Source organism: Seriola dumerili, unplaced genomic scaffold (genome assembly GCF_002260705.1).
Source record: "Seriola dumerili isolate Sdu_G_001 unplaced genomic scaffold, Sdu_1.0 BDQW01001299.1, whole genome shotgun sequence".
NCBI lineage: Eukaryota > Metazoa > Chordata > Actinopteri > Carangiformes > Carangidae > Seriola > Seriola dumerili.
The window spans coordinates 2,346,056-2,483,153 of NW_019175554.1; the positions used below are offsets into that span (position 1 = coordinate 2,346,056).

Below are 137,098 nucleotides of genomic sequence, written 5' to 3' on the forward strand. Positions count from 1 at the left end.
AATTGGTTAAAACATTCACACACTCATGTACACAAATGCACATATGGAATTAATCAACTATTTCGCAGCAACAACAAGTTACCGTGTGAAACACACAAACGGACACACACTGTTAGCAGATGTTATGTATTTTATGATTGGGATGGAATTACAAAAGAAATGAGGCCAGTGGTTTGAACAGGGTTTCCTCTCCATGCTAGCTTGCAAACATCATTTTCCTGTATTTCACATGTCAGCAAAATGCTCAGTTGCTATAACCGCCTGTCATAGTAGTCCCAAAATAGTGCAGAGATTATTGTTCTAGAAGCTCAGCTGACCCAGTTTGAGGTGTGTGAGTGTTGCTGCAAGGTTTGTTTATTTCTGAGAGTAGTCGACCTTCCTGCCACTTTGTTTGGTGTGGTGAGAGGTGGGAGTTTAGGGGACGTTGAAGTGAGTGCCTAGCAGTAGCAAAGAGGGAGCAACATTGAGCCATGGGAGAGAGGAAGGGGGCTGTGGGTTGCTGTGTCTCTTTCCGTACACCAGTAAAAGGGGAGCAGTACATCCTCTGTAGTTGTGTGCCTCTCTGGTTGGCTGGCTGGCTGTCTTGACTTGACTGACTTGACTGGAGGGATATAAATAGCAGTCTTTGAGTAGGATAACTGCGGAGGGAAAGGAAGGAGAGTGGGGGAGGGGTGGGGAGATGGAAGTGGCGCCAGGGTAGATAGGAGTGCCAGCGTCTCGGAATAGGGAAAAAATAATGCAGCCATGGTCTCATCTGTTCACTCACTCACTCAGTCACAAGGATGATCATACTTGGACGTACTCAGAAGAGAGAGTGCATTATGGAGGGGAGAATTGAGGGATGGAATGTATGATTAATTCATGGCTCTGAAGCTGAAGGCCTCTCTTCATGAAAGAAGGCAGTGGATAGTAATGCACATAGATGTGTACATGCACAGAGGACAATGTAAATCTCTGTTCTATGAGTTTGTGATAAAACCAATCACTTTTACCAGGGAGATTTCGAGTTGTTGCTGTAAGGTGGCTACGGTCCATCCTCTGAATTGACTATGGGAGGGATGATATGAATTAGGACAGGCTAAAGCCCACAATTACAAGGGGTGGCTGGCTGTGATGGTAAGGAGCTGTTTGGGTTTTGTTGAGACGTGCCAGTCACGTTCCTGAAGACATTCCTCAGCTGTTCCTAGCTCACTCAGTAACCCACAACATTGGGGTTATGCAATATCTAACATGGTCCGTCCTGCTGTTATTCTTCAATTCCAGTGCATAAAAGCTTGAGTTGTAGTATAGCTGTTATGAATAATGGGCATCTTGTTTAAAACTACCAGATATTACCAAGCATGATTTAAGGAATTTGGGCAGACCTTGCTCTTTAAGCTTTTTACCTGCCACAGCTTCAAGCCAGCCTGCTGTCCTCCCTCTCAACTGCTCTTCCTCCAGAGCAGGGGTGTAATGGTTGAAAATAGAGTGCTTGATGTACCGCTAATGGCTGCATTGTCTGGCAGTGTGTAAATGTGTTTTCAAAGAATCATAGTGGCCAGGTGCTAACCTCCCCCACCATCTCTTTTTTTTTTTTCCTCTCTCTTTGTTCCAGACGGTTGATGACGATGCAATGGCAGCGTGAATGAAGCTTGGCGTGGGGAGAGCTGAACGATGCCCAAAGGTGGGGGTTCTAAAACCCCCCAGCTGGACCACTTCCCACTCAACACCGACATGGTGGAAAAGCAGGGTGGGAAGAAGGTAAGACTGAAAAAAAAACACATACACACACACACACACACACACACTCACACTCAATAACACACAATACTCCAAAAAAACAGTTTTCTGTATACAGCATATAATCACAGTTTCATTTTCTTTTTGTCCTTGAAACCTGACACTAAACCACTGCATCTGATTAACAATTATAAAACCTCGGAAGGCCTTACAGACCAGATACAACGTTAGCTAAAAGAAAGAAGAAAGTTGGTTTTGGAATGGTGGACAGACCATCCGTTACTTGGAAGCCCTGGCTACCCTTCAGCAGAAAGTATCGCCCCCCTGAAGTCTTTCAGCATGGTACTGGACTAGTACTAGTTCTACCAGTTTCAATGATGAGTTTTACAGTTGATCCTGATCTTTGCCCTCTCTGTGGAGAAGGGGAGCTTTATAAAAGTTTCTCATTGTCTACGACGTCATCTTTGTCAATTAGGTGACATTTTCGAGTTGGGTTTAGATTTGCCCCTCGTTATAATTTTTTTTTTTTTTTTTTTTTTACAAATTTTCATTTACTAGAACTAGAAAGTCTAGTTATAATTAACAAGGCGGAAGGTCCAAAGACCAGCTAATAGCAGATTGAGGTGTATGTAGATATTACATATATATTTAAAACAGTATGAATTCTTTCTTGCCATAGCCTCAGTGTAAGTCAGGGCCTGTGTGGTAAGGCCAAGCTCAGACCTACAACCTCTGTAATTTACTCTTCAGATGTGGAGACACCAAAAATTATTCATGTTATCGAATAATAGTGGTTAACAACATACTCGGGTACCAAGAACAAACTGGATGTTGTCTGTCTTCTATTATTTACACTTTGTCTTTTTCATTAGTCTCAATCGTGTGATGTATTTACCTCTGACTGATGACCACATCAAGACAGATTCTGGTAATTAATGTGTAGTATTTTCCAGCTTTTCTAGGACCATCTTATGGCACATTTACACAATGGACTATTGTATAATGCACTGGTGGATACGGATAAACAGTTTTTATGTCAGTAAAATTCAGGCAAAAAAGGCTGCTTTTCTTAGCCACATTCAGAAGCACCTGTAGCCTTGTTAGCCTGTTAAAACATATTTGGTATTGAAATTTAAGTTATGAGGGAAGTGTCTCTCATAATTTGACACAGGTACAGTCATGTTGTTTGAAAGGAACAAAGTGTAAGGCGCAGCTTGATGATGTCATGGTGTGTGCCAACTGTTAAGCTACCAGCAGCAGCACCAAGAGGCGAAGAGAGGAGAGGTACAGCTTATGCAGGCATGGATTTACAGCCCTCTGCAAAGGATTGCATCAGACTCTGGCATGGAGGGAGGGAGGGAGGGAATGAAGCACACAGGGGTGGGTGGAAAACGGAGTGAGACGAAAAGAGAAGGCATTGCTAGGAGACCACCAAACAGGGTGTCTTATGAAGGTAGATCTGAGGAAAGTCTCTAGATGTCAAAGCTTTCTTTGAATTTTATTCGGCAAAACACAACCCAGTCTAACTCTAGTGATAAGCTTTTTGGTGATTTGACCATTTTCTGCCAGTGGAATTGGTGCCAAGTAGAACCAAGCTCTACACGTGAGGTTGTATTTTTTTCTTCTCTCATAGAAATCACTTCCTCACTTCTCAGTTTCCCCACATAGATGTCCTGTAGCTTCTGCACATGCGAGATGTGTGCATCATGTTATCACGTGAATTGTGGGTTCTCTTGAAAAAGCCTTTGTGTAGGTGAGTAGAGATGCAGACAGAGAGAGGAAGGGGGAGAGGGAGAGAGAGATCAGCTAACTGTAGCTGCCACTGTTTGTCTCTACTGTACCATGACATCATAGTCTTATGACTGGGGTAGGGCAGGGGGAGGAGTTCAAAGACTCGACACATAATGGAAAACCTGCCCTGAGGATAGAAAGAGATGAGTAGGGGACAGAAGGTAGGACTGAGAAATTAAGTGAAATAAAGTGAGCCTGTGTACATTACATTTGACCTGCTCCTGCATCTCTATTATAAGACCTTAAACCCTCTGTACATGAAGCACAATGATGAAACACACCCCGACTTTATAACAAAATACTTGCATTGTTTTTAAGAATCCATGTTATGAGACATTTCTTTAGAATTGAGCAATTCAAAGTACATCATCATTTCACAATTGACTGACTCCATTGCTGGTGGAAATTCCCTTTTCACTGAGACCTTAATCCTGTAATGTTTATTTCCTGTAGAGTTAACACAGATGTGGTAACCACAGTGTCAACAATGTCAAAAAAAAAACAGCATCAACTGTATTGTACAAGCACATCCACTACCTGACATATTCTGGTATCAACTATTTAAGGGGGATGAATTTAGTTCACACATAACCACAAATGTAACTGTAAAACACACAACACTATTTTTACATAGCAATAACATTTCAATCATTATTGATACATTCTTACTTTATTGTCTCCCACCAGTTCTCTGGTCTTGGGACAACACAGATTTTTGAGGTTTAGAGAGTGCATCAGATATGTCTAATTTAAGTGGTGGATGGAAAAAAAAAGCCACTGTCTGTTTTGGTGATTAAGATCCTTTAAATGCACACATCTGGATCACTGGCATTACTGTAGTAAAGTGGAATGACTCCATGTTACTTCAATTTGTACCATGCACGCCTCCCCATATGTATTTACTTTCATTTGGAAATTCAGAAGTTCCTGAGGAATCCTGGCATTTTGTTTGCAACCGTAATGTATGTAAAGTGTGGGTGTTTTTTGTTTTTATTCAATTTTTGCCCAGATATAATCCTACTCCCAGAGTTGTTTATGGCGTTTTAATACATCTGTACACTCCACAATTACCATAAAGGTTTACATTTCAATTACTAAAAGCATTATACATTCAGGAAAATATAACCTGATCTGACTACAGCCGGTTCTGTCATTCATCAAAACTTATGACTTCTATCTGCAAGTTTGTTTTGCTCCACGGTTTACTGGCTCCTTCCTTTGACTTCTATCTGCAAGTTTGTTTTGCTCCATGGTTTACTGGCTCCTTCCTTTATCAAGAAAAAATAATGAACCATTTCTAGTTAGATTCTAGTCAGATTCAATTGCTGTTTGTTCTTAGATTGTTAAATAGAAAAAATAAGCAATTTGAAGATATTACTTTGAGCTTTAGGAACTTATGATATACATTTTAGTATATGCATTATATAGACCAAGCAATTATTTCATTCTAAAGATAATGATTCATTTCTAATAAATTTTAAATTGTAACCGTACTAGAAACAGTTATATCAACTCTTGGAAATCTTCCTATTTTTCAGTTCTAATAGTTGTAAAGCTGCTAGTCAGGACAAGCAAGTCACTATCACTATCAGATCCCAATACAATAAAAAAACATGTTGAACAAACATAAGTATTTACATCTGCTGATAGCACATACACTTGGGCTTGTGATTGTTTCCAGCAGCTGTAGACCACAAAGCTGAGTCGGCGTCAGCATGGCCTCCTCTCCCTGCGCCTGGCTCTTTGTGCTGTGGCCAGGGAGCCAGGAATGTAGGAGGAAACTCCATTGAAAAGTTTTGCTTCGCAAAGCTCATAATGGCAAGAAGAGTCAGAGCAGAGCACGACACTGAATATAGGAGGAGGCTGCAGGATCCATCGCTAGCTCATACGTGTCTGTCTCTTTTGGCTAACGTCTCGTTTTTACATCTCATACTTTCTGTTCAGAAAACAAGTAAATGTTGAAATTACAGTGCTATGTCTCTATTCTGATCAAAGCTCTTTCATCTCTTAATCATGTTCTTCATGTTCTCATTTGTCTCCTCCACAGGATAAAGTGTTGTCAAACAAGACTCCCAAATTGGATCGCAGTGATGGGGTCAAAGAGATGAAAGAAAAGGCCCCTAAAAGGAAGCTGCCCTTCACTGCTGGAGCTAATGGAGACCAGAAAGATTCTGACTCGGGTAAGAGAATATTAAGATGTATTTACGCATGTGTTTTGACATCTCCACCTCCATGGGACTTTAAAGTAGGAATCAAAAAGGAATGGGAGTTATTGCATCACATCCTCTAAAGCTGGCAGGAAGTAGGTAGCAGTGCTCTGTAATAGGAGGGGGGTTGGGCTTTGTGAAGTGAAAGGGCTCTCAGCTCTAGCTTCAAGTCAGCTGTGTGTCTGCGGCAGAGCCATGGAGTTTGTTTCTACAATCACAGTCAGAAAGGAGAGGAAGACCACATAAAATCATGATCCAATTAAGTGGGGATTTGTATAACGTACAGGCCTGACCAGGTCTGGCTTTGGTAAGTCTCCGGCTTTGTGTTTTCTTTAATTAGGGAGAGAAGGACTACTGCTCATGCTTGTTTGACTTTGGGCTTTAAGGGTTCAGGATTTAGTTTGTTGATAATGGTCCAACTCGGAGGCTTTGGTAACAGCCTTCATCATCAGCATTGGCTGAGTCGCCACATTGGTTTATGTTCAGTGATTAGACTTGAAAAAGGCTTTCCACTCCAGGCAGGAGTGGAAACCTAAAACTGTGCGTGTTGCAACAGATGACTGTTATGGTTTGGAGTCGAGTTTTGTAAGATTGGAGATGTATTTTGTAGACGTGAGCTTGTGTAGCTCACAGTAATTATGAATAAGTGAAATGTTAAATTGAGAAACTCTTAACTTGCTTCCTCAGTACTACTTTGATTGGAACTCTTGAACCGCTGTAGTGTTTGTGTTCATGTCAGTGCCTTTTGCATCCTTACACTTATGTTGCAAGATTTTCTGCACTGTTTCTTCAGTAATAATATATGCTTTTTGTGTATCATTGTTATTATTTTACTCATTCACTGGTTTCATATTATTTACCTGTTGGCTTTCTTAGGATGTTTCTCATAGCTTCTACAAGAAAGCGTCAACCCCACCCCCCTCAGTAAGGGGAGGTGTGAACGCTTATCTCAGGAACAATAGCAGGACAGTCTGTTAGTATGCTAATAGCTTGATCTGTTGTTGGATTGGGCTATATGGTCTTTCAGCCCTTGATTCTCAACTCTCTGCAGTGACAAGAAAAAGTATGTGAACCGTTTGGAATTACCTGGTTTTCTGCCTCGATTGGTCATAAAAAGTGATCTGATTTTCATCTAGGTCACAGATGTAGGCAAAGTGTCCCTAAGTTAATATCAGTGCTGATGGAAAAAGTAAGTGAACCCTTGGATTTAATAAGTGGTCGAACCGCCTGTGGCATCACTAACCAAACAAGCACTTCTGGTAACTGCTGATCAGACCTCTGAACAATGTACAGGAGGAATTTTGGACCATTCTTCCTCATAGAGCTGCTTCAGCTCAGCCATATTCTTAGGAGAGCAGCTCTCTTGAGGTCATTCCACAGCATCTCTACTGAATACAGTTCTGTGACTGACTGGACCACTCCAGAAGGCGGTTTTTCTTTGTTTTAAGTCATTCTGTAGTAGATTTACTTTGATGTTTAGGGTCATTGTCCTGCTGCATCACCCAACTGTTGCTGAGTTCAGCAGATGTTCAGCCAATCTGACATTATCCTGTAAAATACATTGACAAACTTGGAAATGTTTGCATGCAGTGCACTTTTCCAATTCAATCGTAGTTTCATCAGTCCGTGAAGTGTGAAGCTGCACTTTGGCAAACTTCAGATGCAGCAGTGAGTGTTGTGGTTGACTCATGAACAGAGATGTTAACCAGCTCCAATGATTCCTTTAACACTTTAGCTGTAACTCTGAGGTTCTTTGTTACGTTGCTGAGCTTTCTGCATTGTGCTTTGGGGGCATCTTAGCTGGGCACTCATAGACAGTTTTATCTGACTCTGGACTGATGAATTTCTAAACCCTTTGAGATGACTTATTAACACTTTCCAGCTTTCCTCTGAGATCTTTTTTTTTGGAAGGCAGATGTTTCTTGTGAATAGCAAACTTAAAATGTTTAAGTGTATTTTTTGGTAAGTCAAAATAGCTCTAACCCAAACCTCCAATCTTGTTTCATTGACTGGACTCCAGGTCTAGTAACTCCTGACTCCAATTAGCTTTTGTTAATGCCATCAGCTGAGGTGTTTTACATACTTTTTCCAGCCTACACTGTGAATGTTGAAATGATGTTTTCAATATGGACAAGAACAAACATTGATTTGTGGGTTATTAGTTAAAATAGACTGTGTTTGTCCATAATTGTAGTTTTGATGAAAATCTGGTCATATTTAAGGTCAGATTTACACATAAATGGAGGTAAATCCAAAGGGTTCGCTTCATTTTTTCTTGCCACTGTATTCTGAACATAACTGTCTCTAACTGTCTTAATAGTTTCTTGTGTTTACAAACCACAGAAGCCTGGAAGTTTCCAGGGTTCATGCCATTACACAATTCACACAGTTTTTATAATTGAGTTGGTTGTATCTGTCTGTCACTGCAGTGCTTTTTATTAGGATGTATTGTTTCACATAGGGAAAATTATGTTGTCTTAGTGGTGGCTAGCCTAATACTTGATTGGAGAACTGTAATTTCTCTGTATCTACGCCTGTGCACGTAGTATTCAGGACTGATGTGTCTACATACCTTTCTCAACTGTATATTCAGTTGTTTCTGCATATCTGTGTTTTATAGTCTGACTTTGTTGCTTTGCCTTTCAAGTTCTGACCCTGCTGGGTCAGTGTCTAGCCTCTCTGCAAAATTTTACACCTCTGACACGTCAAAGCACCCACCCCCCTCTCGACACTACCCCATTACCAGCTCTCCATTCCCCTGTGGCTTTATGACCATGTGGTATACTATTGTATACCAAAATATTCCGTGGCCAAGTCCTTGGCTTCAACTAAGTAAATTAAAAATATTGATGTTTAAAATATCTACTATTTTTTGTAGCCTCTAAGGACATTAATTGAAAGTTAATATAGGGAAAATAAAGTAAAACACATAATTCTGCTGAAAAGTGAATGTAAATTTAGACCAAAGAATAATAGAATGTTTTTTCGTTTGTTTGTTTTTTTAAAATTACCTGGTTTTCTGTTTAATGTGTTAGTATTTTAGATAGATAGATTCACGATGCATAATCATTGATGCATAATAACTACCAGTTAAAAAGGGAAGCATATCAAATCAAGTAAATGTCTTTGTGTAAGAGTTGGCGTGCATTATTTTAAGACACCACAGCTAGATTCCCTACTGTGTAACTCATAAAGAAAAATTCATTCAGTTTCCATTATATTTGGCTTTCTTTCCTCCCTTTAGAAAATGTCTCAACTGTGTTCTTTGTACATGTGTTCAAATTTACTGTTGGAAACTGTCTTCTTAGGAATAAAAAATGAAAGATCTGCTCAAGCCTGAGCCTGACATTAAATGTACAGCGCATTTTGTCATGTTGCAGCGTTATGCTCAAATTAAAAGAAAAAAAAAAATCCACTCATCAATCTGCACTCAATATAGCATAATGATAAAGCGAGAACAGAATTTTAGAAATTTTCACATTGACATAAGTATTCAGGCCCTTTGCGATGTGCCAATTCTCTTGAGCATCTTTGAGTTGTTTCTAAACCTTGATTGGAGTCCATTTGTGTGGAACCACTGAAGGTTCCCAAGAGCACAGTGGCCTCCATAATTCTTAAATTAAAAAAAGGTGTTAAGGCTAAATTTACAACAGGTGGAGTCCAATCAAGGTATGGAAATATCTCAAAGATGATCAAGAGAAATGGGAGGCAACTGAGCTAAATTTCAAGTGTCATAGCAAAGGGTCTGAATACTTATGTCAATGTTATGTCGGAACACTTTCCCAATGCTCAGTATCTCACAGTATTCCTTATTTCTATAATGGCAGATTAGGCCTTTGCAGTAATGCTGATGTTGCTTGTATGCATTGCTACAAACTTAGCCTCTAATTAGCATGCACACAGTAGTTGCCTGCTTGTTGTTTACAAATATTACAAGGGCCTATAAGCAAGCTAGACAAGGGGGAGGAGTATGTACTGACTACGCCTCTGGATAGCACAGTGTAGATCGTTCAAGATGAAGTTAATCAGAGCCCTAAAAAACTTCATTGCTCATCCCTCCCTTCGCAGAATTGCCAAGCCTCCCTTGACCTCCTCCTGAGGAGCGCTAGACAGCAGCATTCCTCCTTCCTGAGGTCATCTTTCTTCCGCTCCTCTCTTCCCTCTTCCTCCTCACCACCACTATCCACAACAGCAGTCAGACTTCAGGGATAGATGGTAGAACACTCTTGCCAGATCACGACTACGCCCACACTGAGAAGGATAATTCCGAAAATGCAGTTTACATGTGAAAACAACTCGTGTTTTCAGGTCATTTTTGTGAAGAGCTCCATCCTCACTGGGACACCACAACAAAAAGAAAACAACAAAGTCTTTTCTTCTTGTTCCTCCTCTTCTTTTAGTTTGCAAACAACAACATTTTGAAATACAGCCATCATTTATAAGGAATGAAACAAATGCGGCCCAATAACTTCATTCTGTCACTTCATGTTGCTTTTTATGATCGATTATACTGTTTGGCTGCAGCCAAACAAACAGATTTGTTGTTGACATATTTTACAGTGCTATAATTAGAGGATTAATCAGTTAGTTAACTCCCGCAAACAAATTCAAAGTGTCAACTTGCTTAAATGTAAGGATATGCTGTCATGGCTTTTGGACAGTTGGTCAGACAAGAAATTTGATGAGGTTATTTAGGGCTCTGAGTAATTTATTGACTAATTGTATAATCAATAATGAAAATAATAATTAGTTGCAGGTCTAAGATTTTTATGTGTTTATGTTTATGTCAGACGGTGATTTAATTGTGGCTAATAAGTTCTACCTGTTGCCCAAAGTGAAAAGAAATTTGAGAAAGTTAATTAGTTATTTTAGGCAACAACATCTGAAAGCATAACATAAAACGTTTTACACAACAGCAGCAGAACTATGATCAGCTTTATCGGCATTCAAAATGAGCAATCACAGAGGAGGTACATGAAAACTTTTTTCATCATTACTTCCACATAGCACCATACCATGTCTAAGAAGGCCTGCATTATACTTAACACACTGGTAAGCACTTTTGGTGAAAAAAAAATATATATATATATATATATATATTTATATATATTGTTGGGTCTGAAAGTACCCCCTTATAATTTACCGAAGGTCAAAACATGGCCAAACAAATTTAGCTAAGTCAGGTGGTCTTTTTGTGTCTTTGACATTGTAGCTTACTTTAATGTGCTCAAACGGAGTCACTCTATCTTCTTTTGCAGCCCTCTAGGATATTAATTGTTCTGGCAGCCATACCATTCCCATTGGGTCAGTTTTGCGACACAGTAATGATGGTCAGGTTTTGTGAACTTTGAAGGAAGGTGTGAGCTGAGGCATGTAGAGTGGGTTGCAAAAGGAGACAGTGATGTGCACAGATCTTCAGCCCACGCATCTTTTCCCTCAGCAGGTTTTAACACACAGAGATTTGTCTTTCAGTCTCCCAGACTCACACTGGCTCTGAGTAAAACCAGCAGACAGAAGCTGCCTAACTGATTAAAGCAATATGTAACAAATGTGCCAGCTGGACAGAGTCGACAGACAGAGCATTGTACACCGTAGTATGTTCATACCATATATTTAGGAGTCTCTCTTGCTTAATACAAAGCATTGACAAAACATCCTGTTGGCCACTTCCTGCCTCTTCTCCCATAACTTCCTGTTTATGCAATTTTTGTGAGTCCCTAAACAGAACATTTTTTTTCAGTCTAACATGCTATGGTCAACCATACCTGGTCAGACTGGTTAGAGTGGTTCATCTTGTTGTGGAGTGTGTCGGCTGACTGAACCAGACAGTCTCTTTGTTTTGCTGTTAGCTTACACTGTAGTATTGTCTGCCTGCCATATCCAAAACCTAACTCTATTATCACCTGACATTTACGTTTGATGTGGTCCCCTCCCGTGGCTCAGGTAGGCAGTCTATTCATCGGGTGACTATCCCTAGCTAGCTTGTATTCTTTTTTTATTCTCCTTGTCTCTTATCTTGTTAGTCAAGTTTCAAGCAGTAAGGAGAGTAAGGTTTCAACCCTGTCTGTAAGCTGAGTAATATCATTTTACTGAGACACATAAAGGCCCCAGCAATGTTCCCTAAATAGACATCCAACAGAAAGACATACTATAGGAGCAGGCACACAGTGTTGTGTAATTGTTTGTTCATTTGTGTAATTCAGTAATCCACATGTGACACATATTTTTGGTTCACATGTTGTATAATCATAGGGGCCACACTTTAATGAAGCCGTCTACCATTTTGATCTTTATCTTTCCTTAAATTCTCATGTTGATTAACCAAACACAAACCGTATGAAAGCAAATAACATCCCTTACTTTATAAGCATGTGGAACAAATTTTGTATGTAGCTGTGTTCCCACAGCATCCCATCAAATTAAAATCATACTTTTTTGCACAGGCAGTAGTTGCTGGGTTAAGAATTTGTCATTTTTGCCTCTCTGGTATAGCTTAAAAGTCAGATGAAGATCATCCCTGCTCCAAATGTGTATGTAAACAAACTGCCCCATCTGCATTTTGTGAACCTGGAGTCTGATCTATGAGCAGGCTGTTCGCTGCCGCTGATGATGAATCTTCTATTAGAGACTTCGGCCTTGTGTGTGTTGTTTAGTAGCATGCCTCTGCATGGGTGCATCAGGGTAATAACTGCCTTCCTGGTTCCTAGTCTTGTAAACATAGTATGGAAAGGCAAGCGTAGCACTTTCTCTGTTGTGCTGCTCAAAAAACATGTTTGGACTGCTTCTGTGGTTCCTGCTGTTAAAGACTTAGCAGAAGGAATGTGTCTAAATGGCAAATGCTTTGGAGAACGTGAGAGTGTATCAAAGAGGGGTGGGGGCACATTAGCTGTAAGTACTCACAGATGTTAGTGAAAGTTCATCAGCTCTGTACTTGTGACTGGAAAAATATTTTCCTGGAAAGCCTTTAGCCACCGGAAGCGTGAGCCGCCATGCTTCCTCCTTGCCTTATTTACTTGTGTTTTTGTGGCCTTGAGCAAGGAGGCCAGATATGGAATGAGAAAAGTGCCACAGAAATCACGCAGAGACAGCGCTCTACTGGTTTCGCCATACGTGCACATTTGAAGTTTCTCTCTTTGTCGTAGGAGTCTGTATTGTTGATAGCGCTGACTCGCTGTGGGAACTGTTCCCCCTCAGTGATAAAGTGTTACAGTCATACGTAGCTTTACCCTCCATAAGGGTCATCAAATGGTATGTTGCCACTGAAAATAATTGCTGGGTGTGTCTTAGTGGAGCAGCTGCTTTTGTCCAGTAGCGCTGTGTCTCCAGTAAGCCTGGCAGGCACGCAGGCAGGCATGTGGTGACCTTGGCAAGGCCATGTTGAATTGAAATGTACACCGACTATTTCGTAATAACTGTGGTTCTGCCAAGTCACACCCTCTTTCATCTCTTCTCAATTCAGGGTGATTGGCTTGGAGACAGACACATACATAAACACACTGCCTGTTGGCCCCTCCCTTTCTCAGGGGCAGCTGGGTAATAATACAAAAGTCACCCCCCCGCTACCACCAAATCCCTCACAAACTGGGCTACATATTCAGTATGTAGTATATGAGCAAGGATGTTTTTTTGTTTTGTGTTTTTAATAGAGGCTTATTTAGATGGTAGCCAAGTGTTTTTTGCAGTGGACATTCTAAAAGAGGGCAAAGTGGGGGTAGAAATGACAGCACTATTTGTTAAATAATTGTAAATTTAATACTTTTTGCTTCATTGTCTTTTCTTCTTTCCACCAAAGAAACATTTAAAATGTGTCTGATTGTTGTGACATGTTTAATGTGCTTTTGAAGATTGTCATAACAGTGAAAGCTTGTCAGGTATAGGAAATATAAAGAGCACAAAGAAAGAGATGGATAATCAGTTTACCCAATGAATAATTACGCTATAATATTGAATGTGACCTATTATTCTCCTCTTCCATATGGTTCATTAAACTAGATTTGTTTGTGTGTGCGTGAATGAACGTGTATATGTCTCTATGCAGCCCAATAAAATTAATCTTGCTTCTTTCCTATCACTTTCATTACAGAGAAACCAGGTCCAGAGCGGAAGCGCATTAAAAAGGAGCCCACCAACACCCGGAAGGCGGGCTTGCCGTTTGGAATGGGGATGCCAGGGATCCGGGCCGGGTACCCCCTCTCTGAGCGGCAGCAGGTGGCCTTGCTCATGCAAATGACAGCTGAGGAGTCCGTCAACAGTCCAGGTGCGTGCTTATCATGGAGACCACGTCTTCAGTGGATGGGTTGCACACAAGGAAAGAGGGATGGGAGGGAGCTTTATATGTAGACAGTGTTTGTGTGTGTGTTTGTGGGGGAGAGCAATGAAGGTGGGCTTAAAGAGAGAGCAGCAGGGGGGTGAGGCATGGGACTGATTGTTTTTGTTTATTTTCTCTATTGCCTCTGGACATGGGCAGTTGCTGAATTTGAGTTTAGTTATACAAGCTAATCTACATTCATTTTCATTACAGCTGCAATGTAAACCTATGCTGTCAGTGGAAGTGGTTGTTTTTCTTAGCAGCTGTAATCGTGACATGATAGTTCATCTACAGTAGTGGAATTATTTTTCTAAAATAAGCATGGGACTGTCAAGGAAATGAAACCTCCCCTGTTGGTATTGCGTTAGTCTAATGGTGCAATCTCAGCATCTGAGTCAAATCACAGTACACATCCAGATATAAAAGGCCTGCAAGCCTTTATTATTGTTTTCTGTTGTTTGTTAATTATTCAATAAATTTACAACCTCCTTATGTCCTCTCAAATGGTACATTTATTTTTGGTAGATAGTCATTTGGCCATAAATGTATTAGATACCTTAAATAGTATTATTGTTACAACACTGTACTTTTTCTGTTACTGTTGACATTTCAGATAGAATTAGGTTGGTGAAGACCAATGCATAGCCACTTTTATTTATATGTTAATCCTTTTTTTGCATGCCTGAAGGCATTGACATAGATTAAGTGAGTGTGTTTCAAATATCATTTGGGACAATAGCTATGCAAACTTAATAATGTAAATGTGATTAAGGCTTGGGTTTAATCTTGTAAATGTGATGAAATGAGCTCAAGTGAAGTATGTCCAACCACTTTGCTGCTGATTCTTAGAGTGAGACTGCCCCCTTCTGGCTGTAGGCACATCAAATAAACTGTTATTCATAGTAGAAGTAATAACAAGTAAAAAAAATATACACATTAAAGTAAAATGTGCCATACAAAACTGGTGTTGAAGTAAAGTGTCCATTTCCCACCAACAGACACAACACCAAAGCATCAGTCACAGTCCAGTCTGGGTCAGAAGGGAACGCCAAACTCTGCATCTAAAACCAAAGACAAAGTGAATAAACGGAATGAGAGAGGAGAGACTCGGCTGCACAGAGCAGCAATCCGTGGAGAGGTACGCCGCATCAAGGAGCTCATCAGCGAGGGAGCTGATGTGAATGTAAAAGACTTTGCAGGTGAGAAGCTCTTTTATAGACTGTTGTTTTCTTAGTGCATGAAGCAATATATATATATATATATATATATATATTCATGTATTGTGTACACTCTCACAATTGTTCTTCTTATGTTTAGGCTGGACTGCATTGCATGAAGCGTGCAATAGGGGGTACTATGATGTGGCCAAGCAGCTGCTGGCAGCCGGAGCAGAGGTCAACACCAAGGGTTTGGATGATGACACCCCTCTACACGATGCATCCAACAATGGACATTTCAAGGTGAAAACAAAGTGCATAGTCAGGAAAGGCAGGTCATATCTGAATGCAGTCAATATTATTACCAAAGTAGTAAAGCACAAAATAAAAATTTTAAATTCTGAAGGTGGAACAACAGAACCTGATACCATTAACTTTTTCATGGCTCGTTCATATCATCAAATAATAACTGTGACATTAGTGGTGTATTAAAGTGCCAATCTTGAAGATTTCAGTCTTGGCTGTTTGTAATACTGCAACTATGTAGATATTGCAGTACTTTCATCAGTGGGCCAGAGGCTCAGTCACCATTGTGTTACCTCATTCACCTATAGTGACTTATCAGAAATTTACTTAAATGAAAATCTTAAGAGATTGCCACTATTACTTTGTGTCCCTTGACCTCAAAATTCTGAACCACAAGACTTGATAACATCACCCTGTAAAATAAAATTTATATTAATGAAATATTTTTTGTTTCAGGTGGTTAAACTGCTTTTACGGTATGGAGGGGATCCACGTCAAAGCAACAGGAGAGGTGAAACACCACTGAAGGTTGCCAACTCTCCAACTATGCTGAATCTATTGCTGGGGAAAGGCACTTACACTTCAAGTGAAGAGAGTTCATCGGGTATGTAATATTAAGTCTTTGAGTCACCTAATTACATGGCTGTTATAAGTTTTGTAAGTTATTCATGTAGATGGGGCTGTAAATGTTTTATTAAATTGTGTATTGATTGTGTGTCTCTTTTCTTTCCACAGAATCTTCAGAGGAAGAAGATGCCCCCTCATTTGCCCCGTCCAGCTCTGTCGATGGCAATAACACAGACTCAGAGTTTGAGAAGGGCCTGAAGTTGAAAGGGAAAACCGTAGACCCTCCTAAATCTGCTGTCACACCCATCAAAGACGAATACGAATTTGATGAGGATGATGAGGAGGAACGTGTCCCTCCTGTGGACGATAAGCACCTCTTGAAAAAAGACTTCCGTAAGGACTCGATCAGCAAGGCCAACAGCTTCATCTCCATACCCAAGATGGAGGTGAAAACCTATTCCAAAAGCAACTCGCTCACACCAAAGAAAACTGTCAGGCGGATCATCTCTGACAGTAACAGTTCAGACGAGGATGATAGGACGTTGTGTTTCACGCCAGCGCCTACGCCACGGCAACAAGCCCAGCAAACAAATACCAAGGCTAGAGACTCTGGCAGCATGAGCTCTAAACAACAGAAAGACAAGAATAAAGTCAAAAAGAAGCGGAAGAAGGAGAGTAAAAATAATGTCAGTAAAGAAGTCAGGTTTGGTAAAGTCAACGACAAATTCTGTACATCTGATTCTGATTGTGGAGATATGGAGAGTGAGGATGACAAGGGCTCAAATAGTATAAAGGACTCTTCTGCACAGAGCCTGAAAGACTCCCCTGGCTTTAACGCATCCTCTTCCTCTTCCCATGGAAACTTGAACTCTCAGAAACAAGCACCGTCATTAGCAGAACAGCATCCAAAGCAGTGGAGGACCGATGGATGGAAGACTGTGTCATCTCCGACATGGGACTCAGACGTCAGTTCTCTGTCAGATTCAGTCAGAACAAGACTGTCCAGTGAGTCTGACTACTCCTCTGCTGATTCCAGTGTAGAGTCAATAAAACAAGTTAAGAGGAAAGCACAGGAGAACAAAAAGAAGAATAACAATGCGCACAGTAACACAGTAGAGAAGAAAAATTCTGAGCTCTATAAAAACACCAGTGCAGACAGTGCAGTCTCCAAAACCGACATAGATGGCAAAGTGCTGAAAAAGCATAAAGTGAAGCACAAGCACAAAAATAAGGAGAAGGACAAAGCTCCCAGTCTAGTGCTTAATCAAGACATGAATGAGAAATTTGTCAAGAGCTATTCTTTTGATTTTGATGATTCAAGGCAGAAGTCCCTAATTGTTGAGTCTGAATCACCGGCTGAGAGCAAAGTCAAGTTATCCAAACACGAAAAAGACCATTCAAAAAAGGAGGACAGGCTTTCAAAAAGCAAGTCCGAGGATAAGGATTGGTCATCTGGGAAAGACCTGCATAGAACAGCAAAGGAAGAGAAAAATAAGAAAACAAAGGACTCCACCAAGGACAAGACAAATAAGGAGGAGAGGGAGAAGCCTGTAAAATCTGACAAGGATAGAAATGTCAAAGAGAAGGAGAAACCCAAGGAGGATAAACAAAAAGCTCACAAAGAGGAGAAAAAGAAAAAGTCCAAGGAGAAGTCCTCCTCAAAGGCAGACAGGAAAAGTGAGCAGAAAGAGGAAAAGCATCTAAAAGTGGACAAGGAGAAAAACACCAAGGAGGAGAAAGAGAAATGTAAAAAAGACAAAGCACAGAAAGAAGAGTCTGAGTATGAAGGCTATGACGTTAACAACCGTTTCCTCAACCTGGAGGACACAAAGCTCAGTGCCTCAGATGACCATCATGACAGGTGGGGCTCCGAGATGTCCTCCGACTCCTCCCTATATGGAGACGACAGTTGGGATGCTCCTGTTAAAGAGTACAAGGAATACAAAGCCAACAACGCTGTTAAACTAATTGTTGAAACTGTTAAGGAAGAGACGAGGAGGAAAGAAAACAAAGTCAAGGATAAGAAATCGGATCACAATGAGAAAAGATCAGAGAAAGAAGCCACATCTAGGAAGAAAGACAAAGACTCTTCTGAAAAGACAAATGAAAAGAAAAAAGACTGGTCAGAAAAACAAAAATTAAACTCGAGTCACTCAGTCGAAAAAGAAAAGAAGCGGAAGGAGTCCACAGACACAGTCAAAGACAAAAAAGACAAAGATTCTCTCGAGAACAGCAGAGACCGCAAAGACTCATATGAGTCCATCAAGGAAAGAAAGGACATAAAAATCAAACAGGAATCTTTAAGAGACGAATATGGCAATGATACTTTATTCAAAGACATTGATGCTGGTAAATCGTGTGATATCAGAGAGAGAAACCATTCTGGAAAGGAGAAGGAAAAGAAGGGTGAGGGAACGGAAAAGCGAGAAAAGACAAAAGCGGACAAGCACAAAGAGAAAACAAAAGACAGAGGAGCTGATCAGGAGAAGGAGAAGAGTGAGAAAAGCTCCTCAGAAAAACCTGTCAAAGAAAAGGATGCAGACCGGGGCACTAAAGACAAGAAGGAGGGAGCCAAAGACAAACATAAAGAGTCTCATGGCAAAGACAAAGATCGAAAAATGTCTTCAGAACAGACAAAGGACAAGAAAGAAAAGGCCTTTCAAGACAAACATGCTGATAGGGAGAAAGATTTCTTGGAGTTAAAGAAAGAGGAAAGAAAACCTGAGAAAATCCGGGAGAAGACGTGGTACAAGATAGCAGACATATTCACCGATGAAAGTGATGACGACGAGGACAGCTACAATGGTGGTGTACTCGTGTCTGACTCCATCAGAAAAGACTCAACACCTGATCAGGATGAGCTGGATCACTTCCCCTCAGAAAAAATGAGAAAATCTTCTGCAGAGGCTAAACATAACACAGAAAAGGCAAAAGACAAAGAACACAAAGAAAAGAAGAAGGAAAAGGCCACATTTGACACAGGTAAAGAGAGGAAGGGCTCCCTAGAGAAACACAACAAAGACAAGAAAGATTCTGTAGATGCGAAACATAAGGAGCGAAAAGACAGAATGTCAGTGGACTCGAACCAAGAGAAGAAAAATAAGCAGAAGCTGCTGGACAAAAGGGACACCAGTGAGGAGAAGACAAAAAGCAAATATAAAGACAAGCTGGATCATTCTAAGGAAAGGAAACCCTCAAAAGGCAGTGGTGAGAATGAAAAGTCTCTCTTGGAAAAATTGGAGGAGGAAGCTATGAATGACTATAAGGATGACTCCAATGACAAGAATAGTGAAATCTCCTCCGATAGTTTCACTGACAGAGGTCATGAGCCAGTCCTCACTAGTTACTATGACTCCATCAGTCTGACTGATGTGTCTGAGGACAGGAGAGACTCCCTGTCCATATCTACACCCCAGGACAAGTTCAGAGAGAAAGAGAGGCATCGACATTCATCTTCATCTTCGTCCAAGAAAAGCCATGACAAGGAGAAAGAAAAGGTCAAGAAAGACAAAGGAGACAAACGCGACAAGACAGAGGAGATCAGAGAGTCCTACAGCCGCAGAGAGAGCCTTCCATTCGAGAAAGAGCCCATGCCTTTAGAGGCAGACCCTTACACATTCCCATATGGAGGTAAGGGAGATGGTGAAGACGACTTTGAGAAAACATTGGAATTTGAAAAAGAGATGTCCAAAAAGGACAAAGACAAAACAAGTGGCGTCATCAGTGACAGGATGAAGGACAAAAAGAAAAAGGAGAAACATAAGGAAAAAATTAAGGAGGAGAAGAATAAGTACATTGATGGCTTTGGCTCATTTAAACACTCAAAAGAGGATGTGAAGTCAGGGTTGAAAGACAGCCCACAGGTCACCGTCCTGAAAGACAGGTCAAAAGAAGACAGTCCTAAATTTGATATGAAAAAAGACAGAAATCGGGATACATTGGACAAAGACAACAGAATGGACCACAGTAAATCTAAGGCTAAGGATGAAAATGAAAAGCTCACTCAGTCCAAAGACACGGTGCGGAAAGATAATCGTCCACGTGAAAAACTGCTGGTCGATGGTGATTATCAAATGACGAGTTTTGGTCAGATGTTGAGTCTAAAAGACCAGGAGATCGAAGAGCGCCACAAGAGACACAAAGAAAGGATGAAGCAGATGGAGAAGCTCAGACCCAAGTCAGGGGACCCTAAACTGAAGGACAAAACAAAGTCCACAGAGGAAGTACGGAAAAACCGCAGTGAGCTATCCTCCAAGAAATCCAACAGCCTGGAATCTGGTCTTAAAGAGAAGAAGCTGAAGGATGTGGGTCTCCCGGCCCAAATGATGTCCCCAGGCAGGAAGTTCCAGCCTTCGGATAATCAAAACTCAAAGGACTGGCTGGGTGGCCACCAAATGAAGGAGCACCTCCCCGCCTCTCCCAGACCAGATCAAAACAGGCCAACTGGTGTCCCCACACCAACGTCTGTCATCTCCGGCCCCAGTTATGAGGAAGTAATGCAGACTCCACGTACCCCATCTTGTAGTGCAGAGGATTACCCTGACATTATATTGGATGCGTTGGACTGTCAGAACTCATCAGCTATGACCATGTCAATGAATGCCTGCTCCCCATCCTTCTTTGAAAGGTATGTAGACGTGCAAATGTACTGCAGTTTTGATTATTTAATTGTTTCGCACTCTTTTGAATGCCACATTCATTTTATTTTCTAATGTTTTTCTGTTATCCACCCAGCAGGTACTCTAACTCCCAGAGTTTCCAGGAGGGCACCTGCCCTACCCCTGCAAAGAACCTCCAGCTGCCACTTGTCAGCCGTTCTGCATCGTCAGATGTCCGCAGGCCTCTGGAGGATGAGTTCAAGGCTGAGGCAGACAAGTTCCTTCGACAGCAGACTGATCCAGAGGCTGACTTTGATCCAGCAGCTTCCTCCCAAACTCTAGAGGACAAATCGGCAACAGTGGACAGGCTGGAGTGCATGTCATCTCCCTATTTCTCCCCGATGGGCATGTTGTCCCCTCGGCGGGAGCCAGCCCATCCATCTCCAGATGTGGCAGCACCAGCTCTTGCTAGCACTGAGATCAATGAACACCTTCCTGAAAGTGTGTACAGTTTCTTGCCCAAACCCTCCACGCCAGTTCACAGGCCAGACCCCCAGGAGCCCTGCTTTGACATTGCTGCACCACCAACCCCAGCTCCTGCTGCTTTGCCACCCCTGGACATCGATGACATCTCTGAACCTCACCACAGTGAGCCTAACCTGGTCCTCTCAGATCTTCCTTCTGTCACAGAAGAACAGGAGCAGGAAGAGGAGGATGAAGAAGAGGAGGACGATGAAGAAGAAGGGGATATGGACGAGAGAGCTGATGGAGACCACTGTGCAGTGGAGGAGCCAGAGCAAACAAGGGAGCCATGTTCCTTCTCCCCTCAAGTTGAGGACCCTCTAAGGAAGAGCTGGCCTGCAGAGTCTCCAGACCGACAGGATCCAGAGGTCCACGAGCTCTCCCCCACCCACTCTGCCCCTAACCAAGGAGAGAACTGTTTTGATCACAGTATGGGCTGGAATCCTGATATGGACCTCAAATCACCCCACAGGACATATGGGGAGATAGAAGCTGCCGTCTCCAAAATAACCAGTCCTTACTCCCACTCCGACAGTGACATGCAGCACTTGTCTGGACACCCCTCTGTCACTCCTCCTTATGCTACCTGGAATAGGTGGCACAAAGAGGACCCAGAAGACTTTGACGAGCAGAAGGAGGCTGTGGCTGACATCCCCTCTCCAGAGAGGCAGGACACAGCTATGGATGGAGAACCCAACTATTTAAACACCTCATCGTCCTCCAATAGGCTAGAGTCTTTCTTCCAGGACTGCAACAAACCTAGCATAGAGGATAGTCACCAGATGGACACAGAAACAGAATGTGTAGAACCAGACAGCAGACAGAGTCCACACAGCTTCAGTGCTACCACTGAGGGCCACATGGCTCCAGCTGTGGGCCCTGAGCCTGTGGTGCCCTGGGCAGACCCATTCTCGGCTGATGCAGATGAACTGGATGACCTGGGACCATTCTCCTTGCCTGACCTACCACTACCAGACAAGTCAGAAGAAGCTGAGCCTCGAGACCCTGAACTAGTTGACCACAGCAAAACTGTGTCGACCCACATCAGACATACTATTACTGACAGGGATGACCCAGACATAATGGAGGTTGACCTACCAAGCCTGGCTAAGACGTCATGCCCTGCTGGAGACCTAGGTTTGGCAGAACCTACCGCACAAGATTTAGATGTACCATCACCACATGCCAACTTCCAGCAAGAGTTGGACCCTGAGCCTCAGAGTGTGCCTGTCAACAGCTCTCTGTCTCTTACTCAACAACTGGAAAGAAAAGGACCTTATGTAGGACCTGATGAATCGGACCCCAATATGTTGTATTCATCTATGAAATCAGATGCCGGTCAGCAACATCACATACAGATCCACTCCCTCACTGAGTCGTTACAGTTACCGCTGGATTCAGTGTCTCCTGTCAAGTCAGATGTGAGAGAGGAGGAGATGTCTGAGCCTGTAGCAGAATCTGTGTCATGCAGTCCTCTTCCTCAGCCCCCAGCGGCAGTCACCCCCTCCAGCACAGTGGAACTACCAGACACTGAGGAGACCACAACCAAGCTAACACCGGCAACCCTGACCACTGTGCCCACCACTGTAGATATCCCCAAGAAGGTGGATGAAATCCCTCAAAGGATGACCCGCAATCGCGCCAAGAACAATCCCTCTGCTGCTGCTGTCCCTCCTACCTCCAGCATAATAACCTCGTCTGCCACTGCCACCCCTGTAACGACCAGTCCAGCCGTGAGCATCAACCCAATTCCTACTAGAACCCCAACACCCACCTCAGCTTCTTCCTTCTCCACTCTGAAGAAAGACAAAGAATCTGTGCTTAGTGTCTCCTCTACTGCATCGAATTCAACCCCGGCAGTGTCTGTACCTACTTCTGTCACAACCTCTGCATCAGTGGTTCTCAGTAAGACAGCAAAAGGGCGCCCTCTCCCAGTGGACGAAGAGGAGTCTCAGACCCAGCACCCACGGAAAAGGAAATTTCCACGTTCTGCTGGGCAGCAGGTCCAGGTCCAGCTGGTCAACACGGCAATGCAGCAGACCAGGGAAATGATTCAGCAGACTTTGGCTGTAGTAGTAAATGCCATCAAGCTGGACGATATTGAGCCCTACCACAGTGACCGTTCAAACCCTTACTTTGAGTACCTGCAGATTAGGAAGAAGATTGAGGAAAAGAGGAAGATTCTGTGCTACATCACCCCACAGGCCCCACAGTGTTACGCTGAGTATGTGACCTACACTGGCTCCTACCTGCTGGATGGCAAACCCCTCAGCAAGCTTCACATCCCTGTGGTAAGTTACCATGTTTTACAGGCATACATTGGTGCATGGCAAGAGTTTCTTTTGTTTTCTGGACATAAATACTGTATCTTACTGTATAAATGTAAACAAAACTTGCGTTGTATTTTCTCATCAGATTGCCCCACCTCCATCGTTGTCAGAACCTCTGAAGGAGCTCTTCAGGCAACAGGAGGCAGTAAGAGGAAAGCTCAGGTTGCAGCACAGCATAGAACGGGTAAGGAACATACTCTCTGGACAAGTGCATGTTTTTTCACACATCGCATTTTCTGGGATTATTCTTTATCCTTCATTCACTTAATGCTCACTCACTGTCCCTGCTTTCATACATACAGCTACATGCATGTGCACTGCACGGTATGAGCACTTTCATAAAACATCAAAGCTTATTTTTAATAGAAATGCTACTGAAGTCTGCGTACCCCCTCCTCCTAGGCTGAGCCAGAGAGAACTGCAGACACAAATCTATTTCATCCCTCTCTAATTAAGTGACAACGATTTCTCCAAAAAATATGTAGCTTTACTGACAAATGACCCATTTCTATTAAAGTTCCAACCAGCCCGTGTCCAACTTTCTATATCTAATTTTAATATTCTTTCTCTCTTTTGTTTACTATTCACAGGAGAAGCTGATTGTTTCATGTGAACAGGAGGTTTTAAGGGTCCATTGCAGAGCAGCCAGGACAATAGCCAATCAGGCTGTGCCATTCAGCGCCTGCACCATGCTGTTGGACTCTGAAGTATACAATATGCCATCAGAGAGCCAGGTAGGAAATATGTAAATACCCACTTCAAGTCAATTATAACAGATTTTATTTGAGGCAGCCAATTATTACTTAATCTATTATGTAATCGACATTGTAACTTGGTCTGTGTTCTCAGGGTGATGAGAACAAATCTGTGAGAGATCGCTTCAATGCTCGTCAGTTCATTTCCTGGATCCAGGATGTGGATGATAAATATGACCGCATGAAGGTAAGTGTCAGCACTCTGCAGTGATTCAATATGTGATGTCTCCAGTGAACGGCATTGACACTATAATCTGTGTATGTACCAAGTGCGTTTATGCTTTGCTTCTCCTCCCCCAGACGTGTTTGTTGATGCGGCAACAGCATGAGGCAGCAGCGCTCAACGCAGTGCAAAGGATGGAGTGGCAGTTGAAGGTCCAAGAGCTGGACCCAGCAGGGCACAAGTCCCTCTGTGTCAACGAAGTGCCATCCTTCTACGTGCCAATGGTCGATGTCAATGACGACTTTGTCCTGTTGCCTGCATGACACACCTGTGCTCACAGATAGAGAGCAAACTTCGTCTGAATCACTTCTTCTCAAAGAGACTTCGTTGAACAGAACGAATGGAAAGGGCTAGCAAGTTTGACAGAGGACTTTAGATAAGAAAAAATTATATTCTATAGAAAAAGTAAAGATGAAAAACTTGCTCTCAATTCCCTTCCATGAAGAAGGAAACATGTTTTTACTGGGGAATAAGAAAATACACAACTTGCACTTTCATCCTCAAAGTTTTTACGCTTTTGTTTGATCAGAGTGTGAGAAGCAGAAACAGTTTTTGCTTTGAGACTCTGACATCGGGGCACAACTCCTCAGTGCTCAGTTACGGTGAGACCGGGGACAGAGATATATTTTCTGCGTTCGTTTTTGGTCCCTGCTTCAATAGACCCACCACCACCACCACCATTGGGAGGAGGTATCAGAAAAGAGCTCTCCCAGCAGTGTGGTGCCTGTCCTGAGGGAGGACTGAGGAGAAGACTCCCCTGTTGACCCAGGGCTCCTGGTGGGCCAGGAGAACTACACCGAGTCCAGCGCTGACCCAGAGGAAGTCAACAGAGTTGTTGTGCATCATGTGGATCTTCAGTGTGTATCTACAGCAAGACAGCTGGGATAGACAGACCAGGAAGCTAGAACCAGCCACTGATGGTTTTGGGGCTATAAGATAGTACACCCAGAGGACGCCCCCTCGCTTCTCTGCACCAGGCCTGGCTATACAGTAGTGCAGCAGAGCCTGCAGCAGGTCGGAATACAGCAGAGGGTTAGCGATGTGTGTGCACGTCAGGGCCCAGTGTCTGAGAGGAAGAGACTGACCCTGCAGCCTCTCAGCCTGGCTAAACAGAAGAGGACAGGCATGGATCGCTGAGGACAGACCGGAGTGTTCCTCAGCCACCCCGCTTGCTCCGACACAAACACATCAGACCGCCATGGACTGCAAAAACACCACAGGACAACCAGAAGAAACAAACATAACGAATGTTGAGATTCAAAGAGACTATTGAGAAATTGTGGTTTGGCAGGAGGAGAGAAATATTGTTTTTGTCTATTTCTTTACTTGGGCATTTCATTGTTTCTGAGGAAGTGACTTGAAACACTACAGAGCCAATATTAGTTTAATGGAAAAAAAACAAAAGAAAACTGAAAAAAAGTTGTATTCCGTAAATTATGTACAGTTTTTATATTCGTTAACCAATGTATTCTTGCTGCCTTCTAGATAATTTATTTTGCCACACATTACTGCACAGTTGTAAATAACCTATGTACTGTAATATCACTCAGTTAAGTGTAAAGAAAAAACATAAAAGAAATAAAAATTATCTTTTTATGTACAGTTCACTTTTGGGCAGCACTTTTCCCCCCTTCATATCCATGGGCCAAAATGTGTACACGATTCTGTCAGTATTTGAAAGACTCCAGTGCACAGTTGTATGATCCCATCTCTAGATTCAGTCCAGGGTTAGGTAAGGCATCTCACCTGGATGTGGATCACCACAACACGCAAATAGCTGACAGAGAACACTTCTGGATTAAACCGGCCTTCCACAGGCCAACCATATAGTCCCTCAGATGTAGCAGAATAATTGTTGAGGATTTATTTAAAGAATAGACAGAGGATTATTATTCATTGCTTTACTACACAATTATATCTGAAAAATTTCGAACCAAGAAAATGCCTTTTTCAGTGAAAAAAAAAATGTACTCATTGTTGGGCAAAGTCACATAGATATATATCGGTGGTATGAAAGTTAAGAGAGATGTCATTCACGAGTGATACCATCACGTTAATGTAGTATGGTTTCAAATTCATTTTCCTTGTTTTTAATTTACAAAAATTGGACTAAAATCATTTCTAATCATCACAAAACATCATTGACCAACAAGACATGGGTCTTTCAGCATTTCATCACATGTTCTGTTCTCCCAGCTCGTCTGCTTTTCACATTAAAAATACTGCAGAGCTGTAACAGCCTCTGAAAGGTTTCATTCCATACTGACTTTTAGCATTGTTCCGTCAGTCTGTCTGCCCCTTGTCCAATATTGGAGAGCAGCTTATTTTCTTGGTGCTGTTCCAACTTTACTCACTGGATGGCACCATGGCTCAGTGTGTCAGAAAACTCAAGAACCTTATTTGGCTTTGCATGAGAAACTGTGGCCTTTCACTTGAATGGGTGTTTTTAAATATATTTAAATTTTATTACAGCCCATAGGGAGTTTAATTCCCTTAGTTTGGTAGTCAGTGAAATCATAATAGGCTCAAAAAAACCTTTAGCTCCTCTCAAATTAGCCATCTAATTTTTATCAATGTTTAATCTACAAGGGGTTTGGCTTGTGTTGTCAGGGATTTTAAATGTTAGGTTACTTCCTCATATTACTCTGTTGTGTGGTGACATTTGCCATTAATCGTGTTCTTGTGTTAGGCCCAAGCGGACAGTTACGAGACTTAAATCTTCTCAGAATGAACCAAAAAGTGAACAGACATTAACAGAAACAGTGGAGGGGAAAGAAATACCTTAATGCTGAATAGACCGATTTTTTTTTTCTTTTTGTCCTCAGTTCAACATCCCATTGAAATGTTGATTTGTGATGACCTTTATTGATTCTCTATTTTTAGTGGGTCTTGGTTTTGAAAAGCTTTCCCGACCTACCACATAGGCTGCCTGTCTGTGTGAGAGAGCTGCTCATGTATCCTGATGGCAATATTATCTGAAACTTTTAAGTTATTTACACACTGTCAGTCAGCATAGCTGTGTATGGTATGTCTAGTCAAGTGCAATGGTTGTTGCTATTACACTGTGCAGACAAGGTGGCTAGATGTATAGTCCTGGATATTTTTGAGAGATACACACATCCTGGTTGTTATACATATTACATACATATTTGGATACAAATAGCCAGAAATTTGGTTTTAAACCCCCTTTTGTCTTGATTTTGTTTTTATTTTGTTTGTTTCTTACAGTTTTTGGGAAGAGGGCAGTGGGTGTCTTTTGTTCACAAAATCCTTGTGTGTTTTTTAGCTCAGTGTATGTAGTTTTGAATGTTGTGTTTATCTTAGGGGTTTTTGTTCCTAATTAAAGCATAAACACCAGTGGCATGTCAATCACGTTGCTTATCGAGCAGAATGTATACCGTTATACTATGCCCTGACCGACAACACCCTCTCACTATTGTTTACAAGACATCAAGTGTGTTTCCGTTTCATGTGTCACCTGTTTTTTTTTGTTTTTGTTTTTTTTTTTTTAACGGTTTAAGCCCTACCTTTGTTTTTACTTCTGTAACCAGTCATTTATTTGAACCACAAAGGCTTGAAATGGTGATGGTCGACACAACTGACAGGTGATTTCTCCCCTGGTCTGCGGTACACCGCTGCATAGAGCAATAGACTAAACACATCCATCCACGTTGATTCTCCAGTGTGAATATTCAACTAACAAAAGAGAGATTTCTGGATAAATTGAACACCGACACAAACACACATCAGTCCTCAGATGCACAGTAGAGCACTTGGCCGTGGTGATACAGATGCTAGCCTGACACCACCTCAGTCAGCAACATATTACCTCTACTCTCCTCGCATTCATGTTTATTTTAGATTTGTTATTTGTTGTTTTTTCTTACTGGACATAAATATACATAATTGCTATTTTTTCATTATATAGAATCACGATTTCAAGCCTTTTTTCTAGTTTTTTTTTGTTTTGTTTTGTTTTTTTTGTTTTTTATTAAAACCCAGACTGTAGCTGTTTCTTTGTTCCTTTTTTTAGAATGGAAAATGACTAATAAAAAGCATGGAGAACTACTCTTTAAATGGTGAGAAATAACCTATTTATTATCTTTTTGTTTTTTCTGACACCTGTGGTATGTTTTGAGTTGAAGTTGGTCTCCGCTGTGTAAATTTTCCTCCTTGTAATGCGTGAAAGAGACATACTGTACATAGCTCTGTAAATAAAACCTCCCAGGACGTTTTGCACCCTCCTCTTTGTACTAGTCTGAAAAATTGCGTAGAATGTGGGGTTCTAACAGCAACGAGCTGCGTGCGCTCGCTGCCGGTGATTATGATGTAACAATGTAACATTTTTTTATTTGTACAATGTAGTTTATTTGTGTACATATTGATGGAGCAGCTAAGGGGGAGGGGGGGTGGGGGCAGGTATATGAGGGGGGTTGTTGATGCTATCGTCAGTGCTGTAACAGAAATCCAGTACTTTCACCTCTAGCTGTTGTTGATTTCCTGCAAAAAAATAAAGAAAAAAAGACATAAAAAAATAAAAACGAGAGAACCTGAAAATGAGGATGGATGGCAAAAAAAAGACTAAAACTGAAAAGTAAAAATTCTAAATTGTTATTTTCTACAGTTGCATGTACAGAGAGCGCGAGAACTGCTGTTGTTCCTCAGAGATTATGTTCGTTAATAAAATTTTGAAATATTACCAGCCGCCCTCTGCTTCTTGGTTTTGTGTTTGCACTGTTGATGTCATGATGTAAACGCTGTATTGTGTGCAACTGCATCATAAATTTGCCACTAAACATTTTTCTGATACACTCAAAATATATCCAGTTATAAGAGAAATCTATGCATCTGAAAGTATACCTTTTTAAACAATAGGTAAACATTTAAATAATAATACTGATCTCAATACAGTGTCCAACCAAATTATTATGGTGATCTTGTTTCTGTGGACAGCAGAGTGAGGTAACTGTGTGTTTGGTGTCAGAAATGTGAAGTGTGAGCTAAAGATGTTTCACATTCTGAATGTTAAGAATACTTGTTTTGACACGGCTTTGGTACTTGTAGTAATCCTATAGCCTGGAGCAGTTTGGTCACTCAGCCTGAATGTCTCCGATTTATGTTAGCTGTCATGGAACCATGGACCAACATTTAAAACAGATTTAACCTCAGTATTATTTTTCTGTAACTCATGCCCAGTCCTGTTGCATGACATATTACATGATTTCACCAAACCTTTTTACCTGTTTCCACTGCAATTAACATTATAAACTTCATGGTCACAAGGTAAAAAAAACCTGTTTGTAATGAGTCAACATGTGGATATGCTGTCATTTGTGACAAAAACAAAACAGTTTCTTGTAACTTGTTATCCTTACTCACTGTGAACACGAGTGTTAGTTTTCAGTGTCATTTGAGATTTGATGTTTCACATCAGAGTCAGATGACAAACACAAGTCATCTGCTGAACTAACACGCAGACATAATGTAAAGCCTTTTTACCAACCTCAACTGATCCCCTGATCACACAACTGATAGTGTCAAGTAACACTTAACAGTCCACTCATTGACAGCCCCAGTAAACCTCCACATTACTGAAATTATATGATAAGTAACATGATGCAGCTTATTTATAGAGGGCGTATCGAAACAAAATTACCAAGTACTTTGCCGGGGTAAATCAAGATTACAACATTTCATATATACAGTTAGATGAGCATGTAGATCAGTCTGGGACAAGATCATATTTCAAGTTTTCCGTAATAGGTTAAATAAATGACTAAAGCCATTTCCATTGATATCACCTTTTGTGACATCAGAAACAAAATATTCATAATATCACGGTGATTTAAATCAAAAACTTGGTTTTCAGCCATGTAACAAGAAATATAAATAGACCAGGAAAATATTTAAAGGTGCACTGCACTAATTTTACACATAAGGTTTACATTTGTAACAGAAAGTCTGCATTTTAAACTGCAGGGGGGGATTTGAAATAAAAAAACATTTAGGGGACAGGGAGGGTCTAATGAAATATGCTATTGAAATGCACTATGGGAAACAGAGGATCCAGTGTTTTTGAAGTTCGACTCATACTTGGAACTATAAATGTTAGGACAGGTAGGACACTCTAACTTTTTTTATTACTTAAAAATGAATTTGTGTTTTTCATCAGCTTACCATTGAACCCTCAGTGTCACTCTGGTAACTTTAGCTGCACCTTTCCCAGCTCTGTCTACTCACTCTGCTGCTTTTGGTGACTGAGTAAAAATAGTTTGGACACGGAGATACCCAGGCATGAGTCACTAAGAGCCATCAGGTGTGTTAGAATATCGGTCGATCCTAAACCCCCATGCTGCCTGAGCCTGAGCCTCCCCCTCCCTCTCCCCCTCCTCCCCCAGCACGCTTTACCTGCTGCTGCCTCTCGCTGCCGTGGAGTGTAAGCACTCACTGCGCCATGGCCACAGACACGACTGAAACCTCGCACACTCGTCCTCAAATGGACTACGACACGAAGATTTTCCCTCACTCCGGCGGCTATGGACGCTATAACCGACTCGTGGTCGTATTTAGCTGGTTCCCCAACTTCGCGGTCATGCTGAATCTAATCAGCGACGTTTTTTACACCCTAATCCCGGACACGTACCACTGCAAGCCGGACCCGCAGCTTCTGCCCTCCACTTTCCTCCTCAGCAACTTCTCCAGACAGGGATACCTCAACCTCACCATCCCCTGGGTGAACGGCACCGGCCTCAGCCACTGCGAACTCTTCAAGTACCCACCCAACACCTCCGACCTCTCCGAAAATGTGCCCAGGGAGAGGGTGTCCTGCACCAGGGGGTGGGAGTTCGCCCATGCAGCGGGGCTCCAGAGCAACTTTGTCACTGAGGTAAGAGACTGTCCATCCTTTGCAGGTCATCATTAAGTCTTGTGTTCTTGCCTGGCTTATATGTGGACTTAGGGATGAAGTGGAGGACAAACTGATCTGCAGTTTGACTGCAGGTTGTCGGTTCCATCCACGTTTTCATTCACCCCACCACTAGATTTGGTTAGTACCGACTATCGCATGCAATACTTCTAGAGTCTAGAGAAACTTTCCCCTTCATCTTGTCATTTCAACTGTTCATTTATCTCAGTTTCCGCTCAAGTGAAGGGAGGTATCTGCAGGAAGCATATGCGGTCATGAAGACGGCTGTTGGCACCATTCAGTCAATATTTGCTCAAACTTTTCTGCTCTTTCACTCTGACTAATCTGCTGCCAGGCACACCGTTTCTCGGGGTCATAGATAAAGACTCAGTCTGGCATGTACAGTATTTATACATGTATTTCAACCAGGCTTAAAAAAAAGAACTGATTCTGAGGAAGCTTGTGAAGATAAAAAGTTAAGTCTAGTGCGGTTTGCATCCAAGATCTTTCAGCTTTTGGTTTATGAGAGCTGAGCGTGGATCGTCTCTGACTGTCTCTTTCATACTGTCACCAGAGCCTAAACACAGACAGAAGGTTTCAGCCAGAATGTGTCTTGTTGTGCAACATGTGTAAATAAGCAGCAGAAACGTGTTAATCTTCTTTTCAGTCTGTTTCATAGGTCTTGTGTTGCTCAAGGATCCACCTCAGTCTGCAAATATTGATAACATATCCTCACCACATCTGTTTTCTTGCAGTACTTTGTAACACAGACTGACCAGTAGCCAAAGTCATTATGGGTAATTGCCCCTCAATTTTTGCTCTGATTATTGTCTGTGCATTGTGGCGTCACTGGAATAGATACTGGCAGTGAGGAGACCTTTATTTTTTTTTCCTCCTCTTCCCCACCATGACAAACGGAGGCACACGGAAATCCGAGGTCTCCATGTTCCTTTCTGAGACCCTGAACACCTCCCTCATCAACAGTTTCCTCTGTCCATGACGTCACTCACTGGGACAAAGGAAAACGTTATTAAAGGAGAACTTGTATAAACTCCAACAGTGCTCATCAGTCTGAAATACACAAAATAACAAACACTTCGGAGTTGAGTCCTATACTATCAACTGGTAAAGCTAATGGCCTTTTTTTTTTTTTTTTGTGAGACAAAGGCGTAGATTTAAGGCCGATTGTTTATAGCCTTGATGTTGGTGAGGGTCCACCTGTGACCACTCCTCATGTTTGCAAAAGTGTTTTTCATTAGCTTGACCTATTTTGTCACATTTTTTTTGTTTGTTTGTTTTGTTTTGTTTTGATTCTTGTTACCTTACCAAAGTTTTGCTGTGTTTGGGACCAGTGTTCCAGCTGTTCTGACAACAAACATCTGGCCTGCTTGTACCCCTTGAATCAGGCCTGGAATACCAACTGTGAAAGATGGAGGCTCCAGACTTCCAAAGCTCCTTCAATAGCCCCAGGTTCACTGTGTGCTAATTGTTTGTTGGTCTGGTAACATACAACAACCAAAGCACAATATCATTTGGCTTTATAAAGACTAAAAGATGGGTCTTGCTTTTAAGAGGAACACTGTTGAAATCTGGTTTAAAGACCTCCACGAAAAGGTGGTCTCACACCAAAGCTGTTCTTTATACTACAAGTGTTGCCGGAGTTTAGACATTGACCTTCATGCAGTTTGAAGTAGCTGAAATTGTGTCCAAAATCCCTGCTCTGATACGACAGGGGTCCAGCGGGTGGAGTTTGCTTTGGGACCCTGTAGGAAATAAATCTGGCCATGTCTCTAATTTGGGTTATATCGCGTTCAAAACTCAGTTAATTGTTAGATCTCTTCTAAAGTTGACATGTACCATTAATCAGTTCTCAGAGTAATAGTTTGCTTGTGTAGCCATTTTGTGTTTCTGACTCACTGTGTTGTAATCGCTGCCTGAATTTCTGGTGCTTCCAACTCTGTCAAATTACTGTGTGTTATGTGATAACAAAAAGTCTCAAAAATCATGATATTATGCCAAGCACGGGAGAAACACATTAGCAAAGCAGCAATCGTAACAAGTGGACCCTCACTACCTGAAAAATACCTGAAGGATATTATCTGTATGAGCTTCACCATTTCCCCTGAGGAAGATGTTGGGTTGAAATATTGCTGTTTGACATAAGCTCTGATTCTAGTGTGCGACTACCTTTCTATTGTATTCTTATTGATTTTTTTTTTTTTCCAGCGCATATCCTCCTTAGGGTTGGACATGTCTTGAAATGTTTGATACTAGAGCTTATGTCACATCAGAGTCAGTACTGATACTGAAATATTTTTAAAAAAAAAATACATTTAAACATTTCTATAACAAACCCTTATTTACTCAACAAACCAAGTCAAACTTCTCATTATGCTAAATGTTATATACAGATCAGCAGAACAGTTTTTTTTATTTTGCCAGTTTATTAGGAACACCTAACTAAAACGAATACAGTCTAATACAACAGTCCTGCAATAAATCCTCCCTCATGTAGGTTATAATGTTCATTTTGTGTTAAAACTGCTTTTGAGAGGTGTTGACGTTTTGGAGGCTACACTTTGTGGTGCTGAACTGTACTGTTTTATCCTGACAGGTGTTTCTATTATTTTGTCCAATCTATTTCTATCAACAAGGGTAGACTGAATAACAGAAACACCTCTCCGTATAGTGCAATTACACAGTTGGTAAAATTTAAATCACAAAGAATACATTCAGAAAACCTAGGTATGCATTTAATACTGAGTTTTGTTACATATCAATTGTTTATACTCTGTCCAACAGGCACGTTTGAATCAATACCAAAAAGTATAGTAGTAAGTGTTAAGGTTTGATACCCAGCACTAATCCCTTTTAAGGTTTTGTGGTGTCTGTCCTCAATTCTCACTTTTATTGAATACAACTAATTCGTTTTGATTCTTTGATCCAAAACATTGTAGCCCTGTGTATCTGTAAAACGCTCACTGTAATGAATCACCATGACTGCATATGCGCAGCAAAGCAGAGGAGACAAAATAAGAGGGGGCGAAGAATTTTCTTACAGGCAGGGACTGGTACTAACCAGGCGCAGAGCTGCTGGCAGGCTCTACTTTGAGCTCTACTTTGTTCTAATGTAATAACACTGTCAGCAGACATTTTAACTCAATTAGGAAGGACATGATCTACATTCCTGCTTCCTCACAGAAATCTCTCTGTGTTTGTGACTTGACTGGTAGCCTGCTATTCTCTGCATGTTATGTAGTCAAATTACAATGAATGCAACATGTTGGTGACAATTTGTTCTTGTGCCTTTTTTTTTTATAAGTTTTTACTTATATTAATAATGTTTTATACAGAAATGGTTATCCACATATTTAAGATTTATAGACTCCACTGAAAGCACTGAAGGGTTATTTGGTGTGTGATTTGATTTGATTCTTTTTTTTCTAATCTACTTCACTCCCGGACATTTTCTGAAACTCACAAGTTTTTAGTTTGACTTCCTGCATTCCAGGTAGCCACTGGTTTCAGCAATGCGATGGATTCAGCGATGGCAATTACGTTGTTGAGATTTGAAGCTTAGTTGAAATAGACCACCAAACCAAACTGAGACGAAACCTGAAAGAAATTTAAAAACTATTGTTGTTTCAAGGACGATGTGATATCAGAGAGTGTCAGCTGCCAGAAAGCAGTGCATTCTCAACAAGTTGTCAAAGATTCAAATCCAGAAGACGAGTAAGAAGCAAACAATGTTTGGCAGCTGAGTCTCTGCTCAGCTGTGCCATATAACTCCATTGTTGTCCAAAAACTATGAATATGGGCAGTGTCATTTATTTTGAGTTGATCCCACATACACCATCTGCTGCCATAAACACTTACTAGAGAAGCAAATGTGTATTAATCTGCAGCAGAAAATAATCCTTAACAAACTCACTATTTACTTCTATTTGAGGAACATTTGCTCAAAGCTACAGTGGCCAGACATTTTGGTAAATTACTGAACCTTATTTTAAGAATGAAAGTTGTTACAATATGTGAAATTACTGATCCCCATTAAACACATGGATCATTTTTCTTTAAGGCTCACGAAATGTACAACAGTTTGTCTCTTGTGAAACCTAATCAAGTTACAGTGCTCTCTATTTATGGGACTTTTTTGTCCAAGTTGTTATTGTGTTTTGTTTCGGTCTGAGGATGTGTCAATGTACTTCTTTGTCTTCCTTTGCAGTGGAACCTGGTTTGCAGTGACTACTGGAAAATCCCTTTGCAGCATATCTGCTTCATGACAGGGTGGATTCTGGGATACATCTTCCTTGGTACATTGTGCGACTGGTGAGTAAAGATCACATCCAATATGGAACCCTAAGGTGTTCTACATTGAATGAATAAAACTAAAAACATTTAAACATGACTAAATTGTGTAGTTTATATAAATGAACCAAGCGTGAAATAATCAAAGAACTTACTAAACCTGAACTTACGTCATTTCATTTTCATAATACGATAGCTGTAGCTAAAAGGTGCTGTCTGGTTGCAGTTTTTGTACTTGCTATCTTAACAGACAAGGGTCATGTTATTAGTTGAAAGGTGAGAGGGTGTTGACAATGCCACTGTCATTGAAAGTGAAATTATGAAACAAAAAGTGACATAGGGGAAAATAAAATTATGAAATAAAAATTGACTTTTGAAAAAGTGCAAAATTACTAATATAAAACATAAATTAACTCCCATGAAATTATGTTATTATTAAAATAAGAATAATAAAATAACATTTTAAAAGAATGAGTTGAGTTTTAGTAATATTTTAAAATATTCCACAAATTATTGTTTTGTTTATATGTTTTGCAGAATTTATTTATATGACTTTTATTTTATAGTTACTTATATTGAAGACTCTGGCCCTCCGTAATTTCGCTTGTGAATGTTTTGTGATGGTGTATGTGTGTTTGCAGGTTGGGTCGTCGACGAGGTTTCCTCTTCTCCATTAGTCTGGCCAGTCTGTTGGGGGTTGCCGTGTGTTTGTCCGGCAGCGCTGTGGTGTTTCTTCTGCTGCGTCTGTCTCAAGGCGCCATGCTCGCTGGGGTGTTTGTGTCCTCGTACATCATCAGTGAGTATCCTGCACACACACAGTTAAGCTTCCTGCAGGCTCATTCAGCCAAAGACTTCTCTGGAAAAAGAGCAACCTCAGCTTGTTCACACTCAGCGACTCACTTCTTTGTTTACTTTAGAGAGCACTGCTGGATTCCTGCACTTCACTCTGAGTCATTCGCTGCCACTGTGTTTATGCAAATGTAATGGTTTTGTTAGAGCCCATTTTTCTTTTTTTGAAATACCATTTGTTATAGCGATTTTAATTTTGACAAATTATAGAAAAGTAAATGATACTGAGTAGCAAAACAAACACAAATGTGATAAATAATAAGAATGATGAGAAGCAGGCGATAAAGAGAAGGTTAGACACATAAACACTACTGTATATCCAGCTGTCCACAATCCAAGACGTGGTGCTGTTAACGTCAAAGTTTCATTAGCGGAAAAATCCTGTAATTCACACGTCACACTTGGTCTCATTGTTGTATAAGAGTACTGTCAGTGATTATCATTTCATTTAAATAATAAGATTTATCATTTCATGGTTTTGCTGCAACCATTGTGTGTGAAGCTGAACAGATGATATGCACAGCTTTGTTTTCAAGGTCATAAAAAAAGAGAGATGTATGTATGTGTCTATTACATACTGTATGTTTTCTCTTGCAGAATCTAATGTTATGTAAATGTTACATAATGTTAATGTTATAAATTGCGTACATGTAGGTTCCCGAGTTTGTGTTCACTCAGACAACAACTGTACATTTTTTAGTGCTTTACTCAGAGAAAACAAACAAACCAAAAAAGCAACATTCAGATTTCTTTCTACCTGGCTTCCTGGTGAGCTCCTGTATCTTATCAGTCAAAGATAAGAAAAATCCCACTGTGCCCTTACAGACGCAAATTACAAATCCTGCCTATCTTTGTATCACCATCTTATCTTTACTCTAGGAAACACAAACAACTGAAGTCAGACACTTTTTATTTCTGATGTCAGAAAGTCAAGAACAAGAGCTGAAGTCAGGTTTAATGTATATGCTGTACGATTTACCCGTGACAAATGGTTTTGCCGTCTGTGGTTTCCATGTGATAGGAGCTGACTGTAACAGTATCTCTGCTATATCACCAGTGAGATTCATGATTTCCTCTTACCTTTTGAAAAGATTAATGAAGTTTAGCTACAAGACACAAACTTTATATTAAATTTAACTGGACTTTTTTCCACGAAAGCTGCCTCGTCAGTGTAAAGGTTATTGAGCACACTTTTTATCATTATGAATTAAACAGTATGTTATGTAAAGAGAGGCTGCAGATACACATAATCACATAATGTTGGGTAGGTCACCACATCCCATCTCTTGTTCATGTGATGTTTCATTTTATCTTATGACCTTATGACAAAGCTGAGCGTATTATCTGTTCAGCTTCCATCATTCTGATTCAGATAGCGTACAAAATTGATTTAATTACTTTCATAAGATCATATCCACAAGTCAGACAAAGGCTGGTTTATTACATTAAAGTAGTACAGAACAGTGTGGTGGTTGCACAGATTTTTCTTTTTGTTGGGTGTAAAGGTCATAACTTAAAAACTGTTGATTTTACTTAATTCAACATAACTGTCCTTGTATTAATTAATTCTACAACATTTTCAGGCATCTTGGACAAACTTGAAAATGTGTGTCTGTCCTGCTAAAGACAAGATGTTTTCTTAATCACAGAAAAATAGAGATTTGGCAGATCCATTTTATAAAAGCAGTATGAATAATGGACAGTATAAGCCAGTTTAGAAATGGCTCAACAACAACTACTGCAGCATAAAGCCTGCAAGTCTGCAGGTATCATTTCAGCTAAATTACTTGTAACCTCTACACGACCTTTGGACCAGTGCCCACATCTCTGATTTGTTCAGTGATTGTCAAAATGGCAGTTGAGCCTGATTTGTCAGGCACTAAGAACACTAAGAAAATGAAAGCAAATACTTTTTTGTGATTAGCCTGAAATGTTAGACACTAACATAAAAGTTGCATGACTGTCCAGTAAACACTGGTGAGGTAGTTTTTTAGTTTAAAATAATCACAGTCAGCAGTTTCGCTCCCTGGTCACATTGCAGCAGAATTAGGCACATTTTCACAACCACAGACGTTTCTGAACTAATGTTCCACAATGCACAAGGAAAATTGAGGAGCTACACACAGTTACAATGAACAAAAAGTTACAATGAACAATTAAAACAAATTGTGGATGTTGTAAATACCTTAGAAAGAAAAAATACCTATTAAAACCTTAGGAAAACATTTTGATCTCTATTTGTTTTCGTGTAAAGTTGTTAAGATTTCATTCCTGGTTGATGTGACATCCGTGGTCACGGTAACAGCGAGTGCAACAAACACTGAGCAGCCAAACAAACTCATGTTGTTTTAATAAAGACGTCAGTCAATAATAAATGCAAACACGATCTGATTTCATGGTGCACACACCACGAGTAGTTTTCCAAAATAAAATACAAGTAGCGCTGCAGGACTCACTGCATTGCATCCTGTCAATCCCTCGCGCATTTGAAGGCAATACAGAAGTAACTACAGAATGTAAATGCATCGAATGGTTATTACTAAAAAATGACTTAAATTGGAATCGACAATTTAAAGCTGAAGTTTGATTGACGTGACGTGTTCTATATTTTCCTGTTAGTGTAAAACTCTTATGTGTGTTAATAAGCAATATATACTGTACACAGATAGTATGTAGATTGGAATTGGGACACACTGTAGTGCTGCAGGTCTTTCAGTCATAAGTCATGCAAATTGAATGACCATTGCTGTAGGCTACATGTTTTAAATGCCCTCGTAAAATGAAAGATACCAATTTAGATTACTGCTTTGCGCAGGTGTGTGTATGACTGTGTACAGCACAGTTGCTTTGGGAATTTCAGCTGATGACTGACTGAAGTGTGTTATACTAAACTCTGACTGACAGCAGGCAGCTGGTTGGGGTTTTTTTTTTTACTTCTACCTCTCAGCTGTTCTCTTTTAGGGGCTCTCTGGTGTACCCACCTCTCTGTGACAAATATTAAGCTCCCTGTCTTCAGCGTTACTCTGTGTATAATGAGATGACTCTGGCTGGTAGGCATACATAGTTTCTCAAATACAGTGTGTTTTCCTTCTGGAACTGTCTAAAACAAGGATGAAGCAGCATGGGAATGTAATTACGTGAGCATTTGTAGAAATAGTATACATTCCTGCTTGGGAGGAGGCGATACTAGGTACTAGAGTGTTAAAGTGGCCCCATCCGAAATACACACACACACACACACACACACATACACTTCTTTTTGTTTTTGCCATACAAACATACTCCCACATTCCTGCGTGGTCAGGGTTAGATTAAGTCCAGATTTTTGGAGGGTGGGGGGCCGGGTTTAGGATAGGCAGACATTGAGCTGAGCGGGACAAGGGCCTGTGAGAAATGTTTCTCAGTGATGTCCTGCCAGTGCTGGTCCTCCACAGAGAGGAGAAAACAATAGTATAGGACAGAACTGAAGGCAAGGAAGTGAGCAGGAAGTGAGCTCCTCATTTTCTTTCCCAGAGGAGATGGAAACAGGGCCAGAGCTGTGGGGGAAGGAAGTTAAAGGTCAGCAAAAAACTCACACAGCTGGACACACTCTCACACAAGTTTACGTCAATACCTGAGGTTCAGAGTACTTTATCACATCCTAGCAGTGTTATCTAGCTTGTTGAACATTGCATTTGTGTTTTTTCCAGACAGAAATCAGCAGATAGATCTAAATGCTACGTTATAGGACACTTGATTACCCTGTTCTGTGTTTTTGCAAGAGGGTCCAACTGTGGACCACACATCTGTGAGCTGATGGGAAAATGTAGCTCCTTTTTGCTCAATAAGAAGACAACAGTATCTTCTGTATTTAGAAAAAAAAAAAAAAAAAGTACTATAAGTGAAGTAAAAATCCAAGAATGCCACACAAACAGCAAAATGTTCAGGTCTTACTGGGCAGATTTATCTTCAGTCTAGTATAAAGACATCTTTTAACATTAGCGAATAGGATCCAACTTAATGCTAACATTAAACTATGTCTAAGCTAATGCACTGTTACCCGGTTGTACATGGTGATATTTTTTTCTTTTTTTAAGGTTTCATCCTGAGCCAGAAAGACTTAGAAATAGAAAATATGTTTTTTAACTATATTTTATGTGTACATTATTTAAGCAGTATGAGTTCAGGTTCACATAATTCAATTCAATTAAACACTGACAGCACAAGAAAGGTTTGTGTTTTCATGTTTTCACACATTTCGTTAACACTACTTAACGTCTAACAGAAATTATCATCACGTCTGGGAACCCTGCTCTCTTCCCATGAAGTCACGGGCCCCCAGACATGAGGTCCGCATTTGGAACCTCTTGGTTTTGTGTTAATATAAAACAAAGCAGTTGATGCATGGGTAGGATTTTATATGCCTCTGTACTGGCAGCAGCTGTGGCCTTGTGCAGATGGGTGGGATATAAACCCTAAACTTGAATGTATGAAATAAATGCAGATGCCTTCGTCAGTGATACTAACCACACACATAACTGTGCTGACATGAAGTTTGAATCATTCAATAAAAACGCATGCAACAACAAGCAGTATCTTTATGTGTGCAGGGTTCATGTCCTGACAGGAAATGGATTTGTTTTGGACAAATGTATTAGTTTGGCTTCAACTGTGTTTTGATGATATCTGTCTTCCCTCACTCTCTTTTCCCATCATTATCTCAGGGTTGGAGCTGTGTGACCCTCCCCATCGTCTCATGGTCGCCATGGTCAGCGGCTTCTTTGCCGTGTTTGCAGAGCTGCTGTTGCCGGGCATCGCTGTGCTGTGCCGCGATTGGCCCGTTCTCCAGGCTGTGGCCACTTTGCCTCTGCTCCTGCTGCTTTCCTATTGGTGGTGAGTCAGGTGGCAATATCTGGGATGCGTAGCTGGACACACCCGTTGTGTATTTGGACATAATTTGATACTGTTGTGTTTGATATGTCTGCAGTTTGTCTGCTCCTGTTTCAAACTCACAGCTTCTAACAGTCACACGTGAATTCACATATAGGCACAAGTTTAAATAGACAAAATCCTCTTACGAAAATTCTTGTGAACACCACTCAGTCAGTTTAGTTATGTATTCAGGAAGTCTCATTGAGCCCATGGCTGCTTTTACAAGAGACACCTGAGAAAAATATTACAAATATACAACTCTATAACAAGACAGTTCAGTCACACAAAGGAGTTATCACACACACAGGCACAGTTAATTAAAGCATTAACAAGTATTATACATCAGCAAGTAGTCCACAGAGGAGTGTCTCTAACTTCAGTTTGTTTTTCAATCCAGTAATAAAGTGTGTTCCCCAGTCTTGAATTTGTAACTTGAAGCATAAACATATCCTGCACTCTCAACTGAAGATGTTAAATATCTTTAGTTGAGTTTATAAGGCAATGCCAAGAAATTGTCCCAGCGCCAACAGCTATTTTTAAATGTAGTTATATGTATTTGTACATGCAATTTTCACCCTCTGTGTCGATGTTACAGAGAATGTCTGAGCTCTGTATCTCTGTGAGATATGATAACGGGAGTTGTTTTCCTCAGCTGTGCGTCAGTGTTTCCTGAGTCTCCTCGCTGGCTGCTCGCCACAGCTCAGATCCCTCAGGTGAAGAGGAGCCTCCAAGAATTCTCCACCAGGAATGGTGTTTGTCTGCGAGATGAAATCTACCCTGGTGAAACCCTGCTCTCAGGTACTCACTCTCACATGCTTTTGTATGCTCATACGCAGACACAAATGTACACTGCAGTCATCAAATTTTCATGAAGTAAAAAGCAGCTGCCCAGTCCTGCATGAACCCCTATTTTATTGAACCATCAAAATATTAGGGAAACAAGTAAGAAAACCAGTATTATCTAGATATAACATTATCTTGAACTTCATGGATGTTTGTCATGAGTTACTACAAAGGAAAAATGTTAGACCTTTTTATAGACACAAAAGACACAAGGCTTTTTCTCCTACTGTACATTGACATAAAACTCAAGCAAGATAGGATCTGTCATATTTTGGAGTTAACTGATCTGAAATGACAAAACTCTCTGTTTTGTTGGTTTATTAGACTAAATCTTGACTAAATATTGAGATTCTAAATTGTCGAAGTGTAAATTAGGATAGCAACTAACAGTAATTTTCATTATCATTTAAATTGCCAAATCATTACTTGATTAATCAGTTAGTCTATAAAAATGTCAGAAAAACGTGAGAACTACCCATCATAGTTTCCTATGCCCCCGGTGTCTTGTTTTGTCCAACCAGCTGTCCAAAAACCAAAGCCATTCAATTTACATTGTTATAAAACCTAAAACCAGAAAATCCTAACAACTGAAAAGTGAGAACCAATACAATTTTTGACATTGGTGCTTGAAAGAATGGCCTATATGATCAAAAAGTTGCATAGTTTTCTGTTGATTGACTAATTGTTTCTGCTTCAATTTAAATAAATCAACCTTAAAATGACCTCCCATATATCCCCACTGGTTTTTGGTTTACTGGAGGACGTTAATGGTAATTGTAGTGGAGAATAGGTCTGTCTGTCTTGAATGCAGAAGTACCTGACTATACCATGACGTTTTGACGTTTTTATGCCTTACTATACTATGACGTTTTTCTAAAGTTGTTATGCCTTACTATACTATGACATTTTATGCCTTACTATACTATGATGTTTTTATGACATTTTTATGCCTTACTATACTATGATGTTTTTATGACATTTTTATGCCTTACTATACTATGACTTTTTTTGGCATTTTAAACCTTACTATACTATGAAATTTTACTGAAATTTTATACCTTACTATTCTATGATGTTTTTTGACATTTTTATGCCTTAGTATACAATGACATTTTATGACGTACTATATTATGATGTTTTATGCCTTACTATACTATGACATTTTATTCCTTACTATTCTATGATGTTTTTTGACATTTTTATGCCTTACTATACAATGACATTTTATGACTTACTATATTATGATGTTTTATGCCTTACTATACCATGCCTTACTATATATTTTTATAACTTACTATACTATGACATTTTATGCCTTACTATACTATGACGTTTTTAGACATTTTTATGCCTTACTATACTATGACATTTTTTGACGTTTTTATGCCTTAATATAATAATGCGTTTTTGGCATTTTTATGCCTTACTATACCATGATGTTTTTATGCCTTGCTATACTATGACGTTTTTTTAAAGTTGTTATGCCTTACTATACTATGACAATTTATGCCTTATTATACTATGACATTTTTTGGCATTTTAAACCTTACTATACTATGTCATTTTAATGCATTACTATATTATAATGTTTTATGCCTTACTATACCATGACCTTTTATGACATTTTATACCTTAATATACTATGACATTTTATGCCTTACTATACTATGATGTTTTTATGACATTTTTATGCCTTACTATACTATGATGTTTTTATGACATTTTTATGCCTTACTATACTATGACGGTTTTTGACGTTTTTATGCCTTACAATACTATGACATTTTTATGACAATTTTTTGCCTTACTATACTATGACATATTTTGGCACTGTACTATGATTTTTTATGACATTTTATGCCTAACTATGCTATGACTGTTAAATAAAATTTAACACCTTACTATACCATGAAATTTTATGCCTTACTATACTATGGTGTTTTTTGACAATTATATCCCTTACTGCACTGTGACCTTTAACACATTTTATGCCTAACTGTACTATGACTTTTTATGCTGTTTTTATACCTCCCTATACTATGAAGTTTTTTGACATTTTTATGACTTACTATACTATGACGTTTTTTGACGTTTTTATGCCTTACTATACTGTGACGTTTTTATGACAATTTATGCCTTATCATACTTTGATGTTTTATGCCTTACTATACTATGACATTTTATGCCTTACTATATTATAACATTTTATGCCATACTATACTGTGGCATTTTTTTTGGCATTTTTTTGCCTTGCTATACTATAACGTATTATGACATTTTATGCCTTACTATACTATGGCGTTTTTTGGCATTTTTATGCCTTGCTGTACTATAACGTTTTTTTTCATGTTTTTATCCCTGACTATGCTATGACATTTTAATGCATTACTATATTATAATGTTTTATGCCTTACTATACTATGACGTTTTTTGACGTTTATATGCCTTACTATACTATGACTTTTTTTGGGCATTTTTATAACTTACTGTACCATGACGTTTTATGACATTTTATGCCATACTATACTATGACATATTTATGAAAATTTTTTGCCTTACTATATTATAACATTTTATGCCATACTATACTGTGGCATTTTTTTTGGCATTTTTTTGCCTTGCTATACTATAACGTATTATGACATTTTATGCCTTGCTATACTATAACGTATTATGACATTTTATGCCTTACTATGCTATGATGTTTTTTGACGTTTTTTTGCCTTACTATACTATGACATTTTTATGAAAATTTTTTGCCTTACAATACTATGATGGTTTTATGCAGTTTTTATAACTTACTATACCATGACATTTTATGCCTTACTATATTATAATGTTTTATGCCTTACTATACTATGACGTTTTTTGACGTTTATATGCCTTACTATACTATGACTTTTTTTGGGCATTTTTATAACTTACTGTACCATGACGTTTTATGACATTTTATGCCATACTATACTATGACATATTTATGAAAATTTTTTGCCTTACAATACTATGACATTTTTTGATGTTTTTATGCTGTACTATACTCTGACGTTTTTATGACATTTTATGCCTTACTATCCTAATTCGCTTTTTTTTGCATTTTTATGCCTTACTAATCTAATTCGCTTTTTTTTGCATTTTTATGCCTTACTAATCTAATTCGCTTTTTTTTGCATTTTTATGCCTTACTAATCTAATTCGCTTTTTTTTGCATTTTTATGCCTTACTAATCTAATTCGCTTTTTTTTGCATTTTTATGCCTTACTATACTATGACATTTTTATGAAAATTTTTTGCCTTACAATACTATGATGGTTTTATGCAGTTTTTATAACTTACTATACCATGACATTTTATGCCTTACTATACTAATTCGCTTTTTTTTGCATTTTTATGCCTTACTATACTGTTACTTTTTTTGAGATTTATATGCCTTACTATACTATGACGTTTTTTGGGCATTTTTATAACTTACTATACCGTGACGTTTTATGACATTTTATGCCTTACTATACTATGACGTTTTTTGATGTTTTTATGCCTTACTATACTATGACATTTTATGCCTTACTATATTATGTTTTATGCCTTACTATTCTTTGATGTTTTTATTCCTTACTATACTATGACATTTTATGCCTTACTATACTGTGACGTTTTTATGACATTTTATGTCTTATAATACTGTGGCATTTTTATGCCTTGCTATACTATGATGTTTTATGACATTTTATGCCTTGCTATACTGTGGCATTTTTTTTGGTATTTTTATGCCTTGCTATACTACAACGTATTATGACATTTTATGCCTTACTATACCATGGCGTTTTTTGACGTTTATATGCCTTACTATACTATGACTTTTTTCGGGCATTTTTATAACATACTATACCATGACGTTTTATGACATTTTATTCCTTACTATACTATGACGTTTTTTGACATTTTTATGCCTTACTATACTATGACATTTTTATGAAAATTTTTTGCCTTACAATACTATGATGGTATTATGCAGTTTTTATGCCTTACTATACTATGACATTTTATGCCTTACTATATTATGACATTTTATGCCTTGCTATACTATGACATTTTATGACATTTTTTGCCTTACTATACTGTGGCATTTTTTTGACATTTTTATGCCTTGCTATACTGTTTTTTTTTTTTTTTTTTACGTTTTTATCCCTTACTATACTATGACGTTTTTTGACGTTTTTATGCCTTACTATACTATGACATTTTTGTGAAAATTTTTTGCCTTACAATACTATGAGGGTTTTTGCAGTTTTTATGCCTTACTATACTATGACATTTTTATGACTTTTTATGCCTTACTATACTGTGACTTTTTTTGACGTTTAATGCCTTAGTATTCTATGATGTTTTTTGACGTTTTCATGCCTTACTATACTGTGACATTTTATGCCTTACTATATTATGTTTTATGCCTTACTATAATATGATGTTTTATGACATTTTATGCCTTATCATACTTTGATGTTTTATACCTTACTATACTATGATGTTTGTATGCCTTACTTTACTATGACGTTTTATGACATTTTATGCCTTACTATTCTGTGATGTTTTTTGATGTTTTTATGCCTTACTATTCTATGATGTTTTTTTGATGTTTTTATGCCTTACTATACTATGACATTTTATGCCTTACTATACTGTGGCATCTTATACCTTGCTATACTATGATGTTTTATGACATTTTATGCCTTACTATACTATGACGTTTTATGACATTTTATGCCTTACTATACTATGACATTTTCATGAAATTTTTTTTCCTTACAATACTATGATGGTTTTATGCAATTTTTATTCCTTACTATACTATGACGTTTTTATGACATTTATATGCCTTACTATACTATGACTTTTTTTGGGCATTTTTATAACTTACTATATCATGACGTTTTATGACATTTTATGCCTTATTACACTATGACGTTTTTTTGATGTTTTTATGCCTTACTATATTATGACATTTTATGCCTTACTATACTGTGGCATTTTTATGCCTTGCTATACTATGACGTTTTATGACATTTTATGCCTTACTATACTATGACGTTTTTTGACGTTTTTATGCCTTACTATACTATGTCATTTTATGCCTTACTATATTATGACATTTTATGCCTTGCTATACTATGACGTTTTATGACATTTTATGCCTTACCATTCTGTGATGTTTTTTGATGTTTTTATGCCTTACTATTCTATGACATTTTTGTGAAAATTTTTTGCCTTACAAGACTATGAGGGTTTTTGCAGTTTTTATGCCTTAATATACTATGACATTTTTGTGACAATTTTTTGCCTTACTATACTAATGCACTTTTTTTTGCATTTTTATGCCTTACTATACTGTGACTTTTTTTGGGCATTTTTATAACTTACTATACCATGACGTTTTTTTGATGTTTTTATGCCTTATTACACTATGACGTTTTTTTGATGTTTTTATGCCTTACTATATTATGACATTTTATGCCTTACTATACTGTGGCATTTTTATGCCTTGCTATACTATGACGTTTTATGACATTTTATGCCTTACTATACTATGACGTTTTTTGACGTTTTTATGCCTTACTATACTATGTCATTTTATGCCTTACTATATCATGACATTTTATGCCTTGCTATACTATGACATTTTATGACATTTTATGCCTTACCATTCTATGACATTTTTATGAAATTTTTTTGCCTTACAATACTATGATGGTTTTATGCTGTTTTTATGCCTTACTATACTATGACGTTTTTATGACATTTATATGCCTTACTATACTATGACTTTTTTCGGGCATTTTTATAACATACTATACCATGACGTTTTATGACATTTTATTCCTTACTATACTATGACGTTTTTTGACATTTTTATGCCTTACTATACTATGACATTTTTATGAAAATTTTTTGCCTTACAATACTATGATGGTATTATGCAGTTTTTATGCCTTACTATACTATGACATTTTATGCCTTACTATATTATGACATTTTATGCCTTGCTATACTATGACATTTTATGACATTTTTTGCCTTACTATACTGTGGCATTTTTTTGACATTTTTATGCCTTGCTATACTTTTTTTTTTTTTTTTTTTTACGTTTTTATCCCTTACTATACTATGACGTTTTTTGACGTTTTTATGCCTTACTATACTATGACATTTTTGTGAAAATTTTTTGCCTTACAATACTATGAGGGTTTTTGCAGTTTTTATGCCTTACTATACTATGACATTTTTGTGACAATTTTTTGCCTTACTATACTATGACATTTTTGTGACAATTTTTTGCCTTACTATACTAATGCACTTTTTTTTGCATTTTTATGCCTTACTATACTGTGACTTTTTTTGACGTTTAATGCCTTAGTATTCTATGATGTTTTTTGACGTTTTCATGCCTTACTATACTGTGACATTTTATGCCTTACTATATTATGTTTTATGCCTTACTATAATATGATGTTTTATGACATTTTATGCCTTATCATACTTTGATGTTTTATACCTTACTATACTATGATGTTTGTATGCCTTACTTTACTATGACGTTTTATGACATTTTATGCCTTACTATTCTGTGATGTTTTTTGATGTTTTTATGCCTTACTATTCTATGATGTTTTTTTGATGTTTTTATGCCTTGCTATACTATGACATTTTATGCCTTACTATACTGTAGCATTTTTATGCCTTTTTTATGCCTTGCTATACTATGACATTTTATGCCTTACTATACTATGACATTTTTTTGAAATTTTTTTTGCCTTACAATACTATGATGGTTTTATGCAGTTTTTATGCCTTACTATACTATGACTTTTTTTGGGCATTTTTATACCTTACTATACTATGACGTTTTATGACATTNCCATGACGTTTTATGACATTTATATGCCTTACTATACTATGACTTTTTTTGGGCATTTTTATAACTTACTATACCATGACGTTTTATGACATTTTATGCCTTACTATACTATGACGTTTTTTTGATGTTTTTATGCCTTACTACACTATGGCATTTTATGCCTTACTATACTGTGGCATTTTTATGCCTTGCTTTATAACTTTTATAACTTACCATACCACAATGTTTTATGACATTTTATGCCTTACTATACTAAGACATTTTATGACATTTTATGCCTTACTATACTGTGGCATTTTTATAACTTACTATACCATGACATTTTATGACATTTTATGCCTTACTATTCTGTGATGTTTTTTTTACATTTTCATGCCTTACTATACTATGACATTTTATGCCTTACTATATTATGTTTTATGCCTTACTATTTTATGACGTTTTTATGCCTTACTATACTATGACATTTTATGCCTTACTATATTATAATGTTTTATGCCTAACTATACTGTGACGTTTTTGTGACATTTTATGCCTTACTATGCTATGACTGTTTAATAAAATTAAACGTTTTACTATACCATGACATTTTATGACATTTTATGCCTTACTATACTATGGCGTTTTTTGACGTTTTTATGCCTTACTATACTATGACATTTTTATGACATTTTTTTGCCTCACAATACTATGATGGTTTTATGCAGTTTTTATGCCTTACTGTACTATGACGTTTTATGACATTTATATGCCTTACTAAACTATGACTTTTTTTGAGCATTTTTATAACTTACTACTATACCATTACGTTTTATGACATTTTATGCCTTACTATACTGTGGCATTTTTATGCCTTTTTTATGCCTTGCTATACTATGACATTTTATGCCTTACTATACTATGACATTTTTATGAATTTTTTTTGCCTTACAATACTATGATGGTTTTATGCAGTTTTTATGCCTTACTATACTATGACGTTTTCATGACATTTATATGCCTTACTATACTATGACTTTTTTTGGGCATTTTTATAACTTACTATACCATGACGTTTTATGACATTTTATGCCTTACTATACTATGACGTTTTTTTGATGTTTTTATGCCTTACTACACTATGACATTTTATGCCTTACTATACTGTGGCATTTTTATGCCTTGCTTTATAACTTTTATAACTTACCATACCATGACGTTTTTATGACATTTATATGCCTTACTATACTATGACTTTTTTGACATACTAAGACGTTTTATGACATTTTATGCCTTACTATAATGTGGCATTTTTATAACTTACTATACCATGACATTTTATGACATTTTATGCCTTACTATACCATGACGTTTTTTGACGTTTTTATGCCTTACTATACTATGACATTTTTATGAAATTATTTTGCCTTACAATACTATGATGGTTTTATGCAGTTTTTATGCCTTACTATACTATGACTTTTTTTGGCATTTTTATAACTTACTATACCATGATGTTTTATGACATTTTATGCCTTACTATACTATGACATTTTTATGACATTTTATGCCTTATCATACTGTGGCATTTTTATGCCTTGCTATACTATGACGTTTTTATGACTTTTTATGCCTTACTATACTATGACTTTTTTATGACATTTTATGCCTTACTATTCTATGATGTTTTTTGACATTTTCATGCCTTACTTTACTATGACATTTTATGCCTTACTATTTTATGACGTTTTTATGCCTTACTATACTATGACATTTTTATGAAAATTTTTTGCCTTACAATACTATGATGGTTTTGTGCAGTTTTTCTGCCTCACTATACCATGACATTTTTATGACAATTTTTTGCCTTACTATTCCATTATGTTTTTTGATGTTTTTATGCCTTACTATACTATGACGTTTTTATGACATTTTATGCCTTACTATTCCATTATGTTTTTTGACGTTTCTATGCCTTACTATACTATGACATTTTATGCCTTACTATATTATGACATTTTATGCCTTACTATATTATAATGTTTTATGCCTTACTATACCGTTACATTTTATGGCATTTTTATGCCTTACTATACTGTGACGTTTAAACACATCTTATGCCTAACTGTACTATGACTTCTTATGCTGTTTTTATACCTTCCTATACTTTGACGTTTTATGACATTTTATGCCTTACTATACTATGGCATTTTATGGCATTTTTATGCCTTACTGTACTATGACATTTTATGCCTTACCTATACTATGACGTTTTAATGACATATTTATGCCTTACTATACTATGACATTTGTATGCCTTATCATACTGTGATGTGTCATGCCTTACTATACTACTACATTTGTATGCCTTTTTTGGCATTTTTATGCCTTGCTATACTATGACGTTTTATGACATTTTATTCCTTACTTAAACTAATGTGTTTTTGGCATTTTTATGCCTTGCTATACTATGACATTTGTATACCTTACTATACGATGACCTTTTTGACATTTTTATGCCTTATCATACTATGATGTTTTATGCCTAACTATACTGTGACGTATTTTGGCATTTTTATACCTTACTTTACTATGATTTTTTTATGACATTTTATGCCTAACTATGCTATGACTGTTTAATAAAATTTAACGCCTTACTATACCATGACATTTTATGCCTTACTTTACTATGGCATTTTTTGACGATTATATCCCTTACTATACTGTGACGTTTTAACACATCTTATGCCTAACTGTACTATGACTTTTTATGCTGTTTTTATGCCTTCCTATACTATGACGTTTTTTGACATTTTTATGACTTACTATACTATGGGGTTTTATGACATTTTGTGCCCTACTATATTATGACATTTTATGCCTTACTATACGATGACCTTTTTTGACATTTTTATGATGTTTTCTGACCTATTTATGCCTTATTATACTATGACATTTTATACGCTACTATACTATGACTGGGGACCAGAACATATAGAAAGAAGCCAGACAGGGACGCCAAATTAAGAACAAGTTTATTTCAAACATAGCCAAAAATGTAATGTACTCAACAAAAGTAAAGAAAACAAGAACGGTGGAGATCCCTGCCAAAAAGAACATAAGAAGGGGAGGCCTCTGAGCCAGTCTCGCCATTGTCCATTGCACTCAGCAACTCCCCTCTAAAGTGCCTTACTCAAAACTAACCTAAACAAAAACTGATAACTGAACTACCAGTGATCTCCAACCCTCCAACTTAACTATGTAACTATCACAACAAAAACCAGCAATTTGGAACATGCTGGAGAACGAGGATCAGGTTGGGAGGAGATTCCGCTCCGAAGCACTTGACAGGTAGGTGGCAACTGTGACAGCAGGGGCCCTCTCCGCTCAAAAGGTCCCTCCTTTTATGTCAGGACGTAATTGACAGCAGGTGTGCACAGGCCCTGGACTCCTATTAGAGAGAGAGAGAGAGAGAGAGAGAGAGAAACAAAAAGATTTACTCATTATGCTATGACTATTTAATAAAATTGAATACCTTACTATACTATGACATTTTTATGCCTTTTTTATGCCTCCTATACTATGACGCTTTTTTTTACATTTTTATGCCTTACTATACAATAACATCAAAATGTCTTACTGTACTATGACGTTTTTTGATGTTTATATGCCTTACTATATGACTTTTTTTGGCATTTTTATAACTTACTATACTATGATGTTTTATGCCTTACTATATTATGACATTTTATGCCTTGCTATACTATAACGTATTATGACATTTTATGCCTTACTATACTATGGTGTTTTTTGACATTTTTATGCCTTGCTATACTATAACGTTTTTTTTTATGTTTTTATCCCTTACTATACTATGACGTTTTAATGCATTACTATATTATAATGTTTTATGCCTTACTATACTATGACGTTTTTTGACGTTTTTTATGCCTTACTATACTATGACTTTTTTATGAAATTTTTTTGCCTTACTATACTAATGCGTTTTTTTTAAAATCATTTTTATGCCTTACTATACTGTGACGTTTTTTGACGTTTATATGCCTTACTATACTATGACATTTTTTTGGCGCCTTGCTATACTATGATGTTTTATGATATTCTATGCCTTACTATTCTATGATGTTTTTTGATGTTTTTATGCCTTACTATACTATGACATTTTATGCCTTACTATATTATGACTTTTTATGCCTTGTTTTACTATGTCGTTTTATGACATTTTATGCCTTACTATACTGTGGCATTTTTTTGGCATTTTTATGCCTTGCTATACTATAATGTTTTTTTAAGTTGTTCTGCCTTACTATACTATGACATGTTAATGCATTACTATATTATAATGTTTTATGCCTTACTATACTATGACGTTTTTTGACGTTTATATGCCTTACTATACCATGATGTTTTATGACATTTTATGCCTTACTATACTATGACATTTTTATGACATTTTATGCCTTATCATACTGTGGCATTTTTATGCCTTGCTATACTATGACGTTTTTATGACTTTTTATGCCTTACTATACTATGACTTTTTTATGACATTTTATGCCTTACTATTCTATGATGTTTTTTGACATTTTCATGCCTTACTTTACTATGACATTTTATGCCTTACTATNTGCTATACTATAACATATTATGACATTTTATGCCTTACTATACTATGACGTTTATATGCCTTACTTTACTATGACTTTTTTTGGGCATTTTTATAACTTACTATACCATGATGTTTTATGCAGTTTTTAATGCCTTACTATACTATGACATTTTTATGAAATTTTTTTGCCTTACAATACTATAATGGTTTTATGCAGTTTTTATGCCTTGCTATACTATGATGTTTTTATGACAATTTTTTGCCTTATTATACTGTGGCATTTTTTGGGCATTTTTATGCCTTGCTATACTATAATGTTTTTTTAAGTTGTTCTGCCTTACTATACTATGACATGTTAATGCATTACTATATTATAATGTTTTATGCCTTACTATACTATGACGTTTTTTGACGTTTATATGCCTTACTATACTATGACTTTTTTGACATTTTATGCCTTACTATACTATGACATTTTTATGAAAATTTTTTGCCTTACAATACTATGACGGTTTTATGCAGTTTTTATGTCTTACTATACTATGACGTTTTTATGACAATTTTTTGCCTTACTATACTTATGCGTTTTTTTTTGTTTTTTTTTTTGCATTTTTATGCCTTACTACACTATGACTTTTTTTGGCATTTTTTTTATAACTTACTATACCATGACGTTTTCTGACATTTTATGCCTTACTATTGTATGATGTTTTTTGACGTTTTCATGCCTTACTATACTGTGACGTTTTTATGACATTTAATACCTTATCATACTTTGATGTTTTATGCCTTACTATACTATGACGTTTTTATGACAATTTTTTGCCTTATTATACTGTGGCATTTTTTTTGGCATTTTTATGCCTTGCTATACTATAACGTTTTTTTTATGTTTTTATCCTTTACTATACTATGACGTTTTTTTAAGTTGTTCTGCCTTACTATACTATTACGTTTTTTGATGTTTATATGCCTTACTATACTATGACTTTTTTTGGGCATTTTTATAGCTTACTATACCATGACGTTTTATGACATTTTATGCCTTACTATTCTATGATGTTTTTTGACGTTTTCATGCCTTACTATATATACTATGACATTTTATGCCTTACTATATTATGATGTTTTATGCCTTACTATACTATGACATTTTTATTACTTACTGTACTATAACTTTTTTATGCCTTACTTTAATGTGACTTTTTATGCCTTATCATACTTTGATGTTTTTATGCCTTACTATACTATTACATTTTATGCCTTACTATATTATGACATTTTATGCCTTGCTATACTATGACGTTTTATGGCATTTTAGGCCTTACTATTCTATGATGTTTTTTGATGTTTATATGCCTTACTATATTATGACATTTTATGCCTTGCTATACTATGACGTTTTATGGCATTTTAGGCCTTACTATTCTATGATGTTTTTTGATGTTTATATGCCTTACTATATTATGACATTTTATGCCTTGCTATACTATGACGTTTTATGACATTTTATGCCTTACTATACTGTGGCATTTTTATGCCTTGCTATACTATGTTTTATGACATTTTATGCCTCACTATACTGTGGAATTTTTTTTGGCATTTTTATGCCTTACTATACCATGACATTTTATGACATTTTATGCCTTACAATACTATGATGGTTTTATGCAGTTTTTATGCCTTACTATACTATGACATTTTTATGAAAATTTTTTGCCTTACAGTACTATGATGGTTTTATGCAGTTTTTATGCCTTACTATACTATGTTTTTTGACGTTTTTATGCCTTACTATACTATGACATTGTTATGAAAATTTTTTGCCTTACAGTACTATGATGGTTTTATGCAGTTTTTATGCCTTACTATACTAATGCACTTTTTTTTGCATTTTTATGCCTTACTAAACTGTGACTTTTTTTGACGTTTATATGCCTTACTATACTATGACTTTTTTTGGCATTTTTATAACTTACTATACCATGACGTTTTGACATTTCATCCCTTACTATACTATGACATTTTATGCCTTACTATATTATGTTTTATGCCTTACTATACTATGACATTTTATGCCTTACTATATTATGATGTTTTATGACTTACTATACTGTGACGTTTTTGACATTTTATGCCTTACTATTCTATGATGTTTTTTGACGTTTTCATGCCTTACTATACTATGACATTTTATGACATTTTATGACTTCCTATACTATGACATTTTGTGCTTTACTATACTATGTTATTTTTATGACTTTTTATGCCTTACTTTACTATGACATTTTTATGCCTAACCATACAATGTCGTTTTTATGACCTTTATTTCCTTACTTGTATGATGTTGTTGTATGTTACTATATTATGACTCTTAACAGGTAAGCTTGGTGGTGCAATGGTTAGACCTAATGCCCTGCAACAAGAAGGCTGGGGTTTGAAGCCCGATACAACTTTCACATTCAAAAAACATTCACATTAGGTTAAAAGGAACCTCTAGTACCTTACAGTACTTTAACTCTATATGCCTTATTATACTTTGTCTTTTTTATTACTTTTTATACGTTACTATACCATGACCTTTTTATGACTTTTTATGCCTTACTAAACTATTTAATTTTTATGATTTTTTTAAGCCTCACTATACTATGTTGTTTTTATGACTTTTTTTGCCTTGCCTATGACATTTTTATGCCTTACTATACAATGTCCTTTCTTTGACTTTTGGTGCCTTACTATACTATGACATCTTTATGCCTTACTAAACTTTGTTGTTTTCATGAAATTGTATGCCTTACTATACTATGACGTTTTGACATTTTATACCTTAATATACTATGACATTTTATGCCTTACTATAATATGACATTGTTTGATGTTTTTTGCCTTACTATAATATGATGTTTTTATGACAATTTTTTGCTTTACCATACTAATGCGTTTTATTTTTGTTTTTTTTATGCCTTACTATACTATGACTTTTTTATGCCGATTTTATGATTTCCTCTATACTATGAAGTTTTTTGATGTTTTTACGCTTTAATGTATTTTGGCATTTTTATACCTTACCATACTATAACGTCAAATGCCTCACTATACTATGACATTTTATGCATTACTATACAATGACCTTTTTTTGACATTTTTATGCCTTGCTATACTATGACGTTTTATGACATTTTATGCCTTACTATACTATGACTTTTTTTGGCATTTTTATGCCTTACTATGTTATAACATTTTTATAGTTAGTATAGTTTAACTATTTTTGACATTTTTATGCCATTACTAGACTTTGGCGTTTCTTTTATGACCTACAATACTATGAATTTTTATGCCTTACTATACTATACTTTAAGAAGGAATAGGATTAGTTGAATGATACGTTAATGTATTATCAGGGTCAATACTGGACTCCATCTCATAATTATTTGGGAATTAGTGTATATGTTATTTTCCCCATCTCATAAAGTTGTCATGCTTTTTGCATATATATATTGAATAAGGAAGAATCAGGTTTCAACCAACAAACTTGTATTGTAATATACTCAATTGATTCGTAACGGATAGATTTTCCATCATAACCTTCTTGGATTACATCGAAGGAGGACAAGTACTGGACATTTGTGGCTTGATTTGTTGATGGTTTTAAATCTTCTTTTTCTGTTTATAGACATAGATACAGCATACGGAGAGGACTGTCGACCAAGGTACCATTCAGTTCTAGAGCTGCGTCAGACTCGTATTATCTGGAAGAACTGCCTCATCCTCAGCTTCACTCTGTAAGTTTGTCTTCTGCATGTGAATCAAGATGAAATTGATCTTGCCTCACTGATTTTACCCACTGAAATATTTATTTCATGATAAAAAGTGAGATGTGGAGGAAGGTGAGCAGAAAGATTAAAAAATGATTTTTAAGCCTTGAGACACACATTGTGTGTAAACAACTGCAAATACAGTATCTTGATTATGGTCCAACTCTCCCTTCCCTCCTCTCCAGGTTCATTGGAACAGGCATCCAATACTGTTTCACCAGAAACTTGCACAGTTATTCCACCAACTTCTACTTCAGCTACTTTCTCAGAGTGATAACTGGAGCTCTGGCCTGCATCTTCATCTGTTTGACTGTCAATCACTTTGGTCGGCGTGGTATTCTTCTATTTTCGGCCATCATCACTGGGCTGTCGTCACTGCTGCTTCTGGCCCTCACTCAGTGTATGTAACAGCTACATCTCTCTGTCTCTCTTTTTAACTATTTTTAGCAACATTTATAGTATACACAAAAAATGGGTTCAGTTTCGTTTATGTGTCTGTGTTTGTGTCAGACCTGCATGGAGGCCTGGTGTTGGTGCTCTCCGTCGTGGGTCTGCTGTTTTCTCAGGCTCTCGCCATGCTCAGTGTGTTCTTTGCCTGTGAGGTGATGCCAACTGTAGTTCGGTAAGTGTATTTCTTCTTGACCAAAGTGATGACGCTGCCGTTATTTACTGTAATACAGTACAAAACTTTGACACTACAAATAAAGTGGAAAAAAAAAATTCTCCTACATACACCTTTGCACAGTTTTTCATGTCTCTGAACATAGTTTGTTATGATGTTGGCTGCATGTTTGTGGACGTTGTCATGCTGCAGAATGAATTTCTGACGATATTTTGATAGATAATAATCTAAACATCTGAAGTGCCTAAGACTTTTGCACAGTATTATCATCTAATTCCCTGAAAAGACCAAAACAAATAATGAATTAATCCTGAGAAATATTGCCTTTGTAACTAAAGCCTTGCATTGCGTATTCTGAATGTGTATTAGTCCATTAGTCCAGTCAACACAAGATATGAAGTATTGTCTGTTCATTATACCTTGCCTTGACGGTTTTTGTTCCTCTTTTCCATATTTCTGTCAGAGGTGGTTGCCTCGGCCTGGTGCTGGCAGCAGGTTGTGTTGGCATGGCCGCCTCCTCCCTGATGGAGCTCCAGAATAACAGTGGCTACTTCCTCCACCATGTCATCTTCGCCTCCTTCGCTGTCCTCTCCGTTCTCTGCATAATGCTCCTACCTGAAAGCAAACGCAAGCCACTCCCAAACTCCCTGAAAGAGGGCGAGAGCCAGCGACGACCGCCTCTCTTCCTGTCCAGGCCTGACAGGGACAACCTGCCTTTACTGCGCACCAGGCCCCCTTTGTCGGAGTACAACCCTGATAACTATTCCCGCTTGGTTTCTGCCACCAGGAGGATGTTGACTAAAGATACTTTGCCTTATAGGATCGCTGTGCCAACTCATTCCCCTCTGCTGTCAGACAGTGAAACACAGGGACAAGAGAATGAGACACCGAGAGAGGTCACATCTTAGGAATCTCCTCTTCTTTACAGACTTGGATTATCCCTTTTCCTTCTACACATACCTCTGACAGTCTACCATCCTTCATTGGGTTATTGTCTGAGTCACTGGCTAGTCATAACTCAGCTGAAGAACTGGCCTCGGCTTGGATGCAGTGCACTTTAGATCGACAGCTCCAAGTCTGTCAATTTTCAGCTGTATATAAATCTTTGTTATATTTTACACTTGAAGCTGTTACTGTGCGGTGGTATTTCCTCTTGTGGATCCAGGTAATGCATTTAAAACCAGTGGCTTTCCTTGACTTTTTTCTTTTTGGTCATCCAACTTTATGTGAGGGCTAGAAAAGTCCTCTTTGAACTGTGACATTGCATGTTCTGTCTGTGTGGAGGCATTCAAACCAGATTCTTAGACATTAGTTTCACCAGCGAAGCTGGCTCAACCGTGCAGCTGCTGGTGATCATGTGAGCAGCAGCCCTTTGTCCATTTATTAGTAACTCGTGCACTTTTCATTAAGTATTTTCATCTGATTCACCAGCAGTGTCTGAGAGGAGCCCAAGGAGCACCATTGACGCACAAGACTAGCTCAAGCTGTTGTTGAGGAAGTCTTGTGTTGTTATATTTGTGAAGCACACAAGAGGGCACTAATGATGCACTGATCACTGAGTTAAGGAAACACTGTGGTTATCTGTGTGGAATATGAACACCAGATACAAACCAGTTGATGGGGAATTCTGTCTTTGGCTGATGAGTTGGTTCATTCTATAAACCACTTGATTAATTTACCAACTATTTAAAAAGGTGCTCTTTTTTTAAATGTAGTTTCTCTTCAAACACTGAACTTGCAAATTTACAAACCACTGTAGATGGCAGATGAAAAGTGAAAACTATCTCAGTCTTGTGACTATGAATTGTGTCCTTGGAGTTAAACATGACTCACTGGAGTACTGTGGTTTCAATGCTTCAGAATTTAATAGAGCCACTCTTAAATGAGGATCATTAGATATTTCCACAAGGACTGCCATAAACCTGATTCTGTTTACAGGTTTCTCTGTATTTAATGTTAAAAAGTGAGGACATTCTGCATGTTAGTGCCTTTACAGCTTGTATAGTGAATGTGATTACTTCAGCACTGAAAGAATGTTTCACTCCTCAAGGTTGCCTTTTGTGTGTGTGTGTGTTCTATGAGAAAAACATTCTACTTGATCAGCCTGAAGGAGGTTTTATTGTGTAACAGTTTGTGCATTGCTAGTCAGAATTAATTTTTTTACCTTCAGGGGGCAAACAAGTTTTGTATCAATTAAAAAAAAACAGTGGAATCTGAGTTTTTATGACCAACTGTAAGAATTTCAAAACCAAATCCTAAATAACTAAGAAATATTGACTTATTTCTTGTCTCTACTGTAAAGTGAACCAATTTATCTGTAAATTAAATTCAAAATATACAACAACAAAATTGCTGTTTGAAAGCTCTCAGACATATTACCTCCTCCGGACACTAGATGGATCACAATGACAATTTAGTATGCGTTCTTTCAGGTTACACTTGTGTGACTTCATCTGTATGTCCTGGTCATCACGCACTCTTTCAGACAGTTGTGTGGTGACAGATAAAACAGTACAAATAAGATAAATTTGGCCCTTTTTGTTATGATAACAGTGACGCTGTGAGTCACTGGTTTTTGGTCTTTCTGTTTTTTACTAAAGTTAACCTGTAAAACTGTCAGAAAAACATTAAAAAGGACAAGAAACAAGCTGTTAAAGACAATTCAAACTGCAGCTGTCAGTACAGAGGGATATGTGAAAAAAAACAAACAGAAGTTTTCAGATTTTAGAGATTTCATTAAAAACTCTTCAAACTCTTGACTTACATACAATCAGTTGCACTGATAATCAGACTGTTAAACTGTGACAAGAGCCTGAAGAGCCAGTGTAAGCAGCAGGACCAGAGCACTCAGTGATCGGATGGCTCCAGCATTGGGGTACCCGTAGCTTGTCCTACACGGGTTCTTCACCTCCTCATATGGAATAGGAACATCGTCTGGATTTGTGCCGCTCAAACTGTCACGGACCTGACACACACAAAGATAAGACTATCAGCAACAGACAGGAAAGCACTGTGATAGGTGTGTGCTCTCTGTGTCCACCTGCTACCAAAGCACCAAGACCTCCATTTTAAGCAATCAGTATTTAATATAAATCATTTGAGTATTTGAATGTACCTCTGATAGAAAACTAAGATGATCATTTACTGAAGTGAGCTAGTCATGCCATATATTGTTACTTCCTGGATCAAACTCTGAATGTGTAAACTCAGTAGAGTGCCTCTTTGTCAAGAAATAAAATGCAAAAGAGCAGTTAGGTGGGGTTTTTTGCATGGTGCTTGAACTGATATCAGAAACACACACACAGGGTTCAAAGTTGTGTGTGTCTATTCATCACCTTCTCAACCGCTGTCAGGACCCGGAGCAGGTTATTTCCCAGAGCAGCTTTGACCTCGTCATCAGTCCATCCTCTCCTCAGCAGTTCAGCCACAAGTTTGGGCACCTTGGACACATCCTCCAAACCCTCTGGTAGTCTGAGAGGATGACATGCAGGATGGCTGATTTTACTTCCTAGTAGTTACACTTAACTATCATGTCAAGTGTCTTATGGGTTATTTATTTGTTTATGTATTTTTGTATTGTATCAACGCAGCTCTCCTGTGTTCCTCTCCTGAGTTTCTCTATGAGATTAAATATTCACTAGTTTTAGGGTGAAAAACATCCTTAGTTATTATTTATGAAGAGTTTAACACTCAAAAACTTATCTACTGTGCTTCATGGAGACGTGCATGAGGTGCTGACATCATACAATCCCACTACTGTCATCAAATTTTGATTCAAATTTATGTATGAACATATGTAACAGAAAAAAGAAAAATTAGGACAAAAATACAAATACAGAACTCTGTCAATAACCAAAACTGTTCTAACTTTGCAAAATATTGCAAATTCATGTAAGATTCCATCTCTCGTCATAAGCAGCTTATCAAGAACATTGTCTTTTTCGTCTTTAAGTGAATGCTGGAATAATTTATACGAACCTGGTAACGCCATCATAATCTCCACCAAAACCAATGATACCTGCCCCGGCCACTTTCTTTATATGATCAAAGTGATCTACAGTGAAATGGAGAATCAAGTGCATTAACACAGGGGCTTTTTTTTTTGGAAAGAATGATAGGTCTTAATATTTAACAATATCTAACCAGATTTACAGTAGTTGTCATGATCACAAAGTTCATTTACCAGCAACATCTGAGAGCTTTGCCATCTTGTTGCAGGTCACATAGTCATTGTAGAAGTTCACCATGACGATTCCCCCAGTTTGATTCTGGAGAGACAGACCAGATGTTACATGGCAGTGAAAACACATAAAGTACTGACCTAGACACTCTGATCTATGGCTGGAACAAGACACTGGGTAATTTCTGCTTTATTAGACAGGAGACTGTCTGAACTGATTGAGTGCAGAACAGCAAGAGATGCGTTCAACTAGGCAATAATCCAAGTACATGAGGGTACTGACCTCTACTGTCTTATCTATCAGAATGCCTGTTTCCTGGTTGGAACTGTCTTTTATCTGTTTGCTATTTTACATTGCAGCACAATAATCCTCTTGCTTTATAGCCCTTAGCTGGGGAACTGCGATTACACATCAGTTGCAGTGCAGCTGCTGAACCCATTGGCGCCATTAAGACTTACTTATGGGTGTGTCAGTAAGGTGAGATGTGTTTTCATAGTGCTTAACAGCTTCAGTAGCCTGGACATCTGAAACTTTCTGCTTTTCCATATCCAATATCAGTGGTCTAAAAAAGCTCAGTAACATTTCATGCACTCATATTTCTACTCCCACAAGGGAAATGTAGTACTTTTTATATGCCACTACATTTATTTGTCAGCTATTGTCAGATTAAAGTTTCACATAAAAAATTTGAAAATACAATAAAATACAATATTGTTGTTATGAACTATACAAGTGGTTCTCAATCATTTTGGCTTGTGACTACTCACTAAAAGCAACATCTAGTTTGGGCACCGGTTCCACCAAAAAGATATATACCCTCTAAACTTTTCAGATGGCTTCATTTAAATAACAGTTTGAGGGCCAAAGAGGTAGGATTATCCAATATTACAGAATAATGAATACAGATTTGTGTCAAAAGTCTCACAACACCTCAGATCTATGTTGTGACTCTTGGGAGGGGATTGACCCCTAGGTTGAGAGCCACGGACTAAACTTCCTGTACATAAATTAATTAATTAAAAATAGCTCAACCTCCACCAGCTACAACAGTGAAATGCTGTTTACACAGCATTAACAATCTTCTAATCCCATGTAAATAATATATCACACATAAGGGCCATGTTTATGCATAATGAGCACTTACTCAAAATAGACGTATTAGTACTTTTAGAAAATCTGAATACTTCTTCCACTGCTGTTCAGTATACATGTCTTTACTCCTTAGCCTTGTGATTACCCTGCTGGTTGTTCCACTTTCTCTCCACCTCCCGTCTTCAGGGCCTTGAACCCGAACCACACACAGACACATTAACAGACGCACACACACACACACACACACACAGACTCACGACGCTCTTGAGAATATCATCAGGGACGTTTCTTTTATGTGGACAGACTTTGTAGGCAGAAGAGTGGCTGAAGATGACAGGAGCTTTGGACATGTCCAGCACTTGGTTCATGACTGCAACAGTCACATGGGCCAGATCGATCAGCATCCCCAGACGATTCATTTCCACAATTAGTTGCTGTTGTGGGAAAGCATTATGATTATTTCTATGATCAATAATTGGTGGTACCAATGAAATATAAAACCTATGTGAAATGTGCTAAATATCATTATTTATTCCATTTCTACTATCAGTAATGTTTAAGAGACTTTGACATTACAGTCTTTTTCTGTAAGTTCTTGTTGTTTTACACATCTTGCAGGTGATGTTTGATGATACCTTGTTGATGATAGTATAACATTTTAAGACAGTAATTTGTAACTTATTAAACTTAAAGCAATACTGCTTGTACTCAGACCTTGCCAAATGGAGACAGACCATTGTGTTGAGATGGCTCTGATCCAGTGTCAACAAGCCAGTTATCTGCCCTGACATCAAAAAAAAAAAAAAAAAATGTTACCATGTAAAAGTCAAACTGACCAATGGAGGAAATTCATTTTGATTCTTTGGATTTACCACAGAATAACCAGGTATCACATTTCTAGCTTAGGAACTTCATTCAAGTGCTCTTCAAAGGCCACATACTGTACTCTGTAAATATCATTACAAATAGAGTGGCTCCTCCAGAGAATCTGATACCAGTGCCAGGGGAGAACATAAGGCCTGCAGGAAACCCCCATACTCTCCACACCACAACCTTAACTGACTGCAATACACCACACAGATGTAACTGAAAGTAAGGTAATAAATACAGACACTGAAGCTTCATGATTCCTACCTATAATGTCTAAATGTCAAAATATTGTCTCAATAATCTTCCTATGACTTTCTGTGCGCTGTGCTGTAGATCTTTAAGATTGCTACTTTAAGTAACAGTAAATTGAATAAAAACACACACATACATACATGCTTGTGTGACGCTTGTATGACTGTTGTAATGTCACATATGTGTGTATCCCCCTTTGTGTATTTGAAGGCATAAAATCTGCCGTACTGCTGGCTCTTACCATGGTGTGTTGCAGGAGTGTGTGAGAGTGAGGTAACGGACGCCCAGCTGGTACATGATGCGGAGGGTTCCCAGACTGCTGTCTATTGAATGACCCCCCTCCACTCCAATCAGACTGGCTGTTTTGCTCATGCTGAAGGCATTCATGATTTCTGTGCAGTGCAGACATGAGAGATGACAGGTGATTCAGCCAGGAGGCAGAGGCAGGTATGACAAAGCGTTGTAAATGTCTCTTAAATCAAAAGTTAAAGCTAAAAGTCTCACCTTGGCTACTGGTGGCAAACATGAAGGTTTCTGGGTATTTTTGGCACATCCTGTGAACCACATCTATTTGCTCCAGTGTTTGTCTGACTGCATCTTTGTACTGACTCTCACAGGGAACATAGGCTGACCAGAACTGAGAGAAGAACAATGGATAATGTACAAGTTATCTGCATTGCTGTGTAGCCAGGGAAATACATATGTTTGAAATACATACAGCAACTTTTCAACAATCAGACTTATTATTAGAAATCATACGCTTGCCTACTGTAGATCTACGGAAGCCCTGAAAGGCAAGTGAAATCTTTTTTGCCAGGATCATTTTTCTAAGTTTTTTTTTCATCTGTGGAAAAAAGCCCCGAGAGTCAAATGATGATCTTTTTTCTTTTTTTTTTTTTTGCCAGGAAGAAAATAAAACGGGGAACATTAATTAATTAATCAACCAATAAAATAGATAAATAAATAAAAACCTAATGAGTGGGTCATTTGGTAACTTGCTAAGGGAATATGATAATTTTGTACATTTAATGATAGCTATTGCTACAGAGGCTTAATTTATACCGTATCAGCACCTATTCGATTGGATACGGCACCTCCTTTGTCACCATCAAAATCTGTTGTGTAATATTTAATATGATCTTTTCTGACATTCTTTAATTTCCCATTGATGACTATTGCTTAGGTATTGTTTCAGAATCACGGACAGTGCTATAAGTTACATGTTAGGTGCCACAGATAGACAAGATAGACAGACAGAACAAGTGACTTATTTAGCCTGCTTTCTTTTCGTAAATGCCCTAATTTCATTTTCCTCCCCAGTATATCAAACCACAGCCAAAAGGCGACAGGGAACTGATGGAGAAGTCAACAACAGCAAGAGAGAGTGAGCTGTAGTATTTTACAGGAGGTATTTCAGGTTTTTCAAGACTAACATTGACTGAATCTTTTTCTGTATCCTCATTGTAGTCCAATAATTTATCATGAGTATGTGATTAAACATAAAAAATACAACAGGAATGGATATTATTATAGAGAATGTCACAGTCCTGAATCTGATACATAAATGTGCAGGGTATCACAATTAAAGATGCACTGATCTGACTTTTCTCACCCTGTCCCAGTATCTCAACTCAGAGTACTGATCTCACACCAGTGCATGTTTCCTGATATTTCAAATTTATACTTCACTGTGTAGAATTGATCTGCATATTTTTATATAAGGTAAACTGAGACCGCAGACTAAATAATTTTGTGGATCATCTAGCCAATAACCGATCGAGGCTTTGTGAATTACTGTTAGTCAGAAAATTAGGAGTCCTAAAGTTAGGACTGATATGTCCATTATTTTTTGGAGTTTTTCCTAAATCAGCAAGTTAGGAGCTACTTTTACCCTTGAGAAGTTTTGGGCCCTGGTGAGTTGAGAGATATTCCTTGCACCTCTCAATGATACCAAACTTCTTTATTTCAATATTATTGCAAGAAAATGTCTGAAATGACATCTGTGAAGCAGTTTTGAAGATAGGATGGGGGGGAGACAGAAGATAAAGTATCCTCTGACATTGAAAGGATAAATTTCCAGTTCCCAGTACATTCTGTTCTGTACGTACCTGCGCTCCCAGCCGTCCCTCCTTGATCTTAGGGATGTTGGTGTGCGTTGTGTTGAGTGTGTTAAGATCTACTTCGTTGAGCTCATTGTTGAATTGCTTTCGAAGTTGCCAAGGTAGATCGTTGTGACTGAAAAATAAGAAAATAAATTGTCACACACTAACAGAGCCTTTTCTCAAAACTTACAAAGGGGTTTTACAGCAGGGAGCAAAACTATTTGTTTTGACAAGCCCTAGAAATTGCTTCCAGACGTGAGCGTTTACTAAAGAATGTACATTTACTGCTGTTGGTACTCACGTGGCAAATCGCATATACCATTTTTAAAACTATCATGCAAAGCACATTTTCCTTTATGCAAGGCATTTACTTACCCGTCAATGAGCGGTGTCTCAGACATCAGCTTCAGAGCTCTGGTCATGTGAGGATCCTCAGCCAAGGTGAAGGCACAAGAACTGACCCACAGTGCTAAACAAACAGCAGAGATAACCTTGGATACCATTTCTTAAACTCTTACACACTTTTAAATGCACTGCTCTTTTTTTCTTATTGTCCCTAAACTTTCTTCCCTTCTGAGGAATCCTGATTCTACCAACTACGGCTGGAACAGATTTCTCTCTTGTTTGCTAACTTCCAGTCTTTTAGTTTTTTTTTTTTGTTTGTTTATATCTGTGCAGATTCTCTAAGACTCCCGCCCACTTTTCTGTCCGTTTCCATTCACTTGAGCCTTTGAATATCAACTCTGCTCATTGCCCCCCCCCTATCTTTAGTCTGTTTCTCATTACAGCATCAGAGATCATAAATGCAGTACAGTAGCTTAAACCTTCATACAATATCTGTAATGATTAGCCAATACATGTTGGTTAATATGTAACGTACCTTTTGACTGCTTATCTAAAGTTCACTACTTGTGCTTTGGGCAATATTATCTCTCAGTTTTACATTCATGTGTCCTTGAAAAAAGCTTTAAGAGACCCTGCACGATAAATGCAAACACTTGTTTACATATATACCTTTTTTTCTTATTGTCAATAAAAGACAATAAAAGACGAAAAACAACAACAAACAGATTCTACTAGAAAGTTTTCTCTATTTCTTATTCCTCTTTGTCGTGGAGCTTGATTGTTATGCAAAGACATAAACACGTCAGTAAATCACACTGTTGCAATCAGTTGCACACATTCCATGACCATGAACTTACGCAGTGTCCTGTATTTTGAGTGAATCACACTTTCACTGTTCTGCCTCCAGAAATACCCACCCAGAGCCCCAAATGTGTATTAATCCACGACTTAAAATAATCCCCAGCAAATACATAGTATATCTGTCAAAATCACAGTGCCCAGGTGTTTTAGCCAATTAAGGGTCCTTATTTGTGCCTTGTTTATAAAGTGTTACATCTTCAGTAGGGTCAAATGAGGTTGGGGCTGGGTGCCACAGAGAGGGTAGGGAAGTAATGGAAAACAGACTAAAGCATTGCTGGTTTTGGGCATTTTTTGGGGGATTTGTTGACATTAAATATAGAGAATAGCATCAGCCTTAACCTTTAACCAAGACAACATGCTGACAACTGTTGGCTAATAATGATGTCAAATAGAATCATTACCACCACTCACACTCAGACAACACAAGACTTCCAGCTCATTTTCCTAACATGCTGCCTACAGTCATCATTACAAAAACAAATATTATGATGTTTTTCAATGAGATGATCCACTGGAAGATCTGAAGTCTATGGGGAGGCTTCCAACTTAATGTCAACAACTTTTTGGTGGCTGACAGACCCAGAAGTAAAAGTCTTCTCTGTGATTTTGTAACATTAACTGCTGAATAATCATTTAGAAGTAAAACAACAAGTGAGCAGGGAATACAAATCCTGGTTGCATCTGATAACACATGTTCAACTCTAGAACAAAAGTGCTTCACATCTGGGCAGCCCCACATCATATGTCAATAAGATCCCACTTTTCATTTGTTTCACTTTGATATAATTTTTGATAAAAATCTTTCGAATTGTTGATTAATTAATAAGGGCTCCTGCAAGAGGATGCCTAAATTAAAGGTATATCTGCCAAGTGTTCATTATTATGCAACTTGCTGGCCAGTAAAAAGCTGGGCTTACTCCCATCAACATACTGGGATCGCCTTGCTCTGGGAATTAAGACCTGTGATCCAAGGACACTATTTAAATGTATTTTAATCATAGATATTTCTTTTTTTTTAAAATTCTGCTGAAACATTTATGTGTTGTTGGTGGATTAGTGATGCCAGAACATATTCCATATTGGTAATTTCTTTTAATTGTGCTCTATTTTGACCAGATGCAAATTATATTGAATTATTCCTTATAAATCCTTTAAATGGTGTCCTACAGAATTCGAGCATCTGAGACCGAATCCTTATTAATATATAAAAATTGTTTCAGGGCTTCTTTTAATTGATTGCAAAAAGCAGTGTTCTGTAGAAGAGAGATTGAAATCATATGTATCATTTCAAAAGAGTCTAATATATAATCTATCCTTGAAAAGGAGTTGTGTCTTCCTGAGTAAGATGTATAATCCCTTTTTTGCGGATAATGTGTACGCCATATATCTAAAAGGCCTCATATAGATATCAGATTCTTTAGAGCACGGGTGCTTGATAAGGTGATATTGGTCTTCGAAGTTTTGTCTAAGCATGCATCAATATCTGCATTGATGTCACCTCCCAAAATAATTTTAAAATCCTTCATTTCATTAATAACTGTGGATAAAGGGAAAAAATGTCATATGCATTGGGAGCATACACTGAAATGAGTGTCATTTTAACACTGTTAATGACTATTTTCACGAGTAGTCCTTCCCTCTCGGTCCTTTCCTCTTTTGACTATACAAAACGTTTGATTTGAACGAAGTAAAAATAATCACTCCTTTTGTTTTATTATCAGCTGGAGAATGTGCTTCTACCTTGAAGTTTGCATTGTCTAGTTTGTATATATATTGATGTAATAAATGAGTTTCTTGTAACAATGCAATATCTACATTTTTCTTTATAATTTCCAAGCAGCTACAGCATTTTGTTTTTTTTACTTCATTGATGCCCTGTATGTTCCGTGAGAAGACAGACACATTTTTTATGTGTCAATCATATTTGCTGTAAATATACAGTGAATGATCCAGTTACAAACAAAGGCCAAACACAACTGAAGAAAAAAAAAAAACATTAAACAACCCAGGCAATTAAGAACCACAAACTGACCCCTCTTACTCCGCCCCATCTATGTGGAGCTGTGACACACGTAAACAAGGAGAAAAGAAAACACTTTCATGCTGCTTCTTTCAGTAACTATTGTATGGTTCAACTTAATTAGTCATAAAGTTAGTAATGTAATATAATATTTCCAAAGTGCATTCCTTAAAAAGGGATGGAGAGGAAAGGAAAAAGCAAATAAAGAAAAATTAAAGAGTTAAGCTAATAGGCCAAGAGTAGTACTCTGTAGTCAGTAGTCTGTCATACCCAGAGGTGGACAAAATACACAACTTCATTACTTGAGTCAAACTATAGATCCTCCTGGTCAAATATTACTCCAATACAAGTGAAAGTTGTTCAGTCAAAATTTCACTTGCGTAATGGAGTACTTCATTTTAAAAATACTTAAGTATTCAAATGATTGAATCTTTATTTCTCTTTATTTCTAAACCTTCAAACATGAGGAATCTTCTGCCTCATCTTAATCTGACGTCGCCATTGTTAACACACAAACATGACTGACAGTCGAGGAGTTGGCTGTGATTGGTTTTTCCTCCTGTGATGAACACAGTGTTTGGTCTATCACATCTTCAAAATAAAATAAAATTCATTCCACCAATTAAAGTCCCTGATTCAGAGTAAGAGTACTTCAGTACTTCATAGAAATGTAGTGGAGTCAAAAGTACAATATTTGTCTTTCAAGTGTAGTAGTCAAGTAAAGAACTCAAGTAAAGTACAGATACGCAAAAATGTACTTAAGTACAGTACTCAAGTAAAAGTACTTCACTACTGTCCACCCCTGGCCAAACCTAACTACTGTCCACAATAAGTTATTGGTGTTAACGGTTCCCCCTTCACTAGAACTGCTATCAAGTGGAATTAGGCGTATTAAGGGAAGGTTTCACCTGTTGTTCAAAGTCTTCCATCGCCTCTGCTGCTCCAGTAAAGGAGAGAGTTTTGTCCTGCACAAATGTTTTAGTGTTTCTGACTGAGTCAGGGACAACTTCTTGAGTACAGTGGATAATAATTAAGAGCCAGAGACCTTGTATAATGATAACAATTAGACTAGTGATTTTCTTCAAGGTTGAACAAAACATGAGATGCACTTGTGTGAGGTGTCGCTTATGAAAGGACTGATTTATTGCCCTTATCCTCTCCATCGTGTTATCTTCAAAGCTGCTCTTCCAATTAGACAACAAAGATGATGGTCCCCAGTAAACGATGGACAGTTTACTGAATCAAAGGGTTCAATGAGGATTATTCAGTGCCCCAACAAACAGTAGGGAAAAGGCTATTAAATGGTTAACACCTACCTTGCATGTCCTTTAACCATCACTGATATGACGAATGAGGTGATGCTTTGGCCAACAGTCTTCACCCATCAAACACCATTTTCATTTTTCAGGCGCATCCTGAAAAGTAATGCTCACAGTGAAATGATGTCATCCTTTTCGTCACATTAAATATGTTCAGACCAAATGTAAGTTAGTCAAAATTAGAATTTTTAAAAAAAAATAAATCATCTACCATCTCATAGAGAAGAAATCGCAAATGGTCTAATCACACATACCTGAACTGACCTTTTCTATACAGCAACAAACACAGTTGTCATGATTTGAAACCAGCTCCCTACATTTTTTATAAAAAGGTTAAAACTGTGCATAGTCAGTATCATAATAAGCATAATAAGCTGTAAACATAACACTGACATGTTAACACCATATACAGATGATATAGGCAACTGTTGTTATGGCAAACTTATTAGCAACTGTTTACACATCTACCAGACACAGAGCAACATTAGCGTTGTGTTTCTGGCCCCAACATACATACAGTAATATGTCCAGTCTTCAGTTTTTGGCTTCCACCAACTCTTGAAGGAAAAGTCTGACTCTTTAGCTGCTAAATGCTTCACTGTGTTCACCAGATAGTCGCTAACTGTGTCTGTCTTCTGTTTGTAGTGTACTGTGGGTTTATCTGAACCTTTTGACCAAGAAGAGCTACCTTCTGCAGCTGGAAGCAAAAGGTCATGAGAGAAGTGAAAGTGAACCAAAAATAGGGGGGCCATAAAACCAAAACAGCTAGCTGAGCGAATGAGTGAGAGAAAGAAAATGAAGAGCTTACAGATAATAATAATAAAAATAATTTGTTAGTGCAGCTTTAACCTTCTCCTTTTTAGGTTAAAGGTTAGGTTAAACTCATTTTCGACATTATGTAAAGGAGAACTGGCCAAGACAGCAACATAAAAGTTGACAAAAGACAAAATGAGTCAAACATACAAAACAACTCTAAAACGCACAACTGCTTGACTGAAATGATTATTACAATAAATCTGTCAATCGGTGTTCTGTGCATTCACATGTACACTAATATAGCTGATAAAAGTGACCCAAATGAGTTGAGTTCACCCTCACAGACAGGGTGAAGATCTTAGAGCAGTCGACTCCTTCACACTGACAGAAACCAAGTGCATAAAAAATGAAGTCCCTTTTAACCAAAGCAGTCATAAAAAAGTTGTAAAGCTGCAGAATGTTCCATTACTTGGTGCAAAGCTGGCCAAGATTTTAAAAGCAGACATTTAACAAAGATGCGTGTTGTAGGAGTGTAATTTAGTCACCAATCAACATCTATTGAAATTCAACCTGCAGATAGACAATTGCACAATCACGTTCATTGCCAAATTAGCTGTTCTTCCGGTTTTGCTAATTTTCATCTCACAAATGTATGTCAACGGTGGCAAGTGTCATTTCCTGTTTAGTCAATCGAAGCATCATCCACCCTTTCACAGTCAGACACAGAAAAAGACTGAGTAGAGAGAGAGACAGTCAGGCAGAGCAACTGAAAGGTTTACACCAAAGGAGGACAAGTCAAGAGGAAGCTGAAAAAGAGAGACAGAGAACAGCAAATACTTGAATTAAGGTTGGATATGGCCAGGTTGGATGTCACAGAGATGTTTCATGGTATTTTGTTTCCTGGACATCTGCACACCCAGGAATCCTTGCAACTTGCTCTCAAATTTCCATTTCAGGATACGGATATCCTCATTGCCTCCTATCCAAAGTCAGGTAACTAGAGCCGATAAACTGATGAAGCTGCATAGTGGATGTAATGTTTTCAAATGTTATTCAACTAGCCACATGAGCATGATAAGCAACTCACTGCTGAAACTGCACGGTAACATAATGACTAGCATTTACATCATTAGACATAACTTTGCAGTATAGGATTTTGAACTTGTTTAAAGTAACTTTTTTTGCTTTTTAATGAATGAATTTGATGAAAGTCATCTCAGATCTTTCTCCCTTTTCTTTCAACAGGCACCACATGGATGCAGGAAATTGTGTCCCTCATATCTTGCAGAGGGGACCCACATCTGACCCAAAATGTCCCAAACTGGACCAGGGCTCCCTGGCTGGAGCAATACTATTGTGCTGCGGTACTGGAAGCCTCATCCACCACACCTCGAGTCATCACCACACACCTGCCTCATCACTTACTGGGTCCAATGCTCCAGGGCTCTAAAGCCAAGGTCAGATTTACATGTTTATGAGATGTTTGGACCACAAAGTTGTTGTGTAAGTATAGATACACAAGGCAAAATGAAGAAACTACATATTTGGTTAAAACAGAGTTATAAGTATCTGGCTCTCCAAAATCTGTTTTACCATATACAAAACATGAAATAGAAATATGGCATTTCTGTGAAGACAGCTTTTTAAATTTGCAACAAAACAGCCCTAACAACCAAATGCAGTATCTGCATATTTACTGTTTTATTGCTGCATTATGGCTTTGTATTGCTACCCAGGCTTGGTAATCTGTGTGCTGTGAGTGTGTAGTTACCACCAGCCCTTCAAGGACACACACTGTCTAGCTTGAGATGAGTTGTAGTTTTTAAGGCGTATCCCTGTTTTCAACATAACTGTGATGTGAGTATCAGCAGAGGGTGGGTGGTGTGTATAAAACTTTTGGGCAGAGACACAGAAGAAAAATCTGTAGCTATTCCCTTTGATTTAGACATCATTGGATAAGTTGTTGCGCCCCTAGAAAGGCACTAACTACATTAGGTCAAAGTTGAGTTATAGCAGACCACTAAACGCAGTATCCACGCTTTGTCTATGTAGTTACTGAATTCTGGCTTTGTAATCTGTGTGCTGTAGGACTCGTCACTGCACTTACTGCACTCCCTACCATAGAAAGACAAGCTAACTACACAGCTAAAGTAAGGAGGCAATGTCAAGTGAAAGCTAGCTTGTGAGATTGCTGTGCCTAAGCTAAAACTAGAGTTAAATTTAGTTATTTATTTTAGTTGTTATCTGTAAATGGAAAATATCCACTTCAATAAACTGACATTTTGTTGTTTCCTCTTGTTATTCAGGCAACAGCTAATAATTCAATTCATGATGGAAAAAAACAAACAAAGTTGGCAGATCCAAATAGTTGCCATCTACTTATTTGACTCTGGTGATTTTCATTTGATTTGATGGTTAATCTCTTTAAATTTGATATTTAAATGTATTATATTAGGTAAGTTAATATAGGCTATTACGGTGCTTTCAAAATAGACGTTAAAAAGATTACCCAAAGACATCTGCATTTTTTGGGTACTGTGTCGGTTCTATGGTAACAAGTTTTTTGGGGGGGTAAAATAATCAGCCTTAAAAGACAGAAACACATTACAATTTTTCAATGTGTTGTAGAGTTTGTCGTCCAAACTGAAAACTTTAAACTGTTTTCTCAACTACACTGCTTCTGTAGTGTAGTAAAGATCAACATCAGTATTAACCAAACAATCTGACAGTGTTGCTCTATGTCATCTCACAGGTCATTTACGTGAGCAGAAATCCTAAAGATGTGGTGGTGTCTTTTTACCACTTCCACAAAATAGCCAAATTTCTCCCTGAGGCTGGCACATTTCCAGAGTTTTTAGATCGATTCCTGGAGGGCACACGTGAGTTGACATGAAGACAAAGGACATGTGGACAAGTTTTTTTCCCCCTTTTTGTTTATAATTTGCAGCCAAAAGTATAATTTGATGAAATGCAAAGTATTTTTCCACACTTACTTGTTTCAGTGAACTTTGGCTCCTGGTTTGACCATTTCAAAGGCTGGATCAGTCAAACAGCGACTATGGACAATCTGCTTCACATCACCTATGAAGAGATGTCATTGGTAAAAGAAGAGTGATTCATCTTTCTAATAACACAACACATAAAACTGTACATTAAAACACTGTACATAAAAAGTAACATTACAGTTTCTTGTAAGATACTTATTTTGTTCCCCAATCTGTTTACTCTACAGGGTCCTATTCAAACTAAGCTGTTACCAGTTACCATACATGTCATACAAGTGTTGTGACGATCAGTTCCTTTTTTGAATAAATTTTAATATTATTATCCGTCGTCTTCCTGCTGTCAGGACCTACATGGTGCCATAAAAAGGATCAGCGCTTTCTTACAGTGTCCCCTGGTGGAGGACGAGGTCAAAAACTGTGTGAAATACTGCAGCTTCACGAGCATGAAAGACAACGAGATGGTCAACTACACCCTCGTCCCTGATGAGATAATGGACCATAGCAAGGGCTCCTTCATGAGGAAAGGTGAGGCTGGGGGTCAGGACCTCCCAAAAGGTCCCAAAATTAATCTGAGAGGATGAAAAAGTCAAAAAAGAAAAACTAATTGGCTAATGTTATCATGAAAAACTTTCATCTCTCCTCTAAAAATCCTTGAAATTAAATATTAAGAGAAGGAAACATCTCTTTGTCTTGGTTGAACTGCTCACAGTTCACACCCACAATAAGACCAAAATGTAGAGGTGCTTGTAGACAGGTTTTGTTACCTTTGGACAGAGCTGGACTAGCTGTTTTCCTGTATTTACAGTCTTTATGCTCATTGGCTGCTGGCTATAGCTTCACATTTACTAAATAGACATGAGAGCGGTATCATCTAACTCTCAATAGGGAAGTGAATCAGCGTATTTCCCAGACTGTAAAAATGTTTTCTTTAAAAGGTAGCAAGAGCCAACAGTTGTATACTGTATATAGATTTACCTGTAGTTTACATGGTTTTGAAAATAACCTATTTGACCTTTAATTAAACATAATTCATTTTGCTTCACTCTCTGTTCCCTTCCTACGATTCAGGTAAAACTGGTGACTGGAAAAACATGTTCACAGAGGAGCAGAATCAATATTTCAAAAGGATCTTCAAGTCCAAGATGCAGGACTGCACTTTTGAGAGCAAATCTCACAGGACACAAAGAAACTGTGAAAAAAAAGCTGAAGTTAATGAAGTTTGAAATCGTGTTGCATCCTGTGACATGGATCAAGAACTTAAATCTTGCTAATTAGGTCAACATTAATCTTATGTGTGCAGTTGTAGTTAAGCAGACACTTTGAGAAATGTGGTTCTCAGTACCCCTCTACACCTTTTATGTTCTTTTGCTTTGATGCTTTCTTTAATGTATCTATGCATGAAGTGACATTTGTGATTATGCATTCAATGTAATAAATGTATGAATAAATCTAAGATCATCTGAGTCTTCTTACGGTTGACCATGAACAAAATCATTTGTGGCACTTAAGGTTGCTAATGTGCACTAAAAGCAAAGAAATCAACTGTTATGTGAGGAGCACAACAATGAGCAGAGGGGGAAGGACAGGTCAAAGGTTTTAATATAAAGCTCCTCGTCCAGAGGGCTGAGCCGTCCTTCTGCGTCCTGTCACTTCACTCAGCCAAAGACAGGTGTTGTTCCGCCTCCAGTTCCCATGCACTGGAGTGCTTTTATCTAATCCTACTGAATGTCTTGTGTGTGTGTGTGTGTGTGTGTGTGTGTGTGTGTGTGTGTGTGTGTGTGTGTGTGTGTGTGTGTGTGTGTGTGTATAAGACCAAACAATAGAGAGTGTACAGAACACACTGTGCTCTGTGACTGCAAGGATGAACTCTGATAACTGGTGGAAAGACACTGGTCTGGTAAAAGCTGATAAAGAATTAATCCACATACGTTTGTAGTTGACATCTGATTGATCCGAGACATTCAGCGTTATAAGATAAAAGTTATACCACACTACAAAGAGGGTTTGTAGAATTCAAGTGTCCTAGATTGTTGGAAAGGCTTCTGTTGTTTAATAGTGAAAAACAGTTGAATCTCCCTACTAAATAGATCTAGAAAAAATAAAATGTATTACTCCATAACTGTCATTATAATACTTTTTAAAAAATTATCTGACAGTTGTAGCTGAAGCCCTCAGGACCACAGGTTCTTTGGCATTGCTGTTTCAATACAGGAGGATTGTGACTGATTAGTATTTTTCTCCATCTCGCCTCTAACTTCTATGTTGAAGCAAACTGAATGGTTTGGAATAGAGCTGCACTTTTATCAAATTAAAGTTTATACAAACAAAAAACAATGTATTTTTAATGCTGAGAACACATCTTAGCTGCAGACCATATAAAATTTATAAGTAATAAAAAAAGAAAAAATTGTTGAATAAAGAAATACTCAAAAAAGGACTAAACAATAAAAACTGGGCTTAAAAAGAGTCTTGAATGATGACACATTTTAGAGCTCAGATATCACAGGATGCTGAAACAGCCACCAAGTTATAAATATGACCATAACAGACCTCACAATATGCGTACGTATGTGCGTACTACTGACTTAAAATACATTTCTTACATCACTATTTCCCACTGTGATATATAAAGAAAATTAGCCAGTGTCTAGTCTTAAAGGGGAAATCTTAAACATCAAGTAAAAGAGGAAATGAAATTCAGGAAAGAAGAAGAACATACTGTAGTTCACCTTCCTTTGAAATAGATCATGCAACCTCTGGGGCTATTTGGCCTTGGTAACACCTCGGTGGAAGTGTTTGGTCAGCACCATACTTAGTCCACACAAAAAGATGAAACTGTTGGAAAAATATTATTACAGTTAATATAGAGATTTGGGCCAGTAGCTTTCTGTTGAGATACATGATGTCACAGATATGGGCGATAAAGTCAGCACACCACAAGAGGTTTCTACCCGTGTGGTAAATGTATCTTATTCCTGTTGCACAAAGACAGTGTCATAACATGTTATGTTGTAACCTCTCAGTTATACTTGAATGTAAATACATACACTCACCTAGTACTTTATTAAGAACACCATACTAACACTGGGGAGATCCTCCCTTTGCTCTCTAAACTGCCTCAGTCCTTGGATTACACATGATTTTGAAAACATGCCTCTGAGACATGACTGCATCACATAATGTCTTTTGTCAGCTATACATTTGTGTTGTCAATCTCCTGTTCTACCACATCCCAAAGGTGTTCTACTCGATTCAGATCTGGTGACTGGGGAGGCCACTGACATTCACTGAACTCATTGTCATGTCCACGAAACCAGTTTGAGATGACTTTTGCCTTGTGACATGGTGCATTATCATGCTGGAAGTAGCAATTAAAAGATGGTCAATTGTGGCCATAAAGGGAGGCACGTGGTCAGCAACAACACTCAGTTGTGTGTCCCAGGAGATCAGCTGTTTCATAATAATAAAAAAATATAACCACATTTTATACATTGCACTGCTGCCACATTATTGGCTGATTGGATAACTGCATGAATAATAGGTGTACAGGTGTTCCTAATAAAGTGCTTGGTGAGTGAGAATCCTCAGTGTTTCCCACTGTGATATATAAAGAAAATGGATCATTGTCTAGTTGTTACGTAATATTTAAATGTTATACAACAATAGGTAAAAGAGGAAATGAAAATGAGGAAATGTTTCCATTGCCATTTGTGAGTAAGAGAACAGCATGTATTTGACCTTTCACTGCAGACTAAACTTCTACAATACATCACACCACCTATATGTGACAATTTGGCTTTTGTAGCACCTGTGTAGGAGTCAGTTACCTGACTTGACAAATAATACGCTGTTTGAAAGCTAAGGCTCTCGATTCTATCTGTGCAAAGCATTTCAGGATCCCCCTATCACTGGTTCAGACTTCTAGCTATAACTCCGAAGTGTTTTCCACATAAAAAGGTATTGCAGACCTTAAATAGCCTACCCTGTTTTCAAATTAAAGAGGGTTATGACTGTGGTCGGAAGGGCGGAAGAACAGTTTTTATTTTGGGTGCATTACATTTGGACTTGTGTCTAAAAATGGGAGTATCTGTTTTGTCACAGCCATATTAAAACCAAACAAAAGACAAAACCATGCTGCCATGGCTTGGCCATTCAATATGTCAAGCTTACAGCTCAAATAAAACCTTTTACAAAAAACACCACAATAAAATTTTAACTTTGCAGCTGTGTTGACAGTCTGGTTGTTAACATCTAAAGATACATTTAACATTGGCAAAAACATTTAACAACTATAACTTAGCTGAGCAGTATCATCCATGTGTAAATTGAAAATGGTTCATGACTAAATGTCTAGCATGTAGTGAAAGTGGAACACTGATTATTTTATTTTATAGAGAAAGAGAGAGAGAGAGAGAGAGAGAGAGAGAGAGAGAGAGAGAGAGAGAGAGAGGTGTTACTTTATTTTGATATTTATGATTGTATATAATTTCGGTACGACTTGAGGATGAAAGCAAGAAAGATTAGTAGCAGTTTAGTAATTTGATTGTCTATGTTATTTGTGTGTATATAAGTGAGACAGAGACTCTATCCCTATTTTGGTATTTATAATTGTATAATTGGTATTCATCATTTATTTAGTTTTTAAAAGTTATGATAATTTGTTACAAGAATATTTTAGCATGAAAGCAATATTATCAGAATATTTAAGAACTTTAACAGAGATGTTTTCAGAAATATCTGCAGGATTAACAGTTTGTTTTCAGGAATAATATCACAGGAATATTATTATAGAAATTTACAGAAATATTTTCAGACACACTGCAGACACCTATTTTATTTATTATATTTTATTTATTATATTTTTTTTATTATATTTTTTAAACAAATTATCATAATTTGTATAACAAACAGGTTATGATAATTTGTTTGATAAAAAGTTACAGTTTGTGCAGAATAGTGTGTCTTTAGTTGTAGCTGGGGCGGGGGGGCTGAAGGGGCTATTTGCCCAGGGGACCATACAAGTTAGAACCGGCACTGCTTGGCGCAGAGACATATTGTCGTCACCAAGCCATTGGAAATAATGGTGGTGCTGTTGTGATCAGCTCTGTTTTGAATGGTTCAAAAAGGTTTCAGAATTCAAAATTCTTCAATATGTTCTATTTATTCTATTATTCTATTATTTCATATTAAAGAGTTAAAGCACATTTCTCCCAGTTTTCCTTTAAGAGAGGTTTACGGGCACCAGTGAAAAATGTTAAACTATTAGGCCTAGAGGCCTTAAATCTTCACAGATGAGTTTTTGACAAGATGCAGAAGTATTGTGGAGCTTTTCATTGTTCTTGTATAAAGTATATCCTGTTGGCAGTTATGTTATATGACTTTTTTACAGGCAAGGACTGAAAAATACTAAAAAAAAAATACAGTGTATGAGCTGATGTAGTTTAGGTTTGGTTTGTAGTCACATGCAAAACAAGCACATTTTTCAGAAACTAGAATATGTTACCTTTCAAATGATGTCTCATAAATGCATTTTGGCCTTACAGTTCCTTCTCTTATAAGTTTATTACATTTACAAATGCAAATGGATGCAAAGTAAGTTTAAAACAGGTGGGCTCTAAGAGGCTACAGGTCTGGGTGAACTACTGCATAGGCTTATGTGAAAAACGTCTTTATTTCATTACAGTAGCGATGTCATCCAACCAAATTTGAAAGACATGAAATTGAAACTCATTCTCATACAACCTTGAAGATTATTGTCCAAACCATGACCCAAACACATCTTTTTTTTATATAAAAGTGGTTGGTCTCTTTCTCCTCTTTCACCTTCTGTCACTGATCTGTTTGATTTCTGTTAAATACGCACAGAGCCATCAAACTGACAAGGGCTCTGAGGAGCCGTGTGAAAACAGCTGCTAATAAAGTCCATGCATGGTCACGCATACGCACGCACACACACACACACACACACGTACACATGATTGTTGCATTCTTTGCTGTCCACTAACACTCACAGTTCAGCCAAGTGAGAAGCCACTTCACACCTCTCCATATATCAAGCTTCAGACTCTGCTGAGGGGAAGGAGGTTGAAGGGTAAAGCTGATGCTGGTGTTAATTGCCCAGATCAAACAAAACCACAGACTGTGTTCAAATATGGGATTTAAAAAAAAAAAAAAGATTACTATTATTATTGGTGGCCTGTTTTGAATGGGTGAGAAATATTATTCTTACAGTTATTAACTATTATTAAACCCATACACTGAGCTTTTTGTTATCAAATCATTGCCTTTATCATTAAGGTGAAAGAGGCCATACTCATCAGTTAAATCTTATGCATATTCTTCATAAACATTCTACACACCCACGCAAGTGTTTTCTATTCTGCATATTCTATTTAATTTAACTTGGCTCAGGTTGAAACATAAACCAATAAAAATGATAAAAAATATTGTGCTCCAACCGTGACTGGTGCATCACTGCTAGCAGGAGTCTGGGATAAGTCATGTTGCTTATCATTTATTCCCACAATTATTTTTGAACTGTTTCAACCATGTAATGTTGAATTTATAACAAGTTATTAAACATTCATGCCCTTTTCTCCTAAATAATTGGTCTGGTTGGCACCAGATGTGGGAGAAACTACCAGCAAACTAGAGTCTTAACAACTTGGTCCCAGAGATACTTAAAACAGACTTTAAAAAGACAGTGTTGGTGAATCATAGCTCAACTACAAGCAAACAATATTATACCTTACATAAAATAACTCTCTCTACTTCTGCTTCCAGTCAAGCATCCAGCCATATTCACAGTTTTGTTTTCTGTTTAGCTACACTTCGGAGTTAATGACATGCATAAGAAAGTACCAGGAGAAATGACGTGATATTCCTGGTTTGGCCACTGAGTGGCCTTGTTTAACCAGTATGCATCTCTATGGCAAGGTGAAGGCATTTAAGAAAACCCACTGTCTTCACATTTTCAAGGTTTCTATGAACCTTTATGTAGCCTCGAATGGGTCTTAAAGATGAATTCTACCAATGTTGAACAATGTCAACAATGTAAAAGGCATGATCGCCCCTGAACCCAAATTTTGCTAAAAACCTGACATATACTCTATATTTATATTTGAGTAATTTTACAAATTCAGAGTGAAGCTCCTACACATCAGAGGGAAACGAAGCTTTGGTTTAGTTCAAAAAAATTGACCAGCTTTGTAAAGTTGCATCAATCCTTTTGTAGTTGTTGTTGCTGTAGTTGGAGGAGGAGGAAGGCGAGGAGGAAGGGGAGGAAGGGTACATTTATACAGAGTTGCTATTGAAAGCATTCTCACCTTTTCTATGTTGCTGTAGCATGGTAACATATCAGACAATGGGGACATACTGTTGGAGAGGGATAAGCACTATAAACTTCTCACTATTATATCTATTCATGACACTAGAATGGCCATGACACCACAGAAATTATATAGTGTCTCTCTCTCATCCTTCAAAAGATTTATTCCAAAAGCTTCCCTCAGAGAGAAAAAATCGAAGAGCAGAACATTTCAACTTGGAAAGAGCACCCATCCATAAGGCAGCTTAACATGCTTCACATGTAGCTTCTTAAACTTGATTAGATGCTTTTCATCTAGCTAAATGTATTCTTGATATATTCATTGGCCTTATGATTAATGAAACTACTACTTTAGTGTTGCATTTGTCTGCAATAATATTTTACAATATATATTTTTTTTTTTGGGGGGGGGGGGGCTTTTGAAAAAGCAAAAAGTATTAAAACTTGAAATCTGATTAACGTCTGAGTTACATTAACTTTGACAAGGATTTGTTGTTCCTCTCTGATAATGAGACCAGGATATCTGAAGGGAGTCATGGCAGGCGGCTGTGCCCTGGACAAGAGAGGGTGTGACAGTCGTGGCATTTGCATGGCATTTAATGCCTGTCAGCACCATCATCTTCTCCCATTGTGTCAGAACCTGAGTAGGCACCTAACAGCTGCAGAGGACGCAAAGTAGTGCGGTTCACACACACAAAGATTTATATACACAAGTATCAAAGAAGAATATGTTGTTCCTCATTTAAAGGGGATTACAGGAGACGACAGACGTGATCATACGTCTGGTGAAGTGTAAGAAAGAAATGAAAACCTTGAGATTCAATTATTTGCTTGAAAATGTTCAAATAACCTGATCTGATAAATGAGTAACAAAACTTTCCTTTTTTTTTTTTTTTTTTTTTTTTTTTACAGATTTTGTTGTTGTTGCTTCCAAGAGACATGCATAACCTTGAATCATTTGTACTTTGTTCTTTACTTCTCTGCTCCATTATAGCTGTAACAGTCTGTGCCGCTGTGGTAAAACAGCAGTACAGCACATCCATTTTGGAGCTGTTGAATGAGCTACATCCACAATTAGATTGCAAATCTAGAGCAAGGTAAAATAAACTCTCCTAACTAGGTTGGATTTCTCAGAGATGGACATCCTCTGTTCAAACTTTTAAGTATGGTCTGTTTCCAGTGTCTGAAGTGCAGCCAACATCTCTCATGTCAGAAAGGTGTGGTGTCGCTCTTGCAAATTGCTGTTTTGTTTTTTGTTGGAGTAACAATTTAGCCAATCGTGGCCTTTATGGGTATCGCTACTTTATTTTACAATGTTTGAAACTGCATGCAAATAATAAATAATATAATAATAATAATTATTATTATAATTATAATAATAACGTAAACACGTTCGTAATCCTCTCTAAGAAAACTTATCATGTTAGATACATGTCCATGTAATGACAAGATAATGGCTTCAACAATGAACTTTATGGGAACCTCATTGCATATTATTGCGTTTTTAATCAACAATTTGCCAAATGAACCACCAACCATTCTTGCAGCAAACTTCACCACCATCCGCTCTGAGAAAATATCCACTAGCAAAAGTCATGCATACAACATCTGGACATATGGACTCCTCTCATCATCAGTCAACATGACCACATCTGAAGGGTAAAACGGACAGAGCTGAGCCTGAACGTGCATGGCATTCTCTTGGGGAAGTTGTATAAACAAATATGCGTTCTGTATCTCTTGAATGTCCTTTAAGGATACTAAAAAAAAGATGGAGGTGAAAAAACACAATGAAGGGAGAGATCAGCACAGACAGATCAACTTCATATGTTGAGCTTTTGACTGTTTTGACGCTTGACTCTTCTGTTTGCTGATGATATCTGTTTAATATTTGAACGGAAGTATCATTCATGTCCAAGCAAGCATATCTATAATGAATAAAGCTTATTCATGACTCATGAAAGAAAGTAAATCCTGTTTTGGTAAGCAGTGGAAAATGGTTGATCGGCTGATACAGTTTCCCATACCTGTTGTATTATTGCCTTGTGAAAAGCTTGGTGTGTGTGTGTGTGTGGTAAGTACAGTAAATATGAAGGTGGGTGATGATGCTCAAAAAGCTTCAGTTTCCTAGTTACAAACAAGGACAGAGTACATAACCTGACAGCTGAGTACACAACATGCTTCCAACAGCAGACTGTCTTAGAAGATAATATTGATCATTCCTACCTCAAAGGTCCATTCTTATGTTTAATGATTGAATCTATGGATGCACAACCAGTAACAGCAGAACATTCAGTTCTCTACATTGAGCTTCTGTTTGATGTGTGACACAATCAACAATAACTGTACTTGTCAGCATAAATGTACAGACAGTACCACATTTAAAGGATCTCAGCACAGTAGACATGCTCTGTGTTATCTTCGCATAATAAAGGCTACAATGATCCATACTGATACTAATACTGAGCATAAACTGGTGATGATTAAAATGATTACCAGGATTAAATTACTCCCTCTTGTAAATTAAACACACACACTTTAAGTAGTAGGAGTATTTACAGGGGCAATAATCATTCTTCAACACTTAAACGCCATCTGTGTGACTGGCTGCTATGGCTGAGACAGGACAGAACTTCACCAGCGATGCAGCTTTCTGTTTGGCCTGATCTAGAAAACCTAAAACTCTATACTGATAATTTTGGTGAATGAATAAGATCACTGATATGAAACAAAGCTAACTTTGTCTGTAGATACAGAACCACTGAAGAAGAAAAACCAAACATGTTTACTGCTTGTTTCACTGCACATTTTAACAGCAGAAAATTATGTACTAGCTATATTTTGACCCCTGAATCAAATGCAAAGTTTTGACAAAATTGTTACAAAGGAAGTGTTGAAGTATCAGTTGCTGATGTACTGATTCATCATATAACTTGTCATTTGACATTTAATGCAAATATATAATAAATAACCTGAGTGGGAAATACATTATAATGTCTTTTGTTTCTCACATAGTAACTAAGAAAAGATGCCTGAAATCAGGTCTTAGAAAAAAACACACATCGTCTTAAATATTGTATGAAAAATGTATCTGAGTTCACATACGATGTAAAGACAATATTCATCGTCCATACTAATTCTGTTTTGAACTGAAGTAAGAGACTGGTGGTGTTGTGACCTCAGTCAGTGCTCTGCAGAAGTGATGGAGCCAGAGAGAGTACACTCTGAGACTGGTAGAGAGTAATGGCCCTTGACAGGGATATTAATATTTTAGAAGCCATAGAGGAGCGACTCCTGCACCCTGCAGCAGACCTGCTAAAAAGTAGTTCCTACTCCCTTCAATAGCTCCATTTTTACTTTACCTAAAAACATTAAATGACTCTGAATACACTTGACTAAGCAGCTGAAGACACAGTTTGTCTCAAAATGTCTTTCTGCTGCCAATAATATATCAGTGACTGTAAACCAAGACACGCTTGTGTATGCAGTGGACCGTGATATGGACTGATGATGTGTACAGGGTGCTCCTCTTGGCAGTGGCGATCCTAGACTCGGGGGGGGGGGGGGGCACAAGTAAAGAAGCCCATCGAATAAACCCCCCCCAAACATACAGACTATTGGTAGACACTACAATTTACAGATGTCCCCTACACGACTCAGGTGTAGACACTAGCTACAGCACACATCATCAGGGGCCACACTTTGAGGTTTGTGTGTGTGTGTGTGTGTGTGTGTGTGTGTGTGTGTGTGTGTGTGTGTGTGTGTGTGTGTGTGTGTGTGTGTGCGCGTGCGTATGCTCCTGCGTGTGTTGTTTAGAGTCAGGACAAATAATCAGTCTGCAAATATATGATGTTGTCATCTGTTGACATGTTTTCATTAGCACCTGTATCACACCACATTAGGCTTAACTGAACTCTTACTTTACAACAACCAATATAACTTTAATGTTCTTTCTGGAAGTTTAACCTTTTTTTGCCAGTTTACAGCTGCTTTGCATTTGAATGATTTACACATAAACAAGTTGATCTTTGTGTCTACAAACAAACTTTCATGCTTACGATCAAAATGCCTACAACAGATGAGTTTTACAGGTGTCTGTCAAGCAATATACATTATTAATATAATCTTTTCTTGTTGTAGATGCCATCAGTGTGAAGAGCTTACTAGTGAAGTTACACAAAATCTGTGGCAGTATATATATATATATATATATACTGTATATATAAATCATAGCATATATTTATCATATTCAACTCTTCTTGGAAAGAGAAATTCATTAAAGAAAATCAACATATGTTGAGGGTCACTGTTCAGCACCATGTGTTCAGTTAGCAGCTGGTCAGAGGAGACCATAATCTGATGTCCTGCAGGGAATCAAGATGTTTCATTTTTGCAGTAGGTTTATTGGATTAAGTCAGCAGTTGATTTCTTTGTGAAAGCTGTCTGCTGAGGTTTCATAGCTATAATTAATAGATTGAATAACTCACATATAGTTGAGATGATAGTAATGAAGAATATCAGCCTCCTCATTGACATCTTCTCAACCTCTGAGTTTGTATGCCCTCACGTTACACTGGAAAAGGAATGAAAAGCAGTAGTCTCGGCCTTGCACTTTGATTTTTCCTTCCTTCTTATCTTCCCCTCTCATATTGTATCAGCTGGACAGACAGCTGTCATCATCCCACTTTTCTGGCGTGGAGAAAAGCATTTGTTGTTCAGACAGTTCATGATTTGTGGCAGAGTGGACACACCTGCCAGACCAAAAATATCTTTCAAGTCCTGCTACTATTGGTCGAAAAAAAAGAAAGAAAATAACATCCGCGGGCAACACTTGGAAACCACAAATTCTGAGTTATGTCATTCAGTTTTATTCCATCATCATCTTTGCTTTCACGCCGATCACGGCACATGATGAAATGTCACCTCAACCTTTGAAGCTCTCGTGTTTTCTTTTCAAAGTTAACTGCGTAGCAGTGAAACACCACGAGGGTACAGAAATTTACTTTTAAATCAACAAGTCCTCCAAAGTCAACGACAAAATCTATTTTTGTTCTGAGCGACACATTTTCCTATTTGACGCCTCTGTTGCCACGACAGCAGCTTTTGTCAGTGCCCTCCAAAATTGTTGCAAAAATAATAATAATAATAATAATAAAACAACAACTTGGGAAGGGTTCAGTGAAAAAACATGGTTTGGTAGGATTTAGATTAGGGAATGATCATGGTCATGGTTCAGAGAAAACAGCACTGACTGTCAGTAGATAATGAGAAGCCAACTGCAGTTCCCTGTGTTAGAGTCCAACATTTTGTTGACCCATCCAACCAAACACCCCAATCTCTTACTTCTGCAGACTAAACGTTGTTGTTTGCTCAAAAAGGAATTAGTTGTTTTATAGCTGTTCCAAACAGCCACACACCGGCTGTCAGAGAGAAAGGTGAGACACAGTAATGGTTTAAATATGAGACTAACTGTGCACACTTTCAGTCATTCCTGGAGGACATTCATAGTGTTGCACTCATTTGTACACACAAAAAAAAGCCAGAAGCAGTTGTATAAAGAATGGAAACGGGAGCTGGGTCTGTAGCAAAATCACAATTCCTCCGTTATTCTTGAAAGACGTATGTCATAATTCCTACAGGCGCCAAAATGTAAACATATGTCGTTTTTGGCCATTTGCTGAAACAACTGATGACACTGTTTTTCTTTGTAAAGACAATTTGTGTGTGTTACGACAAACAAGCACTGCAATTACTGGATTTATTTACCAGAATTCATCCAGAAAGTGTGGTTTTGTCCACTTCTCTCAATGACAACACAACAGAACGTGTTCTTTGTTACACTGAAAACATTTAATAACATTCACTGAGTCAATACAATACAACGATTTTCTCAGCAAAATCAAGAGAACAGAGGCCGAAACTCTACGGCTGCAAGAACATCTTAGACATTGCGTTAGAGCGCAGAGAGAATGAGTTCTCTGTGTCTCCCCTGATGACACTGTGGATCCAGGGCAAATATGAGGAAAGCTTCATATAGACTGCGTACGGGTACCTGCTACAGGATTTATCATAGGAAAGGATCCCTGCAGCGTAAATGTCTCCAGTTGCGGCGTCTGTGACAGCCAGAGCACCTCCTGCATCACCAAAACAAACATTTTCCTCATACCTTGCAGGTCCTGTGCAGAACATGCTGTCGTCTACATCTGGTGTTAAAGCGACTCTGTTATATTCTCCTCTACATACAGAATGATTGGCCAGGGGGAGTGTGAGGTGTTTGAGCGACGTAGCAGAGGTGAGGAACATCCCCCAGCCCCAACCCGTGATGACCCCTAACCCGCCTATGGCGTCGGCCAGGTCCTGACCTGCCTCAGGAAGGGGGATGGGGGTCACTTTATTGCTCATAACCACGGGCTTCTTCAGCTGGATCAGAGCCAGGTCGTTGTCCCAGTCAGAATGGTTCTGGAAGCCTGGATGGAGAACAATCTGCAGGAGAGGAAGGCAAGTGTTAAAGTCTTTAATCTGACTTTCCATTTGAAGTGAGACTGTCCTTCTTAGTATCACATTCAAAAGCTTTATTATAGATATTTTATTTTCGTCTAACTCTGTTGAATGTGTAATGTATCTTAAAGCTTTGTCACAGATGCATGCCTGTGAGTTGTGAGCAGGTCAGTTGAGGAGGGACTTTCCTAGGTTTCACAAGAGATCAAAGTATTTCAAAAGACATTAGGAAGGATTACTGAAAAGTCTGATAAAATGAAATAAACAGAATTTTGAGTAGCAGAGGCTTATTTTCTCTTATATCCTGCACAGTAAGGGCCTCTCAACATTTCCTTTCAGCTATGCCAAATTGTATTAAATTGAAAATGAAAATTAGAATAAATGATGAACAAGATACCTTTATTCTTTATATCTGGTGTAATGGTGTAGCCATAAAACTATGTAATATTAAACAACAAGCAGTTGAATGACAGTCACTGATGAAAAGGTAAAAGTAAATACTAAAGGAAAGGCTTGTTTTTAACCTTAACATTTTTTTGCTCACCCTCTCCACTGCGACCTCTTTTGTCATATCAGCTTCGTCCCGTCGCAAGATTCCCAGGTACACTTTTGGAATTACGGGATCCTTTCCCTGAATGTCCTGCCGACGCTTCCTGACAAAAACGTTCCTTCCAGCCGTCAAAACCCAGTGGTCAGAGATGAGAGCACCACCTGCATAGCCTCCGTCCAGCACATTGTCAGAGAGAAACACCATGGCCTGCCAGGGGACATGAGGGGCCTGTTTCCCCCTAATCATTCGCCTGGAACGGATTGATGCTAAACTGGAGGCTGGGAAATGAATGTGGACATTTTTAATTTATGTCTGTATACTTGCTTTATTTTTTGTATTTGTATTTTTTTTTATTTTTTTTTTTTTGGTTTCAAATGAAGTCCTGTGAATGGATGTGAATGGAAGCGTGTCCCACAGGGATCAATGCCCCTACTCTATATATCAATGAGTTGGTGTTGCAATGCCTGTTTCACAAACGCACAAACTTGAATTTAAATTTTAGAGTTATTTTTAAAGGTTCATTTGCTTGACTTTTAAAATATTATCTGTGATTGTTTGTTTAATTAGTGTATCTGAGTCTCTTGTGCCAGTTTGATGCGAGTGGATCATCTTGTTTTCCTCTGGTACATATGTAATGTGTTCACAAATCTCTCTTGAACTTAATGAGACCTCCTGAATAAATAAAGCTTAACTTAATATTTCCTTTCCAATGTGCTCAATATACTTTATCTGTGCATGAGTTAAACACTGTTGACAGCATTTCTGTTCATCCACGGTTTCCCTCTTGTAGAACCTTAACATATTTTATAAAAACATGATTTCCTTGACACCAGGGTTTCACAATGTAGTTAATGCACTGCAGCCATCGAAGCGTATTGTCTATCCCTCCAGAGATCGGCTGTCAAATGAAGCTTTGTCAACTGAATGCGATGCTTTCATGCTCTGAGGGTTCCCTCTAGAAACAGTGGCCTCTAATTTATTCATTGTAAAGCTTTGATCCATGTGTCTTTTGTGTGGCTGATATAATCATGAAAACTACTTCAAGTGATCTTCTCTTCAAAGTGGTGGCAACATCCTAAGAACAGGGATGGCTCCGTTCTGCACTGTAATAAACCAACTGTTCATGATCATTTATCTTATTTATATATTTATCAAGCGTGATTTCCTATGCTTTGTTCAATCAGTGTATTCAGCACAGTAGACAATGGCTTACAAGTGCAATTAAAGGAATGACAGAATTAGTTTGTTGCTTTACAGATACAGCATAGCAACAGGAAATGGATCCATTACCTCTGTTACATTTGATGTTTTCCTCATCATTCACTGAAAATAGCCTTCTCTTATCAGCAAATTCTTTTCAACATGCCTCCAGTCAGTTTAGTGACATCTCTCACTGGACTGCATTTACTTGGTTTATTGCTATTTCTTAGGGGCTGTTTGAAAAGAAGTAGGGAAGCAGGCAATGTCTCTGTCAGATACTACAGCTTCAGAGCCAAAGGAGGAACAATATCTGAAATCAGCAGTAGTACCCAAGACTTCAGATCCCGCAGGAAAGCCTGTGTCATTTCATGCAGGAGTTATCTTTCTGAACAGCAGCTGTCAAGGAGGTATTAGTGTAAAACAGCAGCAAACATCAGAGAACTCGAGGCTGTGGTTACTTGGACCCACTTGAATGTGTCCTGAAGCAAAAGGCTGCCGTTCGTAAGGACAAATGTGGGGTTACATTCTGTCTGTAAATTCCTTCCCAGCTTAATTCTGTTAGGGTTTGTATGGATGTGTTTTTGTAAATGTTAAAATAATCTGTTTAACCTCAGGGTATTGGTCTACAGGTCTGTTAGTCCATCTGTCCATCCATTATTTTTGTCCAGACTAAAATACAGTATTTTGACAACTATCAGATGGATTGCCAAAATTTGGTACAGACATTCATGGTTCCCACACAATGTGCCCTTGAGACTTTGATGAGCCCTGACTTTTCCTCTAGTACTGAGTATATGGGTTGCCATGAAATTTGATTCACACATTTTTGTCTTCCAGTGCATTTGGGAAAAAAAACAAACAAACAAACAAAAAAAAACTTTGGTGATCTTTCATTTTCCATCCATCAGCAAGTCACATTTTAAATTTAGCTGTGGAACTCCCAGGCTGATAATCTCAGGCGGCCAAACTCAATATCTTATTTTCATCTTGTGGCCTTTTATCTTGTTTGATCTTTTACGTTTTGGGTTTATTTCCTTTTTTCCCCTAAATTCGTGTTTTTACTGAACTACATTTTGTAACTTTATTTTTGAAAGGTGTTAAATGAATGAACTTATTATGACAACACACCTGCAAAATTATTGACATTCCAACAAATGCCAGCTTGCTAACTCATAAAATAAGACGGTGAACATGGGAGGCATTTTACCTGCTGAACATCAGCATGTTGGCATTGTCATTATGAATATGTTAGCATGCTGACATTAGCATTTAACTCAAGGCAAAACATGCTGAGGTATGACTTCAGCTGATTTGTACCAGTCGTGGGCATGATTGTGTTGTGATATGCAGGTGTGTGTGTTACCTGATGCAGAGCGCGTCATTCTTTCTTCAGTGTCAGACACTTCTGCCAGACAGCTCCATGCAGCCAGGAGGAGCACAGTCAGAGAAAACCTTCAAACAACAAGAGTCACATGATGAACAAACATGAAATGTTGCTGTTCTTCTGCATCAATGGAGAATAAAACTAGGTGCACTTAAGGATTAAGTTTTTTTTAATTCTACAGGTAGATAATTAAGCACTTCATTTGCAACAGCTTACACAATAGTACAAAGTAATTATTGGAAAATTCAAGTTAGAGAGCTTTTTAAAAAGATAGATCAGACCTTTCGTGATAAAATTATGCTCAGATTTACAGATTGTAACCTTTTTGTTGTAAGTAACGATGAGGCTCGGCTAAGAATTTTTTTTAAACACTACTAACATTTGTTAAAAAGAAGAGAGATTTATATTCAGGTGTCTTCAGAGAGATTTAAAAATGACTGACAAAAGAATATTTTAACTTACCCCATTTTGTTGATAACATTCATCTTCGGTGATGGTTTTTAATCTCTGCTCTTGAGTGTGTTATGCGTTTGGAGCTGGGAGTATTTATATCTGCAGAGTCCTGGAAATTCCTGCTCAGCACAAAAACGTTGCGTCCTGGAACCTGAGATAAATCGGTTGCGAAATCTCACTGTCCACAGTCTGGACTCAAGAAAAAGAACATCTATCTGTTATTAAAATTTGTGGCACCTGCAGCACAGGCTTCTTATATGAAACAGGAAATTCAGCTCAGTCTGTAAAAGCGCACAGCACAGCAAAACATTTGAGATCTTTCTTTCTCGTTCATGTTTTAATTCATATGAGTTGAGTTCTGCTCTATTCAGCTATTTTTTTTTTAACCGTTAAGCTCAGTTGCGGACCCTGTGTTGATTGTTGGTAATGATTGTAATTTATTTACTTGAAATAAATAAATTATTTCAAATATCTATTCACAAGTTAGTGCTGTTTCAAGTCAGGTGTTTCGTAATTTTGCAGAAGAATCTTGAGCGTGCAAAAGTAAGACAGTCACAAACAGCGTGTACTATTTGCATAGTTTTGCATCATAATTTACTGAGAGTAAACAATGCTGACTGATTCTAACATTTTTATCTCTTGTGGATGAGAAAGTAATGATATTGCAACACACTGTGCTTTTCTATTTGTTATTACAGAAAATAGGGCACATATTGCCTCATCCCGCAGGGAACAAAAACACACAACGTTTCATCAAATTCTTGGCAGTAAACAGTTAACGGCGGCAGCTAACAGCAGAAAGTCGGATATGTGCTGCAGGGAGGAAAGTCCAGCATTACTGCTTTGGATATTTACCAGAGAGGTTACATAGGTTTGTGAATATGAAAAGATCTTTAATTGATTGTTATATTTATATATAATATTTTTGCATTGTTTATAGTCATCAAAGTCCTGCCACAATGTACAGTGGTATGCACAATTTGCAGTGTTTGGATTAAGGAACTACAACCATAAAAACTATTTTTGTATCCGATTAAGAATGTTTCCAGCTTTACAAATTTTCACTACTGGTTTTCAGTAGTATATTATTTTAGTATAGATGTGAGCATGGTCTCATTCAAACAGTTCCCAGTGATTAAAATGAAATGAACAAAGTCCAAAAGTGACTAAGTGGCCTACGTGACTGATAAAAATACTAAAGAAGACAGATTAACAAGAAAAACATATAAAGAAAAATATAATAAAATACAAGAGTGTGTAAGAGTGTGTAACAGTATGTACATGAATACTACTACTGACTACTCCATGCATCAGTAAAACATGTTCCCATATGTAACAAGTCTGATTACATAGATTTCAGATTCTTATCTTGGACTTTAAAGTTTAATTATGCAAGAGGATTTAACATGGGCTCTTGAGAAATGATTTCCTGAGGGTTATCAGTTTCATAACTGGATATGAACATCCAAGAAAACCAAACACTCATTTCAAATGAAGTAATTTCATGGTGGCAGTGGAACTAAAACTTTACAGTATTCAGTGACCTGAGGCAACTGCACTCTTATCTGACAGAGAAGCTGTTCATTTAGGAAGTTATCTCTTCTGAGAGTCAGCACTTTGGCCTTACTGTCACCGTTTCATTTTAAATCCACTGAGCTACAAATACAGAGTCAAAGTAATACTGTCGTCTGATATTAGCTTGTCCCAACTGAAGGCAGAGTCAGTCAGTTGGTCCACTACTTTTGTCCAGACACAAATATCTGAACAGCTATTGGATGGATTGCCATGAAAACTTACACAGACATTTATGTTCCCCAGAGGATGAATTCTTTTGACCTTAGTGAACCTCACTTTTCATATAAAGCCACCAGCAGGTCAAAGTTTTAACTCATCATAAAAAATGTCTCATGTTCCCCCTCAGTCCTGAAAAACTAAGATGTATTTGTGTTTAGTGCTGATCAGCAAATGTTAACATGCTAATACACTAGGGTGAACATGGGAAACATTATACCTGCTAAACATCACCAAGATAGAGTTGACGTTGTGTACTTGTTAGCATGTTGGCCAATAGCTACAAGCTGTGCCTGTAGCTGCAGCCTCACAGAGTAGCAGAGCTGTAGATTTCTTAAAGTAGAATTTAAAGATCCCCTCCAGGAATATTCAAAGACTCAACTTTGAATAATAATTTGTGACTGATATGGTTTTTCAATTAAAAAGTTCAATTATCCAGTTAAAAATTCTAAAATGACTTGTGACTGTGACTGTGCTTCCTTCTTCATTGAAAAAGTCAGAATCTATGAATATGCAATTATTTTTGATTTGAATGTACAAGTTTCCACATCACACTTGTGTAACCCAACTATTGGGCCAGGACTGACTTTTAGATGAGCACAAAAAAACTTTACCTTCAGCAGATGAACCAGCCATCCACTGTCAAACTCTGCACAGACGCAATTCAGCAAAGTGGAATATCCAATACAATGACCAAACCACATACTGTTCACTACTTTTACTGTTCACACGATAAATGACACAGCGACTGTCACTGACCGAGAGAAATCATTCAGCTAAATGCTGCTTGTTTTGTGTTGTATTATTCACAGCATGACTTCTATCAGAGCTTATGCCCCCTTGGCAGCATGCTATAGATATATTGACCTGATCTGGCTACTGGGACCCCACATGTAATCAACCAGAACTCATCTTATCTATTGCTGGAAAGCAGAGTCAAACATATGATATGACCCTTACTATAACATGGAATGTTTCTAATATTTATTTATTAGGTTCACAGGATTAGGTTACATGACTCTGGAACCTATCAACATTTCTTCAGTATTTATATATGGGAATGAGCTTCGATCTCCATTTCAGTTTCACTGTGTTTGAGGCTGAATGACTTCACTGGCTCAGGGAGATTTTTGAATACAAAGACAGTGTCAAGGCAAGGGCAAATAAGTGAGTCCTGCAACGTGTTGTCCAGTGTTTCCAATTAAATCTGAGGGTAGGGGTCTCACTTGAGTGCCATCGTCTCTGCTCCCTGGGGGAAACAAAGAGGATGGGACATGACCCAGGTGCCAGACATGATCAAAACCGTGCACATGGGCCAAGGCCATCAGGGGCAAGACTAAACAAATGCATAAGAGAGGATGGATGCATTTTATGCCCTCTCGTACTGTAGTAGAGTCACCTCTCATTAGTACAATGTAGCCTAGTATATCTCCCCAGCTCTATTTCCATCTGTCTCTTTCATTGCGTGTCTCTGTTACAACTTAGGCACATGAATGAGAAAGCTGTCAGTGTGAGAAGTGAGCGATGATGTACGGCAAAGAAAAAAAACAAATACTAAAGACTTCAACAATGTTGGAAGCTGTGAGGGAACAAAGCATGAGAGATGTTTGGGAGGTGAGGAACAAAGGAGATGATGAGCAGGGATGGGAGAGACACGTCAAAAGGCGAAGGTGGGAGGAAAGGATGGGAGAGGATAGTAAAGTGCTGCTGTGGACTTTACCTTGAGGCTCTAGGGGAAGAGCGTGTGCATGTGCTAAGGACTGCAAGCCGTGCAGAGGGCGAGGGGAGGGGAGGAGAGGGGAGGGGAGGGGAGGGGGAGCCCTCCACAGAACGAGGGAGAAGCAGAGGAGGGAGAGGGGAGAGGCTGAATCACAAGGACAGAGAGCTGGAGAGAGTGAGAGGCTTTGTGCTTAATGTGTGCTTCTCAGGAGAAAGAATGATGAGAGGACTACAGCTCCACTTTCTTCTTCACTGGACGATTTCAAACCGGATTTTACTTCCACTAAATCAGAGCTTTAATACTGGATTGTGTTCCTGTTATCAACCTCTGTATGCACAAGTGCTCTATGGTCCATGACAGTGGAAATGCTGGTAAGATCATCCCATTTGATTTTTTTTTTTTTTTTTGTGAATGTAAAGTATGTGTGTTATTTTATGGCAGCTGCTTTCCATAATAAATACCACAGTGAGGAGCTGAAACATTTTTACATTTGTGGTTTGTTATTGCTAAACTTCTGTTTGAGCGGTGATTGAAAATGTGCGAGAATGCATTCACAAATTCATTGGCATATGACTAATTGGTTTGTTTAGAGTGCTTAACTCTTAGTGCTCTCGAATTATATTAATTCGTAATTAGTGACATATTAAAAAATGACAAGTGCTGTTTGTCTCTGGAGTAGATGGTTTCTATATTATTAGTTTAAGCTGACTAACAAATTTTTCCAGTCATGTTAAAGAAATTTAATTACAATGATTATAATGAATAAAATATTTAAATTAAGTGATTCATAACGAGCAATTCTTTCCCAAGAGAAAAATTATCTACCAATCACTGGAATTTAATAGGAAAATATTATTTGTAAAAACTCTGTAAATATTAAATCATTTTTAAATAATTTTGATGCACACAAACATTGACTATCTCATTCCTGCACACACATGGACACAGACACACTCAGTGCTGTTGAATTTCAATTGCAGTCTTTACTGCAGTTGTTGCAGTTATTATTGTTACGCATTTAGATTACAAGAAGGACTGTTCAGTGGGCAACTATTCCAGAAAATTGAATGTGTTCCTAAACAAAGAGCAACAATGAAATAGTTCCTAACAATGTTTTATCCTCCATTCATATAACTGTTTTGACCCAAGGGGTTTGAAATCAGTTTGGTGAAACTGTTTCTTGTTAAACTAAGGTCAGATGAGAAGATCATTTCCATTAACAGAAATTTCAGCCTCTAATGGATCTTCAAAATTCCTATTTCCAAGTCAAAAATCACACAAGAATGAAACAGTGAAGTGTATCCCTCCTTGGCGTCTGATCACTCAGGCATGAAGCAGCTGTTGACTGAAAGTGTGGTGGGTGTGACGTCCATTAGCAGTGTGTAATTTAGACTGGGAGTCATTGGAGACGGCACGTACACATACACACAAATGCATAAACATATACACACTCCACCACACATTCAGTGTCAGCGATTGATTCGACACTAATTTACAATACTCACTGGGTCCCTAAATGTGGGTACAACAGAAGAAGACAAAATTGTAGGAAATAAGGGTTTCACCATTTTGTGTTCGATAAATTACACTGCAAGTACTTTTTTAATTACTGAGTAACTCTTTAATAATTACACTGTAGGCTGCAACAGTAATATTACTGGATGTCAGGGCGGGAACAATGGCGTAACAGACTTGATACTGAAATTAAACAGTTTATATTAGAATTATGATAAATTCACAAAAATAACTTTGGGAAATTGAAACGTAAGACTAAAAAAAAACAAAAAAAAAAAACAGTTTTTTGTTTTTTTTTTCTTTTACAGTATTGTGGCTCCTGGGGAACAAAACATTAGCCTGGGGAGAAGAGTGTGCCTTTATATTTACTATACTATACTATACTATACTAACTATAAAAGGAATTTATAGCTTTATGTTTGTGTTTTTAAATATTGGCCTGTTAAATAATGTTCCATTGTTCATCCCATTTTCTCTGTAAATACAGTGAAGTTAATGAGTATGCAGACTGTAAAAGAGACTGGTCCCTTGTTCAACCCCTTTTAACTGTAATTATGGTGAAGGTACATGGTATATTAAAGTTTATGTTAATATTTTTTTGCTCTGTCTGCTGGCACCCTGTTTACTCAATAGGTACTGGGTAATTTCAAAAGTACAGAGAAATTCAGTTCTAGGTTCTAAACGCAAAGTTGTTACTTCCTTGTTTTACTATACTTCTTCACTTGTATTTATATCTACCCAGTAAGTATTTCCTTGGTACCACTTGCATACAACATATATTGTATATACACAACAACTTAGAATTAGCCTAAATTTTGAAATATTGAAAATATTTACCTTTACACTATTCATATGTCTTGAAGTGGGAGCAATTTTAACTGGAATCATCGGCTTAATGATTTTTATTAATGCTATTCTGTGCTAAAATTACAATCAATTGAAAAACTAGAGTAAAATGATTGTTGGGTCGCATAGCAAGAATAAATGCAGCCAGGGAAAACTAAAAACAAAAAAATTCACAGCTATGAGCGAGACACTAATACAGGGAAAGATACAACAACAACAACCAGAAAGTAACACTGGTTATGTGTTTGTATCTGTGCTAGTGTGTGTATGAATGTGTTGCTTGTGCACTTCTCTGACAACCACAAGGGAAACAAACACAGACAGAATGACAGGCCAAGATGTGAAGAGAAAGTCGTCCTTCTGCTCATGTGCTGTGGCAGTCGGCCCCAGGCGGCTCTGAGCCAGCCTGTCCATTATTACTGCACATGACCCTTCTGTGGATCAGGCGACCTGGCCTGAGAGCCCTGACCAAGCCCCCACAGTCTTCCTACATATGCCTGACCTGTCACTCAGGGACGTGGCCCTGTCAAAGAAAATTCACCAGATGCGTGTACAACAACCTGAACCTAAACGCAGCTATTCCAGCACAATGGTCTCCAGAGAACAAACTGTCAGCATTATTAAAGGGGCCCCGATTGTGCACATGTTGTCAAAATACCGTTAATCATGGCTAAAATAATGGGCAAAAACTACATGGCTCCAAGGATTTCAGTGTTAGGTCTGTTCAATCCGTTGGTCCACCACTTCAGAAAGAAATATCTTGACTGCTACAGGATGGATCGCCATTCAATTTCACACAAATATCCACAGTCCCTAGATGATACATACTTTGGGGATCCCCCGACTTTTCCTCTGGCTCCACCACAAGGTTGACATTTGTGGTTCAGAATGAAATATCTTGACAACTATTGGATGGATGCTGTGAAATCAATATTCAAGGGTGCTAGAGGATGAATTGTAATGACTTCAATGATCGTCTGACATTTCCTATAGTACCGCCATCAGGCCACAGTATTGACTTATTCAAAACAAGTGGTATTCATGTATTGAATATGATGTTGAGGTATTCAGGTATTCAGACTTAGTGTTGTTTTATTTAACGGTAGTTTCATATTCAGCCCCATAAACATTTAATAAATCACCTTGATTTTTTTTTTCCCCCACACTTGCTTACAATTACACAGCTGCTAAATCTCCACCCATAAGACCAAAAACACCCTGTTTGAATTCAGTTAAAGGCCAGTGTTGTTAGCCAATGAGAATCCAGTCATGTGACTGTGAGACAAGCTCCTTGTAACTCCAGAACTTGCCTGAGAAACGTCACATTTTTACAGTAAGTTTTCTGTACATCCATGGGTACACTGCAAACAGGAATTGCTAATAGCTTATTCATCATACTTCTAATGGTGTCGATGTATCAACATGTAAATAGTATGCTTAAAAAAACAACAAAAAATAGGGTTGAAGTTGTAGCCCACAACTAATTAACTGTTTCCACAGCAACAGTACACATTGTCTCTTTTTTATATAATCTGAAAACATGAGGACTATTTTTTTCATGTTATTTTCAGATTTCATATTGTGATGAAAATGGGAAAACAGTTCACAAGAGCCAACACACACAGAATAATGAACAATCATTCAGCCGTCTGCCTTCTTTTGCTGTTAAAGAGATGATCAACACACAGATGCAGGACATGTTGACCTGCTTGGTATTTCATTCTCCCCTCACTCAGATCACAAGTAGATCTCTTAATTTGTACTGATTGTGAAGATGTTGGGATTGTATCTCCTTAACAGTAGAACTGTGTGTGTTGTATGTGTGTGTGTGTGTGTGTGTGTGTGTGTACACTATCTTTGCTGTCAGCTGCTTGTCTCACTACGCCTGAGGTCTTGCCACAGGGAAGACTTCCGCCTGTCATCTTCACTCAAGGTAAAGTCAAAAAGCCCCTTAATGAGGTTCGTCCTCTATCCTCCCAAAAATAATTTTTCTTTTGTTTTACCACCAGTGCCATCACATAGTTCTAAAAATACCATCCATTTTGCCATCCTGTGGTGCTGTAAATGTGTAAAATTATATGTTATGTAAAACATTTTATGATTTTTCTTTTGATAACCCCATTTAATTGCACATTTTAATTCTCTTCATCATCTATCTGGCTGAATGATTCAATGAAAAATATAATCCACTCATAAAAAAAGAAGCTGAGTCAAAGGAGAAACCATGTTTGGTGTCGAAAAATGTCCCCTTTCCCTCCCACTCAGTATTTCAGGTATTCACTAGATTCTTTCGTAATATTGACAAAGACTCTGTTGTGAATCTCGGCCTTGATCACTTTGACAGATAGAATGTTATCATTGTTGCTGCAGCTGCATATTTGTGTCATAGATGTGAAGTGAGTTGTGAGGTGCAGTGAGAAGCACAAATGCAGACCGATTTTCTCACAATCTGACGTTGACTCGTTATAGAAAATGATTCAGCAAAACCCAGGATTACATTTATTTAACGTATATCTGAATATTAAAACGTTAAATGAGTGACTCCCACAATACAATATATGTGCATGGCAAATTAATCATGGTTAATGTATGGTTAAAGTTAGGCAGCTAGAGCTACTTGAAAGATTTGACAATGTGAAAGGTGATTAACCTGCAAAGGATTATCACCTGAATCAAAGCTCCCTTAATGTTATTTTTCATTTTCAGCAAAGCCCTAAAAACCCACTGTACGCCACCTGCTCAGCACCAACAACAGACAGACAGAGTTAGTGACTAGCTGATAATTAGCATAGTGGAGCATTTAGCAGCTAAAGATACCTCAAATGTAAGTACTGTCACCGTACAGGCATGTGTATTGAGGTTTGTTTTTTTCTTTGTAAGGTCAGAAAGAAAGGAAAACAGTATTTAAAGGAAAAAATACTTGATTTTGCAATCATTATCATTATTACTTTTACACATACAGCGGTGGAGCCTGTGGGACCCCAAACAATGAAGAAATACAGAAAGTTTCAACAGAACACAAGGGTTAATTCCTTGGGAGCCTCGGCTGTGCCTGTACTTAATCATGCTTGAGCAACATAAGCTTCTGTACACAGATGTCGCTGCCTGTTGTAAAAAAAAAATGCACAGACTCACATAATTTCATGCTGTCCTCTCTGAAAGCTAGTATGATGAGCAAATAACAAGCCACTGTAGAACAGTACAGACCAGTATAGAGGCTTCAGACAATAGTACCAATCAGACAGTCATTCAACAGCCTCTCTGCCCGAGCCGTTTTCTCACCTGAACTAGAAACATGGCCAACTGAGATCCGTGCCGTGTGCTAAATTTAAGACCATGGACTGATGAGTGGGAGTAAGCTGGATGTAGGAGTAGTGGTCAGAGTGGTCCTATGGGAAGTGGAAGAAAATGATACTACAAGATTTAGAAACTACACAAACTGTGACACTGGATGACTAAACATGGAGAACGCTGTTTCGATTTAATTACAAAAATGTGCACCAGCAAATACATTTTGAAAGAAAGTTGATGGCAACCGGAATATGTTTCCCATTTACATAATGAAGAAATGTTCATTTATATATATGGCATATCGCAACAATATAGATACTGAACAAGTGAGGAAAAAGTTCACTGACAATAGAGTGATGCGGGGATGAGGTATTTTTTCTAGGCCAACCCGGAAGTTAGCATCACCCTGGTTCCCTTGACAAAAAGTCAATAGGATTTTTCCATTAGCTTTTGGATTATTGTAGAAAAGAAGATCTGCGACAAACAAAAGTTTATGATACTTACACGTTTTGTTCAGCAGGATAATGAACACCACTTCATGATTTTTGAAGCCTAAATACAATCGCTAGCAGTAAACAGCTCATGTTTGGCTATAAACAAACTACACCATGGTCACAACTTCAATGTCACCACAGCTAAACTTCCAACTAGTTTGATTTAGTGCACTTACAAGTGTCCGTATAATACAACATTGTCCCGTATTTCAGAATAAAATGCTACATATTTACTGTAATATTGTGTCATACATCAAGCCAAGCACATAGAAGGTGGCAACCCTAGCGCTTACGTCTTCTACAAAAGCCTTTCCTCTTACAAAATTTTGGTTGTGTGGCTTGGTTGTATTAAGACACAGTATTTTTTTTTACAGGTTAACACAACAAAACTACTTTACTGGTTGTGGCAGACGAGGGACATTGAATCAAGGCTCTTTCTAAATATTCATGAGGAGGGATGCACCAGTGATGTCGAACAACAATGCATGGCAGCACGTAAATTACTGATTTGAACTCATTGCAAGCTACATACACCGCAAAAGAGACATTACAGCATTATCAGCAAGAAGTGGAGGATCAGACACATACGCACAATATTACATATGGCTACTCATACTTGCCGGTACAAACACCTAGTGGTAGGACTGGTAATATTACAAGCAAGTCCAGATTTGGAAATTATTGATATTGATATTAATTGAAACTGAATGAGATAAACAGTGCATCTTAATGATAAAGGTTAACTGCATGCATTAAGGCAAGCCATAGCTGAGCCTCATATTTTGGGTTATTAGGTCCACAAACTCATCTGCTGAGAGCAGAAAATTGCCAGTTGATCAGTGTCAAAAAGTAATCAAATGTACTTTGATTCAATGCCGGTTCAAACAATAAATCATGAAAAGTTCTGTGGGAATTGAATAATTTTTATAGGTACTAGATAATGACATTTGATTAAAAATATGGATTTCTGCTTTATGTAACCATTTCATTATCTATGCTTTTGACACTGCATTTAAATATGATAAAGATTTGTCAAGTTGTATTATAGCTTACCATTTTATAAATGTTTATTATTAAAGAATTTGAACTAGCTTTTTCTACAGATGATTAAAAATAATGAATTTAATATGTGGATGGAAGATTGACATTCAAATTCAAAGTAATCAATCCTATGTGAACTTCAGTATGCAATCTCTTAATTAAACCCTGAACAATATGCAGGTCATTGATGGCACAAGCACAAGAGTTTGTTTTTTTATCTGCTTCTCATTATTCTGAGGCAAACTCACAGCTGATTACAGTTAGAGGATTTCCAGTCTCACAGCTCCGATGTTTCGTTGACTATGTTTCTGTGCTCAAAGCCGTGGTGAGAACGTGGGATTTAGTTTGGTTTTGCTCTGGTCTGAATATGTCCATTCCTGTTACCCTTTGTTTTCTTAGATGTGTGTACCTTCCTGCTCTCCAGTCCAGTGAACAGCATAAATGATTGAAGGACCCGTGTATTTAGTTGTCAGCTGAGAGAGACATTTGGTACTGAACTTAGAGTTTCTGCATGGGTACTGACAGCATCGAGGTGCTTCCAACAGTGTTAGGGCACAAAAAAAAAAAAAAAAAAAAAAAAAAAAAGGGTAAAAAAAAAAAAAAAAAAAAAAAAAAAAAAAAAATCACTGTCCGTACTGGGCCACCACTTTGGTTGGAAATAAAGGACTACCTGTGCATATGCTTGTTTTTCTTTTTTTCTTCCACATCCTCCAAGCCATTGTTGAATTATGTGCTTGGCTTGATGTTTGACACAATATTACAGTAAAACAATAAATGGTATTTTTCAAAAAATGATCCATGTACAGCTATGAAATCCGCAGGTAGGTGTGTAGAGTAAAATATGCAAAGAAAGTCATATATTCTTAATTGTGGTCTGATATTGGTGGCTTTCAGAAATTATAAACTAAACATCACAATATGTATTATTTAAATCACTGTTATGCAGGTGGTACAGATTAATATATGTAGCTCTTTACACACTACTCGCTCCAAATTAATAAATATAGCTGGAAGGGAGACTTGAGTTTCTAGCTAAAAGCCAAAGCTAAAAGCTATTTAGAGGGCCCAAATTGTCAAGTGTTATCAACTCCCATTATGTGATTATCTGTGACAGAACAGTATTTTGAGAATTTTCAACTTTCAGTGGATTGATAATATAACGGTAAAGGTTGATTATGCAAATGGTTTGTCTCTTTTAGCACTGAAAACCTTCTGTTACACCTAAATGTAGGGTGAACTTGCCATAAGTTAGAAAGATGCAACACACCGAGATCATGCATTTTCTTTTGTATGTCAAGTATGTCCATCTACAGTTTTGCCTGCTTATGTCCATGACATGTTTTTATAACTCTATGGTGGAATTGGATTTTGGAGGACCTCATAACGGTAAAGTTAGTGGCTCAGATGTTTGATGGATGCAGTGTAAAGACCACTGTGTCATCAGAGTGGCCATTCTTTTGTCTGTGTGTCACACAGTTTGGAGCAATGCTTTGATGACCGGCCGTATTAGATAAGCAAGTTAGACACACTGTTCACCACATTTCTCTCATTTGTACAGATGATTTAAACGTGTTCATTTGTATTTTTCAACAGGACAGTTTCTCAGCCCAGGACATGGTCTCCTGAGCAGCCCTACCACCAGCACGTCACGAGCATAGACCAGTCTATCCTGGGCCATGACTGCTCTGCTTCCCAACGTCAGCGTCCCTGGGAGTACAGCAGTCCTGCTGGCGACCACAGACTGTCCGTTTAACCTTACTGCAGCTGCTCAGGCAGGACTTGGGTCAAGTCAATCTCTAGCCCCCCTCTGTACCCTCTGTTGCTGTGGGTTTCTCAATCGCACCTTGGCTGTGGTGTTCATGGTCAGCCTGGCATTTGCCATCGTGGTTGGAAATGTGGTCACACTCACTGTCTTTGTGCAAACGAGGCAATCGAGAACACCGCAGGGATACTTGAAAGGTAAATGTTGTGAACCATTTCACCACTGAAACTTTTTTATTTCAGTGTTTCAACAGAACAGTCTGAATGTGTATCCTGAGCTCTCTTCTTGTTGTTGTCTCACTCTCTCTCTGACAGTGTCTCTGGCCATAGCAGACATGATGGTTGGTGTCCTCGTGGTCCCTTTCTCTGTCTACACTGAAATCTCTCTGATGGTGACGACCGCTCCTCCCAGTTGGTACCAGGGTAGCTCTACTTCCCCGGCCTCCACCTCCTCCCTTGGCGGACTAGTGAGCCCTTGGCAGCCCTGCATGCTGATTGGTCCAGTGTTCGCTGGATGCACTTTTGTCTCCATCAGCACAATCTTCCTCATGACCTTGGAGCGAAGTGTGGCCATCCTACGGCCACTCCACAAGGACGCCCTGGTGACCCGGAGACGAACTCTGCTCCTCATCCTGCTCTCTTGGGCTGCCAGCTTCCTGCTGGCTCTTGCGCCTCTCATCTTCAGCAGTAACTTCACTTTGGAGTACAACGAGTGCAGTCGTATGTGTAACTACACCCCACTATTGTTTGGAAGCCAGCTGCCGCCTGATGCCAACATTTTGCTGTTATTCCCGGCATTTGACTTCACACTGCTCGGTGGCACGTTAGCAGTTAATATTGTGTCTTTCACTAGCATTCGAAGGTACTCCCGAAAACGCAAACTCCTCTCAGAGGGGAGTCTTAGTGATGGAGGGGGAGGAGGAGGGGGAGGGTGCTCTCACAGACCCTCCTTTTCAGACATTAAAGCTGCCAAGACAATTGGCATTCTAACATTTGCCTTCACAGCGTCCTTCTCTCCCATCGCAGTGTTTGTGCTCGGGAACGTGGTGGGATACACCTGGTGTAACTTTTCCTTTTTTGCCTTCTGGATCCTGACAGGAAACAGCTGCTGTAATGTTATCATCTACAGTGTCAGGGACCACCGCTTCAGGAAGGGTGTGACCCTGCTCTTTCAGCGAGACCGGTCCCCCCCACACAGCGAAAAGACTTGAGGGATACATTCATTCATACAGTAGCAACAAGCTTATGGTTTGTGGCTGCACCTCAGTAAATTAACTTTAAAGGAATAGTTTCAAATTTTGAGGAACATGCTCGTTCACTTTGTTGCTAAGGGGATAGATGCCGCTCTCGCGTTTGTGCAGTAAACACGAAGCTGGAGTCAGCAGCTGGTTTGCTTAGCTTGGTGTAAGGACTGTAAACAAGGGGAAACAGAGAGAATGGTGAAGGTAATGCACCTTCAAGCAGTTACCATTCTTCGTGCTAAGCTAAGCTAACCTTTTCCTGGTTCAAGTTTAATATTTACTATATATTTGTGAGAATGGTTTCAATCCTTCCATCAACCTCTTCACAAGAAAATGGAATAAGCTTATGTCCCAATCTGTCAAACTATTTCTATTACTATTTCAAATGTAAACTCCATGTGAAACTAACAAAATTAGGTCATTTAAAAACAAAAGGATTGCAATTCTTTGTTACTGAGAATTGTAAATAGAAGAGAAATTTTAAATATCTGACCTCCATCCACATTTATATTTGGACAAGCAAACCTATATCTATGCATTGCATGATAAAACAGCTTTCATGATTGGACCAAACATGTACTGTAGGTCTTGAGGGAAAGGGCCATTATTTGAATAAACTGCATAAACTTTGTAGCTACTCTACTGCCACAACAGTCCGCATCCTCTCCTCTCGTCTCATTGCCTCGACTTCCTCTGACATCAAACCTCTTTCCTGAAGCTTTACAGATGAGAGGGCTTTTGTGAGCCCTTCGATAACTTCAGGATCAAACTTACTGTGTCTGCAGGAGGTGCACTGACAACCACAAAGACCACACAGTTCATGTCTTTATGCCAGTAGTGGGTTTGTCTTCTTATTAATTTACAAGGGGTGTTATTTGTGTGTTTAGAAATCTTGCTACTGCCTCCTCTTTGGAATAATGTGGATTACAAATGTTTCAGTTAAAGAAAACAGGAAAGAGTTCATACCATAGATTTGATTGTGTGTCTAATTTCAATCTTTTGAGATAATAATCTGCCTCAAGTATCAGAAATGCACTTTATCAGTTAGGTGAGCCATTTGCATTCTGCCATTTGTCAGAACAATGTTAATTTTGTACAAGTTTTATTTTTGGCATTTTATAATATTGGTCATTTTTTTCTGAGCAAATGTGTTTCAAGAGAATGATCTGAATATTTATTAAATCTGTACAGATTAAATGAATGGGATGCCAAACACAGAGATTCAGTACAAAAAAGCATTAAGATTATAGCAGACCCTCATACTGTGCTGGCTTATCTTTTCAGGGTATAATGTATTTGTAACATAAAATGATCTCATCAGTGTGTCAGCTATAAGTCTTGTGTATTGTTTGGAATTCTGTATCGTACAATTTGACTATATAATAATATACATATGAATGGGGATGAGGAGCATTTCACATCATTAAATAGCTATATTTTCATTCATGATAAAAAACAATGTTTGCATTGCATTGAATTTTGTTGTAATTAACAGGCTTTTTATATTGTAATAATTCAGCCACCACATCAACAAAAAAAAAGGGGAAATGAATAATAGATTGTTTTTTGTTTTTTTTTTTGCATTTAATTACTCTAAATTGTTTCCAGATTTATTTTGTGAATATAAAAACATTATTCCTATAGCTCAATCGATGTGACACTAAAAGACAAAAACATTTTGTCCTGTTTACCATGAAGTGCCCATTAAAGGAATAGTTTGACATTTGGAAATGGTGCTTATTTGCTCTCTTGCCGCGAGTTAGATGAGAAGATTGATACCACTGTCATATCTGTCCATTAAATATGGAGCCCCAGCCATGTGACAATTAGCACAGCTTAGCAATTAAGACTGGAATCAAGGGAAAACAGCTAACTGGCTCTGTCCAAAGATTAGAGAAATACACCTAACTGTAAATATAAAGCTTGCTAATGTCATTTATTGAATCCCTACTGAACGAAAAGTGTAATGCAGTGACTTCCTGGAAGTCATAACTTCATATAACTTGCATAATACCACAAACAGTTATTTTTACACTGGCTGTAGCTTCATATTTGCCATACAAACATGACTACTATCTTCTCATCCACCACTCAGCAACAATGTAAATAAGTGTATTTCCCCAAATGTCCAATTATTCCTTTGAAGCCAACTGATCGACAATCCAGTGCATGTTCATGGAAGAATTTTTTTAATATCAAGGGTGCTGTGATACACTGCAAGTTGATCCAATAACAAACATCAGGGAATTTAATGGTCAACAAAAAGTAAACGAATCTAACAAATGTTAACATGTCGTGTATGAACTTCACTGAATGAATGAATATCTTACATGTACAAACTTACAGCCGTTTGGCATTTTCCACCAAAAACTGTCACAATCGTGGAAAAGTTTGAAATCTACAGCATCCTAATCATCGTTGGTTCTGTGTAAGAAAACAAATGATTATTATTGTGCTGATATTGAATCACTGTACAGAGTTGTATCATTAGTGCATAATTAATCAATGGTGACTGCATCAGATTTGGTAATAATAAATGTGTTTGGGAACATTTCATTTGTGAGTTTAATGGGGTTCACTGTGACTGTAATGTACTCAGCTCACTGCTGTAATATTCACAGCCTCAGCAGTTGCACAAGCCACGGGAACACCACTTCAGCGTTTCTCCATTTACTCTGGCATATTATTGGCTTCATCCCACTGGGATTATGTAATGTGGAGGAGAAGGAGCTACAGTAACACCACTGGATACCCAGCATGAGGGGATATTTTAGTAGTCTGCAGGTAAGAAAGCAGAGCGAGGTTTAGTGTGCTGTCTCATCTCTGCACTGAAACATCTAAAACAGAACACAGCTAAGGCCTAAAGACACAGAAGAGAGGATCTTGAGACCTAGTGACCCAAATTGTAATTGAGGAGTGTGTGAGTGTGTGTGTGTGTGTGTGTGTTTGCAGAGAGATAAGGGAAGAGTTCGTATTTTACAACTACTCTGTTAGAGAATGATCTCCCAATTTGAGAAGACACTAGAGAGCAAAATGGAAGGGGTGAGAGGCTGACCGCTAATGTCAGCAGCGATGTGGTAAAAGCGTACTCCACCTCCAGTCCCACCATGAAATAAATGATCCGACACTTGCCTGCTCATGTGACTGAGTCCAAGAATGAGAGCCATGAGAAAGAGAACAGAAGAGAGGAGGGGGGGAGGGAGACGGAGAGAGAGAGAGAGAGAGAGAGAGAGAGAGAATCTTATGTGTCACTTATTATTGCATATTCACTACATATCTGAACAGCCTGATTTGTACTGGCAATATCATGAACCAGTACATTATATCCTTACATTAACAGTCCTATGAATCGTACTCTTTGTGTCTGGTATTGGATCTTTGGAGGATACTGGCTGACAGCATTGTTCACCGTCTAGAGGCTTTTATACGCAGATACTGTGGTAGTAGACTGACTCACTTAACCGGGAAATTTGCTGCAGGGCGGTGGCAACTTTCCCAGATATATCTTATTGTAAACTGAGCCCATGCATGTCTGGTGGTTTGTGTCAAATCATCAAAGTCCCTTTGTAGTTACTGTTGTTTTTTTTTTTTTATATATTTTGTTACTGTCTGGCGTGTTTGAAGCTGCATTAGTCAAACAAAGCCAGCCAATAAAATTACAAAGCTGATGAAGCAGCTACTGTTGTGTTTGCAAAGTTGATTCACTGTGTTGTTGGCTACTGCTGGTGTCTAAATACCATTTCTGAATATAAATGACACAATACCAAACAATTGGAAATTTAACTGTTTGTTTACACACCATCTGAATCCACCTCAGGCTTCATCCACCTGTTGAACATGGCACCAATTTCCTATATTGCGCCAGTTTTTATATCTTAAAATTGGCTCTTCATCAAATTCAGAATTCACTTCAATGTCCTTGTTATCACTTCTGAATGATCGAGTTCAGAGACATATTACTATATAATTACACTATGTGACTAGTGGGTCAGTACCAGGTCCTATAAACATGGCCTGTTGGATTTACCTCTCTCTGGGCCCAAATCAAAGGCAATTGCACATCCTATGTCAGACTTTGCAACACTCTTCCCTAGATCTTGTGTTTATATAGTACTAATTTGCATCATGTCACAATTTAAAACCAAAGGCAGGATCCTGCTGCCCAGGTGCTCCGACATGTGTGTGCTTGTGCACAATACAAACAAATGGAGACCCGCTTGTAAAAACATTGCTACATAGCGCTACTAGTGGTCAAAAACTACACAGGGCACTTTTAACGTAATCTGTGCAGTAACTGTGTTGCTTTCTGAACAAATACATCAAAACAAACCAGCAGTGTCTGGATGTAATTTCTACAAGATATGCTGGACGTGCTGCTCACATTGAACTGAGGAAGTAGCTCGAGACTCACTAGCCTGTGTACACTGGGATTTAGGGATCACAAATGATAAACTGAAAACCAGGCTGTTGTTACAATCAGATACACTTACCGCACAGGACCTGGTGTGTCTGGTTTCAAGACAAAAATATCACAACAACATTGTTTGCACACTCTAAAGTCTTGATTTTCCAAACCTCAGACAGCAGAACAGTTTACACAACAGGCTACAATTGAGAGATTGACGGATTTAAAGAAGAAACATTTAGCGTTTATGTAAGAAGGTTTAAAGTAAGATGTAAGGATGACTTTTCCATGGATATTATGACAGTGCTACTTTGTAAATTTGTGGGCATAAATCATAGGACTCCAACACCGTTAACCAATCACACAGCCACTTCAGAGGCATTAGAAAGCTACTTCTCATATTGAATGTAATTGGCAAACAAAAAAGGCTTTCCTCAGTAACAATGTGTGTAAAATTGCAGAGAATGTAATGTCATGTGTAACTGCTTGTGACTGAAAATGTTTGTGGGAGTCTGATCAAAGGTGTTTTGTAGTACAGGAAGGTTTCAAGAAGGAAAATACAAATTCAGTCCCTTATATATGAGCTATAGACAGCCAGAAAAGACTCATTTGCAAGTAAACAAAAAACAGGGATGATGGTTATTTGTTAGTCAGAATCATTTAAATGTGGTCAAATGTGTGGGGATAGTGTGTTTGAGTCACGTTGCCCATCCTAAATCCTGAGGAGTTTTTGTATAGCAAAAACTAAAAATGAATTGGCAATAGTCAAATGGAGAAGTGGCTGTGGCTCAAAACAACAAAGTGCTGCATGAATAAATGCCCCTCCGTCATGTGATTTTTGGCTTGACTGGCCACTTGTATTTTTTTCCAGCTCTGTTTAGATGAAACCAAGCCCACTTTCATATTGGTTAGGATTAGGAACAGGACTTCAGTCGAGGTTTTCGTCAGATGGGAGTGTGCGCGGTTTCATCTAAACTGGGTTGGAAAAAACGATAGACATATAGCCACGGTCCCACGCTGCATCCGTGATAATCCATGACTGAGTGATAGAGTTGAGTAGGTAATGAAGTTTCAACACAGGTGGGCCTAGTAATGGACTTCTGCAATTGGCTGTTGCTCTTTCAAAATGATTTGGTGTGAATATTTTCTATTATGTCATTAGAGGGAGTTTACAGCTGATCCTGTAGTTTTCATTTAAAGCAACTATCCTTATTTTTTTCAAAAAAGCACCTAGCAACAAATTGAGTGACTTTTTGGACAAACCGCTCTCTATGTCTACTCAGCAAAGCAGCAGTTTGTTACCCAGATGGAGGCTGTGCGCTTTGTGACAGACAAAATAAGAAAGATATTTGGTCGTCTCTAACTTTCTCTCTGGGTGATAATTTTACAAGTAAATATTATATATCCGAGATCACAGCACAGCTGCTGTCTTTAACTTATGTGTTTGGTGATTTTTGCTTACAGTGGCTCCACAACAATTCCACACATTGACCGCCATGTACTCGATTTTGACCTAGTCTTGTTAGGGTAATCGCAGGGCAGCCTTGTTTTTTCTAGATAGACTCTGTATCTCTATAGCTACACCACAACACAACCACACGGACACACATGCACAATAATGCCACCAGCAAGAGACATTGTAGACGATAGGTCAGAGCACTTTGGAGCCTCAGCAAGGTTATGTATTGTTGTCTGTCCTATTTCTTTTTTATCCTCTCGCGTTTCATTGTCCTAATGAATTTTTAATTGTCTCTCTAAGCTCTTAAGGCAAGAGATGTGTGTCAGAACCAATAAAGCACAGAGACCACCTGTGGCTGGTGTCTGTTTTTGGCTCGACAGAGGAAAGGGCAAAGGCAGAGATGGCTGAGAGGGGTGACAGGGAGGGGTGGGTTTGCGAGTGATGCTGTGTTTCCTCCACAGGGGCAACAACAAGCCATGTCCACTCCAGGTTCACAAGAGTCCAAACAATCTCCAAGATGATACTGAACAATTTATCTCTTTATCCTCTTTATCCCATCCCTGATCGACTGCAGAAAATGTATTTCTTTCTCTGACAATTTAAGCCAAGTGGGAGAAAACAGGCTGACTAACGGGATATATGATATGTGCACTTTGTTTTACAGCTATGGGTTTGCTGAGGAATAATGAAAAGATAAACACTTGTTTGTGAAACTGTGTTTGCTGACAGTATAGTACAGTGGGCTCATGAGATATACAGACTAAACAAAACACGTGTGAATTGAAAAATTGCATAGCGAAGATATAGTTCAGGTATTCACTCATATACCAGAGGTATAATCACTCCTTGACATGAAGTGATAGCTTGCCGCCTCTTAACTGTAATTTGCTTTCCAAACTTCTGCAAAGTGTAGTGTTTATCTTTCTGCTTTTTCTGACACATGAGTATTGTATATAAGTCAGTCTCATTTTACTGACGATGTGCTGTGTGTGGAGTGCAGGCAAAATCGGCAATGTGTGAAGCTGGTATGATTTAAAAGTTTGTAATAGATTGCCCATGCGGGGTCTCTCTCGTTGAACCTATTTGGATGTTTCTATCTTCTAGAAAAGAGCAGAAGCTCCAGAAACACTAGCTCCATCACCCTCTGTCCATGTTGCTCAGTCCCACACCTCGCAGATATGTCAGCTAGATTATTCACCCATAATCAGAGTGTGGCCCCAGTGATGCCACCGGCCCAGCACACCGAGCCTCAGTCAAGTACAGACTGTTGGTCTGGTGTCAGAACTATCTGGAGTCTCTGCTGACGTTGTCCACTATAAATACACGCACCTGCACAGTTCATCCAAAGTCTCCTCAATAAACTCACTATTGCACTTAGCTTGAGTGGTCCTGTCACTGCAGCCTGTCCTCAGGCAGAGGTGGCTCTGTAATATTTATCACAGGGGTTTTACTGTGTTAGGAGAGGCTGGTATTATAACACAACAGCTATTGCTCTGGAAATCACCAGTTTTCCAGCGAGAGGTGCAACACCGACTTAAAAAGCTTGAAGGCTTTAAAAATGTATCATCAATCTGTCGCATGATTACAAATAAAAACTACAATAAAATGATATATTAATAGTTTCCTCTGTATATTTTTAAATCACATTCAGTCTCAAACGCCAATAAAAGTTTTATTGACTTCCTGTCAGTGTCGCTGACAAGAAGTGATATGTGGCATTTCAAAATCTATTCTTTACCACAGTCACTCAATTTTTTTTTTTTTTTGTATCTTTGACATAGAGTTCATTAGGCTTTGTTTTCTACGTACACGTGTGTGTTAAATGTATAGGGTTGGGTTAACATGTAAAAGGCATGTAGTACAACCACTTTCAGGGTTGAATGACAGTTATCTCTGATGCCTTTCAGCCTATGTGTTTCACGCTGTTTTGGGCTAATCAGAGCTGAAGTCCCATATGGCTTTACTGCATGGCTGAGAGTGAGTGGGTGTTTGCTTACTTTATCAAAAGTCGGAGTTATGTAAAACCTCCAACAACTGTAGGAAATGCTAAAAAATACAAGCAGTGAAATCGCAGTATTTGAATGTTGGTTTTTTCCTATTAAGTCACAAATACAAATAACATTTGTAATAGATTATTTCAGGGATATTATCTGCAAGGATAAGAACATTTAAACTGGATCTGCTGTTATTTTGTAAAGAGACGTTTTCTCAGTTATAGGATAATATGGAAAACTTTTTCTCTATCTTTAGTGATACACAGACTCCAACCGACGCTGCACAGAACGTAATGCACTGAAACTCTTTTAATAACCTCTAGTTAGCATTTATAAGCAGTATATGATAATTTCAAAAATTTCATAAATGTTTTTAACAAAATATAATGTAGTGTAAGTTTTACTGTTACTGTTCAAGAGATTTTTTTATATTTTTGTTCTTTGAAATAAAAGGGCACCAAATTAAATACAATAAAATGTATACTTTTTATGGAAAATAAAACCTCTGACGATATTTATATTGATGCATCTATTCCCTTCCGTTTGTGTGTTTTGTATGTATACACACCCTCCCATCAGCGGTAATCGGTTCGGGCAGCGTAGTGTGTCGTTTATGGCTCTGTCTGCCTACATCACACCTGTGACTTCCTGTAGCCAGAGGCTTCACCAGCTTTCATAACAGCCATCTGCAGAAGGACACTGGGCTGTATACTTCAGTCACACTGCACTACAGACATGCTGCACTCAAGCTAGTTCAGGTCTCAAAATGCATTAAGGCTTGTTCACACTCACACCACGGTAATGCATGTTCTCATTTTTTCATACACAACAGGTCAGAAATAGTGTTTTGCATTAGATTATACAATATTGGACTTATTTTCTTTGGGGTATTTATCTTCTTTGGCATATATACGCAGGTCTAAATTGTCATGTAGGGAACATTCCCTGTTCTTTCCATTGTGCATCCCCAAGACACTGAGAATTATGTAAGTGTATCCTCTGACTTTGCCATAATAAAGATCTAAAAGGAAATACTTAAATATTGAATGAAAAAAAGCAGTCTTTAGTGCCTGCAACATGACTGCCTTACGGTCTCAATAGAAGCTATCTTGGTGCCACTCAGCTCTTATTTGCATGAAGTGCAGTGATGTATAAAAGACAAAGAAGGTGTGATAAGTAACACTGGTGCCCACTGTGGAGTTACAGCACATGTACTGATGTGTCTTGGTCAGTGCGGTGCAAAACAGTCTCGTCTTTAACAGGATCAGCAAACCACATGGGGTCAAACGGTCTCCACAAACAACGTCAGTGTTTTTTAAATTTGACCAAGCATACAGAAAGTATAACAACTCAAAAATGAACTACCACACATGTACGAAAGAAAATGAGGAAATTACAGAGTCATCAATTCCGCTCAAAGTTTAGAGTAGAATAGAACTGAGTAGAATTGGTAGCAGAATGCATACACACTGTAGTCTAGTTGGTCAATGATATACAGTAGATAACAAATACTGTCCAAGGCTATCGCTGAAGCAGATGCAATTTTGAAACCTTGCCATGACGATGTGATATTCACATATACTCGTATTTTATAGTCATGAAAGTAAAGGTGTTGACACCAGGGCCATGGAGAGATGTAAAAATCACCAATGCTGAAGGCTACACGTATAAAAGGAGCTTAAGAAATAGGATGAATACAACCGTTTACTTTTCTATCTGTTGTGGTAACCAGGTTCATACTTTAGCTTTGTGAAAAACAAAATAAATACAAGTATATAAATTTATAATTTGTCTACTTGACAAGGAAAATCTATAAATCACTGAGGATGCTTTATACTTCAGATAATATAGCATGCATAGATTTAAGTAAAATAACTGGTAGCCTTTGGGGTATTAAAGCAAAATACTGCATCTAATTTAACAAAATGACAATTTTACTCCCACATGATGAACAATTTATATTTTTAATCAAAATTGTATATACATTTCTTCCACCAATTTTATCTTCATCTTTGGCTAAAAAATACCTTCATACAAACATTGAAATAAAAAATACCTCCCCATCGGGATTCAGGAAAAACATTTATGCCTACTTGGCTGACCTGACCTGACAGGCTCCCAGCTGTCATTCCTCCTCCTCCTCCTTATGGAAAACAAACACACACCTCAGACACCACCTGCAGCACTCCAGCTTACATAATCACGTCTGCTTGACATCCGCCATACTGTCCATTGATATGTTTCACCTGTTTTTCACAATTTGACACGATTCGCTGCTTTCATTGAACACTGTGATCTCATCTCAATGATGGTGTGCCTCAGTTATATACCATATGCCATTTTAAAAATAATTTTGATAGTATATTATTAGTGCCACAAAAAACTGGGTGCCACTAATGATGAAGAGTGTGATAATAGGGCTCCATGTTCATCGAACAGGAACTGCAGAAGTGCTATCAGCTGTTGCATCCGTGTGCACCTCTTGCATAGAGGAATCAATGATGCTGTTCCTTCACAGACAGAGTCACAATGTTCAGCACGCAGAAACACGGGATGTTTCATATTTTCAATGGTGAGTCACTTTGGACAAAAGCGTCTGCCAGATCAATGTAATAGAATGTAATTTAAAGCAATTTTTAACGCTTGCTACGCTCTCAAAATAAAGTTAATTCGAGAAAGAAAATTTGTCACTGCTCCAACCTGCTTCAAATAATTGAGAAAGTTTGTTTTCAGTTGATGCCAGATGTATAAATGTGGTTTCTAATCAAACAGATGTGTAACTTTATTCCATTCTCTGGACTGAAGCACCTCTGCAGGTTGAGATGACACACAGATTAGTAGGAGATTATAAGAAGTAGGTTACCTTTACCAGCAAATGGTATTTTGAGTCAAAGCAGACTCATCTGTATTCCTTGAGCGCATATACAGTTAACTGGGGGGTTTTCTCTGCCTTCCTAGCAGATTTGGTTTGGCTCAGTCAGTTTGGCTGGGTTTTATCTGTGAACAGCTATTTTCAGGGAATTTCACTGGTTTTCAATTTAAGTCGGAGCTTTGGCATCGGCCTCTGCAGGGCTTTCATGCTGTTGCTCTGAAGCTATTCCAGTGTTGATAGCTCCTCTTTGATTGCAGTCACAGTCCTGTTAGAAAGGTGTATCGATCTAAAGTCTTTGGCAGTCTAAAGCAGGTTTCCTTTCGAGAATGTCCCTGTACTTGTCTTATTTCACTGTGGTGTTGATTCTCACAAGCCTCCACCAAAGGATGATGCTGCCATCGACACGCTTCACAGTAAAAATGGTGTTAGATGGGCAATGTGCTGTGCTCGACTTTATGAAATGTCTTTTAACGAATTGCAGGCTGTTCTGTGCCTTTTTCTTCAGGGGTTGCTTCAGTTTTTTTTTTTTTTTTTTAAAAAGGTTTTTGTAATCCTATTTTTTAATCATATCTAAATGTTTAGGTCTACTGATGTCTCAACGGTGATAGTGCTGCATACACTTCACTTGATCTACACCTACTGACAAAAACAAATTATGTTTGGTAAAGGTTTATGTTACTCACCTGGGGCTGTTAGATTTCCATTTAAATACATTTGTAAAAAAAAAAAAAAAAAAAAAGTATATTTCTGATTTTGAGTTTCTGTATTTAAAGAAGTGATTAAAATGATAAATCAACAGTTTTTCAAATGAGACCAGAACAGTGAAAAACAAAAGGAAAATATACTGCTGTCATAAAAAAAACAGTGACTGTACTAAAGTACATATTTGCAAAGTGAGTTTTATTGCATTGGTAGCTTCTACCTGTGAAGAAAAGTAATCATTATTCTAAATCCTTGATTGTCTATGCAATGCCTCATAGCATTTGTTTTTTTCCCTGTGTATCTACGTCATTTACTGGGGTCTGGTATTGCATTGTAGTTGTTTTGTCTCCTTTACTTGTGACCTGTAATGCAAAATTGCTGTTGTAGGCATACAAATGTTTATAATTTGAATTTAAAATCTGACACAATATTAAATTATTTGAACATATTAAGGTCTAAGGTTAAACATAAAAGGTTAAATGCATTAAGGGCACTATGTGGGCTTGTTCTAATACATGTTTAAAATAGCTTTTTCTTTCTTTGAGGGGAGGTTTTAAACCATGTTCCTGAAGTTGACAAATGATCCAAAAACCATCTTTGCTTTACCTTGTAACATTCAGGGTTGATTAGTTTTGTAACCAATGACCCAGAAGACACTGGCTCTTTCAGTCTTCAAGGCTCCTCCTCCTCAAAACGATAAAACCTCCAATAGAGTCTCTTATATAAAGAATGCTTCATTAGCTTTGCCATCTGATGTTCCAGAAAAACAAATATCACACCAAAGAAGAAAAGAAAACTTAACAAAAAACAACACGTAAATCATGTGTTTGTAAATGCCATCTATATAAAGTAAAAACACAAACTGCATCAGTGTCTAAATGTCAAAACAAATATGAGTTCACCAAACCAGAATGGTTGGTTGAGTGTTTGAGAGGAAGAGTAAACAGGGGTGTCCCAGCGCTCCATTGATTCCAGTCAGAGGACTTTTGTTACCTGTAAAATCACCTTAAAATCTCAAATATCAGTGTATAGTTTCTCTCTCCTCTCTCTCTCTCTCTCTCTCTCTCTCTCTCTCTCTCTCTCTCTCTCTCCTCTCTCTCTCTCTCTCTCTCTCTCTCTCTCTCTCTCCTCTCTCTCTCTCTCTCTCTCTCTCTCTCTCTCTCTCTTCTCTCTCTCTCTCTCTCTCTCTCTCTCTCTCTCTCTCTCTCTCTCTCTCTCTCTCTCTCTCTTTCTTTCTCTCTCTCTCTCTCTCTTCCTCTCTCTCTCTCTCTCTCTCTCTCTCTCTCTCTCTCTCATATATATCAGTGTATCAAATGCTATTACTGTGAATAACAACAGACCACAAACAATACGTGGTATTTGCAACAATTTATCACAAGGGAAACATGAATTTCTTTGTCAGTCCAGCCAATAATTACTAATACATCTCACTGAACAGCACATATTTCAACCTCATTTTCTTTTCCTCGTCTGTTTTTCTACATAAGCATTGTTTTGGTTATATACAGGTCTTACAGAGGCAAAATGTTTTTCTGTTTATTCACTTTGTTTTTCTCCATGTGCAGCCAAGTAAGAACAAATTCCCTCCTCTTCACTGGGTGCCTGTGTATTACCAAGACATCTGCTCTCCATAGTTAACAGTTTATTAACGTGGCTACTATGACACAAAAACTATGCTTGACCTGTAAAGCTATCATTACTGATCTCATGAATACATGCATAGTGCTAGATACAATAATGAATATTTGCCTAACGCTCATTCAAGGTGATATATTAAGACCAGCACTGACCCTTCTCTTCCTATTAGCCTTCAGACTGTATCAAAGCACGGCACAAACAGCATCTCAGGGACAGATTAAGTGCTGCCTCCTAGCTATGATCAAAGTTAAATGAGGAAAACGTACATCTAAGTGGCCTTCAGTTTTAAAGTTTTGCTAATCTGGAAGCCAGGCCTCCCCTCTCCTCCCCCTTGTGACACCACATATGGGATACAAGCCAGTTTGGACTTGGCCTCAGGAGAGGGGGAAGGAAGTGCTTGGCAGCTCACAGCTGATCCTCACAGTACTGCTGCCTTCCCTGGCCATGTCTAATGACTGCTGTCTATTCTAGGATTAGCGGGCGGTGTTGTGATAGGCTATAGGAAGGCATCGCAATGTGTCAATGAGTGAGGGAAAAACCCAAGAATAACAATAAAAGCCTGCACCAATGGCTCATGATGCCACAATGCCCACAGCTAATAAGAACACAGGGGAGTGGGACTTCATCTAATGGGAAGAGGAGTTGAAGGGCTTTCTCTATTGCTGCCGGGAACATTGCACACTCATCTTCAAGCCTTTCATAAATCAACAGAGCTCCAGTGTTTGCTGATTCTCCTTAACATGTGCCTCCACATACACGCAAAAACAAAACTGGGTTTGCTGAAATCTGAAGATGGTATACATTCAAATTCAAAACAAGTGCATGTTTCAACCCCTCCTCTCACAGAACATATTGCATTCCTAAGCCGATGAGTTTTTATGACAGTAAACCAGTGAGGAAATAAGCATAACATGAATGTAATCTCTCTGGTTCCATGTTTGTCATCATTGTTTCAAGGTCTTTCAGTGCAGGAAAAAGAAGATGGGGTCAAACAACCAACTTGACCTGACCAAATGTAAAATCTAGTGATGCATTTGTCTTCTTTTTGATGGACACATCAACACATCATATAAAATCTGATTGCATGACTTCACCAGATCATCTACACGGCATAATGCTAGGATGATGAACATGTAGTGAAAGGAACCTCCCACACTGGAATAAATATCTTTCATACACAGTATACCGAGTCATTGCCTTAAATGTGTAGGTTTATACAATGTCAGCTTCAGATGTCAGTAAAACTGAAAACATTAAAAATGTCAAAATAGAAATTTCGTAATGTGTTGTCCGCAAATGGCACATACAATCATAAGAGTTTGAACTTTGTGTACCAGCTGTCCTCTATGTAACCGGTTGGAGCTTTTACCAAGTCTGATGTACAACAGATTGAAACAGAGAGCTCACAAATGTTCGCCATGAACAGCCCCACTACAAGCCCTCGGTCATAGCACATAGCAAAATAAATAATTCGATCCCAAACCCGTAAATGTTTGCACTCTTCCATTCATTTACGAATAATAACATCTATATTTAGATTGGCAATGAATAATACAATGTCAACATTTGAATGTATTGTTTCAACTTCTATATAATTACTGAAATGGAGGACAACAAACAAGTTTTCAGATTATTTTCTTTACACACAAGAAAAACTGCTTGTATCCATTTGTAAAAATTAGTTTAGGGAGCAAGTGTGTGAAAAATTCAAGCACTTTGGTTTCAGTATGCACTTGAGAAAAGCTAACTGCTGTAACACTGTAACAAAAGGACAAACGTCTGAAATAAAGTTTCAAATCGACCTCAGCGCCTCAGTACTACAATTGCACCATCAGAGATTTACCATTACTCACTTAATAAGTAAAGGTGTAGCTGAGATTTGGTGCATTTTACTTTCTCCGCACTCCTCACCACCATTACTGAAAATATGGTTTTAAAGACAACCAGGTCAGAGCTGACTGAATGCACAGATGGACTATCACAAATACTCAGCATTCATCTCTTTTCAGGAAAAGTTGACCATCATGTTGCCTAGTTGGAGGAGACAGCAGCTACAGGTGCTGCTAAGCCCTGAGTGTCTGTGTTAACATTTACCATCTCTTTCAGCTTGATCTGCTTACGAGTCGACCAATCTGCTCCTCTGTGATCTGCTCCAACTGCCTCAGAGACGCTGCTGAAACCTTGATCTCTGTGAAAACAGATGAAGATATTGAATTAGAAACATTTATGATGCAAATCAGAGGATACTAAGAGACAAAGAGAGAAAGAGAGAGAGAGCAACTGATGAACATGAGAAAGTTCTTGAAACTTGTGCTGTCAGTCTTTGAGAAACATGCTGTATGAAGTGATACATTGTGGAGGTGCATTAGCATTGCTGCCAGAAATCACTATATGTGTAGACTTATGATAAAATTGTCGACTTTTTGACTGTCATTAATTCCAATTTATTTGTCTTATTCTGTAGCTTTGTCCATCATTTCTATCGGTTATGATAACATAGTGCTCAAAGTCATTTCTGAGACAACATTACTAAAAAGAAATTTGGCAAGAAACACAATCATGGGGCCAAACTATATAAAACACATTATTTGTAAGTCAAACTCCAGAAGATATTGCTTTGTAAACTGTGATGGATTATAGTTTGGGTAATAATTTTTACAATTAAACCTTAATTTTCTCTTCCAATTAAGTTTAGCAAACGTCTTGACTGCTGGTGTTTCGTGCCCTGTCAGAGCTTTTAGAGAGACAGCTGAGCTCCCAGATCTCAGTAATTAAATCGGTTATTTCCAAGACAATAACAAACAACATCCAATTTGTGATAAACCAGAAATATCCTTTTATTGTTAAAAAGGAAGCCCTCAAAAATTCTTAAAATGTTCCACTTAAGGATATATGGTCATTTCCATTCACGGTCATACTCACTTTAGAAGTTGTTCCAATTCTCGCTTTATCTTTGTCACTACAGGTGGACCCTGATAGGTCAGAGCAGTGTAGAGCTGAACCAATGACGCACCGGCACGGATCTTATCCATAGCATCCTGCCCACTGGCCACACCGCCAATTCCCACGATTGGTACTTCACCTATAATAATGTTGTATTCTATTTTAGCGATAACTTTCAAAAGTATTCAGTGTATTGTGATGTTAAAAGAGAAAAAAAAGAGGCAAATTCTCCTTGATGAAAAATGGACAGAAAAATTAACTATGTACCTTTGGTGAGGTTGTACATCTCTCTTACAGTGCTAGTAGAGAGGTCTTTGAGAGGCAGGCCACTTAGCCCACCAACCTCAGACTTGTGTGGATCCTGAAGCGTCTCTGGCCTGGACACGGTGGTGTTAGACACCATTAACCCATCCACTCCCAGCTGCAAACACAGAACATGCACAGAGCTGATGACATGAAGTAAGTATGTAGCTGCATCTACAGGAGCAGAAATGATTGTCGTGGGTGGTTATGAGTAAATGCCATTTGACTTTCACAGACCTCTAATGTGAAGTGCACTGTGACAAAGAGAAGGGCAGAGCACTGTTAAAATAAATGCTTTTCCCTCCTTAATGTCTCCATTAAGGTTAGTCTCCTCCTCTCTCCCATGAGCAAAAAAAGACACTGCTCTGGATTTTCTGAAATCAACCTTCTGAAGTAGTGATGAGGTTACAGAGTGCAAGAAGGGAACAAAGTCTTTAAATGATCCTGTTGAGCGATACGTTTTAAACAGTGCTCTGATGAGGTTGAAAATTACCCCATTACATAGTTATTACCACAAAAAAGTAAGTTTAGATATCAAGCAGATTTCCATGTGTCTTATAACTTTATATTTGATCACTAAGCAACTACAAGCCTCACACTCTAGCAAGTATATGATTCTTCTCTAAAATGCAAAAGGAACCTAAAGACAAAACTAAAGTAACAGTTACTTAACAGTTGTTATAATTTCAACTGTTCTTTTCTAAAGGCCTTTCATTAATGTTAGCCTAAAGATTATTTATCCATATCTAATGTCATATATGTCATTTTCTATTGTGGAGTCATATTTATCTGGCCAGCAATACAATTGCCATTCAAGCAAGAAGAAGGCTGCATCTGTGCAAAGGGTGTGTGCTGTTTTCATAAGAGCATGAGACATGGATGACTCAAGGTATCAGTGCTGTCACCTCAGAGCAGGACCTGAGCTTAAATTCAGCTTTTCCTGTGTAAAGTTTGTATGTTTTCTGTCCTACATTCTTGAAAAGGGCTAAAGGATGATACAACAATTTATAAACACTACAATACAACAAATTAAATACATATCTATCATGGAAAAACTAGACTCCACGGAAAAGGAACACAATCCTTTCTGATTAAACCTGGACAGACCCTTTTATTTGCCACGAATGGAAAACACAGCAGAAATGAAACATGGCTATTATGGAAATTAGAAAGGAAAGAAATTTGATTATAATGGAATGGAATTAAGAAGAGGCTAGAAAATCTAATCAAGGCACAATAAGGAAATTAAATGACTATAACAAATAAACGTCCTACCTCAGTGACAACATCAGCAATGTCTTGTTTGTCCTGTGCAGTGAGGTCAGGAGCAATCTTCACCAGCACCGGAGGTTTGTGTTCTCCCTGCAGGGCATCACGTTCCTTCAACACCTGCAGAGGTTTTATGAGAATGTGAGTATATCGGGTGAGGGGTGCTGTATGATGTAAAGGACAGTGAGGGAAGGAAAAATACAGAAGAGCTACTTAATTTAAAGAGCAGCATAACACCATGTATAAACTTAAACACATCCCGTTAACAAATAAAATAAAATGCTTTCAAACCCTGAATGCACCTTGGGATGGGGTTTGATAGCGTTTGATAGCGTTTTATCCAATCTGAAGCCATGTCTGAATACATTTACCAAAACCGTATCCTTTCAAATCCTTTATTCAATCTTCTTGGCTTGTTTCTTTGGTGGGGAATTAAGAAAAAAAAAAAAAGTTTTTATTTCTCTCTGTATCACACCTACACCAAAGAGATTATACTTGAAGTTATTTAAGATATTTTTAGAATCGAGATCTACTATATTTGAGGCGGGAAGGCTGGGCAATAAGGCCAGATGATACATTTTTGTTGTGTTCACATTTTTGTCACTGTTGGGTCCCAACGCAGTAATTTAATGAACATTCACACAGTCCTACCGTATGTAGGAGCTGGTGGAGCTGAGCCTTCCCCTGCAGGTCCCGGAGACCCGGTGTATTAGGACTGCTGACGTTGACCACCAGGTAGTCAGCCAGCGGGCCCAGCATTCTCACCCCCTCCAAGTAATCTGTCCCTGCATCCTGGGACAGCTTGTTCTTCCCCAGGTTGATGCCCAGGGGAAGGCCAGCTATAAACACAGACATACGCACATACACACACACACACACAAACAGGAAAGTTCAGACAAATACAAACACAAGCTGCATCATCAGACATATGACTCAGCTGGGGCAGTGGCTGCCCATGTGCTAAATGGGCTGTAAGCAGGTATGGATCAGACACAACAGAACGTGAAACAAGGACAGGTCAAGATCATTAAAATAGAAGACAACAGAATATTCTATTTAACCACAAACCCACTTTGTGCTAGTGCTTGACCTCCTCATCACAAACTAAGTGACTACTAAATAACATAAGTGCACACAGAACAAAACATGCCAGATTTATATCAGACTTCTGGTAGTAATAACAAAAGGAAAAAAAAACAGGTTGAAATTTTAAAATACTGTACTCAGTATTTTTTTGGCTGGATCAGTGAGTCATTTCACATTTACAGTACTGCTAACCTTTACTTTGCTCTTGCTGTGTTTCTTCCCTGGCCTTCAACCTCTGCTGTGCCTCTGCCAAACCACAGCTGTTGAATCCATATCTGGATGGACGGACACACACACACGGACACGGACACACAAACACACAGACACACAGACACACACACACACACAGACACACACAGACACAGACACACACACACACACACACACACAGCATAACTTGTTAAAATGCCACCCTATTAATAAACTAATCCTACAAAAATCAAGTGCACTAAATACCAAAAGCTTATATAACACTTTCATTTAATTTTTTTTTTACACTAGCAAAGCTCTTAATTCACTGGTAAATTGTCTGTTGCAACATCATGAAGATAAATTACCATAAATTACCAATTTCACCGGGTATAATGACAGAAAAGAAAATCAAAAAAGAGCCGGTAAAAACAGATTTCCTTCATTTAGCTCATTTAAATCTGCGTGACAAATTAAAACGGCAAACAAAATGAGGTAAACCTTTAAACCCTATAGCAGTAAACCTGTAGGAGGCATAGTCTCTTTGAACAGACAGAGCTGAGAAAGAAAAACATCATTATTTCCTCTTGCTCTAAACTAACACTAATGTGACTCCTTTCCTGTTATATAAATTGAATAAATTAACATAAAAGTGGGGTGTTCAACTACGTGACCAATATACAAAAATATTTTTAAAAGACATGAATCGCAACTATAAAGCTAACAGCTGCCCATACATTCCAGTTGTGAAGTGTGTTGTGACACAAACTTTGATTTGACTGGTAATTTGAGCAACTACATGATCCACCAATCAACAGGTTATTGCAAATGTTGGCTTTTTTTGACTGATGCATTGCTTCACACTGTTGACTTATTTGCAATAAAGTTTTCATCGTAAAATAACGTGAGACTAACAGTAAGATTATGTTGCCCAATTTTAATAAGCAACATCATTTATACATGGAAATATTTTAACACCATTAAAACGTAATGATAGAAATAAATTAGTTTTAATTCAAGTTTTAATTTAAAATAAAAAACAGTTTTCCCATTTTTACTGTAAAAACATTGATAAAATATAAATTGTATGTTGTAAGTGAACAACATATACAGTTTTATTAGCTGCATTTAACTAAAATTAATGCATTCTTATACAACAATAGAAAAGTCAGTCAAGTATAGACAATAGTGCAACTTTTTCTAAACATACCTGTTAATAATGGCTTGATCTGTAAGGAGTCGAAACACACGTGGTTTGGGGTTCCCTGGCTGAGGTTTGGGAGTGATTGTCCCCACTTCAACAAAGCCAAAACCCAATTTGTACAAGCCATCCACAGCCTCCCCGTGCTTGTCAAAGCCCGCTGCAATGCCAATAGGATTTTTGAACTTTAATCCAAGGACGTTCACTTCCTATAGAGAAGTAACAACAAACAGAAAAAAAGTCTTACAGCATCTGGGGTTCATTCAGTGTCAAGTACACTGAGCAAACAGTGAGGTGACATATTTACCAATGATGCAGGGTCCTGGTAGCGGTTCAGAGGAACCACACCCAAACCTATCATCTTCACTGCCAACACATGCGCCATCTCTGCTCCCACAATCCTTTGCAGCAGGGGCATGAGCTGGTTCGCATAGAAACGCTCATCTCCAACCGCGGTGAGGTAGGAGACAAATAGAAGGCTACCTGAGCTGATGACCTTCACTGCGTCTTTTAACTGCTTCTGTTGACAAGACCATGAAAAATTAATGAATCAACTGTGTCGTCAAAGAACTCACATCAGGCATTCATTACTGTGAATAGACTGGTTAAAGTTAATTCATAATGTTTGCAATGACCCAATTTCCACAATACACTGAGTTTGAATACAGTGTTTCATTTAATAATCAGGTTAATATCCAGTGTGGTAGTGTGGAGGAAAAATAAACTGCATGGCGATTACACATCACATTTTGCATGGCTAAATTCCAGAAAGGTTAATGAGACACCAATGGAACTGAGCATCGTTAATTAAATTAAGTACACCTGTGCTTTTCCTGTTCCAGTCACAATGTCTGCTGTGGAAAAACTCTGTTGGCAAGTTAAAAAACAACCACAAAGAGACACAAAGCGACAAAAAACATCATCACGACCTCGACTGTGATGCTGCTTTCATACAACAGTTCTACGAGCGCCATATTAGTTAAATAAGAAACAACAGATTACGATTTGTTTGTTTCTTTCATCATTTATTTGGCAACACCAACACAGATAGTTCCACAACTGGACCTGTACTGGACTGTTGCTTAGCAAAACATAAACATTTTCCTGACCTGCACAATGCACACTAACTTCCTACTTTGCCTGCATGTTACCTCAGTTGTGCACCGAACTATCCAGGCTTCTTTCCTTCCCTTCATCCTCTTCTGACGACCATACATCATTTAATTCAAATGTTTTTTATGAAAAAATATTTTCATCTTTGCAAAAGTTTGTTACAATCTAAGACAGATAACGACCATTAATGTAACGCTGATTAATGGTTAATAGAACACCTGTGAAGCGGAGTGATACATGTAGTTAAAAGTTCCGGTGCTGTTGTACTCTCTATCAGCACTAGTGGAATGCCCAAGCAAATTACTTGGTCGGAACTAAGTGTTGTGTAATACAGAGATATAGAACGACCTCAGAGACACAAACAACCTGACAGAGACATTACTACAGACAATAAAATAAGCACAAAAAGACACAAAACGAACACGGAGAGAATCAAAATAATCCCATGAGATGACAAATGACCATATACAGATGCAAAACGACTACAAAGAGACACAGATTACCACAAAGTAACACAAAATGTGACACAGAGACACAAAACAACCATCAGCAGCATATCTCCCACTCTGTGGGGGGTCTAGGAGCGGGGGGAAAAGGGTACAAATTGTGTTTCTGTAGCTCGCCCCTCGGTGGTCAGAAAGAGGATGAGGTTACGCGTTAAGGTACAGATATAACACAACAGGGGGTCTTTCCTTATCTATGTCCGAGGCCGTATTGTCTCATAATCCATACATGATTGGAGCTCATATTTGAGGCAGACTACAGCGACTTAAGTTAAATTAGCTGTGTAATTTAGCATACTCGTACATACATAAACCCAAACATTTGTCGTTGAGAATTTTTCTTACAATAACCGCCTCTATTTTCAATGGGCAAGTAAAGGTGGTGGCAAAGACACCACCACTGCCTACAAATGTGTTCTATAGTTTCATACAAAGACACAGGAAAGCTGAGTTACAGTGTTTCCTGGTTTGTCACGTTTCGGCGAAGCAACCGAGCTAGCAAACAGGAACACAGCTGTCACGTCAGGTTTCGTGGCGTCCTTTCAAATGATCTGATTCTGCAACACAAAGAATATGAGATTGTGTCTGAAATTACCTTCAGATGTCCCGCCATGGACACAGGTCTGTCCTTACATTTCACTGCATGAAGCTGTTACACAAACCCATGTGTTCACTGCTTCCTCCACGTACTCTCGCGATATTTCCATCATGAGCGTGGGTCGTGAAGAAGATGCAGAGATTCATCTAAGATGTTTCATCAAGATGTAAAATATGACTACAGTGAATATTTAAGGGGATTTTTTTATTTTTATGAAATTATGATTACAAAATATTCATGATAAGTATATATTGTACTATACTATAAATGTATCATGTTGACAAGCAAATAAAAAGGTGAAACTTGGCCTTGGTCAGTTGCAGATGAGAGGTTCATCTTGTGTGACCTTTGATGACGCCAAGTGCCTCCTTCACTTTGCATCTTGTTTGAGTGTCTGCAGTGATTTTCCTAATGTATTGAGAACATATGCAGGGTTTTTCTGGAGAAAGCTCTCTAATTTCCATGTGACTGACGGAAATGATTTTGCTCTTTTGCTGTTGCAGCCTCTGCTCCTACAGCACTATGTGCTTTAGCTCTGTACATTATAATAACCATGGATATGTTACTCCAAACTTCTGTGTTTTTTTGGATTTCAGCTGGATTTCTACCTTTACCTGAAATGTCTGAGGCTTGTCCCGGCAATGATTTCCCTGCCTTGTGTGATCTTGTTTTCAGGAATGTCTGTTTTGAGTTTGTTGAGGAATCAAAAAGCTGGTTCCAAGCCAGGAGCAGCTGTGAAAAGCGAGGAGGGGAGCTCCTGGAGGTGATGAACAGCCCCACCAAAAGTTTCCTGAACAACATCACCAGAGAGAGAAACAACTTCACATGGTGGCTGGGGGAGGGGGTCCAGGGGGAATCTGCCATGAGTGAGTAAAATACACACACAAACACAACATATCTATTGTTGTAGTATTTTTTTTAATTTTTTGTAGTTTATTGTGTTTTTGTCTCATCATCCTGAAAATCAAGCAGTGTCTATTTGAGACCCCCTGCCACAGGCTTCACATGCAGAGTGATGGAGAGCCCAAGACTTTTTTTTTCTTTTCATGTTATGTCATTTGATTTAAGATCAGAGGCATTGTGAATAAAGGTAAATCAATATTTAAAAGAGAAAATGGCATACATTAGGAAATCCTGACTCCTAACATTTTTTCACATCTAACAAAATAAGACTTCTCAAATGCATGTGCTCAGTGTTGTCTTCACACACAGTGTTGTCTTACATAAGTTATATGTAAACCCCACTATCAGGTCAAACTCAGCTATCAGGAAAACATACCAAATCAATCTCTGCTTCCAACTTCTAAAATATGAGGATTTGCCACATTTTTCAGTATTATATAATTAGATTTGGATGGTTAGTTCGAAAAAAACAAGTAATTATGATACATAGCTCAGGGCTCTGGGAACTTGTGATGGGAATTTTTCATTATTGTCTAAAAAATAATTGACAGATTACTCAATAATTGCAGCCCAAACAGTTTCTTTCTTCATTGGATTTTGGGTAATGAAATTTTCGTGTGTCTATGTGGCACAAACACTTCTTTCCAAAACAGAAAACGGTGACATTTCAGAATCCAACTGCACATACATGAAGCTGACTCCTCTTGAGCTCTTTGTTACATCGGACTGCAACCAGAGACGAGGCTTCCTCTGCACCTACAGTATGGAACAACAGCTTCCTAATCACTGCTTTACCGCCATCCTTCTTTCTTCCTGTCTACTCTTGCATTCATAACAACAGAAGGAAGTGTATTACAGTTTCTTTTTTTTCTTTTTTTTAATTTCACTTCATATTCAATATGCAGTTTCTAAAATGTCACTCTTGTTTTAAAGATTTGTGGTCTTCAACAAACACAAAGGTAAGAGATACATTGCACACTGTCAGTAGGAAGCCAGATAAACATCCAGACTGAATATTCATGTTGTTTTCTTTGCAGAATACAATAGGGCCCAGTCATGCAAGCAGATCTCGTAAGTAAGACTGAAACATTATATTTGATCAGCAGTTCCAGCAACAATGAATGTGAAGAACAACCGTCATAATCTGCCTCTCTCTTTCTAACGCGCACACTTTGATTTCAGGACTCAAAAGGAGTGTAGATGCCATGCGTTTATCCACTGTTAACATTACCCTACTCCTCGAGGTGAGAGATACCTCATAGATCTTATATACAGACTGTTTGACCCATGAATTATGAGGAACACTGAATAGTACAGTTGTTAATAATGCCTCAAAGTTTACAAGTGCTGTTTTCCTGAGACAGGAAGCAGATAAAGAACTACTGCGAATGGAAATGACAGCAGGGGAGCCAACAAATGACAACAGGGTAGGTACCTTGCCTTTGGAAAGCCTGTGGAAACTCCGGCTAAATCATTGCTAACACAATATTCACCTCTTTTTATGCTGACAGTGTGTAATGGCATCTATTTTTCCCTTTCACAGGACAAATTCATTGAGTATTTGTTCAAAGGCACTAAACAACTGACTCCAGCTTTTGCTGAGAAAAACGATCACATTGTGAGTCACATCATCCACTGTAGCACTGCTATCCTCCTACTCTCAATGAAAAAATGTGACATCAAGACTAACCCGAACCCTAAAGTAAGTTCAAAAGAGTGTTAGACTGTGACACACAAGCAATCACACACAGTCATTGTGGCTCTTACAGTCAGGTAATGTTGCACCCCCCCCCCTACAGTCTTTGTTTGAGGAGGTCTTTAAGATCTTTCGCACAATCGCTGTGCTGCTGGGTTCAGGTACAGAAGATTTAATCATCAAACACCAAACAGGCAACATCTACCAGAGCAGGTTGGTATTTCCTTTCAGAATATCACTCACCTAACTTATATCCCACTATCTCTGTAATTTTCCTTTTGACTTTTGTAAACTGTTATATATTCCAATTTTGTTTCCCTTCCCTCAGTCGCAAACCTGCTGACCTTGACAATGCAGTGCTGGGTTCAGAGAAAGATGGTGAGTTCATCAAACTCCCTTCATTTTCAGCACTTCAGGGTCAGCTTGGAGATGCAAGCACAATCATCGCTCAGGTCTGTGTGTGTTATCATCATGTATATTTGTTTTTTTGTATCTCTGTTGTCATCTACAGCCTCTTTAAAGAGCTTTTCTCCTTCTTAGATGACTACATTCTCAAGGAATCCCCATCCCTCTAGTAACATCTCAGGAACTGTTTGCAGCCTTTTACTAAACAATGGAGTCTCAGACATCAAGCTGACCAACCTGACAGAGATGATAGAGGTACAGCCAGTAAGGAGAATTGGGTATTGTGTCATATTGTGTCAACTGCAGTGCTTTTTTTCCTTTTTTTTGAAGGTAGGTAGTATTTGTGCATTACCTGCAAACAATTGGATTTTACAGTGCCTCTCTAGGGCTGTTCAGTGCAATTTTGAAAATGGTGAGATCGAGATGTTACAAAAGCCAGTGTTATTACAAAGGAAAGTCAGAGTGCCGAAAGTGAAGCTCCTCTCTGTCAGGTGATAAAAATCAGCTTGTGACACCTTGTTTATCAGAGCATCCTCCCTGGATCAGCAGTGGGGCTAGCAATCAAAAGCAGCATAACCCACGAGAATTGTCCATTCCGAATTGAGGGAGGAAAAGTGGTTAATATACTATTTCTGTAGGAGGTTCAGAATGAAAGGTGAATCATCATGTGCATCGAGTCAGAATGCATGGAAGAGAAGAATACACACAGCTGCTGAATCAGAACTGCCACCCCATGCAAAGGTGGAAAAAAAAATGAATGGGTGAGCGTGAAGTCTTTAAATAACCTTGGACTGACCAGGTGAACTCAATCAGGTAAATGTTGGGTGGTAAGGGTGAAAACATGAGCCAATCAGTGATCAGAAAAGGAAAGGAAGTGAGGTAAGGGAAGTGATGCCAGTGAAGAAAAGAAGCGAAAATATGAAAGAAAATAGGAATATTTACTACAATTTCTACCAATAAGAAGACGATTTTTTATTGTTATTGTTGTCATGCATATATACATATATATATATATATATATATATATATTTATGCCCAGTCCAAACTGGTTAACAAAACATCACATATTTACACGATACTACTCAAAATCAAAAAATTAAAGAATACCAATTCATATAACTTACATAATCAGATTTCCAAGCCTTCATGTCTACAACAAAATTATGCATACTACTAATAAAATAAATGTTATTGTAACATGCTTGTTATATCAAAGTCAAGGCTAATAAATATAAATAGAATATAATAAATAATGTGTATCTTGCCTTCTTTCCTTACAACTTAGGAAGAAAATGAATCTCACTTTCCACCCACCCTCACAGAGCTCACACAATTTATGTAGAAATACTGTTTTTTAGCTTCTGGATAAACATAATGTAACATATGATTGGCTCTAATGTAATACTTTAATACAGTATATTAAAATGAAGAAGAAGAAATGATGGTTCTTACTAGAAGGCTCAATTTAGAGAAAGAAAGTCATGTTAGTATTTTGTGCCATACAAAAGAATTCCCTGCCAGTTCTTTGTTCTATATGTGAAGATTTTGCTGTCTGACACTCTGAAGTTCTTTGTTTGTATCATGACACTAAACCTGCTTTCCCTGGTTTCTCCAGATCTTTCTGCCTCGTCCAAACGCTTCAGCGCTGATTAATCATACTGTTGCGTTGGAGAAAGACACAAAAGCAGTGAACATGATCAACATCTCAGACCCTGATATGACCATCATCTTCAGTGCGGTTCCCAATGTCAATGTGTCACTGATTCTTACCTTGTCTCATGGGTCACCTCCTTCCCCTACATTCTCTAATGCCACAGCCATCTTGAGTCCAACAGGTAACCATCACCTTTAGCAGGTGTTGATCTACTACTGTACCACTTTACCCAAACCTCTGATTTCTGTCATTTTTACTACTTGAGTTTAACATTCATGAGTGATTTCACATGTTAAATGCCTCTGTATCTGTAGCAGCAGAATAATCCAGATGTCTTATATGTATGTGATCCCAGTTCTCTTAATAAATATATCAAATATAAAAATAACATCTGCTATGACCAGAGACACCGTCACATAAAGAAAGTTTCGTTGGATTATGACGTCATTATTAGCTGCTTTTTGCTACAGGAGACTATCGCTGGATGATAACCCCAGAGATGTTAGAGCAGACTCCTGGTATCTGGTATGTCGACACCAGACTCTATAATTCCACATGGGAGCCAGGCCTGACTCTGAGTATCAGTTCTTTTGTGAGCAAGTGCCTTTACTGGGACATAGAGAGGGAGCTATGGAGCATAGATGGCTGCCAGGTGAGTTTCCATCTGGATAAAGTGTGATAAACCTGGCTATATTGCTTTGGCATTGCATGTACTCTAATATTCTAGTTGCACCAGATCTAGTTGCATATCAGACAGTGATGAGCTGTCGTTGTCTAAGGTGGGAGAGAAAAGCACTCCAGAGCGTACACAGTGTCTGTGTGACCACCTCACTCTGTTTGGGAGCTCCTTCTTTGTGATGCCGAACTACGTGGACATATCGCGTACAGGAGAGCTGTTTTCCACTGTGTCTCAGAACTATGTGGTACTGGCACTGCTGTGCGCTTTCTTTGGCCTCTACCTGATCACTCTGATGTGGGCCTGCTATGCTGACCGCAGGTCACGCTCTAAGGTCAGTCTCTCCAGACAGCTCTCATAAAACTGGTCTTTTTGTCTGTGTGTGTTTTTCATATTAAGTGCGTCATTTCAAGTCAGAATGCAGTGTTACTATGTAGGAACAATTCAGCTACCAGAAACTCATCAGGTCACATAAGAAAAACTTATACTCTGTTCTTGATTATGAACTATTTATAAGCATAATCATCTCCTACCATCAAGCCATAATGTCCTATAATGTCTTTTTTTGAATGGTGAATATTTTGTTTGGAAACTAAACTCTTCTCCCACAATAAAACAGTTTTTTTCCAACACATTTATATTTATGCTCCACAATATTTTTATGTTGAATTATTAGAGGAAAATGACTCTGCTGGAGGACAACCACCCAGGTGCTCAGTACAACTATCTGATAGGTGTCCAAACTGGCCATCGCAAGAATGCTGGGACTACTGCCAATGTAAGACTCTTTCTTCATTCACAGAAATATGATTTATTTATTTTTCATTTCTCTTTTGAAATAGCTCATAGAATAATCCTTTCAGTGAGGGTACATGTTGGTTTAAAGTTTTGTACAAATTGTATCCTTCAGATTAATGTATTTTTCCCACCTTTCAGACAGCTGTTAGCATCCACATGCTACAGAATGCTACCAATCTAATTCTGAAGGCAAACAACAAGCAAACTTGGCCATTTTGACATTAATAATATGAACATAATAGTTTTCTTAAACGATATATTCACATTTTCTCAAAAATGCTGTCTAATTGCATTAAAATCTTAAGGATTATATTATATTTTTATATTTATTAATGTTAAAGAATAGTCTTCATAATCCATGCTTTCCCCAAATGCATTATCATGGGATGAGGTTTGATGGTTTGCTTTAGAAAATGGTTGTGACAGTTGTGTGAAGTACACACAATTGTGGGCCTTTACACTATCGTGGTTCAGGTCACTGATGTGTGAAACCAGTGCTGCTGCATCAGTACATTGTGTGATCCTATAGGTCACAGTGAAACTGATTGGCTCCGACGGAGAGAGCGAAACACACACTCTCACAGATCCTGATAAGCCGGTGTTTGAGAGAGGAGCTTTCGATATGTTCCTGTTGTCCACTCCCTTCCCACTGGGCGAAGTGCAAAACGTCAGGCTGCAGCACGACAACTCGGGAGGTCACCCATCATGGTACTAGAGGCTGAGACTAAGCATACTTCAATAACAATTAATACATTTACAACTACTCCATCTCAGGGCACAGAAATGTTAAATTCCTGAAGCCCTCCATGGTAGATATCTGAAGATGGCGTAAATGGTTTTTAAACAAGTATAAATGAAGTTTACTAGCACCTTTATGTCAATTTTAGGTCATACCTTGAAGTGATACTTAAATAGTCTTGTGTTTTTTAATGCTTGGATTGATTCAGCTCTGCACTGAACATGTGGATAACTGGCAGGCATCAGTGTAAACCTGTAAACCGCGGTGTTAGAGACGTGTGCAGGTAGCATTTACTGCCTCTCTATGGAACAGCTTCCTGGCTTCCTCACAGTAACACTTTAAAATGTCAGGCCTGCCTCATCATTTAGCACCAACTTGTTATCACTTCTCATTGAATACTACTCTTAGGCAACAGGCATACTGTACTCATGCATACACACACTTTGGTGGAGAATAGATCTTGGCCATAGTGTAATATAGAAATAAGCTATAAGGTAATAAGCAATCACACAAACACATATTTAAAGCACTGTAGTACTTCCAATAAGTTACAGTACTATGCCAAATCCAGCATTAGGGGTTGATACTGTCTTTACTCATGATATGGTAAATATATGATGTCTTGTGTCATTTGGTGCTCCCATTTTGCAAACCTGCTCAGTGCAGCTGAAATAATGTCCAACATCTGCATTTCTCACATACATACATACACATGTGTAATGAATTTCCCTTATAACAAGGTATATAAACAAGGTGACCATACAAGACCTCCAAACACGACATGTGTTTCACTTCTTTTGTGGCTGCTGGCTGAGTGCTGACCGCGGAGACGGCATGACCAAGAAAACTTTCAATGCTGCAAAGAACAACGAGATTGCCAGCTTCAGGTCAGAGTCGGGCCACTTTTCACCGCTGAAATAAACTAACTCAGTTCGTGACAAAGTCATGTTGTTAAGTGTCATTATGGGTTTCTGTTTTTTTCCCTGTCAGGAACATTTTCCAGAGCAGAACATCGACTGGCTTTAGGGATGAACACATCTGGGTGTCCATAGTGGATCCTCCCTCACGTAGTCCGTTCACACGTGCCCAGAGGGTCTCTTGCTGCATGAGCCTGCTCCTCTGCACCATGGCCATCAATATCGCCTTCTGGAACATTCCTACAGATGAGAACTCCCCAGTACTTTTTGCGTTAGGTGAACTACAGGATCTTAAATTATTTTCAGTTAGTTTCTAAGCTTTACTCGCCTGAAGAGCAGGGTTTCATTCAAGAGGGAAAACTACTCTTTATGCTAATTTCATAATAATAATGATCATTGTGTTTTAGGCATCAGAAAATCATTGGCCATTTGCACAATAAACGCACACTTATGTAAGAAAATCACTATATTGATTGACACATGTATGACATGTAATATAATGAGAGGTTTTCTTTAGGTCTCAAAGTTTTGGATGAAAGGTCAAAAGATTGAGGCCATGAAGCCAGCCATGCGAGCGGGGCCAAAGGGGTGTATTTTAAGAAACAAGTTAATTAGCTCTCTGTTGATATTGTTGATATATTGGATCATTTCCAGCAATCCCACTTCCACGTGCAAAAGCGAAATGTTTTCAGCTATGGAGGCATCAGTGCAGGTTCCCAGCAATAAATTAATAGAACATGTGTGGGATGAGGGAATAGAGCCGCATTTACAAACTTGTATAATAATACCAAGCTTGTTTGTTGCTTTTCAGAGGTCATAGGTGTTGAAGAGGCATACTAATAGCACCACAAAAACTTTTCCAACAG

The 137,098-nt window shown here is 38.2% G+C and overlaps 7 protein-coding genes across 11 annotated transcripts; 4 read left to right on the forward strand and 3 right to left on the reverse strand.

Annotated features, from left to right (window-relative positions):
* Positions 1-1,653: 1,653 nt before the first annotated feature.
* ankrd11 (ankyrin repeat domain 11) lies at positions 1,654-28,870 on the forward strand. Its single transcript, XM_022767870.1, has 13 exons — positions 1,654-1,740; positions 5,558-5,690; positions 13,801-13,974; positions 15,024-15,224; positions 15,343-15,485; positions 15,945-16,092; positions 16,224-20,682; positions 20,793-22,912; positions 22,955-23,466; positions 23,591-23,689; positions 24,096-24,239; positions 24,355-24,447; positions 24,561-28,870. Exons 1-13 carry the CDS (start codon positions 1,654-1,656, stop codon positions 24,744-24,746), a joined length of 8,499 nt encoding a protein of 2,832 aa, XP_022623591.1. The 3' UTR covers positions 24,747-28,870.
* Positions 28,871-30,937: 2,067 nt separating this feature from the next.
* On the forward strand, positions 30,938-60,250 carry slc22a31 (solute carrier family 22 member 31). The gene is made up of 9 exons (XM_022767810.1): positions 30,938-31,369; positions 35,613-35,716; positions 36,337-36,491; positions 41,248-41,416; positions 42,108-42,253; positions 57,491-57,599; positions 57,818-58,032; positions 58,143-58,254; positions 58,718-60,250. The coding sequence occupies exons 1-9, from the start codon at positions 30,938-30,940 to the stop codon at positions 59,160-59,162; spliced, it is 1,887 nt and encodes a 628-aa protein (XP_022623531.1). The 3' UTR covers positions 59,163-60,250.
* Positions 60,251-60,353: 103 nt separating this feature from the next.
* dpep1 (dipeptidase 1) lies at positions 60,354-75,133 on the reverse strand. 2 transcript variants are annotated; one of them, XM_022767812.1, is made up of 12 exons: positions 75,046-75,133; positions 71,294-71,392; positions 67,127-67,220; positions 66,758-66,884; positions 65,154-65,286; positions 64,891-65,041; positions 64,242-64,311; positions 63,785-63,961; positions 62,438-62,522; positions 62,233-62,308; positions 61,590-61,725; positions 60,354-61,219 (listed from the first exon to the last, which is right to left on the reverse strand). In XM_022767812.1, exons 2-12 carry the CDS (start codon positions 71,298-71,300, stop codon positions 61,049-61,051), a joined length of 1,227 nt encoding a protein of 408 aa, XP_022623533.1. In that variant the 5' UTR covers positions 71,301-71,392; positions 75,046-75,133; the 3' UTR covers positions 60,354-61,048. The 2 variants fall into 2 exon arrangements, with proteins under 2 accessions (XP_022623533.1, XP_022623532.1); XM_022767811.1 differs by lacking the exons at positions 71,294-71,392; positions 75,046-75,133 and having other exon boundaries at positions 67,127-67,426.
* LOC111238356 (sulfotransferase family cytosolic 2B member 1-like) lies at positions 72,793-76,470 on the forward strand. Of its 3 annotated transcripts, XM_022767816.1 has the most exons (7): positions 72,793-72,899; positions 73,009-73,045; positions 73,298-73,509; positions 74,805-74,931; positions 75,055-75,152; positions 75,402-75,582; positions 76,126-76,470. In XM_022767816.1, exons 3-7 carry the CDS (start codon positions 73,309-73,311, stop codon positions 76,278-76,280), a joined length of 762 nt encoding a protein of 253 aa, XP_022623537.1. In that variant the 5' UTR covers positions 72,793-72,899; positions 73,009-73,045; positions 73,298-73,308; the 3' UTR covers positions 76,281-76,470. The 3 variants fall into 3 exon arrangements, with proteins under 3 accessions (XP_022623537.1, XP_022623534.1, XP_022623535.1); XM_022767813.1 differs by having other exon boundaries at positions 72,793-73,045; XM_022767814.1 differs by lacking the exons at positions 72,793-72,899; positions 73,009-73,045 and adding an exon at positions 73,071-73,154.
* Positions 76,471-88,212: 11,742 nt separating this feature from the next.
* Positions 88,213-92,584, reverse strand: LOC111238335 (haptoglobin-like). Its single transcript, XM_022767788.1, has 4 exons — positions 92,479-92,584; positions 91,996-92,084; positions 89,427-89,710; positions 88,213-88,867 (listed from the first exon to the last, which is right to left on the reverse strand). The coding sequence occupies exons 1-4, from the start codon at positions 92,499-92,501 to the stop codon at positions 88,307-88,309; spliced, it is 957 nt and encodes a 318-aa protein (XP_022623509.1). The 5' UTR covers positions 92,502-92,584; the 3' UTR covers positions 88,213-88,306.
* A 3,567-nt stretch (positions 92,585-96,151) lies between these two features.
* Positions 96,152-108,723, forward strand: LOC111238430 (beta-2 adrenergic receptor-like). 2 transcript variants are annotated; one of them, XM_022767922.1, is made up of 4 exons: positions 96,152-96,351; positions 100,209-100,274; positions 104,761-105,126; positions 105,244-108,723. In XM_022767922.1, the coding sequence occupies exons 3-4, from the start codon at positions 104,844-104,846 to the stop codon at positions 106,137-106,139; spliced, it is 1,179 nt and encodes a 392-aa protein (XP_022623643.1). In that variant the 5' UTR covers positions 96,152-96,351; positions 100,209-100,274; positions 104,761-104,843; the 3' UTR covers positions 106,140-108,723. The 2 variants fall into 2 exon arrangements, with proteins under 2 accessions (XP_022623643.1, XP_022623644.1); XM_022767923.1 differs by lacking the exon at positions 100,209-100,274.
* A 10,588-nt stretch (positions 108,724-119,311) lies between these two features.
* Positions 119,312-128,528, reverse strand: dhodh (dihydroorotate dehydrogenase (quinone)). Its single transcript, XM_022767924.1, has 9 exons — positions 128,442-128,528; positions 126,538-126,750; positions 126,240-126,439; positions 125,033-125,115; positions 124,406-124,593; positions 123,761-123,874; positions 122,450-122,603; positions 122,162-122,321; positions 119,312-121,427 (listed from the first exon to the last, which is right to left on the reverse strand). The coding sequence occupies exons 1-9, from the start codon at positions 128,457-128,459 to the stop codon at positions 121,271-121,273; spliced, it is 1,287 nt and encodes a 428-aa protein (XP_022623645.1). The 5' UTR covers positions 128,460-128,528; the 3' UTR covers positions 119,312-121,270.
* Between the last annotated feature and the right edge of the window lie 8,570 nt (positions 128,529-137,098).

What these genes read in the sequence shown, in the direction of transcription:
- ankrd11 (XM_022767870.1), top strand. Translation starts at nt 1,654, where the DNA reads ATGCCCAAAGGTGGGGGTTCTAAAACCCCCCAGCTGGACCACTTCCCA. An exon ending in CCAGAAAGATTCTGACTCGG is followed by an intron (nt 5,691 to 13,800) that starts GTAAGAGAATAT and finishes CTTTCATTACAG; the next exon opens with AGAAACCAGGTCCAGAGCGG. An exon ending in ATAAATATGACCGCATGAAG is followed by an intron (nt 24,448 to 24,560) that starts GTAAGTGTCAGC and finishes CTCCTCCCCCAG; the next exon opens with ACGTGTTTGTTGATGCGGCA.
- dhodh (XM_022767924.1), bottom strand. An exon ending in GATCAAGCCATTATTAACAG is followed by an intron (nt 125,116 to 126,239) that starts GTATGTTTAGAA and finishes CCGTCCATCCAG; the next exon opens with ATATGGATTCAACAGCTGTG. An exon ending in TTGCTGATGTTGTCACTGAG is followed by an intron (nt 122,604 to 123,760) that starts GTAGGACGTTTA and finishes CTGTGTTTGCAG; the next exon opens with CTGGGAGTGGATGGGTTAAT.
- LOC111238335 (XM_022767788.1), bottom strand. Translation starts at nt 92,501, where the DNA reads ATGAATGTTATCAACAAAATGGG. An exon ending in AATGTTATCAACAAAATGGG is followed by an intron (nt 92,085 to 92,478) that starts GTAAGTTAAAAT and finishes TGTTGTTTGAAG; the next exon opens with GTTTTCTCTGACTGTGCTCC. An exon ending in AATGACGCGCTCTGCATCAG is followed by an intron (nt 89,711 to 91,995) that starts GTAACACACACA and finishes TTCATTTCCCAG; the next exon opens with CCTCCAGTTTAGCATCAATC.
- LOC111238356 (XM_022767813.1), top strand. Translation starts at nt 72,907, where the DNA reads ATGGCCAGGTTGGATGTCACAGAGATGTTTCATGGTATTTTGTTTCCT. An exon ending in TGCCTCCTATCCAAAGTCAG is followed by an intron (nt 73,046 to 73,297) that starts GTAACTAGAGCC and finishes TTCTTTCAACAG; the next exon opens with GCACCACATGGATGCAGGAA. An exon ending in GGGCTCCTTCATGAGGAAAG is followed by an intron (nt 75,583 to 76,125) that starts GTGAGGCTGGGG and finishes CCTACGATTCAG; the next exon opens with GTAAAACTGGTGACTGGAAA.
- LOC111238430 (XM_022767922.1), top strand. Translation starts at nt 104,844, where the DNA reads ATGACTGCTCTGCTTCCCAACGTCAGCGTCCCTGGGAGTACAGCAGTC. An exon ending in ACCGCAGGGATACTTGAAAG is followed by an intron (nt 105,127 to 105,243) that starts GTAAATGTTGTG and finishes TCTCTCTGACAG; the next exon opens with TGTCTCTGGCCATAGCAGAC.
- slc22a31 (XM_022767810.1), top strand. Translation starts at nt 30,938, where the DNA reads ATGGCCACAGACACGACTGAAACCTCGCACACTCGTCCTCAAATGGAC. An exon ending in TGTGTCCTCGTACATCATCA is followed by an intron (nt 36,492 to 41,247) that starts GTGAGTATCCTG and finishes TCATTATCTCAG; the next exon opens with GGTTGGAGCTGTGTGACCCT. An exon ending in CTCATCCTCAGCTTCACTCT is followed by an intron (nt 57,600 to 57,817) that starts GTAAGTTTGTCT and finishes CCTCCTCTCCAG; the next exon opens with GTTCATTGGAACAGGCATCC.
- dpep1 (XM_022767811.1), bottom strand. Translation starts at nt 67,254, where the DNA reads ATGGTATCCAAGGTTATCTCTGCTGTTTGTTTAGCACTGTGGGTCAGT. An exon ending in GTTTGCCACCAGTAGCCAAG is followed by an intron (nt 65,042 to 65,153) that starts GTGAGACTTTTA and finishes TGCACTGCACAG; the next exon opens with AAATCATGAATGCCTTCAGC. An exon ending in ATGATATTCTCAAGAGCGTC is followed by an intron (nt 62,523 to 63,784) that starts GTGAGTCTGTGT and finishes CTGTCTCTCCAG; the next exon opens with AATCAAACTGGGGGAATCGT.